Source organism: Chelonia mydas, chromosome 18 (assembly GCF_015237465.2).
Source record: "Chelonia mydas isolate rCheMyd1 chromosome 18, rCheMyd1.pri.v2, whole genome shotgun sequence".
In the NCBI taxonomy this organism is placed as follows: domain Eukaryota; kingdom Metazoa; phylum Chordata; order Testudines; family Cheloniidae; genus Chelonia; species Chelonia mydas.
In genome coordinates this window covers 867,093-1,009,441 of record NC_051258.2, presented here as the reverse complement: position 1 = coordinate 1,009,441, position 142,349 = coordinate 867,093, and the positions used below count along the sequence as shown (strand labels likewise).

General features: G+C 52.9%; 1 protein-coding gene across 2 annotated transcripts; it reads right to left on the bottom strand.

Annotated features, from left to right (window-relative positions):
* Window positions 1-57,346: 57,346 nt before the first annotated feature.
* ALPL (alkaline phosphatase, biomineralization associated) lies at window positions 57,347-131,047 on the bottom strand. 2 transcript variants are annotated; one of them, XM_043531795.1, is made up of 13 exons: window positions 130,904-130,971; window positions 121,078-121,235; window positions 107,678-107,816; window positions 95,957-96,076; window positions 92,338-92,453; window positions 88,571-88,745; window positions 87,682-87,857; window positions 74,083-74,226; window positions 68,631-68,700; window positions 61,583-61,717; window positions 60,318-60,509; window positions 58,476-58,595; window positions 57,347-58,122 (listed from the first exon to the last, which is right to left on the bottom strand). In XM_043531795.1, the coding sequence occupies exons 3-13, from the start codon at window positions 107,733-107,735 to the stop codon at window positions 57,854-57,856; spliced, it is 1,575 nt and encodes a 524-aa protein (XP_043387730.1). In that variant the 5' UTR covers window positions 107,736-107,816; window positions 121,078-121,235; window positions 130,904-130,971; the 3' UTR covers window positions 57,347-57,853. The 2 variants fall into 2 exon arrangements, with proteins under 2 accessions (XP_043387730.1, XP_037737270.1); XM_037881342.2 differs by lacking the exon at window positions 121,078-121,235 and having other exon boundaries at window positions 107,678-107,812; window positions 130,904-131,047.
* Window positions 131,048-142,349: the final 11,302 nt, after the last annotated feature.

Sequence of the window (142,349 nt, the reverse complement as noted above, 5' to 3'; positions counted from 1 at the left end):
ATATACAGGCAATATGATATTTTCTGACTTATTATCTATCCCTTTCTTAATGATTCCCAACATTCTGTTCTCTTTTTTGACTGCCGCTGCACATTGAATGGATGTTTCCAGCGAACTATCCACAATGACTCCAAGATCTCTTTCTTGAGTGGTAACAGCTAACAGCTTGCACTATCTGCATCATTCTCGCAGTCAGGTTATGGGGCTGGGTTGGACCCCTACAGCCCTAAGTGGTTTGGGTGCCCGAGAAACAGCCTCTTGTCTTCTGAGCGAAGACACCTCCTCGGACAATGGCAGGGTGTTCTCAGTCAGTGTTTTCCCCAGGAATTGAAATGGGGGGCCAGTTACTGTTTCAATGCAGAACCCAGGGATCCAGGGTGGGGGGGGCATCATTCCCAGAGGGACCATGGGAATTATAGGCTACAGCAAGGAATGCTGGGGAAAGGACCAGAGATACAAATGAGTTTAGGGAAGATGTGGAGGGGCGAGAAGCTCCTCATCAAGAAAGAGAAGGAACTGTTCATACCCTAGCTCCCTTTCTCAGCATTCCCATGGCCCCACCTGGAGTTGCCCCCTCCACAATGCCTGCACTGAGATAGAACCATGACAGTGCTGGACCTGGGTCTGTCCTAACAGCATGGGCACAGACTGGGCTAGGCTCCATTTAGAAAAACACTGGCAATTCCAGCTGGGGTGATGGGCTGGGCAAAATAACCCCAAAAGGTCAACCAGTGATAAACACCTGGCTGCTTCAGTGCGGGAGGGGGGATTCTGGGCTGCCTGGAGGTTGAAAGAGGCCTACTGAGCTCAGCTGGAAACCTTGATTTAATGGGCTTTGGCTCAGCCGAATGGATAGGGGCTGCCATGGGGACCAGTAAAGAAAGTCCAGTGCAGTTTTTGGCCATGCACTAGTGTGTGGTCATGGCAGAGAGCAGGGATGTCACAGTCCCTTGATATGGCTGTGGGGTCACCACACCTGGAATAGTGCATTTGTTTCACAGACAGACACTGAGGGACTGGAGGGATTAATGGGACAGAATGAAAGAGATTAATCCATCTAGTCTGGCACAGCGACAGTTCGTGACACTAGAAAATGGCTTGACAGGACCCTGGCTGCAGGAGATGGAGGGACTGAGCTGATGGGACTTATGCACAAACTTCAGTTCCATTGATGGTGCCACAACCAGCAGGTGACACAATAATTACATGCTGATGCAAAGGGCTGGCCTGATGGGTTTGGAGACTGAAATCTGTATCCACAGAACAGTCCTCTTGGATCATGAGGCAAGATCTGGTCTCCTCATGGCATTTAAGTTCCTGGAGAATGAAAATATGCTAGGGAGACCATATTTCATGGTATTTTGGCCCCATATACGGCTCCCTGAGACAACAGAGAAACCTCATGACAAATATGAGCACCAACCCAAATGCTGAGCTACCTCTATTAGGTCATCTTGGCCCACAGATGTGCCTGGTGCTTTAGAAACTCCCTGAACCAAAGAGCTTACAAGATCAGCTGGCAAAAACAAGAGGGGGAAACAAACAGCGATTTGTGAGCAGGCTTCTGCAGGATGCATATACCCCCCCCCCCGCACGGACCTTGCTGAGGGGTCACTTGTTGAGGGAGAGCGCACTTCCCCCATAAGGAGCTGCCAAGGGTGGACCTAATGTTCCTCCCAATCCTTTGTTTAGCCTGCAACACACACATGTTGGACCCTGGTTTTCACTGACGTCAGTGGGAGCTTGGATGGCCAGGAAGCATCAGTTTCCACAAATGCCTCCTTCACCTCTAGCTTGCTAGGAAACATCTTCCCTTCCTCCCAGACAAGGACCTGCACACAGCGATCCATGCATTCATCACCTCCAGCTTCAACTGCTCTCACTCATTGTATCAGAAACTGTGATGAATCGGGGTTTCCCCCCTTGTTATGTTGCATGTGAGCCTTACTGTCCTGTATTAATACTGTGTGTACCTCAGTTTCCCTCTGTACTGCCCCAATGCCTAGGTGGTGGAAATTGGATAAGAACATAAGAACGGCCCTACTGGGTCAGACCAAAGGTCCAGCTGGCCCAGGATCCGGTCTTCCGACAGTGGCCAATGCCAGGTGCCCCAGAGGGAATGAACAGCATGAACAGGAATGAGCAGCGAGCAGCACAGCAGTGAACAGCGGGAGTTTGCCTGGGATCTGCCTGAGAAGAGGTGCACTAAGGGCTGCATTAAGGAGGCTGTGTCGGTGCGTATTTGAGTGTGTGTTTGTCGGTGCGTATCTGAGTGTGTGTTTGTTGGGAGTAACTGAGTGTTTGTATCTGAGTGTTTGTTTGTGAGGACAGTTTGACCATGTGCTTGATTGGTTGTTTGAAAAGGGCGGGAACTGGGAGTCTTAAGTGGGCCTGACTGTATAAAAAGCCAGTCAGCTGCGAACCAGCGGAGCAACGAACAGCAGAGCAGCTAACAGAAGGAGTTTGCCTGGGGAGAGCCCGCTGAGGCTTACGTCTTGCCGGCTTCTCTGAGTAGTTTCTACAACTCCTGAGGAAGCTCGTACAAGGAAGGTAACATGGATGGGGAGCGTTCAGCTGTTGTGACCTGCACTGGACGTGCCATGTTTGTCTTTCTTCCACAGGACAAAAGCGACTTTGTCTGTACAAAGTGCAAGCTGGTCTCCATATTGGAAGAGAAGGTTCAAGGTCTGGAGCAACAGGTATGGACCCTGCGTTGCATAAGAGAAACTGAAGATTTCCTGGACAGACGTCAGGATATGCTTCTACGGGCACAAGGTTCTGAAGATTCAGAGCAGGCTGCGCAGTGGGGACAGGAGGATGGTGAAGAAATTTGGCAGCATGTGACCTCCAGAAGAAGAAAGGGGAACATCCATGTACCAGCAATGCAGATACAGGTAAGCAACCGTTTTCATGTTCTCTCCACAGGTCCTAATGCGGAGAGTGGACCAGATACGTCTGAGGGAAGGGAGCTGAAGGAGACTCCGCCGACTGGAAGGCATGAGATGCACTGTCCCAGGGATGGGGGTTCCACGACCACCGCTCCCAAGAGAAGGAGGTGGGTGGTGGTGGTCGGGGACTCTCTCCTCAGGGGGACTGCGTCATCTATCTGCCGCCCCGACCGGGAAAACCGAGAGGAAAGTGATCAGGAACCGTCAGCATGGATTTCCCAAGAGCAAGTCATGCCTGACTAATCTAATTGCCTTCTATGACGAGATAACTGGCTCTGTGGATGAGGAGAAAGCGGTGGACGTGTTGTTCCTTGACTTTAGCAAAGCTTTTGACACGGTCTCCCACAGTATTCTTGCCAGCAAGTTAAAGAAGTATGGGCTGGATGAATGGACTATAAGGTGGATAGAAAGCTGGCTAGATTGTCAGGCTCAACGGGTAGTGGTCAATGGCTCCATGGCTAGTTGGCAGCCAGTATCAAGTGGAGTGCCCCAAGGGTCGGTCCTCGGGCCGGTTTTGTTCAATATCTTCATTAATGATCTGGAGGATGGTGTGGATTGCACTCTCAGCAAGTTTGCAGATGACACTAAACTGGGAGGAGAGGTAGTTACGCTGGAGGGTAGCGATAGGATACAGAGGGACCTAGACAAATTGGAGGATTGGGCCAAAAGAAATCTGATGAGGTTCAACAAGGACAAGTGCAGAGTCCTGCACTTAGGACGGAAGAATCCGCTACAGACTAGGGAGGGAATGGCTCGGCAGCAGTTCTGCAGAGAAGGACCTAGGGGTTACAGTGGACGAGAAGCTGGATATGAGTCAACAGTGTGCCCTTGTTGCCAAGGAGGCCAATGGCATTTTGGGATGTATACGTAGGGGCATTGCCAGCAGATCGAGGGACGTGATCGTTCCCCTCTATTCGACACTGGTGAGGCCTCAACTGGAGTACTGTGTCCAGTTTTGGGCCCCACACTACAAGAAGGATGTGGAAAAATTGGAAAGCGTCCAGCGGAGGACAACAAAAATGATTAGGGGACTGGAACACATGAGTTATGAGGAGAGGCTGAGGGAACTGGCGATGTTTAGTCTGTGGAAGAGAAGAATGAGGAGGGATTTTATAGCTGCTTTCAACTACCTGAAAGGGGGTTCCAAAGAGGATGGATCTAGACTGTTCTCAGTGGTAGCTGATGACAGAACAAGGAGTAATGGTCTCAAGTTGCAGTGGGGGAGATTTAGGTTGGATATTAGGAAAAACTTTTTCACTAGGAGGGTGGTGAAGCACTGGAATGCGTTACCTAGGGAGGTGGTGGAATCTCCTTCCTTAGAAGTTTTTAAGGTCAGGCTTGACAAAGCCCTGGCTGGGATGATTTAATTGGGGATTAGTCCTGCTTTGAGCAGGGGGTTGGACTAGATGACCTCCTGAAGTCCCTTCGAACCCTGATATTCTATGATTCTATGATTCTAACAGAACAGGTAATCATCAAGTGATCCATCCCCTGTCCCTCATTCCCAGCTTCTGGAAAACAGAGGCTAGGGACACCTTCCCTGTCAATCCTGGCTAATAGCCATTGATGGACCTCTCCTCCATGAATTTATCTAGTTCTTTTTTGAAGCCTGTTATGGTCTTGGCCTTCACAACCTCCTCTGGCAAGAAGTTCCACAGGTTGACTGTGCGTTGTGTGAATACTTCCTTTTATTTGTTTTAAACCTGTGGCCTATTAATTTCATTTGGTGACCCCTAGTTCTTGTGTTATGAGAAGTAGTAAACAACACTTCCTTATCTACTTTCTCTACACCAGTCATGATTTTATAGACCTCAGTCATATCTCCCCTTAGCCGTCTCTTTTCCAAGCTGAAAAGTCCCAGTCTTATTAATCTTTCCTCAAATGGAAGCCGTTCCATACCCCTAATCATTTTTGTTGCCTTTTTCCGAACCTTTTCCAATTCCAATATATCTTTTTTGAGATGGGGAGACCACATCTGCACACAGTATTCAAGGTGTGGGCATACCATGGATTTATACAGAGGCAACATGATATTTTCTGTCTTATTATCTATCCCTTTCTTAATTATTCCCGGCATTCTGTTCGCTTTTTTGACTGCCACTGCACATTGAGTGGATGTTTGCAGAGAACTATCCACAGTGACTGCAAGATCTCTTTCTGAGTGGTAACAGCTAATTTACACCCCATCATTTTACGTGTATAGTTGGGATTATGCTTTCCAATGTGCGTTACTTTGCATTTATCAACATTGAATTTCATCTGCCATTTTGTTGCCCAGTCACCCAGTTTTGAGGGATCCTTTTGTAGCTCTTCATAGTCTGCCTGGATCTTAACTATCTTTAGTAATTTTGTATCATCTGCAAATTTTGCCACCTCACTGTTTACCCCTTTTTCCAGATAATTTATGAATATGTTGAATAGGACTGGTCCCAGTACAGACCCCTGGGGGAGACCACCATTTACCTCTCGCCATTCCAAAAACTGACCATTTATACCTACCCTTTGTTTCCTATCTTTTAACCAGTTATCACTTTGCATAAGAGCCTTTGGTGAGGGACCTTGTGTGACTTTTGCTGAGGCCCTCAGGGCAACTGGTGAGGCTGCCTACCTGCGTGCAGGTAAGCTATGGTTGATGCCCTTTGTAACCTGAGACCCAGGAGAGGGATGAGACCGGGTGACATTTTGCCTGGGAAGCAGGACAAAGCCCAGGGGAGGAGGAACGGGTGTGTTGGAGGCCAGGTAGGGGGGTCCAGGGCAGTCTGCTGTGGGGGAATTGAGGAGGGGGAGTCCAGGGCGATGGACTTGGCTGAAAGTCACTGATTTCTGGGATAGCAAGCTCTGTTCTATGCTGTGTGCCTGTCGACTAACAAACCTCCCATTTTACAGTGCTGGCTGCGGAGCTGGGGTGAGGGTCCTTAGGCTTCCCCAGGAGCCCTGCACAGGCAGACTCACTGCAGGAAGCACCCAGGGGTGCTGAATGCTCCGAGGTCAGAGGCAGGAAGGCCGAAGCCATGTAGGGTACTTGCCCTGGCAACACCCTGACTGGCTTCATGGGGAGCAATTGCAGAGCATGGGCCTGGTGACTCCGTGACAGAAGCCGAATGTGAAGGTGATGCGCAGGCTCCAGCTTGTACAGGGTGCAGCTGCTCAGCTTCTCCACGGCTAGGCCGGTGAGCACGTGGCTGTGCGCGTTTCTCTCCACTGGCTCCGAGCCTCCTCCGGTGCCCCAGGAAGGGATTGGTCCTAATTCTGGAGGCAATTCATGGATCAAACCCCACATACAACAAAAACAGAGTTTTGATCTACAAGCCCAGAGGACCGCTGCGCTCCTCGGGGACAATGCAGATCTCAGAGCGCAGTATGACGCATGCGAGAGCTGGGGACAAAGCATTTTCTGTCTAGGAGATCTGCCCAAGAAGAGGGGAGGAAATTAATAAAATAATGTAAAAAAAGTCAGAAACAAAACCCTTCCCCCAAGCAGAGCTTTGACTCTGAAAAGGGAGAAGTGCAAGAGAGTCCATTTAATCCACTAGAGACATCTCTGTTACAACTGATCTTATGTTGGAGACACACATCTGCTACAGTGATGGGCAGCAAGCTGAAACCTATGACAGATGGAGAGACAGATGTGAAAGGGGCTGGAGAGGTTAGAGGTGGGTGGTACTCAGTATCTTTAAAATTCAAGCCCTCAAGTTTCAGCTGGCGATTTACTTCCTGTCTCTGCTCTGTTACCCTGGCAAATCTCAGGGCCGTGCTTGGTTCCCTTGATCTCGCCAGGAATCAATGACTTGCAGGAGGAGCTGGTCAGGAATTTTTCAATTAAATGTTTTTCATTGGAAAATGACAATTTGTTATAAGTGAACCTTTGCATGGAAACATATCAGGTTCAACAAAACCTTTGTGTGCAAGGTGTGTCATGTCCAGGGCAGAATTTCTGGTGAGCGAGACTAACTTACCCTCAAATAGTCAGGTTTCAGAGTAGCAGCCGTGTTAGTCTGTATGCGCAAAAAGAAAAGGAATACTTGTGGCACCTTAGAGACTAACCAATTTATTTGAGCATGAGCTTTCGTGAGCTACAGCTCACTTCATCGGATGCATTCAGTGGAAAATACAGTGGGGAGATTTATATACATAGAGAACATGAAACAATGGGTGTTACCATACACACTGTTAGGAGAGTGATCACTTAAGATGAGCTATTACCAGCAGGAGAGCGGGGGGGGGGGGGGAGAGGGGAGAGGAACCTTTTGTGGTGATAATCAAGGTGGGCCATTTCCAGCAGTTGACAAGAACGTCTGAGGAACAGTATGGGGTAGGGGGTGGGGATAAACAAGGGGAAATAGTTTTACCTTGTGTGATGACCCATCCACTCCCAGTCTCTATTCAAGCCTAAGTTAATTGTATCCAGTTTGCAAATTAATTCCCATTCAGCAGTCTCTCGTTGGAGTCTGTTTTTGAAGTTTTTTTGTTGAAGAATTGCCACTTTTAGGTCTGTAATCGAGTGACCAGAGAGATTGAAGTGTTCTCCGACTGGTTTTTGAATGTTATAATTCTTGACATCTGATTTGTGTCCATTTATTCTTTTACGTAGAGACTGTCCAGTTTGACCAATGTCCATGGCAGAGGGGCATTGCTGGCACATGATGGCATATATCACAATGGTAGATGTGCAGGTGAATGAGCCTCTGATAGTGTGGCTGATGTGATTAGGCCCTATGATGGTGTCCCCTGAATAGATATGTGGACACAGTTGGCAACGGGCTTTGTTGCAAGGATAGGTTCCTGGGTTAGTGGTTCTGTTGTGTGGTGTGTGGTTGCTGGTGAGTATTTGCTTCAGGTTGGGGGGCTGTCTGTAAGCAAGGACTGGCCTGTCTCCCAAGATCTGTGAGAGTGATGGGTCGTCCTTCAGGATAGGTTGTAGATCCTTGATGATGCGTTGGAGAGGTTTTAGTTGGGGGCTGAAGGTGATGGCTAGTGGTGTTCTGTTATTATCTTTGTTGGGCCTGTCCTGTAGTAGGTGACTTCTGGGTACTCTTCTGGCTCTATCAATCTGTTTCTTCACTTCCGCAGGTGGGTATTGTAGTTGTAAGAATGCTTGATAGAGATCTTGTAGGTGTTTGTCTCTGTCTGAGGGGTTGGAGCAAATGCGGTTGTATCGTAGAGCTTGGCTGTAGACAATGGATCGTGTGGCGTGGTCTGGATGAAAGCTGAGGGAAACCGACTGACCGCTATTCCTACCTACATGCCTCCAGCTTTCATCCAGACCACACCACATGATCCATTGTCTACAGCCAAGCTCTACGATACAACCGCATTTGCTCCAACCCCTCAGACAGCCCCCAACCTGAAGCAAATACTCACCAGCAACCACACCCCACACAACAGAACCACCAACCCAGGAACCTATCCTTGCAACAAAGCCCGTTGCCAACTGTGTCCACAAATCTATTCAGGGGACACCATCATAGGGCCTAATCACATCAGCCACACTATCAGAGGCTCGTTCACCTGCACATCCACCAATGTGATATATGCCATCATGTGCCAGCAACGCCCCTCTGCCATGTACATTGGTCAAACTGGACAGTCTCTACGTAAAAGAATCAATGGACACAAATCAGATGACAAGAATTATAATATTCAAAAACCAGTCGGAGAACACTTCAATCTCTCTGGTCACTCGATTACAGACCTAAAAGTGGCAATTCTTCAACAAAAAAACTTCAGAAACAGACTCCAATGAGAGACTGCTGAATTGGAATTAATTTGCAAACTGGATACAATTAACTTAGGCTTGAATAGAGACTGGGAGTGGATGGATCATTACACAAAGTAAAACTATTTCCCCATGTTTATCCCCCCCGACCCCCCACTTTTCCTCAGACATTCTTGTCAACTGCTGGAAATGGCCCACCTTGATTATCACTACAAAAGGTTCCTCCCCCAGCCCCCGGCTCTCCTCTGGTAATAGCTCACCTTAAGTGATCACTCTGGTTACAGTGTGTATGGTAACACCCATTATTTCATGTTCTCTATGTATATAAATCTCCCCATTGTATTTTCCACTGAGTGCATCCGATGAAGTGAGCTGTAGCTCATGAAAGCTTATGCTCAAATAGTCAGTAGCTCAATAGCTAGGGCAATCACCGCAGGATGGGGAGACCCAGGCTCAAGTCCCTGTTATGCCTGATTTACAGCAGCAGGTTGACAGTGGGTCTCTTCCAGCCCAGAGGCTACAGAGTCACACACATACTTCCTGGCCCAGGGAATGTTTAATTATTTATACCAAATGGAAACAGCTCCTAGAGGAGAGATTGACTCCATGGTCAGGTGGTTCAGGCACTCACCTGGCATGTGGGAAAGCCAGATTCAAGTCACTGCTCTGAATTAGGCAGTCCCCTGCCTCTCTGAGAGTGCCCCAACCACCAGGCTACTGGCTGTAACAGGGCAAGTCACTCCCTCGCTTGTGTTTTTTTGTGAAAAATTACAAATGATCTTGTTATCATTGCCCACCAGAATGAAAGGGAATTTCTAAACCTCAACGTTTTCCACATTTCCTGGCCACTCCATTCTGAGATCTGGCCCTTCCCTAACCCCCGCTGGAGTGTGATCATTGCACATCTTCTGAAAAGCCTTAAATCCAGCTCCACGTGTTAAATGCACATGTTAAATGCACATTGAAAACACACTTGCTCTGGTTTCACTCCTGGTGTGTGTCTTACAGATGAGCTAATCCTCTGTGAAAGTGTCTCTAGTCATTTCTTTGGATTTAATGATCAGACAATATGGCCTCAACTTGAATCCTAATTTCAGTGACATCCAAATTAAAAGCATATTTTGATGTGTTCTCTCAGTGCCTTGATCTGATCTCAGTGCCTTGATCTATGCCACGTGTGAACTTCTAAACAGATTGAAAAATCAAGCTATTAATTGAAAGCAGCAGTTTCCCGGAGCTGAAGGCCATCTTGCTGAAAGTGGAGTCCAGGTTTAATCCAGGACAGGAATGGCCTCATGCCAAAGCCTGAAGCTGGCATCATGCAGCTGTGATTTAACAAGCACAAGAAGAGTTTCACTGCCTTGTTCCCCCATATCAAGAGAATTCTGTGCCAGATTTGCCATGCTGACTCAGAGTATTGTCTTTTCCGATCCATTGCCATATCAGATTGGCCTACTGGTCCATGAATCTTGTATCCTCCCTCTTGCACTGGCCACTATCTGATAATTCAGAGGAAGACAAAACAAACAAACAGCAAATCCACAATTCACCTGACCAACAGGGCAATCCTGCACCTGGAGTTGACTCCCTCCTGACTCCTGTGATGATCAACTGATGCCCTGAAGCATGAGATTTAATTACTCTTCTCTCACCCTGTCTAGTAATGAATATCATGAGTGGGTGATGGGTCAATTTTTGTTCAGTCATTTGTGAAAGCAGATTGGAAAGGGGTTTATACCACATCCTGGTATCCATGAACCTTCCCCTTGTCCCTTTTCAATGAGATGAGTCGTGATTTTCCACTGCAATGGATCCATTTTTAAAGGATTCATTTCCCACTGAGCAATCTGAGGATGTAGCACTGTGTGCTGATAGCAACATAGACTAATTAATTTCCTGGGGAAATTATTCCAACTGATCAGCCAAAACCTGAAGGAAATGGTGGGTTCAGATTTCAAGTGGTACCTGCTTCACAACTGGGAGAAAGATTCCTGCTTCTGCATGGGCCTGCTTTGTCGCAGGGGGTCCTTGAACCAAGCCCTAAACATTTGTATGCCCCTTCATGCTTCGACCACCATTCCAGAGGATATGCTTCCATGCTGATGACGCTTGTCATAAATATAAAGGGAAGGGTAAACACCTTTAAAATACCTCCTGGCCAGAGGGAAAACCCTTTCACCTGTAAAGAGTTAAGAAGCTAAGATAACCTCATTGGCACCTGACCAAAATGACCAATGAGGAGACTAGATACTTTCAAAAACTGGAGGGAGGGAGAAACAAAGGCTCTCTCTGTCTGTGTGATGCGTTTGCCAGGGACAGAACAGGAATGGAGTCTTAGATCTTAGTAAGTAATCTAGCTAGATATGCGTTAGATTCTGATTTCTTTAAATGGCTGAGAAAATAAGCTGTGCTGAATGGAATGGATATTCCTGTTTTTGTGTCTTTTTGTAACTTAAGGTTTTGCCTAGAGGGATTCTCTATGTTTTGAATCTAATTACCCTGTAAGGTATTTACCACCCTGATTTTACAGAGGTGATTCTTTTTACTTTTTCTTCTATTAAAATTCTTCTTTTAAGAAACTGAATGCTTTTTCATTGTTCTTAAGATCCAAGGGTTTCGGTCTGTGGTCACCTCTACAAATTGGTGAGGATTTTTATCAAACCTTCCCCAGGAAAAGGGATGTAAGATTTGGGAGGATTTGGGGGGGAAAGACGTTTTCAAATGGACTTGTTCCCAGTAACCAGTGTTAGACGTTTGGTGGTGGCAACGAAAGTCCACCAGCAAAAGGTAAAATAGTTTGTACCTTGGGGAAGTTTTAACCTAAGCTGGTAAAAGTAAGCTTAGGAGGTTTTCATGCAGGTCCCCACATCTGTACCCTAGAGTTCATAGTGGGGAAGGAACCTTGACATGGTGGCAGAGTGGTGGGATTAACTTGAAATCATTTTGAGATCAATTTGAGATTTTTTGAACCAGAAGCACAGATTTTAAAAGGGATTTTTTTTTCCTTTGGGCTGTTGGAAAGCAGGTTTCCAACTGAAAGCAGTGAGAGTTTTTTTTTCTCTGCTTTGGGGCCAGAGCAGAGACAAAAGGGAATTGTCTTTTGTGAGCTGGAGTTTTCTCTACCTAAAGGCAGGGTAGTTAATCTCCTGCAGGGAAATTCACAAGTCTTCACAGACCTGAAGTTGTTTTTTACCTAAGAGCAACTAGAGGGGTTTTTTGTCTATTTGTCTGGAGACAAAGGTGTTAGGGTTTTTTTTTAGGATTTCTCTGTAGGCTGACAATCACTATCAGAGAACATAGGTATCCGAACAGCACAGCAAAATTTTACAAGCCAAGTTTTTTTGTCTTGTTTTCTTTCTAACTCTCAGGTGTAAAGTTAGTTAAAAACAGAGAGGTTAGGATGACAGACTCCACAGTTCAACAAAAGCTGGAATTAGCCAGATTTGAGGCTGAGGAAAACCAAAAGGAATATGAAAGACAGATAGAACTCATAAGGAAAGAAATGGAGGCAAGGGAAAAAGAAAGGGAGGCTGCCCACAGGAGGGAAATGGAGGCAAGGGACAAAGAAATGGAGGAGAAAGAAAAAGAGAGGAAGCATGCACTGGAGATGGAGAAGGCAAAGGCTCAGCAGAATATACCAACAAACCCTAGCAATCCTTCTCCAGGTACCACTTCCCATCCCAGAAAGTTCCCCACCTACAAGGCAGGCGATGATACCAAGGCCTTCTTAGAAAACTTCGAAAGGGCCTGCCTTGGGTACAGCATCTCTACAGACCAATACATGGTAGAGCTGAGGCTGCAGCTCACTGGACCCTTAGCTGAGGTGGCGGCTGAAATGCCTAAGGAACAAATGAACCAGTATGAACTGTTTAAAACCAAGGCGAGAGTCAGAATGGGGCTAACACCTGAGCATTCCCGTCGGCGGTTCAGAGCCCTAAGGTGGAAACCAGACATGTCATTTACCCGACATGCCTACCACATTGTGAAACATTGGGATGCCTGGATATCAGGAGCAAGTGTTAAATCTGCAGAAGATTTGCCCTTCCTAATGCAAATGGAGCAGTTCTTAGAGGGTATTCCTGAGGAAATAGAAAGATACATCCTAGATGGGAAGCCCAAAACTGTAATCGAGGCAGGGGAGATTGGAGCCAAATGGGTGGAGGTGGCAGAGAAGAAAAAAACTGGTTGCAGTTGGAGCGGATACCAGAAGGGACAACCTCAGACCACACCCTACTACTGGGGGCAGCCCAAGACCCCACCTACCCCCCAAGAAACCCTCCAGCCACCTTATCATCCTGCCACACCGTTCTCCAGCAACCCACCTTGCCCCAGTGACCTGACAGCTGGACGATGTTTTAAATGTAACGACCAGGGGCATGTAAAGGCCAACTGCTCCAAGAACCCCAACAGATTACAGTTCATTGCACCGGAATCACACCAGAGGTCCTCAGGCCCAGATACTTCCCAGATACCCTCGGAGCGGAGGGAAACTGTGAGTGTGGGTGGGAAGAAGGTCACTGCGTGGAGGGACACCGGAGCACAAGTGTCAGCTATCCATGCTTCCTTAGTGGACCCCAATTTAATCAACCCAGAGATCCAAGTGACGATTCAACTCTTCAAGTCTGACTCTTTCAATCTGCCTACAGCCAAGTTGCCTGTCCAGTACAAGGCGTGGTCAGGAACGTGGACTTTTGCAGTCGATGATGATTATCCCATCCCCATGCTGTTGGGGGAAGACTTGGCCAATCATGTGCATCTTCGCAAGCAGGCTGGCTAACCTAGTGAGGAGGGCTTTAAACTAGGTTCACCGGGGAAGGAGAGCAAAGCCCTGAGGTAAGTGGGGAAGTGGGATACCGGGAGGAAGCAGGAGCAGGAGTGTGCGAGAGGGCAGGGCTCCTGCCTCATACTGAGAAAGAGGGACGATTAGCGAGTTATCTCAAGTGCCTATACACAAATGCAAGAAGCCTGGGAAACAAGCAGGGAGAACTGGAAGTCCTGGCACAGGCAAGGAATTATGATGTGATTGGAATAACAGAGACTTGGTGGGATAACTCACATGACTGGGGTACTGTCATGGATGGATATAAACTGTTCAGGAAGGACAGGTGGGCAGAAAAGGTGGGGGAGTTGCATTGTATGTAAGGGAGCAGTATGACTGCTCAGAGCTCAAGTATGAAACTGCAGAAAAACCTGAGAGTCTCTGGATTCAGTTTAGAAGTGTGAGCAACAAGGGTGATGTCGTGGTGGGACTCTGCTAGAGACCACCGGACCAGGGGGATGAGGTGGACGAGGCTTTCTTCCAGCAACTAACGGAAGTTACTAGATCGCAGGCCCTGGTTCTCATGGGAGACTTCAATCATCCAGATATCTGCTGGGAGAGCAATACAGCGGTGCACAGACAATCCAGGAAGTTTTTGGAAAGGGTAGGGGACAATTTCCTGGTGCAAGTGCTGGAGGAACCAACTAGGGGCAGAGCTCTTCTTGACCTGCTGCTCACAAACCGGGAAGAATTAGTAGGGGAAGCTAAAGTGGATGGGAACCTGGGAGGCAGTGACCATGAGATGGTCGAGTTCAGGATCCTGACACAAGGAAGAAAGGAGAGCAGCAGAATACAGACCCTGGACTTCAGAAAAGCAGACTTTGACTCCCTCAGGGAACTGATGGGCAGGATCCCCTGAGAGAATAACAGGAGGGGGAAAGGAGTCCAGGAGAGTTGGCTGTATTTTAAAGAATCCTTATTGAGGTTACAGGGACTGTCAAGGTTCCTCCCCCACTCTGAACTCTAGGGTACAGATGTGGGGACCTGCATGAAAACCTCCTAAGCCTACTTTTACCAGCTTAGATTAAAACTTCCCCAAGGTACAAATTAATTTTGCCCTTTGCCCTTGGAATTTCCACTGGCACCACCAAACTTTAACTGGGTTTACTGGGAAACGTAGTTTGGACACGTCTTTCCCCCCAAAATCCTCCCAACCCTTGCACCCCACTTCCTGGGGAAGGTTTGATAAAAATCCTCACCAATTTGCAGAGGTGACCACAGACCCAAACCCTTGGATCTTAGAACAATGAAAAAGCATTCAGTTTTCATACAAGAAGACTTTTAATAGAAGTAAAGGAATCACCTCTGTAAAATCAGGATGGTAGACACCTTACGGGGTAATTAGATTCAAACCATAGAGAATCCCTCTAGGCAAAACCTTAAGTTACAAAAAAGACACACAGACAGGGATAGTCATTCTATTCAGCACAGTTCTTTTCTCAGCCATTTAAAGAAATCATAATCTAACACATACCTAGCTAGATTACTTACTAAAAGTTCTAAGACTCCATTCCTGTTCTGTCCCTGGCAAAAGCAGCATACAGACAGACCCAGACCCTTTGTTTTTCCTCCCTCCTCCCAGCTTTTAAAAGTATCTTGTCTCCTCATTGGTCATTTTGGTCAAGTGCCAGCGAGGTTACCTTTAGCTTCTTAACCCTTTACAGGTGAGAGGATTTTTCTTCTGGCCAGGAGGCATTTTAAAGGGGTTTACCCTTCCCTTTATATTTATGACAGGGACAAACCATCCCGAAGTGTAGAAAGAATAGTAAATATGGCAGGTGACCAGCTTGGCTTAACAGTGAAATCCTTGCTGATCTTAAACAAAAAAGCTTATGCTCAAATAAATTGGTTAGTCTCTAAGGTGCCACAAGTACTCCTTTTCTTTTTGCAAACACAAAAAAGAAGCTTACAAGAAGTGGAAGATTGGACAAATGACCAGGGAAGAGTATAAAAATATTGCTCGGGCATGCAGGAGTGAAATCAGGAAGGCCAAATCACAGTTGGAGATGCAACTAGCAAGAGATGTTAAGAGTAACAAGAAGGGTTTCTTCAGGTATGTTAGTAACAAGAAGAAAGTCAAGGAAAGTTTGGGCCCCTTACTGAATGAGGGAGGCAACCTAGTGACAGAGGATGTGGAAAAAGCTAATGTACTCAATGCTTTTTTTGCCTCTGTCTTCACGAACAAGGTCAGCTCCCAGACTACTGCACTGGGCAGCACAGAATGGGGAGGAGGTGACCAGCCCTTTGTGGAGAAAGAAGTGGTTCAGGACTATTTAGAAAAGCTGGACGAGCACAAGTCCATGGGGCCGGATGCGCTGCATCCGAGAGTGCTAAAGGAGTTGGCGGATGTGATTGCAGAGCCATTGGCCATTATCTTTGAAAACTCATGGCAATCGGGGGAGGTCCCGGATGACTGGAAAAAGGCTAATGTAGTGCCCATCTTTAAAAAAGGGAAGAAGGAGGATCCTGGGAACTACAGGCCAGTCAGCCTCACCTCAGTCCCTGGAAAAATCATGGAGCAGGTCCTCAAGGTATCAATTCTGAAGCACTAAGAGGAGAGGAAAGTGATCAGGAACAGTCAGCATGGATTCACCAAGGGAAAGTCATGCCTGACTAATCTAATTGCCTTCTATGACCAGATAACTGGCTCTGTGGAAGAGGGGAAAGCAGTGGACGTGTTGTTCCTTGACTTTAGCAAAGCTTTTGACACGGTCTCCCACAGTATTCTTGCCAGCAAGTTAAAGAAGTATGGGCTGGACGAACGGACTATAAGGTGGATAGAAAGTTGGCTAGATTGTCGGGCTCAACGGGTAGTGATCAATGGCTCCATGTCTACTTGGCAGCCGGTATCAAGTGGAGTGCCCCAAGGGTCGGTCCTGGGGCCAGTTTTGTTCAATATCTTCATAAATGATCTGGAGGATGGTGTGGATTGCACCCTCAGCAAGTTTGCAGAGGACACTAAACTGGGAGGAGAGGTAGATACGCTGGAGGGTAGGGATAGGATACAGAGGGACCTAGACAAATTAGAGGATTGGGCCAAAAGAAATCTGATGAGGTTCAACAAGGACAAGTGTAGAGTCCTGCACTTAGGACGGAAGAATCCCATGCACCGCTACAGACTAGGGACGGAATGGCTCGGCAGCAGTTCTGCAGAAAAGGACCTAAGGGTTACAGTGGACGAGAAGCTGGATATGAGTCAACAGTGTGCCCTTGTTGCCAAGAAGGCCAATGGCATTTTGGGATGTATAAGTAGGGGCATTGCCAGCAGGTCGAGGGACGTGATCATTCCCCTCTGTTCGACATTGGTGAGGCCTCATCTGGAGCAGTGTGTCCAGTTTTGATCCCCACACTACAAGAATGATGTGGAAAAATTGGAAAGAGTCCAGCGGAGAGCAAAAAAAATGATTAGGGGACTGGAACACATGACTTATGAGGAGAGGCTGAGGGAACTGGGATTGTTTAGTCTGCGGAAGAGAAGAATGAGGGGGGATTTGATAGCTGCTTTCAACTACCTGAAAGGGGGTTCCAAAGAGGATGGCTCTAGACTGTTCTCAGTGGTAGCAGGTGACAGAACAAGGAGTAATGGTCTCAAGTTGCAGTGGGGGAGGTTTAGGTTGGATATTAGGAAAAACTTTTTCACTAGGAGGATGGTGAAACACTGGAATGCGTTACCTAGGGAGGTGGTGGAATCTCCTTCCTTAGAAGTTTTTAAGGTCAGGCTTGACAAAGCCCTGGCTGGGATGATTTAGTTGGGGATTGGTCCTGCTTTGAGCAGGGGGTTGGACTAGATGACCTCCTGAGGTTCCTTCCCACCCTGATATTCTATGATTCTATGATAAAATAGCTGGGGAAAGAGTCAACTGTAGACATCACCTTAGTAAACAACAACCTTGAGTCAGCAGTGTGCCCTTGTTGCCAAGAAGGCCAATGGCATTTTGGGATGTATAAGTAGGGGTATAGCGAGCAGATCGAGGGACGTGATCGTTCCCCTCTATTCGACACTGGTGAGGCCTCATCTGGAGTACTGTGTCCAGTTTTGGGCCCCACACTACAAGAAGAATGTGGATAAATTGGAGAGAGTCCAGCGAAGGGCAACAAAAATGATTAGGGGTCTAGAGCACATGACTTATGAGGAGAGGCTGAGGGAGCTGGGATTGTTTAGTCTGCAGAAGAGAAGAATGAGGGGGGATTTGATAGCTGCTTTTAACTACCTGAAAGGGGGTTCCAAAGAGGATGGCTCTAGACTGTTCTCAATGGTAGCAGATGACAGATCGAGGAGTAATGGTCTCAAGTTGCAGTGGGGGAGGTTTAGGTTGGATATTAGGAAAAACTTTTTCACTAAGAGGGTGGTGAAACACTGGAATGCGTTACCTAGGGAGGTGGTAGAATCTCCTTCCTTAGAGGTTTTTAAGGTCAGGCTTGACAAAGCCCTGGCTGGGATGATTTAACTGGGAATTGGTCCTGCTTCGAGCAGGGGGTTGGACTAGATGACCTTCTGGGGTCCCTTCCAACCCTGATATTCTATGATTCTATGATTCTATGAGGGGTACACGTACCCCTGATTGAGAACCACTGCTCCAGTCACTGGAGAGGGACTGCACAGTTCTTTCGCTCTGCTTCTGCAGCTTCCTGCCTTCATGCTGACTTCCCGGTTGGGCTTCATCTGCCACTGGATCTGGCACCCACCCTCCTGGCCACCCAGGGGCACTGATTGCTTTGGGTCGGGGGTGCAGGTGTACCCCCTTCCATACTCCAACCCACTGCCTCAGCCTGGAGCCCTCTCCCATACACCGAACCCCTCGGCTCCACCCCCAGCCCGGAGCCCCCTCCCGCACTCTGAACTCCTCATTTCTGGTCCCACCTGGAGGCCACACCCCCAGCCGGAGCTCTCACCCGCTCCCACGTCCCACTCCCTGCCCCAGCTCGGTGCAAATGAGTGAGTGAGTGAGGGTGGGGAGAGCAAGCGACGGGTGTGTGTGTGTGATGGAGTGAGAAGGGGCAGAGCCACAGAGAATGGGCAGGGGAGGGGTTTGGGGGGAGGGGCGGGGCAGGGCAAGGGTGTTCGGTTTTGTGTGAATAGAAAGTTGGCAGCCCTAGCTGAGTGAATTCCCTGTACTGTCCCTCTGGTCCTCCCCCAGCCTTTGGCTGGCTTGTCAATTTGTAAGCTGCAAACTCGAGGGGCAGGGGCTGTCTCTCGCTGTGCCTGCCAAAGGGGTATTTTCAAGATAGCCTAACAACCTGGCTGGGACATGTTCTGTGTCTGTGGACTCCAGTAGATGTATATTTGAATCTGACTCTGCAAATAAAGAAGCTGAAACCACATGCTGGCAGGGGTTCCTGGCGTCTCCTGAGCAGAGCAAGCCCTTGGCTCCAGGCTCTGCGGCTTCCCTGTTTGTTCTCAATCTATGCCAGCGTGGTTCCCCGTTTGAAGACAGAAAGCCAGTTCATACTTCACGGCTTGTGCTTCTGGGCTGGAGCCAGCCCATAAACCCACGAAGGTATGCTGGGGCCAAACATCACGGCCAGGCTCTGGGAAGGCTGAACATGGGGCTGGCCTGATGGCTGGGGGAAACAGGGCTGTCTCCAGGGCTGGCTGTGGTACAGCATCTGTGCTCCTGACGAGCGCAGTGGTTGCAGCGTGTCAGAGCCTTGACCCCATTCTCGGCTGCGTGACTCTAAGGGCTGGCTGGCCGCAGCTGGGGAAGTGATTTCCGAAGCCAAGGCGGCATCGGGGGAAAAGGGCTGATAAACTTCCTGAGCTGAATTATTTGCATCAATAAAATGTCAGGACAAACCACTGGTTGGGATATTTTGCCTCTGTAAAGGAACTGGTGAGCCAATAACACAGGGAGCCTAATGGGATGGGGATGACACCCTACCCCGATTATGTCAGTGTGACAGGTTTCAATCGGTCCTCCAAGCCCCTAGGGGGCGATGGAGAGCTATGGTCCCACTGGCAGGCCTTAGTCACACCTTTCGGGCACTGGGGAATTAGCAGGAAAGGTGGGCACGAGTCTGCAGGGCGCCCCTCAGACCGTGGGGCGCCGGCACGAGTCTGCAGGGCGCCCCTCAGGCCGGGCAGCACCGGCACGAGTCTGCAGGGCGCCCCTCAGGCCGGGGGGCGCCGGCACGAGTCTGCAGGGTGCCCCTCAGACCGGGGGGCGCCGGCACGAGTCTGCAGGGCGCCCCTCAGGCAGGGGAGCACCGGCACGAGTCTGCAGGGCGCCCCTCAGACCGGGGGGCACCGGCACGAGTCTGCAGGGCGCCCCTCAGGCAGGGGAGCGCCGGCACGAGTCTGCAGGGCGCCCCTCAGGCCGGGGAGCGCGGGCACGAGTCTGCAGGGCGCCCCTCTGGCCGGGGAGCGCCGGCACGAGTCTGCAGGGCGCCCCTCAGGCCGGGGGGCGCCGGCACGAGTCTGCAGGGCGCCCCTCAGGCCGGGGAGCGCCGGCACGAGTCTGCAGGGCGCCCCTCAGACCGGGGAGCGCCGGCACGAGTCTGCAGGGCGCCCCTCAGACCGTGGGGCGCCGGCACGAGTCTGCAGGGCGCCCCTCAGACCGTGGGGCGCCGGCACGAGTCTGCAGGGTGCCCCTCAGGCCGGGCAGCACCGGCACGAGTCTGCAGGGCGCCCCTCAGGCAGGGGAGCGCCGGCACGAGTCTGCAGGGTGCCCCTCAGGCAGGGGAGCGCCGGCACGAGTCTGCAGGGCGCCCCTCAGACCGGGGGGCACCGGCACGAGTCTGCAGGGCGCCCCTCAGGCTGGGGGTCGCCGGCGCGAGTCTGCAGGGGAGCGCCCCTCAGGCCGGGGGTCGCTGGCATGAGTCTGCAGGGCACCCCTCAGGCCGGGGGGCGCCGGCACGAGTCTGCAGGGCGCCCCTCAGGCAGGGGGGCACCGGCACGAGTCTGCAGGGCGCCCCTCAGGCCGGGGAGCGCCGGCACGAGTCTGCAGGGCGCCCCTCAGACCGGGGAGCGCCGGCACGAGTCTGCAGGGCGCCCCTCAGACCGGGGGGCAACGGCACGAGTCTGCAGGGCGCCCATCAGACCGGGGAGCGCCGGCACGAGTCTGCAGGGCGCCCCTCAGACCGGGGAGCGCGGGCATGAGTCTGCAGGGCGCCCCTCAGGCCGGGGAGCGCGAGCACGAGTCTGCAGGGCGCCCCTCTGGCCGGGGAGCGCCGGCACGAGTCTGCAGGGCGCCCCTCAGGCCGGGGGGCGCCGGCACGAGTCTGCAGGGCGCCCCTCAGGCCGGGGGGCGCCGGCACGAGTCTGCAGGGCGCCCCTCAGGCCGGGGAGCGCCGGCACGAGTCTGCAGGGCGCCCCTCAGGCCGGGGGGCGCCGGCACGAGTCTGCAGGGCGCCCCTCAGGCAGGGGGGCGCCGGCACGAGTCTGCAGGGCGCCCCTCAGACCGGGGAGCACCGGCACAAGTCTGCAGGGTGCCCCTCAGGCTGGGGGTCGCCGGCACGAGTCTGCAGGGGAGAGCCCCTCAGGCAGGGGAGCGCGGGCACGAGTCTGCAGGGCGCCCATTAGACCGGGGGGCGACAGCACGAGTCTGCAGGGCGCCCATCAGACCAGGGAGCACCGGCACGAGTCTGCAGGGCGCCCCTCAGGCCAGGGGGCGACGGCATGAGTCTGCTGGGCGCCCCTTAGGCAGGGGAGCGTGGGCACGAGTCTGCAGGGCGCCCCTCAGGCAGGGGAGCGTGGGCACGAGTCTGCAGGGCGCCCCTCAGGCAGGGGGGCGCCAGCACGAGTCTGCAGGGTGCCCTCAGGCCGGGGAGCGCCGGCACGAGTCTGCAGGGCGCCCCTCAGACCGGGGGGCGCCGGCACGAGTCTGCAGGGCGCCCCTCAGGCCGGGGGGCGCTGGCACGAGTCTGCAGGGCGCCCCTCAGGCCGGGGAGCGCTGGCACGAGTCTGCAGGGAGCCCCTCAGACCGGGGAGCGCCGGCACGAGTCTGCAGGGCGCCCCTCAGGCCGGGGAGCGCTGGCACGAGTCTGCAGGGCGCCCCTCAGACCGGGGGGCAACGGCACGAGTCTGCAGGGCGCCCATCAGACCGGGGAGCGCCGGCACGAGTCTGCAGGGCGCCCCTCAGACCAGGGAGCGCCGGCACAAGTCTGCAGGGCGCCCCTCAGGCCGGGGGGCGCCGGCACGAGTCTGCAGGGCGCCCCTCAGGCCGGGGAGCGCCGGCACGAGTCTGCAGGGCGCCCCTCAGGCCGGGGGGCGCCGGCACGAGTCTGCAGGGCGCCCATCAGGCCGGGGAGCGCCGGCACAAATCTGCAGGGTGCCCCTCAGGCCGGGGAGCGCCAGCACGAGTCTGCAGGGCGCCCCTCAGGCCGGGGGGCGACGGCACAAGTCTGCAGGGCGCCCCTCAGGCCGGGGGGCGCCGGCACGAGTCTGCAGGGCGCCCCTCAGACCGGGGAGCACCGGCACGAGTCTGCAGGGCGCCCCTCAGGCCAGGGAGCGCCGGCACGAGTCTGCAGGGCGCCCCTCAGGCAGGGGAGTCCCGGCATGAGTCTGCGGCGCACCCCTCAGGCCGGGGAGCGCCGGCACAAGTCTGCAGGGCGCCCCTCAGGCCGGGGGGCGCCGGCACGAGTCTGCAGGGCGCCCCTCAGGCCAGGGAGCGCCGGCACGAGTCTGCAGGGCCCCCTCAGACCGGGGAGTCCCGGCACGAGTCTGCGGCGCACCCCTCAGGCCGGGGAGCGCCGGCACGAGTCTGCAGGGCGCCCCTCAGGCCGGGGAGCGCTGGCACGAGTCTGCAGGGCGCCCCTCATACCGGGGGGCGACGGCACGAGTCTGCAGGGCGCCCCTCAGACCAGGGGGCAACGGCACGAGTCTGCAGGGCGCCCATCAGGCCGGGGAGCGCCGGCACGAGTCTGCAGGGCGCCCCTCAGACCGGGGAGCGCCGGCACGAGTCTGCAGGGCGCCCCTCAGGCCGGGGGGCGCCGGCACGAGTCTGCAGGGCGCCCCTCAGACCGGGGGGCGCCGGCACGAGTCTGCAGGGCGCCCCTCAGGCCGGGGGGCGCCGGCACGAGTCTGCAGGGTGCCCCTCAGGCAGGGGGGCGCCGGCACGAGTCTGCAGGGCGCCCCTCAGGCCGGGGAGCGCCGGCACGAGTCTGCAGGGCGCCCCTCAGGCCGGGGAGCGCCGGCACGAGTCTGCAGGGCGCCCCTCAGACCGGGGGGCGACGGCATGAGTCTGCTGGGCGCCCCTTAGGCAGGGGAGCGTGGGCACGAGTCTGCAGGGCGCCCCTCAGGCAGGGGAGCGTGGGCACGAGTCTGCAGGGCGCCCCTCAGGCCGGGGGGCGCCGGCACGAGTCTGCAGGGCGCCCCTCAGACCGGGGGGCGCCGGCACGAGTCTGCAGGGCGCCCCTCAGGCCGGGGGGCGCCGGCACGAGTCTGCAGGGTGCCCCTCAGGCAGGGGGGCGCCGGCACGAGTCTGCAGGGCGCCCCTCAGGCCGGGGAGCGCCGGCACGAGTCTGCAGGGCGCCCCTCAGGCCGGGGAGCGCCGGCACGAGTCTGCAGGGCGCCCCTCAGACCGGGGGGCAACGGCACGAGTCTGCAGGGCGCCCATCAGGCCGGGGAGCGCCGGCACGAGTCTGCAGGGCGCCCCTCAGGCCGGGGAGCGCCGGCACGAGTCTGCAGGGCGCCCCTCAGACCGGGGAGCGCCGGCACGAGTCTGCAGGGCGCCCCTCAGACCGGGGGGCAACGGCACGAGTCTGCAGGGCGCCCATCAGACCGGGGAGCGCCGGCACGAGTCTGCAGGGCGCCCCTCAGACCGGGGAGCGCGGGCATGAGTCTGCAGGGTGCCCCTCAGGCCGGGCAGCACCGGCACGAGTCTGCAGGGCGCCCCTCAGGCAGGGGAGCGCCGGCACGAGTCTGCAGGGTGCCCCTCAGGCAGGGGAGCGCCGGCACGAGTCTGCAGGGCGCCCCTCAGACCGGGGGGCACCGGCACGAGTCTGCAGGGCGCCCCTCAGGCTGGGGGTCGCCGGCGCGAGTCTGCAGGGGAGCGCCCCTCAGGCCGGGGGTCGCTGGCATGAGTCTGCAGGGCACCCCTCAGGCCGGGGGGCGCCGGCACGAGTCTGCAGGGCGCCCCTCAGGCAGGGGGGCACCGGCACGAGTCTGCAGGGCGCCCCTCAGGCCGGGGAGCGCCGGCACGAGTCTGCAGGGCGCCCCTCAGACCGGGGAGCGCCGGCACGAGTCTGCAGGGCGCCCCTCAGACCGGGGGGCAACGGCACGAGTCTGCAGGGCGCCCATCAGACCGGGGAGCGCCGGCACGAGTCTGCAGGGCGCCCCTCAGACCGGGGAGCGCGGGCATGAGTCTGCAGGGCGCCCCTCAGGCCGGGGAGCGCGAGCACGAGTCTGCAGGGCGCCCCTCTGGCCGGGGGAGCGCCGGCACGAGTCTGCAGGGCGCCCCTCAGGCCGGGGGGCGCCGGCACGAGTCTGCAGGGCGCCCCTCAGGCCGGGGGGCGCCGGCACGAGTCTGCAGGGCGCCCCTCAGGCCGGGGAGCGCCGGCACGAGTCTGCAGGGCGCCCCTCAGGCCGGGGGGCGCCGGCACGAGTCTGCAGGGCGCCCCTCAGGCAGGGGGGCGCCGGCACGAGTCTGCAGGGCGCCCCTCAGACCGGGGAGCACCGGCACAAGTCTGCAGGGTGCCCCTCAGGCTGGGGGTCGCCGGCACGAGTCTGCAGGGGAGAGCCCCTCAGGCAGGGGAGCGCGGGCACGAGTCTGCAGGGCGCCCATTAGACCGGGGGGCGACAGCACGAGTCTGCAGGGCGCCCATCAGACCAGGGAGCACCGGCACGAGTCTGCAGGGCGCCCCTCAGGCCAGGGGGCGACGGCATGAGTCTGCTGGGCGCCCCTTAGGCAGGGGAGCGTGGGCACGAGTCTGCAGGGCGCCCCTCAGGCAGGGGTGCGTGGGCACGAGTCTGCAGGGCGCCCCTCAGGCAGGGGGGCGCCAGCACGAGTCTGCAGGGTGCCCTCAGGCCGGGGAGCGCCGGCACGAGTCTGCAGGGCGCCCCTCAGACCGGGGGGCGCCGGCACGAGTCTGCAGGGCGCCCCTCAGGCCGGGGGGCGCTGGCACGAGTCTGCAGGGCGCCCCTCAGGCCGGGGAGCGCTGGCACGAGTCTGCAGGGAGCCCCTCAGACCGGGGAGCGCTGGCACGAGTCTGCAGGGCGCCCCTCAGGCCGGGGAGCGCTGGCACGAGTCTGCAGGGCGCCCCTCAGACCGGGGGGCAACGGCACGAGTCTGCAGGGCGCCCATCAGACCGGGGAGCGCCGGCACGAGTCTGCAGGGCGCCCCTCAGACCAGGGAGCGCCGGCACCAGTCTGCAGGGCGCCCCTCAGGCCGGGGGGCGCCGGCACGAGTCTGCAGGGCGCCCCTCAGGCCGGGGAGCGCCGGCACGAGTCTGCAGGGCGCCCCTCAGGCCGGGGGGCGCCGGCACGAGTCTGCAGGGCGCCCATCAGGCCGGGGAGCGCCGGCACAAATCTGCAGGGTGCCCCTCAGGCCGGGGAGCGCCAGCACGAGTCTGCAGGGCGCCCCTCAGGCCGGGGGGCGACGGCACAAGTCTGCAGGGCGCCCCTCAGGCCGGGGGGCGCCGGCACGAGTCTGCAGGGCGCCCCTCAGACCGGGGAGCACCGGCACGAGTCTGCAGGGCGCCCCTCAGGCCAGGGAGCGCCGGCACGAGTCTGCAGGTCGCCCCTCAGGCAGGGGAGTCCCGGCATGAGTCTGCGGCGCACCCCTCAGGCCGGGGAGCGCCGGCACAAGTCTGCAGGGCGCCCCTCAGGCCGGGGGGCGCCGGCACGAGTCTGCAGGGCGCCCCTCAGGCCAGGGAGCGCCGGCACGAGTCTGCAGGGCCCCCTCAGACCGGGGAGTCCCGGCACGAGTCTGCGGCGCACCCCTCAGGCCGGGGAGCGCCGGCACGAGTCTGCAGGGCGCCCCTCAGGCCGGGGAGCGCTGGCACGAGTCTGCAGGGCGCCCCTCATACCGGGGGGCGACGGCACGAGTCTGCAGGGCGCCCCTCAGACCAGGGGGCAACGGCACGAGTCTGCAGGGCGCCCATCAGACCGGGGAGCGCCGGCACGAGTCTGCAGGGCGCCCCTCAGACCGGGGAGCGCCGGCACGAGTCTGCAGGGCGCCCCTCAGGCCGGGGGGCGCCGGCACGAGTCTGCAGGGCGCCCCTCAGACCGGGGGGCGCCGGCACGAGTCTGCAGGGCGCCCCTCAGGCCGGGGGGCGCCGGCACGAGTCTGCAGGGTGCCCCTCAGGCAGGGGGGGCGCCGGCACGAGTCTGCAGGGCGCCCCTCAGGCCGGGGAGCGCCGGCACGAGTCTGCAGGGCGCCCCTCAGGCCGGGGAGCGCCGGCACGAGTCTGCAGGGCGCCCCTCAGACCGGGGGGCGACGGCATGAGTCTGCTGGGCGCCCCTTAGGCAGGGGAGCGTGGGCACGAGTCTGCAGGGCGCCCCTCAGGCAGGGGAGCGTGGGCACGAGTCTGCAGGGCGCCCCTCAGGCCGGGGGGGCGCCGGCACGAGTCTGCAGGGCGCCCCTCAGACCGGGGGGCGCCGGCACGAGTCTGCAGGGCGCCCCTCAGGCCGGGGGGCGCCGGCACGAGTCTGCAGGGTGCCCCTCAGGCAGGGGGGCGCCGGCACGAGTCTGCAGGGCGCCCCTCAGGCCGGGGAGCGCCGGCACGAGTCTGCAGGGCGCCCCTCAGGCCGGGGAGCGCCGGCACGAGTCTGCAGGGCGCCCCTCAGACCGGGGGGCAACGGCACGAGTCTGCAGGGCGCCCATCAGACCGGGGAGCGCCGGCACGAGTCTGCAGGGCGCCCCTCAGACCGGGGAGCGCCGGCACGAGTCTGCAGGGCGCCCCTCAGGCCGGGGAGCGCGGGCACGAGTCTGCAGGGCGCCCCTCTGGCCGGGGAGCGCCGGCACGAGTCTGCAGGGCGCCCCTCAGGCCGGGGGGTGCCGGCACGAGTCTGCAGGGCGCCCCTCAGGCTGGGGGGCGCCGGCACGAGTCTGCAGGGCGCCCCTCAGGCCGGGGGGCGCCGGCACGAGTCTGCAGGGCGCCCCTCAGGCCGGGGAGCACCGGCACGAGTCTGCAGGGCGCCCCTCAGGCCGGGGGGCGCCGGCACGAGTCTGCAGGGCGCCCCTCAGACCGGGGAGCACCGGCACAAGTCTGCAGGGTGCCCCTCAGGCTGGGGGTCGCCGGCACGAGTCTGCAGGGGAGAGCCCCTCAGACAGGGGAGCGCGGGCACGAATCTGCAGGGCGCCCATTAGACCGGGGGGCGACAGCACGAGTCTGCAGGGCGCCCATCAGACCAGGGAGCACCGGCACGAGTCTGCAGGGCGCCCCTCAGGCCAGGGGGCGACGGCATGAGTCTGCTGGGCGCCCTTTAGGCAGGGGAGCGTGGGCACGAGTCTGCAGGGCGCCCCTCAGGCAGGGGAGCGTGGGCACGAGTCTGCAGGGCGCCCCTCAGGCAGGGGGGCGCCAGCACGAGTCTGCAGGGTGCCCTCAGGCCGGGGAGCGCCGGCACGAGTCTGCAGGGCGCCCCTCAGACCGGGGGGCGCCGGCACGAGTCTGCAGGGCGCCCCTCAGGCCGGGGGGCGCTGGCACGAGTCTGCAGGGCGCCCCTCAGGCCGGGGAGCGCTGGCACGAGTCTGCAGGGCGCCCCTCAGGCCGGGGAGCGCTGGCACGAGTCTGCAGGGCGCCCCTCAGACCGGGGGGCAACGGCACGAGTCTGCAGGGCGCCCATCAGACCGGGGAGCGCCGGCACGAGTCTGCAGGGCGCCCCTCAGACCGGGGAGCGCCGGCACAAGCCTGCAGGGCGCCCCTCAGGCCGGGGGGCGCCGGCACGAGTCTGCAGGGCGCCCCTCAGGCCAGGGAGCGCCGGCACGAGTCTGCAGGGCCCCCTCAGACCGGGGAGTCCCGGCATGAGTCTGCGGCGCACCCCTCAGGCCGCGGAGCGCCGGCACGAGTCTGCAGGGCGCCCCTCAGGCCGGGGAGCGCTGGCACGAGTCTGCAGGGCGCCCCTCATACCGGGGGGCGACGGCACGAGTCTGCAGGGCGCCCCTCAGACCAGGGGGCAACGGCACGAGTCTGCAGGGCGCCCATCAGACCGGGGAGCGCCGGCACGAGTCTGCAGGGCGCCCCTCAGACCGGGGAGCGCCGGCACGAATCTGCAGGGCGCCCCTCAGGCCGGGGGGCGCCGGCACGAGTCTGCAGGGCGCCCCTCAGACCGGGGGGCGCTGGCACGAGTCTGCAGGGTGCCCCTCAGGCCGGGGAGCGCCGGCACGAGTCTGCAGGGCGCCCCTCAGGCCGGGGAGCGCCGGCACGAGTCTGCAGGGCGCCCCTCAGACCGGGGAGCGCCGGCACGAATCTGCAGGGCGCCCCTCAGGCCGGGTGGCGCCGGCACGAGTCTGCAGGGCGCCCCTCAGACCGGGGGGCGCCGGCACGAGTCTGCAGGGTGCCCCTCAGGCCGGGGAGCGCCGGCACGAGTCTGCAGGGCACCCCTCAGGCCGGGGAGTGCCGGCACGAGTCTGCGGCGCACCCTTCAGGCCGGGGGGCGCCGGCATGAGTCTGCGGCGCGCCCCTCAGGCCGGGGGGCGACGGCACGAGTCTGCAGGGCACCCCTCAGGCCGGGGAGCGCCAGCACGAGTCTGCAGGTCGCCCCGCAGGCCGGGGAGCGCCGGCACGAGTCTGCAGGGTGCCCCTCAGGCAGGGGGGTGCCGGCACGAGTCTGCAGGGTGCCCCTCAGGCCGGGGAGCGCCGGCACGAGTCTGCAGGGCGCCCCTCAGGCCGGGGAGCGCCAGCACGAGTCTGCAGGGTGCCCCTCAGGCCGGGGGGCGCCGGCACGAGTCTGCAGGGCGCCCATCAGACCGGGGAGCGCCGGCACAAATCTGCAGGGTGCCCCTCAGGCCGGGGAGCACCAACACGAGTCTGCAGGGCGCCCCTCAGGCCGGGGGGCGCCGGCACGAGTCTGCAGGGCGCCCCTCAGGCCGGGGAGCGCCGGCACGAATCTGCAGGGTGCCCCTCAGGCCGGGGGGCGCTGGCACGAGTCTGCAGGGCGCCCCTCAGGCCGGGGAGCGCCGGCACGAGTCTACAGGGCGCCCCTCAGGCCGGGGAGCACCAACACGAGTCTGCAGGGCGCCCCTCAGGCCGGGGGGCGCCGGCACGAGTCTGCAGGGCGCCCCTCAGGCCGGGGAGCGCCGGCACGAATCTGCAGGGTGCCCCTCAGGCCGGGGGGCGCTGGCACGAGTCTGCAGGGCGCCCCTCAGGCCGGGGAGTGCCGGCACGAGTCTACAGGGCGCCCCTCAGGCCGGGGAGCGCCGGCACGAGTCTGCAGGGCGCCCCTCAGACCGGGGAGCGCCGGCACGAGTCTGCAGGGCGCCCCTCAGACCGGGGAGCACCGGCACGAGTCTGCAGGGTGCCCCTCAGACCGGGGAGCGCCGGCACGAGTCTGCAGGGTGCCCCTCAGGCAGGGGAGCGCCCGCACGAGTCTGCAGGGTGCCCCTCAGGCAGGGGAGGCCCCTAATCTGTAGTGGTGCATGGGATTCTTCTGTCCTAAGTGCAGGACTCTGCACTTGTCCCTGTTGAACCTCATCCGATTTCTTTTGGCTCAATCCTCCAATTTGTCTAGGTCCCTCTGTGTCCTATCCCTACCCTCCAGCATATCTACCTCTCCTCCCAGTCTAGTGTCATCTGCAATGTTATAAGGTTAGTGTGACATTTTATTAACTTTTTTTTTAAAAAAAGGAGTACTTGTGGCACCTTAGAGACTAACCAGTTTATTTGAGCATGAGCTTTCGTGAGCTACAGCTCACTTCATCGGATGCATCCGATGAAGTGAGCTGTAGCTCACGAAAGCTCATGCTCAAATAAACTGGTTAGTCTCTAAGGTGCCACAAGTACTCCTTTTCTTTTTACGAATACAGACTAACACGGCTGTTACTCTGAAACCTAACTTTTTTTTATTAACTTTCATTCACTTTTTACAGCTGAACTCAAATGTACTTAAATTGTGCAGGCCCAATTATTGCAACATAATCCTTTCTTATGGACCTATTCCATGTAGGATCAGCCATTGGTTCATAAAAATCACAATTACAAACAAAAACAGGGAAGGGGGAAAGTACTTGGTTATGTTTTAAGGTTTGTAGGTTTCTTATCCCAAAATTGGGATTTAGAAGTTTGATACAATTGAATATTACAAAAATTGCAGTTAAATAAAGATGTTAAAACTAAGAACTCACTTTATGGCTAAAACAAATCCCACGCTGCTGATGTTATGCGTTTGTAACATGTTTAAAAACAAACCTGCTTTTATTAATTTTTGGCAATGTGCCCAGAATGGGTAAAGGCAGAAGACTTTCCCATTCTTTTTGCTGCTTGCAGATTTACTCAAATTGTGAAAATGTGGCAGTTACATTTGCTTAGCTAGCAACACATTGTGTCCTGATGGTACCTTTATAGATATTAAGGTCAGAAGGGACCATCATGATCATCTAGTCCGACCTCCAGCACAATGCAGGCCACAGAATCTCACCCACCCACTCCTGCGATAAACCTCTCACCTATGTCTGAGCTATTGAAGTCCTCAAATCATGGTTTAAAGACTTCAAGGAGCAGAGAATCCTCCAGCAAGTGACCCATGCCCCACACTGCAGAGGAAGGCGAGAAACCTCCAGGGCCTTTTCCAGTCTGCCCTGGAGGAAAATTCCTTCCCGACCCCAAATATGGCGATCAGCTGAACCCTGAGCATATGGGCAAGATTCACCAGCCAGATACCCAGGAAAGAATTCTCTGTAGTAACTCAGATCCCACCCCATCTAACATCCCATCACAGGCCATTGGGCCTATTTACCATGAATATTTAAAGATAAATTAATTGCCAAAATCATGTTATCCCATCATACCTTTAGCCCAAGTGTGTTGCTGTCTTTGACAAAGCAGCAACAAGAGGATGCTGCCCTTTTGGAACCAGCTGTCATGGAGTGTGGGGGGGTCCAGGCCCTGCACCCCTCTTCCTGGGATTCAGCCAGCCAGTAAAACGGAAGGTTTATTGGACAACAGGAACACAGTCTCAAACAGAGCTTGTGGGTACAACCAGGACCCCTCAGTCAAGTCCTTCTGGGGGAGCAGGAAGCTTAGACCCCAGCCCTGGGGTTCCCTGCGTTCCACCCCCCAGCACCAAACTGAAACTAAACCCCCCCAGCAGGCTCCCTCCTGCAGTCTCTGATCACATTCCTGGGCAGAGGTGTTACCTCCCCCTCCCCCTCCTGGCTCAGGTGACAGGCTCTCAGGTCTCCCATTGAAACTCCCCCGCCATATTCCCAGGTCAACACTCCCCCCTCCCTGCTGCGTCACATCTCTCCCCCCTTCGAGACTGAACTGAGCGGGGTCACTCTGACCAGTGACCTGGGGAAGTTCGGGGCCCCCTCTCCGGGACAGCGCATCCGCTATCAGGTTGGCACTTCCCTTCACGTGGACCATGTCCATGTCGTAATCCTGCAGGAGCAGGCTCCACCTCAGGAGCTTGGCGTTGGCTCCTTTCATCTGGTGCAGCCAGGTCAGGGGAGAGTGGTCGGTGTACACGGTGAAGTGTCGCCCAAAGAGATAGGACTCCAGTTTCTTGAGGGCCCACACCATGGCCAGGCACTCCCTCTCGATGGCCGCGTAGTGTTGCTCCCGGGGTAGCAACTTCTTGCTCAGGTACACGATGGGGTGTCTCTCCCCCTTTTCATCCTCCTGCATTAACACCACCCCCAGCCCCTTGCCTGGGGCATCGGTGAACACCATAAAGGGCTTGTCAAAGTCTGGGTTTGCCAGAACTGGGGCACTAACCAGAGCCTCCTTCAGCGCACAGAGAGCCTTCTGGCACTGCTCGGTCCAGACCACCTTGTCTGGCTTCCCCTTCTTGCATAGCTCAGTGATGGGGGTGGCTATGGCACTTAAGCGGGGCACAAACCTTTGATAGTATCCTGCCAACCCAATAAAGGCTTGGACCTGCTTTTTGGTGTGGGGAGCGGGCCAGTCTCTGATCACCTCCACCTTGGCTGGTTCCGGCTTTAGGCGGCCGCTCCCCACCCGATGGCCCAGGTAAGATACTTCAGCCATCCCCACCTTGCACTTCTCCGCTTTTACGGTCAGCCCAGCCCCCTGGAGTCGGTCCAGCACTTATCTAACCTGGGACACATGGTCCTCCCAGGTCTGGCTAAAGACACAGATGTCATCAATATGCGCCACGGCAAAACTCTCCATCCCCCTCAGTAGCTGGTCCACTAGGCCCTGGAAGGTGGCCGGCGCTCCCTTGAGGCCGAAAGGCAGGGTCAGGAACTCATAGAGCCCCAGAGGGGTGATAAAGGCTGATTTCAGCCCGGCATCTGCATCCAGCGGCACTTGCCAGTAGCCCTTTGTAAGGTCCATGGTGGTAAGGTATCGAGCTCCTCCCAATTTGTCTAGGAGCTCATCAGGTCTGGGCATGGGGTAGGCATCCAATACAGTGATGGCATTGAGCTTCTGATAGTCCACACAGAACCGGACCAACCCGTCCCTTTTGGGGACCAGCACCACCGGCGAGGCCCAAGGGCTGGCAGATGGCTGGATCACCCCCAAAGCCAGCATGTCCCGGACCTCTCTTTCCAGGTCCTGAGCAGTTTTCCCTGTGACTCGGAAAGGAGAGTATCTTATTGGCGGGTGCGACCCTGTCTGCACCCGGTGGACAGTCAGATTAGTGCGTCCAGGCTGGTTGGAAAACAGCTGGCGGTACTGATGCAGCACCCCCCTGATCTCAGCTTGCTGGCCAGGGGTTAGCTCATCCGAGAGGGGAATTGTTTCCAGGGGGGAACCAGCTCTGGTCCCAGGGAATAGATTTACTAAAGGGTCATCTCCCTGCTCCTCCCAATGTCCACACACGGCCAACACCACATTCCCTCTGTCATAATATGGCTTCATCATATTCACATGGTACACCCGGCGGTGGTGCGCCCGGTTAGACAGTTCCACCACATAGTTTACCTCATTGAGCTGCTTGACAACCTTGAAAGGGCCCTCCCAGGTGGCCTGTAGTTTGTTCTTTCTCATGGGGATGAGAACCATCACCGGATCCCCGGTGGCATAGGCGTGGGCCCGCACCGTGAGGTCATACCAAACCTTCTGCTTCCTCTGGGCTCTGGCCAGATTCTCCCTGGCCAGGCCCATGAGTTCAGCCAGTCTCTCTCGGAAGATCAGGACATACTCCATCACTGACTCTCCATTGGGAGTGGCCTTCCCCTCCCATTCATCTCTCATCAGGTCCAGGTGGCCCCTCACCCTCCTTCCATATAACAGTTTGAAAGGCAAAAATCCGGTAGACTCCTGGGGCACCTCCCTGTACGCGAACAGCAGGTGAGGTAAGTACTTGTCCCAATCCTGCGGGTGCTGGTTCATAAAGGTTTTCAGCATCATCTTTAGCGTCCCGTTAAACCTCTCCACCAGCCCATTGGACTGGGGGTGATACGCTGAGGCCCAGTTGTGCCGGACCCCACATTTCTCCCATAAGCACAGGAGCAGGGCCGACATGAAGTTGGATCCTTGGTCTGTCAAGACTTCCTTGGGGAACCCCACTCGGCTGAAAATGGTCAGGAGCGCATCTGCCATGGTGTCGGCTTCAATGGAAGATAAGGGCACTGCCTCAGGGTAGCGGGTGGCAAAATCTACCGCCACCAGAATGTATTTCTTCCCCGACCGGGTCATCTTGCTGAGAGGCCCCACGATGTCCATGGTCACCTTCTGGAAAGGCTCCTCTATGATGGGCAAAGGTCTCAAAGGTGCTTTCCCCTTGTCCCGGGCCTTCCCCCCCCCCCCCCCCCCCCCCCGACAGGGGTCGCAGGATCGGCAATACTGCTGGACTGTGGTAAAGACCCCAGACCAGTAAAAGTTCTGTAGCAACCTCTGCCGGGTGCGTCTGATTCCCTGGTGCCCTGCGAGGGGGATGTCATGGGCCAGGTACAGGAGCTTGCGGCGATACTTCTGGGGGACCACCAGCTGCCTCCTGATCCCACAGGACTCCACTTCCCCTGGGGGAGCCCATTCTTGGTACAGGAACCCCTTCTCCCAGAGGAACCTCTCCTGGCAACCTCTCCCCATGGTCCATACCACACTGAGGTCGGCCAGGTCCCTGAGCTTCCGCAAGGAGGGGTCTTTCCTCAACTCGGCCTGGAACTCAGCGGCAGGGGAAGGGATGGGACCCGGTTCCCCCTCGCTGGCCAGGTCTGAGGCCACAGCCTCTCTGAGCCGTGCCTCTCGGCGCTCCCTCCCCACCAGGGTAGGGTCCTGCGCCTCCGGTGTGGTACCCTCCCAAAGGTCAGGGCACAGTGCCCCTTGCCGGCTCTGGCTACGGGTCACAACCAGGGCGGTCTGGGGTTTGCTTGGCCAGTCCTCTGGGTCTTCCCCCATCAAAACCTCAGTGGGCAAATGGTGGTGCACCCACACGTCCTGGGGGCTCTCCTTGGCCCCCCATTTCAGGTGTACCCTTGCCATGGGCACCTTAAATGGGGTCCCGCCCACCCCCGTCAGGGTCAGGTAGGTGTTGGGTACCACCCGATCTGGGGCCACCACCTCGGGCTGGGCCAGCGTCACCTCCGCGCCTGTATCCCAGTATCCATTGACCTTCCTCCCATCCACCTCCAGGGGAACAAGGCACTCTCTCCGGAGGGACAGCCCCGCGCCCACCCTGTAAACCAAGCACCCTGAGTCCAGAGCATCCAGCCATCTGGCGGAGCTGGCCTGGGGGTACTCTTCCCTCCCGAGCAGGTGGTAAGCTGGCAGCCCCCCTTTCCTGGGTTGTCTGCCCCTCATCCAGCTGAGTCCCTACCCAGTTAACCCTGGGTAGGTTGGGTCTGCTCAGTTTGTCCCTGAGCCTGGGGCACTGGGTCCGTACGTGGCCTCTCTGGCCACAGTGATAGCAGCTCAGGTCACATTGGTCCCCTCGAGCAGGTCGGAGGCTCCCGACGCCAGGCGTTCCCCTTGGGAGGGGTTCTCTATATTTCCACACTGGGAGGTCCAATGGTGACTCTCTCTCTGCATCGGGGGCAGGGGGCCTGTTCTTTTGGGACTCCTCCCGGCTACCCCCTGACTGACTGTTCACAAACTCGTCGGCCAGCTGCCCTGCGTGCTGGGGGTTCTCTAGCTTTTTGTCCACCAGCCACAGCCTCAGGTCGGATGGGCACTGTTCATACAGTTGCTCCAGTACGATTAGGTCAAGCAGGTCCTCTTTAGCTTGGGCCCCAGCTGTCCACTTGCGGGCATATCCCTGCATCCTGTTGACCAGTTGTAGGTAGGTGACCTCAGGCGTTTTACGCTGACTCCGGAACCTTCTCCGGTACATCTCGGGGGTCAGCCCAAACTCACGGAGCAGGGCCTGTTTGAACAGTTCGTAGTCCCCTGCCTCCGCCCCTGTCATTCAGCTGTACACCTCCACGGCTTTGGGGTCCAGTAAGGGGGTGAGAAACTGGAGCCTGTCTGCAGGGTCAACCCTGTGCATCTCGCAGGCATTCTCAAAGGCCGTCACGAAGCTATCTGTGTCCTCCCCCTCCTTCCGCTGGGCCAGGAAGCACTTATCAAAGCTCCTTGCAGTCTTCGGTCCCCCCTCAATCACCACAGCCAGGGCCCCACTGCTCCTCAGCCTGGCCAGCTCCAGTTCATGCTGTCTTTGTTTCTCCTTCTCCTGACGTTCCCGCTCCTTCTCCTGATGCTCCCTCTCCTTCTCCTGACGTTCCCTCTCCTTCTCCTCCTGCTCATGCTTACATTGTTTTTCATGATCCTCCAGCTCCCTCACTTTCATCTCCCTCTCCCATTCCAGCCGCATCCGCTCCAGGGATGGGGAGCTCCGCCAGGAGGATCCCCTGCTGGCTGCTGGGGTCAGGGTGCCCTCAGTATTCGCCGGGCTTCCCTCAACCCCTCCCCCAGGCCTAGGTAGGAAGGGTCTCGGGATGTTCTGGGCAGCAGTCTGACCCCTCCCAGCCCGGTCAGGCCCCAGGGCCCACGCTGCGTCCGCCGGGCGGCTTCCCTCAGGGACAGGGATCGGGTCGTCCAAGCAATCCCTCTCCTCCAACTGGGCAATCAGCTGTTCCTTGGTGGACCTCCCAATGCGCAGCCCCCTCTGCCTGCACAGCTCCACCAGGTCGCTCTTAAGGCGTTTAGCGTACATCTCCCTGCTGGCCACTCACAGGCCTGGGCAGCTTCCACAGTTTCCAGAAAAAGCCCCTAGTGTGCCAGTCCTTCTTGAGGTCACCACCTCTTTGCCAGGGTCGAGCTGCAGACTCCTCCGCCCCTGAGACCGCTCGCTGCAATCCCCCAGGGGACCCTGTTACTGCAAAAGTCCTTTTCTCTGGTCACACACTCCCAGGGGTTAACCGCCCCCTGAAACCATCTCTCTCTGAATCTTCAGCACTCCTGGTCCCCGTCAATCCCCCTTCGTTTTACTGCTCCCCAGTCACTTACTGCAGGAAGCGCCATCCACGGGGTGCAGTAGATCCCACTTCTGCCACCAGTTGTCATGGAGTGTGGGGGAGTCCAGGCCCTGCATCCCTCTTCCTGGGATTCACTGAGACTCTCAGCCAGCAGGTAAAACGGAAGGTTTATTGAACAATAGGAACACAGTCTCAAACAGAGCTTGTGGGTACAACCAGGACCCCTCAGTCAAGTCCTTCTAGGGGAGCAGGGAGCTTAGACCCCAGCCCTAGGATTCCCTGCGTTACACCACCCAGCACCAAACTGAAAACTAACCCCCCCACCCCCCCGCACAGGCTCCCTCCTGCAGCCTCTGTTCACATTCCTGGGCAAAGGTGTCACCTGAGCCAGGAGGGGGAGGGGGAGGTAACAGGCTCTCAGGTCTCCCATTGAAACTCCCCTGCCACATTCCCAGGTGAACACTCCCCCCTCCCTGCTGCGTCACACCAGCTTTACACTGAACCGTTTGAAACACTCTAAGGTGGTAAAAGTTTTCAGACATGCTTAGGCTCTGTCTACACTACCACTTATGGCAGCATAAGGTATGTTGCTCAGTGGTGTGAACCGCCTAAGCGCTGGTGTGTACAGTGCTACCACTGTTCGTTGGGGTGGATTAATTAAGTCAACAGGAGTGTCTTTGTTGTAAACCCAGAGAAGCCCCTACAAGAGAATTCTGGTGTTTGAAAAGAAAATGACAGGGAGCAATGCAGCCTACCTGGAGCTGGTAACACTGAAAATTTGCAAGCAGAAGGAAAAGCCGTAGAAACAGATCAGAGTATGACTACACTCAAAGCTGGGCAAGAAGAAAAAAGCTAAAGATAACGCAAGAGCTCTACCACTAACCAAGTTCCTTCAGATCCTGCACTGTGGAGAAAATATGATGAAAATAGCAGTCACAGTTTGGGGTTACTGTAGGTTTGGCTGTGTGTTGAAATGTGGCTGTAGAACACTTCCTGAATTCTGCATGGGTAATTGCAGGGAAGCGACAAATGTTTTCTAAAGAACTTTTTTAAATTTCATCTGCACAATGGTGAAGTTGTTGTGTGAAATTAATTTATTTACTCTCCATCTACTGGAAATGTTTACTGCGTTCCATGTAAGCTTTTTCCAGTGGATCGCATGCTTTTACAGAAGGATTTAGCAGTTGGAAAAATCCCAATTGGTTCTCTGAGCACGAGGAATACAGAGCACTGAAATGGCATGTTGGCTCGATAACACTTGTAAAATCATCATCTGTGGAGTTGACTCTGATGTGCCTGCCAATTTAATTCAGAACGGCGGTACTTGAGAGAAATTCTTCAGCATGTGGTGGCAGTTATAAAGTTTTCAAGTGCTCATGGGCTTGGCTTCCATGGCCAGGATGAAGTATTAGGATCTGACAGCAATGGAAATTATTGGGGGATTTTGGAGCTAAACCACAGTTTGATCCATTTCTGGCTGCCCACCTGGTTAAATTTAGACAGCATGGGAACTGTAAGCTATATGTGAGTGTAGTGGGGCAGTACCCAGGGGAGAAAAGGTAGGCTGATTGGGGAAGCGGCCACAGCTGGGTCCACACCTAATCAGGCCATAGCAGGCCCTGATAAGAAGGGGTAAGGCAGGAGCTGGGTCAGAGGCTCACTCCAGCCCTGGAGTGGGAAGGACTTAGCTGCTTGGCAGCACAGGGCACCAGAAGCAAAACAGTGCTGGGGAAGGGCTAGAGGAGCTGGGGAGCTCCACCCTGGCAACTCCCCAGGCTGAGGCCTTGGTAAAGGCCTAGTGAGGTACTGGGGCTGCAGGGAAAGGTAGCTGGTCCAAGCCCCTTGCTAGTGATGAGTGGCCATTACAGACTGCAGTTTGCCCCAGTGAGAGGGGGCTAGATGATGATTGGCAGTAGCCACTGAGGCAAAGTGGGCATAGGGGGAGGGGGCTCCTCTGGGAGGGGAGACCCAGAGTGTGGGGACTGCTGTGGGGCAGCGCCCCAAGGTAAGGGGTACTGGGGTCTGGGAGGGACACGGGGCCTGCGGCAGGTGAGACACCGGCCAGCAGGAGGTGCTCTGAGGCTGGAAAGAGCTAATTCCCAGAATCACCAGCAAGCGGTGCCGAGGCAGTGAGTGTTCGATCTGCTACAGTGAGAAATTCATTGAATTGATGGGAAAGAACATTAAAAATACTGTAGCACGAGAATTACAGCAAGCCAAATATTTCTCTGTCATTGTTGATTCAGCGCCTGATGTCATGCATGTAGACCAGGTTGGATTCGTCTTCTGATCTCTCAATTCAGAGGGGCAAATAATTGAGGGATCATTGGGTTGCAGCCACTATAGAACCAGACAGGTGTAACCCTAGCCTACACAGATGTAAGTTTGGTTGTGTCACACTGCCACAAACAGGCATTTGATAATGCTAAGTAATGTGCCTGGCTTGTTAAAGTGATCCGCAGGCCCATCTATCACACACAAAAAAACATTAATACAGTATGTGCCCTGCACTGCACCCTCCTTACATTTAGCTGAAGGTCTAATGTTCACAGTTGCTCAGATATAATCATGGGGCGGGGGTTATGTAGTCATGATGCTCTTTTTTGCTCTGTACTGACGGATCAGTGGGAAAGTATTTTCGATAATGTAAATACTGTCACTGGCCAGAGATTGTTGGCTCTCAACAGTCTGCCATACACACAATGGTGTAGTCGTGCCAATTCTTCCAAAGCATTGCATCAAAGCTAGAGCAGGATTTGTTGAGCCTTGGTGGAGTTTGCCAAAGATACAAATCAGATTCCTGCCACTCATTTAAATGCAACTTTTCTGAAGAAAATGGAACAAGTGAAGACAGCTTTTATGCCACGCTTTGGGATCATCGTGCTTCAAAGATTCTCACCAACCAGCATACCGCTGCAGCAAATGGACAGAGATCTGAAGTACTGAGCTCCCTGGAAACATTTATTGCAACGTTGCATGAACAATCTGTGGATTCTGAATTCAATGCAAAGAAAAAATGCAGGACTACTTCTCACTACGATAACACAAGTTGTGTCATCCTCAGAAAACGGTTTCAGGTTGAATCTTAAGAACTAGAGCAAATACTTGAATCAATTTTGCATTGAAACATTTTCATCATAATTGACCAGTTTACAGTTTCTCTGTATCACTGACTGGATGCTTACAATGTGCTGTATGAACATTTTGGAGTCTTGTTTAAACTGGGTTCACTGGATGCCAGTGAAGTTCACCAATGTGCATGGAAGTTGCTGCAGTTTACCCCAAGCCTTGGACCCAAACTTTCTTGACAGACTCTTTCAGTGTCAGTGTTAGAATCTAGATATTCAGGCCTGCCTGTAAAGGCCTATACTTTAAGAACTTAGGTATATTTTTATCACTTAGCTAGTTACAGGGGTATAAAAACAAAGAATCAAAATCACAAGTCTGCCTGTGTATGGGCCTTCTCTCACTAGGATAGTCTGAGGCCTTGTTCTTAGGCTAAGGCCTTTGGCTAAGCAGCAGGGGCAGCCATAAGCTGGGAAGCGAACGGTCACATCCTCACACCCCAAACCAGTCGCACTGAAATAAGGTGGTATTGGGCTGTTACAGGAATACAATCCTGTCCTGATAAGTGCCTATCCCCACCAGATAAAGATGGTTAAAGAAAACTTAGTTTGATAGCATCCTGTCTGGCAAGAAATCACTTACGGTTGTGGTTGTGAAACCCTCATTTCTGCAGTGTTTTATCTTTATGGCCCCCACTTTTCTATTGTTAATCTGTCTGGCTCTCTAATTATTTCTGTCTGCTGTATAATTTATTTTGCTAGGAGTAAGTTAATTTAGGGAAGTGGGATATAATTGGTTAGAGAATTATGTTACAATATGTTAGGATTGGTTAATTAAATTTCAGTAAAATGATTGGTTAAGGTATAGCTGAGAATATTACTATATATACTGGGGTCAAACAGGAAGTGGGGGGAAGGGAAATTGGAATTATGTTTGCTAAGGGGGGGGGAACAGGAACAGGGAATAGGGAATGGGGAACAGGGACACAGGCAAGGCTCAGTGGTGTCAGAGCTGGGAAGGGAACACTGCGGGACAGACTCTATCGGCATATAGAGATAAGCCCGACTGGTGTGAAGGGCTTCAGAATATGCTTGCATGGAAACTAACCCCAACAAACATTGCATTGTCTGCGCTTCGGACTGCTGCTGGTCTTTTGCCGCTTGCTGTCTGCGTGACAAGAACCAGGGAAGTGGGAGGGTGGAGGGAAAGCCCTCTAACATCTTGGTGCCGTGACTCAGATACCTCATGTCGGACAGGTGAGTAGCAGCCACGTACGTTGCCTTCCCAAACTGTCCACGCAGCTGCTTGGAGGGGGCATGGTGGGCTCTCATAATGGTAGTTGCGGGTCCTTGCAAGCTAGGGTAATGGTCTTTTTGGATAAGTGGATTTGGAAGAATCTGGGCCCATTCCAGGTGCAGGGGTCAACCTGGGATGAGATTAAGAAGGAAATGGGAGCAGTGTTAGGGGACCCAGAGGGATGGGGGCTGGCTGAGGAGCCCACCCTCCTTGGTAAAGGGGTAGCGGAAGGAGGTCCATGCCCATGGGGACAGGATGCCTTCCAGGGAAAGGAAGCACTTAACTCTGCTGGTAAGAGGTTTGAAGAAAAGGCAGCATTATGGGAAGCTGCCAGGAATCTTTCAAGTTTGGTGCTACTCCAGCGAAGGCTACTGGAGGATTGTAAATTAAAGTTAGGGGTAGTTAAAGATGGTTTGGCACAACAGGGTTTGGAGTCAGAAGCAGAGTTAACAGACGACCTTAGGAGACAGGAGCTGGGACTTGGTCCTGGGGGGGGGGGGGGGTGGAGAAAAAAAAGTTTCAAAGTGAAAAACAGCAGGGTTTGCACAAGTGGCTAACAACCCCCACTCTTTTCTTCTTCTTTTTCTTCTCCTCCTCCTCAGTTTGCTTAATTTGGTTGGGAGTTGTGTAAGTGTTAAAGAGGAATAGTTGTGGTGTTATAAGAAGGAAGTTTTGGGTTTGATGATAAAACCCCATCATGTAAATGTAATTATTTGTGCAACTCGGTACCGTCACACTGGGGGGACCCTGGTAGTCAAACAAATTATACCAGGGGATCAGGTGGCCACGGGGGGAGACAGTTACACCTCGTGAGAAAGTTGATGTGGCTAATAGAATGTTGTAGAGTTGAACTGTGGAGGGGGTATGCATTTTCCCAGAACATGTGCAGTATATATTGTAGAAGGGGTAAAAGAAATGCAAACAAAACATGCTACTTAATTAAAATTCTATCAGGGCTCCAAAAGGAGCCACACTTGGTTGTGTTTTCTTTCTCAGGTGGCTGTGTGTTTTAGAAGCAGAAGTGAAAAGTAATAACTCTGGTGGAAGTTAACTGTGTCCTTTTTAAGACAGAGTCTCTGAGCTGCTAGTAGCTTTGGATCCAAAAGCAAGCCAGAAAGCCTCTGTGTGGATGCAAATTACCTAGCTGATAGGGGAAGGAGACAACTGCCCATAAATGACAGCACAAAGGAGCAGCAAATAATAAATATACCTAGTCAGCAAACAAGCGACTTGTAAGCAAGAAGACTCAGATTATGGGCCTCCAGAAAAGGCAGGTGGGAAAACAAGTCAAGCCTGAAAATAAGAGATGAAACTGAGGTACACCACCTGATGAATTTCATGAATGAACAGTGGGATAATTCACTAGCCTGCCTATAGAACAAAACAAGGAAAATATGGAGGCAATTCTTCTGTTTTCTCTGCAGTCAGCAAAATTTGTAAAAGAAAGGGGTATTTCTAGGCAATAATCTGTCCCCATCCAGGGGACTGTGAAATGTTTCTTTTGTTTTTCAGACACTCTACAAGCAAGCTGGTGCCAGCGGAAAAATAACCCAGAGCACCGTGAGTCTACTGTCGCGATGAAGATTGTGTTGTGTGGTTGTGTTGTTTGTCTTGTTATTACCATTATTTTGGTGGAAATGGTACTAGGAGAATTAACATATATAAAAGGAAAGGTCAATGCATGGTATGACCTGCCTGGGAAGCATGGTCTACCCAAGCTGGGAAATCAAGTGCAAATAAAAAGGCACAAAATGGGAGCTAAGAAGGAGGAACTATAAACTATTACATGCATATTACAGGCGGCCCTACAGAGGAGAAATCAAGGATTCCCTGGCCTGGAATGGAACAATCATTGTTGCTAATCACAGTTGTCACTATTGTAAACCCTGCCCAGATCCCGTGATGTGAAGTGGCAAAAGGAGGGAACATGTGGACTGTGACACCCCCAAGTTGTGGTAATAAGGCAGATAAGGACCTTAAGGATCTACCCATAGTAAATTGTACTGCTGATTCCCCCCATGGGAATTTGGCAGTGTTGGTATGTGGTGTACGGATTGGATCCCATTTTGTGCCTTTTTATTTGCACTTGATTTCCCAGCTTGGGTAGACCATGCTTCCCAGGCAGGTCATACCATGCATTGACCTTTCCTTTTATATATGTTAATTCTCCTAGTACCATTTCCACCAAAATAATGGTAATAACAAGACAAACAACACAACCACACAACACAATCTTCATCGCGACAGTAGACTCACGGTGCTCTGGGTTATTTTTCCGCTGGCACCAGCTTGCTTGTAGAGTGTCTGAAAAACAAAAGAAACATTTCATAGGTAGAGTCCTAACCGGGTGGAGACAAATTTATTAGGAAATATTGCATGGTGTTCCTTAGGATATGTGTGATAAATGAAGTGGGGGTTAGTTCCCTTTTGTGAACACCCAGCCAGCCAGTTAGCTGTAAAATCCCTGTTAGTAGCTGTTCTCTACTTGCTTTACCTGTAAAGGGTTAAAAAAGCACACAGGTAAAAGGAAGGACACCTGACCAAAAGAGCCAATGGGAGGGCTAGAACTTTTTAAAAATTGGGGAAAAAACTTTCCCTTTGTCTGTCTGTCTGTTGTTCTCTGGAGAGAGGAGACGCAGAGCAGGCACAGGGCTGAACTATGCTGTAAGAAGCTTTAAGTCAGGTATGAAAAACCATCAGATCATACCTAGAAACTACTTATTTGAAACTCCCAGATATGTAAGTAGATTGGAAAATGTCTAGGAAGACTCGATTAGGTTTCTCTCTTTTATTTCTTTATGGCTTTTGCACTCCTTTCTTCTAACCCTAGGTGCTTTTGTTTTGCTTTAAACTGGACCTCAAGAAAACTATTCTTGATGCTTTATTATATTTGCTCTTTTTAAATCTAGCAATAGCCTAAGTTCCACATGTAATTCTTTTTGTTTTTAATAAAATTTACCTTTTTTAAGAACAGGATTGGGGTTTTTTTTGTGTCCTAAGAGCTTTGTGCACATGTTGTTTAATTAGCTGGTGGCAACAGCTGATTTCCTTTGTTTTCTTTCTCAGCTCTTCCCGGAGGCAGGGTGAAAGGGATTGAGGGTACCCCGCAGGGAGGAATTCCCCAGTGCGCCTGTCACGGAGTGTGGGGGAGTCCAGGCCCTGCACCCCTCTTCCTGGGATTCACTGAGACTCTCAGCCAGCCAGTAAAACAGAAGGTTTATTGGACAACAGGAACACAGTCCAAAACAGAGCTTGTGGGTACACCCAGGACCCCTCAGTCAAGTCCTTCTGGGGGAGCAGGGAGCTTAGACCCCAGCCCTGGGGTTCCCTGTGTTCCTCCACCCAGCCCCAACCTGAAACTAACCCCACCAAGCAGGTTCCCTGCTGCAGCCTCCGTCCACATTCCTGGGCAGAGGTGTTACCTCCCCCTCCCCCTCCCGGCTCAGGTAACAGGCTCTCAGGTCTCCCGTCCCCAGGGCACATTCCCAGGTCAACACTCCCCCCCTCCCTGCTGCGTCACATCGTCACATCTCTCCCCCCTTCGAGACTGAACTGAGCGGGGTCACTGTGACCAGTGACCTGGGGAAGTTCGGGGCCCCCTCTCCGGGACAGTGCATCCGCTATCAGGTTGGCACTTCCCTTCACATGGACCACGTCCATGTCGTAATCCTGCAGGAGCAGGCTCCACCTCAGGAGCTTGGCGTTGGCTCCTTTCATCTGGTGCAGCCAGGTCAGGGGAGAGTGGTCGGTGTACACGGTGAAGTGTCGCCCAAAGAGATAGGGCTCTAGTTTCTTGAGGGCCCACACCACGGCCAGGCACTCCTTCTCGATGGCCGCGTAGTGTTGTTCCCGGGGTAGCAACTTCTTGCTCAGGTACACGATGGGGTGTCTCTCCCCCTTTTCATCCTCCTGCATTAACACCGCCCCCAGTCCCGTGTCGGAGGCGTCGGTGAACACCACAAAGGGCTTGTCAAAGTCTGGGTTTGCCAGAACTGGGCCACTGACCAGAGCCTCCTTCAGCGCCCGGAAAGCCTCCTGGCACTGCTCGGTCCAGACCACCTTGTCTGGCTTCCCCTTCTTGCATAGCTCAGTGATGGGGGTGGCTATGGCGCTAAAGTGGGGCACAAATCTTCGGTAGTATCCTGCCATCCCAATAAAGGCTTGGACCTGCTTTTTGGTGTGGGGAGCGGGCCAGTCTCTGATCACCTCCACCTTGGCCGGTTCCGGCTTTAGGCGGCCGCTCCCCACCCGATGGCCCAGGTAAGATACTTCAGCCATCCCCACCTTGCACTTCTCCGCTTTGACAGTCAGCCCAGCCCCCCTGGAGTCGGTCCAGCACTTGTCTAACCTGGGACACGTGGTCCTCCCAGGTCTGGCTAAAGACACAGATGTCGTCAATATACGCCACGGCAAAACTCTCCATCCCCCTCAGGAGCTGGTCCACCAGGCGCTGGAAGGTGGCCGGCGCTCCCTTGAGGCCGAAAGGCAGGGTCAGAAACTCATAGAGCCCCAGAGGGGTGATAAAGGCCGATTTCAGCCGGGCATCTGCATCCAGCGGCACTTGCCAGTAGCCCTTTGTAAGGTCCATGGTGGTAAGGTACCGAGCTCCTCCCAGCTTGTCTAGGAGCTCGTCCGGCCTGGGCATGGGGTAGGCATCAGACACAGTGATGGCATTGAGCTTCCGATAGTCCACACAGAACCGGACTGACCCATCCTTTTTGGGGACCAGCACCACCGGCGAGGCCCAAGGGCTGGCCGATGGCTGGATCACCCCCAAAGCCAGCATGTCCCGGACCTCTCTTTCCAGGTCCTGAGCAGTTTTCCCTGTGACTCGGAAGGGGGAGCATCTTATCGGCGGGTGCGACCCTGTCTGCACCCGGTGGACAGTCAGATTAGTGCGTCCAGGCTGGTTGGAAAACAGCTGTCGGTACGGATGCAGCACCCCCCTGACCTCAGCTTGCTGGGCAGGGGTGAGCTGATCCGAGAGGGGAATTGTTTCCAGGGGGGAACCAGCTCTGGTCCCAGGGAACAGATCTACTAAAGGGTCATCTCCCTGCTCCTCCCACTGACCACACACAGCTAACACCACATTCCCCCTGGCATAATATGGCTTCATCATATTCACATGGTACACCCGGCGGTGGTGGGCCCGGTTCGACAGCTCCACCACATAGTTTACCTCATTGAGCTGCTTGACGACCTTGAACGGGCCCTCCCAGGCGGCCTGTAGTTTGTTCTTTCTCACGGGGATGAGAACCATCACCTGATCCCCGGTGGCGTAGGCACGGGCCCGTGCCGTGCGGTCATACCAGACCTTCTGCTTCCTCTGGGCTCTGGCCAGATTCTCCCTGGCCAGGCCCATGAGTTCAGCCAGTCTCTCTCGGAAGGTCAGGACATACTCCACCACTGACTCTCCATCGGGAGTGGCCTTCCCCTCCCACTCGTCTCTCATCAGGTCCAGGGGGCCCCTCACCCTCCTTCCATAGAACAGTTCGAAAGGCGAAAATCTGGTAGACTCCTGGGGCACCTCCCTGTACGCGAACAGTAGGTGAGGTAAGTACTTGTCCTAATCCTGCGGGTGCTGGTTCATAAAGGTTTTCAGCATCATCTTTAGCGTCCCGTTAAACCTCTCCACCAGCCCATTGGACTGGGGGTGATACGCTGAGGCCCAGTCGTGCCGGACCCCACATTTCTCCCACAAGCACCGGAGCAGGGCCGACATGAAGTTGGAGCCTTGGTCTGTCAAGACTTCCTTGGGGAACCCCACTCGGCTGAAAATGGTCAGGAGCACATCTGCCACGGTGTCTGCTTCAATGGAAGCTAAGGGCACTGCCTCGGGGTAGCGGGTGGCGAAATCTACCACCACCAGAATGTATTTCTTCCCCGACCGGGTCGTCTTGCTGAGAGGCCCCACGATGTCCATGGCCACCTTCTGGAAAGGCTCCTCTATGATGGGCAAAGGTCTCAACGCCGCTTTCCCCTTGTCCCGGGCCTTCCCCACCCTCTGACAGGGGTCACAGGATCGGCAATACTGCCGGACGGTGGTAAAGACCCCGGGCCAGTAAAAGTTCTGTAGCAACCTCTGCCGGGTGCGCCGGATTCCCTGGTGCCCTGCGAGGGGGATGTCATGGGCCAGGGACAGGAGCTTGCGGCGGTACTTCTGGGGGACCACCAGCTGCCTCCTGATCCCACAGGACTCCCCTTCCCCTGGGGGAGCCCATTCTCGGTACAGGAACCCCTTCTCCCACAGGAACCTCTCCTGGCAGCCTCTCCTCATGGTCCGTCCCTCACTGAGGTCGGCCAGGTCCCTGAGCTTCTGCAAGGAGGGATCTTTCCTCAACTCGGCCTGGAACTCAGCGCCTGGGGAAGGGATGGGGCCCGGTTCCCCCTCCGTGGCCAGGTCTGAGGCCTCAGCCTCTCTGAGCCGTGCCCCTCGGCGCTCCCTCCCCACCCGAGTAGGGTCTCGCGCCTCCAGTGTGGTACCCTCCCCAGGGTCAGGTCGCAGTGCCCCTCGCCGGCTCTGGCTACGGGTCACAACCAGGGCGGTCTGGGGGTCGCTTGGCCAGTCCTCTAGGTCTCCCCCCATCAAAACTTCAGTGGGCAAATGGTGGTGTACCCCCACATCCTTGGGGCCCTCCTTGGCCCCCCATTTCAGGTGTACCCTTGCCACGGGCACCTTAAATGGGGTCCCGCCCACCCCCGTCAGGGTCAGGTAGGTGTTGGGCACCACCCGATCTGGGGCCACCACCTCGGGCTGGGCCAGCGTCACCTCCGCGCCCGTATCCCAGTATCCATTGACCTTCCTCCCATCCACCTCCAAGGGAACAAGGCACTCTCTCCGGAGGGACAGCCCCGCGCCCACCCTGTAAACTGAGCACCCTGAGTCCAGAGCCTCCAGCCCTCTGGCGGGGCTGGCTGGGGGTACTCTTCCCTCCTGAGCAGGTGGCAAACTGGTAGCCCCCCTTTCCTGGGTCGCCTGCCCCTCGTCCAGCTGAGTCCCTACCCAGTTAACCCTGGGTAGGTTGGGTCTGCTCAGTTTGTCCCTGAGCCCGGGGCACTGGGTCCGTACGTGGCCTCTCTGGCCACAGTGATAGCAGCTCAGGTCACGTTGGTCCCCTCGAGCGGGTCGGAGGGGCCCGACACCAGGCGTTCCCCTTTGGAGGGGGTTCTCCCTATTTCCCCGCTGGGAGGCCCCATGGTGACTCTCTCTCTGCATCGGGGGGGGCCTGTTCTTTTGGGACTCCTCCCGGCTACCCCCTGACCGACTGTTCACAAACTCGTCGGCCAGCTGCCCTGCGTGCTGGGGGTTCGCGAGCTTTTTGTCCACCAGCCACAGCCTCAGGTCGGAAGGGCACTGTTCATACAGGTGCTCCAGTACGAACAGGTCAAGCAGGTCCTCTTTAGTTTGGGCCCCCGCTGTCCACTTGCGGGCATATCCCTGCATCCTGTTGACCAGTTGTAGGTAGGTGACCTCAGGCGTTTTACGCTGACCCCGGAACCTTCTCCGGTACATCTCGGGGGTCAGCCCAAACTCACGGAGCAGGGCCTGTTTGAACAGTTCATAGTCCCCTGCCTCTGCCCCTGTCATCCGGCTGTAGACCTCCACGGCTTTGGGGTCCAGTAAGGGGGTGAGGAACTGGAGCCTGTCTGCAGGGTCAACCCTGTGCATCTCGCAGGCATTCTCAAAGGCCGTCAGGAAGCTATCTATGTCCTCCCCCTCCTTCCGCTGGGCCAGGAAGCACTTATCAAAGCTCCTTGCAGTCTTGGGTCCCCCCTCACTCACCGCAGCCGGGGCCCCACTGCTCCTCAGCCTGGCCAGCTCCAGTTCATGCTGTCTTTGTTTCTCCTTCTCCTGCTGCTCATGTTGACGTTGTTTCTCCTTCTCCTCCTGCTCATGTTGACGCTCCCTCTCCTTCTCCTGACGCTCCCTCTCCTTCTCCTCCTGCTCATGTTGACATTGTTTCTCCTTCTCCTCCTGCTCATGTTGACGTTGTTTCTCCTCATGTTGACGTTGTTTTTCATGATCCTCCAGCTCCCTCATTTTCCTCTCCCTCTCCCATTCCAGCCGCATCCGCTCCAGGGATGGGGAGCTCCGCTGGGAGGATCCCCTGCTGGCTGCTGGGGTCAGGGTGCCCTCGGTATTCGCTGGGCTTCCCACAACCCCTCCCCCAGGCATAGGTAGGAAGGGTCTCGGGGTGTCCTGGGCAGCAGTCTGACCCCTCCCAGCCTGGTCAGGCCCCAGGGCCCACGCTGCATCCCCCGGGCGGCTTCCCTCAGGGACAGGGATCGGGTCATCCAAGCGATCCCTCTCCTCCAGCTGGGCAATCAGCTGTTCCTTGGTGGACCTCCCGATGCGCAGCCCCCTCTGCCTGCACAGCTCCACCAGGTCGCTCTTAAGGCGTTTAGCGTACATCTCCCTGCTGGCCACTCGCAGGCCGGGCAGCTGTCCACGGTTTCCAGGAAAAGCCCCTAGTGTGCCAGTCCTTCTTGAGGTCACCACCTCTTTGCCAGGGTCGAGCTGCAGACTCCTCCGCCCCTGGGACCGCTCACTGCAATCCCCCGGGGGACCCTGTTACTGCAAAAGTCCTTCTCTCTGGTCACACACTCCCAGGGGTTAACCGCCCCCTGAAACCGTCTCTCTCTGAATCTTCAGCACACCTGGTCCCCGTCAATCCCCCTTCGTTTTACTGTTCCCCAGTCACTTACTGCAGGAAGCGCCGTTCACGGGGTGCAGTAGATCCCACCACTGCCACCAGTTGTCACGGAGTGTGGGGGAGTCCAGGCCCTGCACCCCTCTTCCTGGGATTCACTGAGACTCTCAGCCAGCCAGTAAAACAGAAGGTTTATTGGACAACAGGAACACAGTCCAAAACAGAGCTTGTGGGTACACCCAGGACCCCTCAGTCAAGTCCTTCTGGGGGAGCAGGGAGCTTAGACCCCAGCCCTGGGGTTCCCTGTGTTCCTCCACCCAGCCCCAACCTGAAACTAACCCCACCAAGCAGGTTCCCTGCTGCAGCCTCCGTCCACATTCCTGGGCAGAGGTGTTACCTCCCCCTCCCCCTCCCGGCTCAGGTAACAGGCTCTCAGGTCTCCCGTCCCCAGGGCACATTCCCAGGTCAACACTCCCCCCTCCCTGCTGCGTCACATCGTCACAGCGCCTTCCTGAGTCCAAAGGGGTTTTTTGCACTTGGGTGGTGGCAGCATCTACCCATCCAAGGTCAAAGAGAACTATGACCTTGGGAGTTTAATACAAGCCTGCAGTGGCCAGTATTAATTTTTAGAATCCTTGCGGGCCCCCACCTTCTGCACTCGAAGTGCCAGAGTGGGGGGAATCAGATTTGACAATACGTCATGATCATTGACAGTGGGAAACAAAGTCATCTGGACATATGGTTTGTCACAGAGGGCCCAAAAAACATATAACCCTCTGGTCTCCTGGGGTGTTTGGGTAATGGGGTTCCCCAGTTAGGGTGTGATGTTACTATGTGTAATCATAATGGTACCTCCACAGAGGAAAATCCCTGGATGTGCAGTTGTTATGTACACATCACACGGGGCATATACTCTTCCCTGGGATGCTGGGTATGACAATTTAACTGCTTTGCAGAATGTAACCCTACAGGTAATATGGATGCCAAGCTGGAAGAATCCTGATCTAAGCTGGCCGCAGCCTGGAGCCAGAAATACTTCTTGATGGGCGAATGTGTGGGAGCCACTGTGGGAGCGGGTGCAACCAGCACTTTTCAGTGAGTCTTTCCCGTCCATAACATGGGTGGTACGCCCCAGAGAATGGTGGGTGGACCGGGTACACCTCAACTGCAGCACATACATAGAAGGGTTGAAGCGACAATTGAATTGGTGGGTGAGGGGACATACATGGAATCATTGCTGGAAAGGGATTTGTGGGCAGCAGGAAACACAGGGCTGGGTGTATGAAATCTGGGGGACTGCTGGGTAACTATAACTGTTAAGCCAGAATGTAAAATTGCAGCAGCAAATCAATGAGCTACTGGCACAAAAGCTGCCTGCAATCACAATAGGATAGAAAAGAGCAGCCAAAGGGAACCTACAGCTAACTCAATGGACAGGAAACCTGGTGACATGGGTGGAGGATGGCTTCAAAAGGTTAACTTGGGATGGGGAGGTGCATATGGGGATACAAAATGCTCAACTCTGGGTCTAGTACCTGTGTAATAGTTACTCTGGTACCTTGGAATGGGAAGGCTACTAAGGTGGTTCCCAGCGAGCTCCTCCTTTTCTCATTATTCCCATAGGGCTCATGATTTATGAGGAGAGGCTGAGGGAACTGGGATTGTTTAGTCTGCGGAAGAGAAGAATGAGGGGGGATTTGATAGCTGCTTTCAACTACCTGAGAAGTGGATCCAAAGAGGATGGATCTAGATTATTCTCAGTGGTAGCGGATGACAGGACAAGGAGTCATGGTCTCAAGTTGCAGTGGGGGAGGTTTAGGTTGGATATTAGGAAAAACTTTTTCACTAGGAGGGTGGTGAAACACTGGAATGCGTTACCTAGGGAGGTGGTGGAACCTCCTTCCTTAGAAGTTTTTAAGGTCAGGCTTGACAAAGCCCTGGCTGGGATGATTTAGTTGGGGATTGGTCCTGCTTTGAGCAGGGGGTTGGACTAGAACCTCCTGAGGTCCCTTCCAACCCTGATATTCTATGATTCTATGTGACAGGCAGCAGTTGCTGCTGCTGCAGGGACACAGCAGGTCAATGGTCTGAGCTCAGGCTTGGGGCCCAGGCCCAAGGCGTAGGAGGAGAGTGTGTCTCAGCCAGAGCCCCGAGGGAAAAGGCCCCTGACCGGGGACTAAGGGGTGTAATGCAGAGTGTAAAGAACCCTGCCTGCTGCTTGGGGCTGGCCAAGCTGGCTCTTTCCCAGCAATAATGAAGTTGGGTGAAGCCCCACCTCCCCAAAGTTAGGAGGACGGGGCAGCACCCCATGGCAAGGGAGGAGAGGCCAAAACCCGCTGTTAGCAAGGAGAGGAGACCCCACTGTTGCCCCCCCAGTTCCTGTGCAGTCTGTCCAAGGTGGGCCCCAGCTTCTCCCCAACTGCCTTGTTCTGCAGCTTATGCAAAATTTACCTTGTGGACAAAAGCAAACAAGAGGCTTAACCTGGAATGACGGCCCCATGCCAGGGCACGTGCAGTGGGGAGCTGGAGTCGGTTCGCGTGAACCGGTTGTTAAATTTTGAAGCAGTTTTAGAAACGGTTGTTAACCCGCTTCCCTGCAGGGGGCTCTGGCCGGGAAGTGATATAATTCCTCCTCCGGCCACCGGGGGCGCTGCGCTGCGGGAGCCACGTGGGCTGCCCCCCGGCCCTGGGCACGAGCCCTGGTGCTGCTGCTCCCCCGACTCCTGGCCCTGGGGCTCCCGCTGCTGCCGGGTGGGTCCCCGGCTGCTCTGCTGGGCTGGGGCTGTGTCCTGCTGCTCTTCCCGTGAGCACCCCCCATCCTGCCCGCACCCCCTGCCCTGCCCGCAGCCAGCCCCTGTCTCCAGCCACCCCCGCATCCCCTGCCCTGCCCGCAGCCACCCCTGAAACCCCTGCCTGCAGCTAGCCCCTGCCCGCAGCCAGCCCCGCCGCACCCCCTGCCTGCAGCCAGCCCCTGCACCCCATGCCTGCAGCCACCCTCTGCCCTGCCTCCAGCCACCCTCGCACCCCCTACCCACAGCCAGCCCCTGCCGCACCCCCTGCACCCCTTGCCTGCAGCCAGCCACTGCCGCACCCCCTGCCCTGTCTCCAGCCACCCCTGAACTCCCTGCCCGCAGCCAGCCCCTGTCTCCAGCCACCCCTGCACCCCCTGCCCTGCCCGCAGCCACCCCCTGCACCCCCTGCCTGCAGCCAGCCCCTGCCGCACCCCCTGCCCTGCCTCCAGCCACCCCTGAACCCCCTGCCTGCAGACAGCCCCTGCCTCCAGCCAGCCCCTGCCTCCAGCCACCCCCACACCCCCTGCCTGCAGCTAGCTAGCCCCTGTCTCCAGCCACCCCCTGCACCCCCTGCCGGCAGCCAGTCCCTGCCGCACACCCTGCCCTGCCTCCAGCCACCCTTGCACCCCCTGCCTCCAGCCACCCCCTGCCCTGCCTCCAGCCACCCCCCTGCCCTGCCTCCATCCAGCCCCTGCCGCACCCCCTGCCCTGCCTCCAGCCACCCTCGCACCCCCTGCCCACATCCAGCCTCTGCCTCCAGCCACCCCCCTGCACCCCCTGCCTGCAGCCAGCCCCTGCCTCCAGCCACCCCCTGCCCTGCCTCCAGCCACCCCCTTGTGACGAAGTGTTCTTAATGTTTCCTCTGAAAAGTGTGGGGGTGCCTCAGTTTCCCCTACGCAGTTCTTAAGTCTCTAGGTGGTGGGATAAGGGTGTAAGATCATTGCAGAGCCCTAGAGGGCAGGTGTGTGCAGGGGTCTGGACACAGAGAATGGCCGACACCCTGTTTCCTGGCAACTGATGGCCTGGCCCTTCCTCCCTGCAAGGTGAGAGCTAAAGGGTTGGAGAACAAAGGAATCAGGTGACCTCCTGGCCCGGGAGAGGGACAAAGCCCAGAGGAGGAGGGGCTGGAGGGAGTTTCAGTTTGGGGCTGGCTGGGGACATGGAGCGAAGGGCAGACGGCGTTGTCTGGCTCACTGTCCCCCAAAATGGACCCAGCTGAGGGGTCCTGTTCTCTGCACCTACAAGCTCTGTATTAGACCATGTTCCTGTCGTCTAATAAACCTTCTGTTTTACTGGCTGGCTAAGAGTCACGTCTGACTGTGAAGTTGGGGTGCAGGACCCTCTGGCTTCCCCAGGACCCCGCCTGAGCGGACTCGCTGTGGGAAGCGCACGGAGGGGCAGAGGAGGCTGAACGCTCCGAGGTCAGACCCAGGAAGGTGGAAGCCGGGTGAGCTGTGTGTCCTGAAGACAGGCGACTGCCCCAGAGTCCTGCCTGGCTTCATGGGGAGCAGTTCCAGAGCATCGCCCAGGGACTCCGTGACACCCCTGCACCCCCTGCCCGCAGCCAGCCCCTGCCTCCAGCCACCCCCTGCCCACAGCCAGCCCCTGCCTGCAGCCAGCCCCTGCCTCCAGCCACCCCCTGCACCCCGTGCCCGCAGCCAGCCACTGCTGCACCCCCTATCCTGCCTCCAGCCAGCCCCTACCTCCATCAGCCCCTGCCCTGTCTCCAGCCAGCTCCGCACCCCCTGCCTCCAGCTAGCCCTGCCCCACACCCCTGTCTGCTGCTGGCCCCATGTCCAGTGGTGCCCGGCAGTTCCCAGGGCAGTAACCCTGCACACCTGCTTCAATGAGGGGGGCAGGGAGCAGCTGGGACCCACACATGTGCACACCCTAGGGTGACCAGACAGCAGGTGTGAAAAATCAGGACAGGGGGTGGGGGGTAAGAGGAGCCTATATAAGAAAAAGACCCCAAAACCGGGACTGTTCCTATAAAATCGGGACATCTGGTCACCCTAGCACACCCCAAGAGCGTGGCGGGGCCCCACACCTGTGAAACGGAGCTCATTTCTAGGTCAGGCCCATCTTTTTGAAGAAGAGCTTTAGGCAGGGTTAACACACACCCATATTTTCCCGACCTGTCAGGCTTTTTGGTTCTTAAATTGCCGTCTGGGAGGAATTTTTAAATTACGGACGTATGGTAACCCTGTTGGTACAAAAAATACATACTGGGGCACAGCCCTTACATCAGAACTTTTTATAGGGAACCGGTTGTTCAGATTTTGGCAGCTCATGACTGGGCAGATGTGTGATCAACTCCCTCCCCCCAAGCAAACCCTCGGGGCCACACACTGCTCACAGGCCAGGCAAGCAGGGCTAGGGTGCGGTCACAGCTAGGAACGTCCAGTCTGCCCCAGAAGCGGAGCTCAGGCATCGCTGTGGCAGCCAGGGCCCAAGCAGTCCTCTTGGCGTACCCAGGATTCTAAGGAGCAGCCCACGAGCCGGCTCCGGAAAGCCCTGTCCAGCCCAAGAGGCAGCAGCAGCAGGGCACAGCACCGAGCACCAGCTCTCTCCCTTTACGTGGGGCCTCCTGGCCGTAAATCTGTAAGGATGGGGACATGCAAGGGCGGAGTGGATGCGATCAGGCAGAGGTTTGAGGGGCATTGGCCTAGCTTGCAAAGGCCAGCTCAGAGGGAACACAGCCCTGTGTCACAGAGTGATGAAACAAGCCCGAGCCTTGGGACCAAGTAGGGCAGACTGCCAGCAAACCCCAGGATGGGAGGGAGGGAAGAGAGCAGCCTAGGGTGTCTTCTTCCCTGGAAAGCTGGTCTCCATGGGATGCAAGTAGGACCGTGGACACTAGTACCAGGGCCTCTGGCTGGGCGACCCCGGCACCCACATGGGTGCAGCTCTGGAGCAAGCGCTCCATGGACCCTTTGCGGGGGAGTAGGGAGCACCTGGGTGCGGTGTTGCAATCTTGGAGACTCCGGGCCCGATTCTCTTCTACTTACTCCAGTGCAGATCAGCAGTAACTCCACTCAAGGCCATGGAGTCCAATGGCATAAAAGAGAAGAAGGATCAGGCCCATCAAAGGGTCGACATGGCAGCCCCCAAAATAAAGAGGGGTGGGTGGGGGTTTCCATGACACTATCAGGCACTGCTGTCAATGAAAAGAAGAGGTGAAAGTAGGATACCTAAACAGGGGGGTGGGGGGCGTCTCTACTCTCCTGCATCCAATCCATTCCAACCTCATATCCAGTCCAGGTTTTGTAACCTGCCCCAAATCGTCTTGGACTATAACAGGAGCTGGACCAACACCAGCAGCTACTTCCGAGCAGCAGTGATTAGCAAGCAGCTGGTCGTTTTTTTCCACCCATTCCTTGCGTGCTGTGTGCGGATGGGCTGGTTTGATTTTATTGACTGATTAGGAGATTATTGGACACAAACAAAGACATATAAATATCTGCAAGCAATGGACTAGGACACTAGGACATTCTGATCCACTTCAGCAATCGCCAGAACTCCTCCCATCTGCTCCTGATTACAGAAAGAAAACTCCCAAACTGCTTGCCCCTGAAGGATGAGTTTTGATCAAGACCCCCAGAGGTATGAGCCACCCACAGACTCTGCCCGCACGTGGTCAGAGCTTAGTAGTGCTTCAACCGAGAGGCAGCAAGTTTGCTGCCAGACCACCTACTTAATCAACCACCCACACCGGTTCCCTCCTTCTGCCCGTTTTCAAAAGTTGCTCTTCCCTTGGAATGTATTTTTGAAGCCACCCAACTCAAATATGCCAGGATTCCAGGTCTGAACTGTTGGGATACACAAGGAGCCTAGCAAAAACCCTGAATCCAAACTCTGTAGTGGGCCAAATTGTAAATGTTCACAGTTTGGACTGTTCTGTGAACATTTACAATTTAGTCCATTAGAGAAACAGATATTCAAGTGTCAGAGTAGCAGCCGTGTTAGTCTGTATTCGCAAAAAGAACAGGAGTACTTGTGGCACCTTAGAGACTAACAAATTTATTTGAGCATAAGCTTTCATGAGCTACAGCTCACTTCATCGGATGCATTCAGTGGAAAATACAGTAGGACGATTTTAAATACACAGAGAACATGAAACAATGGGTGTTAACTCACTGTAAGTGATCACTCTCCAGTGTGTATGGTATTACCAGCAGGAGAGCAGGGGGGAAAAACCTTTTGTAGTGATAATCAAGGTGGGCCATTTCCAGCAGTTGACAAGAACATCTGAGGAACAGTGGGGGGTGGAAGGGGGGAATAAACATGGGGAAATAGTTTTACTTTGTGTAATGACCCATCCACTCCCAGTCTCTATTCAAGCCTAAGTTAATTGTATCCAGTTTGCAAATTAATTCCCATTCAGCAGTCTCTCGTTGGAGTCTGTTTTTGAAGTTTTTTTGTTGAAGTATTGCAACTTTTAGGTCTGTAAATCGAGTGACCAGAGAGATTGAAGTGTTCTCCAACTGGTTTTTGAAAGTTATAATTCTTGATGTCTGATTTGTGCCCATTTATTCTTTTACATACAGACTGTCCAGTTTGGCCAGTGTACATGGCAGAGGGGCATTGCTGGCACATGATGGCAATATCACATTGGTAGATGTGCACGTTGGGGGACTGTCTGTAAGCAAGGACTGGCCTGTCTCCCAAGATCTGTGAGATATTCAAGTGGTGAGCTAGGATCCAAATCCAGGGCTCTTGGCTCAAGGTCCATCTTCCTCACCCACAAAAAACATCTCAGTGACAATTAATAAAACCTCCTTTAACTATAGCAGCAAACAAAGGCTTCCATGTATCAAAATGCAACCCTAAACATGGGCAGGAAAACAAAGAAGGCACATGGGCGGGGGGTGAGGGGGAGAAGAGTGTCTAGGACGAGAAGGTCCTTGGGACAGGGACCATCATTTTGTTCTGTATTTGTACAGCACCTAGCACAATGGTGTCCATGACGGGGTCTCTTAGTCACCACTTCAGCACAAATAAAAAGAGGGTTGTGGCACAGGGCAGTAGCAAGAGTGTCTAATTTAACATTAAGACCCAGTTTGGAGGGGTTTAAAAAAGAATAAATAATAATACAAATAAAAACCCAAGCAGGAATACCGGCCCCAACAGGCCTCCGACAGGCCCATGTTCCTCCAGGGGACCTCCTTCCTGCAACTCAATGCCAAGCTAGGGAGTTTTGTGGGAGGAGAAGTCTTGCCCCCTCTCTCTGGGTGACTGATAGCCTAACGAACCAGGTCTTTTTCCCGCCCTCCAGGCTCTAAACAGCTTCACCCCCATTCCAAGAGTCATAAATGAAAGCCAGCAGGAGGAGAGCAATAATCTCAGGAAGCCACTGAGTTGTAGTGCACTCAGCTGTTCAAGGTACTCTAGAAGCCCGTAGGGAGCAGCATGTGTGAGCAACCAGAGCTGAAGGCTCAGCAGCTGCACCGCAATGCCTGAAAAACATCAACCAGAGATGAACAAAGGAGCCAAAATTCAGATTCCAAAAGCCACTTCTCTCAAAAGTTTAGATCCAGGTTTTGGTTCCAGGGGAGGAAGCCTCTATTTACATAATCAGGAGCCATGGGAGGAGAACAGAACATTTCCCAATATGTGAGTTTTGTTCTTCTGATGCTTTTAAAAAGCTGCTTGAGTTGGGTTAGGGGAGCTTAAGACAAACGAAAACATTATTAGATATGAAACATCTGGACCCAAGAGAGTCTGCCCCAGCCTGAACCGGTGTGTCTCTGCCTTTAGGTTCACAGAACCAGTCCAGGCTATTGCTATAGAAACAGCCCAACACTTCCAGCTCTTGAAGCCAACTTGGAGTCCAGGCATCCACACAAGGGACGTCCAGCAGCGTCAACAGCAACTGAGCCGCTCACTCTGTTCCCCACCCCAATGATCTTGAACAGTGGTTCATGGCCGCAGGCCAGCTGCCCTGGTTCGGGGGCCAGGTGGGTCCAGAGGCAAGAGACATAGGAAGCTTTGGTATTATGTCCAATGTGGTTAAAACCTGAAGACCCCATATCATATGGCGAGACAGGTTCCAAGATCCGTCTTTGAATGGGGTCAAGATCTCTATCTGAGACAGCTGGGGACCCCTGGTCTATGACCGAAGGAAGTGAGCTGATTCAGGGCGAGACTTTAAAACAAGAATTTGAGGAGGATGACTGAGGTAAGGGTAGAGAGGAAGGGCAGAGGCCCCACCATGCTGTGGTGGGCCCCAGAACGGCAGTGGTCTGTGTTCTGGCCAATGCAGGCGGCATAGGCCATGACGTGTGGGATGTAGTTCTGTTCGTGTACTCCATGCAGGAGGTGGGCCATGGGGCCCTTGGCAAAGATTGCTACGTCCTCACCCCCATGGGTCTCCTGGCGCAGGGGCACAGCCGACTGGGCCTGGTAGTTGGCATGAGCTGCAAAGAAAGAACAAACAGCTGTAAGAGACTGGGGAGTCAGACCACCAGGCTGGAGATTGGCACCCACTATCCACTGAGGAAGGGGCCTCCCCAGCTTCCATCCTGACATGACAGGCCACCTTTGAGAGGGGAGGGAGTTCAGTCTCCATGGCCCACTCAGACCCTGGCCTCTCTGCTGAGTGCACCATTGTGGTGCCCCTGTTAGGGGCAGTGGGTTTGGAACATGGACTCTGTCTCACTGGGAATTAGATTGGGACAAGCAATGTATTTCACATGAACCCAGTGGCATTAGCTGGTCCCTGACACGTGCCCCCCACCCATCCCCATCTTGCCAGCCCCCGCAAACTCACCATAATCCACGGCGGACACATTCTCCCTCTCTCCAGCTACAAGTTTGTACCCGGGGCCATTTCCGTACAGGATGGAGGTGAAGGGCATTTTATCCACATCGCTGTGCATCGGTGCTAGACCTGCACGGGGAGGAGCATGGTTAGCATGAGGGATGGTAACCATCGCTCCTCTACAGAAGAGGTCATGCTTGACTCCAATCCTGCCCTTTCCAGAGAGTATTTCTGCTGGGGAGGCATATCTCCAGGATTCCCTAGTTTATCTGCTCCAGCCCCTCACCCCAATCCTCTCTTTAGCCAAGAACACTGACTGGAGTGTCAGCCAGTGCTGCTTCTGCTACCCTGGGGCTGATCACATGCGCAAAGAGACCAAGCTCCGGTTCCCAAGTGAGAAAGGGAGAGGGGAAGTGTGGCACAAGAAATAGTCACTACAGCCAGTTTTCAGGGGTGAATAACTCAGGAGGCAGTCAAAGGTTTGATTTTTTATAGTCCAGCCTGCTCATAGCCCATGCAGCCATTCCACCCCACTGGAAGCTCATCAGCTCTCCTTGGCTAAGCAGGGTCAGCTTTGGCCAGCATTTGGATGGGAGACCCAACCAGACAACCCCAATGTGTTGCAGCAAGCAGTGCCGGTGCTGCAGCATGGTGCTGTGCTGCTGGAGGTCTTGCCTTCTGGAGATGTGGAGCTGAGATCCTGACCGCCTCGGTCATCGACTGCATGGAACCTTTGGCAAGAGTTGGAGCGTGAACTCATTTCATGTGCAACTGGAACCCTTACAGCAGGGGGAGGGATAGCTCAGTGGATTGAGCATTGGCCTGCTAAACCCAGGGTTGTGAGCTCAATCCTTGAGGGGACCATTTAGGGATCTGGGGCAAAAATTGGGGGTTGGTCCTGCTTTGAGCAGGGGGTTGGACTAGAACCTCCTGAGGTCCCTTCCAACCCTGAGATTCTAAGATTCTATTTTCTTAACAAAAGAAGCCTCGTTTTTGTACTCTGCCCCTCTGAAAACCTCTTGCTCCAGTTCATCCCGACTGTTGCAAGGCTCCTACCCACAGCTGTGCTGGCAGGCCCAGACTGGGCCTCTCATTTGCCGACAAATTGAATTCTGATTAAAACCACTAAAAGCGATTACTCCCCCACCCCCACTCCATCAGAAAGGAGAAATAGGGCATTTTGCTGGGCTAGCTAAACAGCTGCTGTGTTTCGACCCAGGATGGATGGTGTTAGTCTGGGCTGCAGCAGAGAGGAGCTCCAGTACATCTGAAATCCAGGCCTCAAACCCAGAGAGTTTCGGGGTGTTCAGAACTGGGGTTTGGTTCTAGTCCATGGGCTCAGGGATCCAGGAGCTGGATCTTATGACGTGATTAGAAATCCATCCCCAATAACTAGGAGGTGGTAAATTTTCCCTTCACTTGGGGTCTTTATATCAAGATTCGAGGTCTTTCTAAACAGATGCACTCCAGGTCAGCCGCAAGCCATGGGCTCAGGTGCAATGCAGGACTCTCTGGGGGAGTTCTCAGGCTTGAGTTACATGGGAGTCAGACTAGAGGATTGTAATGACCTTACAGTCTAGGAAAGCTGCCAAAGGTTTTGCCCTGGTTCTGACACTGGGCACATTTCAATCACTGCTGTTTCAAGGGACATCACAGAATCATAGATCAGTGTTGGAAGGGACCTCAAGAGGTCATTTAGTCCAACCCCAGGTAATCATCCCAGCCAAGGCTTTGTCAATCCTGCAAGGCAGCGATGCCAAACAGTTCTCCAGCAGTAACTGTCCAGGTGCCACCATTTGGAGACTGGCGGGTCTTCGGCTTGTGGGGGGAACCAATGGGTTAAACCCTTACCGAAAATGGGATTGCCACGGGGTGTGTATCCACCAAAGGTGAAGACATGGGAGTGGTCGGCAGTGACTACGGTCAGCGTGTCCTCCAGTGACGTCATGCCACCAGCCTGGCCTATGGCTCTGTCCATCTCCACGGTCTCATACAGCGCGTGCTTGGCTTTCCCCTCATGGTGACCGTGATCGATCCTACCTCCTGGAAAGGGAAAAGCAAGAAGGGGACTGGTTGGACTAGAAACCTGAGAATCACCAATAACAGATCACACCTGGCTGTGCTCTTGCTTCCTGCTATCTTGGACCAGGCCAGTGGTCTATGGAGTCCAATATCCTTCCTCTTCGCTGCACCAGGCCAGTACCAATCCACTCTCCTGTCCAACACTGGCCTGTGGCGGGTGCTGCTCTGGAAGGTGCAAACCACGTTTACCGCACTTTACAGTGCGGCACAATAGGTCTGAGCTGTTATTTGGAGAACAGATGGAAGGAGCTGACAGGGAGAGAGCAAGGGAAATACATTGTCATTTCTATCAAGCCACTTTGAGGATCACGTCCACAACCGAGTCGTCTCCTGCTGCTTCCCAAGGGACGTGCTGACTGAGGTACCAGGGCACGCAGCAGACTCACTATTAGAAGGAACACCCACACAGCAGGGATACTTCTACCTCCTAGAGCCCTGAGGATGGAGGGAGTTGCTAGGCTACAGTCTTGGCTCTGATGTGGTGAGTATTCCTTACCATGAGCCCTCCATTCCTCCCCCTTCCAGGCCAGTAAAGGAAACCAACTTCTCTTGACTGAAAGGTGTAATCAGGGGCCAGCATTACCTGCACTTCAGATGCTAGAAAGGGAGGCTAATGCAGTTAAGCTAGGAGTTTGTGGGCCAGTATCAGACCAGTGCTGGTATTTACCCATGTCCAAGGTCTCCCTCTCCCTTGGGAGCCATGGGCTCTGGGACCCACTGCCTACATACTAGGCTCTCCCCACAAAGCAATTTTCATCTGTTCCCTTGTAGGGCAAATGGCTGGGGAACTTGCTCAGTTCCTTTCCTGACTCGTGAAGCAATGGTGGGTGCAAAGGGGTGGGTTTTGCCCACTGTCACTCGACTCCAGAACTGTTTCATCACCCTCTCAGAGAGGTACATTCAGGTCAGAAGACAATAGCAGCCCTCAAGTAACAGGCCCGTGTCCTCAGCATGGGATGCTCTCACCCCTGAAAAGCTGGGATGGAACGCTCAGCCTCACGGGGCACTGGTAGTCTGGAGACACTGGCTCTCACCTTCTACCAGCAGGAAGAATCCTCGGGGGTTTCTCTGGAGGATTTTGATGGCCACCTGCACCATCTCCGTCAGGGAAGGGTCTGTCTGGACGTTCCTGTCTAGCTCATACATCATATCCATTGGCTCGAAGAGGCCTGCAAAAGGGAGAGGACATGTCAGCTATGCACCATCTTTTGATCTTCATGAGGCCTCAGATCCATGTGCTACTACCAATTCCGATTGAGGAAGCAAGGCTGTATCAACATGATCACCAAAGTTTTTCACAGAATAATGATCCCTCATGGGCTCTGCTACCCTCCCACCTCTCTCTGCCACCAGGAGCTGAACACATTCTGGCAGAGTAGCCAGGCGTTTTGGACCCCAGTCCATTGCTCTGCTCACTAGGCAGCACCACCCTGGATGTACGAGATAACACATGTATACCGCAGTATGCACTGGGATGTGGGCTGTGTGGTGTGACGGGGGATGTAACTGAGAAGCGGGTGCAGGGTTCAGATTAGATTTTCCTCTGAATGGGTCAGCAGCCTACTATGGACATAAGGATTGATTGGCAATTCCTCAGTTCGAGGATGTTCTCTACCACGGATTTACTATGGGTCCTGCGATGACCCAGAATTGGACTCCTGAAACTGAAAATCCGCCTGCAGTAGGTACAGACATTTCGTGGCAGGCCAGCTGCCTGCTGGGAGAAAGTTCTCTCTCTTTTCAGCTTCAAGGGCTAGGCGCCTCTCCTCGAAGTGGGCCACTGCCTGATGGAAGATATAGTGCCAGTTGGTGGCTTGCTCCTCCCAGCTTGTGATGCCTACATCAGTTTTCTTAAGATATACTTTCAGTGTCTTTGTAGCACAGAAGTTCTCAAACATCATTGCACCGCAATCCCCTTTTGACAACAAAAGTTACTACAGGACCCCAGAAGCCCGGGAGTGTGGGGGACGTGCGCAAAGCCAAAGCCCCACTCCCCAGGCAGGGGACCTATAATCTGAGTCCTGTCACCCAGGGCTGAAGCCCTCGGGCTTGGGCTCTGGGCCCCAGCAAACCAGCCCTGGCAACCCCATTAAAAAGGGGTCGGGACCCACTTTGGGGTCATAGACTATCAGGGTTGGAAGGGACTTCAGGAGGTCATCTAGTCCAACCCCCTGCTCAAAGCAGGACCAATCCCCAATTTTTGCCCCGATCCCTAAATGGCCCCCTCAAGGACTGAACTCACAACCCTGGGTTTAGCAGGCCAGTGCTCAAACCACTGAGCTATCCCTCCCCCCTATCCTGACCCACAGTTTGAGAACTGCTGTAGCATTTCCTCCGACTACCATGGGATCTCTGACCATTGGTGAGCTGAGAGTAGAGGACTTTTTTTTGGGAGGTGAGAGTCTGGCATCTGCACACAATGTCCAGCCCAGCAAAGCTGGTGCATGTGGACCATTGCTTCAATGCTGGTGACATTGGCTTCAGTGAGGATGCTGGCATTAGTGCAGCGATCTTGCCACTTGATGCAAAGTGTTTTCCAGAAGCATTGTTGGTGGTACCTCTCCAGACTCCTGAGGTGCTGTCAATCGATCACCCAGTTTTTACCTCCAGAAAGGAGTGTAGGAACAACAGTTGTCTTATAGACCTGGATCTTGGTGTCCTGCCGTAGGTCACAGTCTGTCTCTGTCAACTGTGATGCCCTGTGGAAGGTGCTGACCAAATTTGGCTGCGCTCCAAAATTTCTTAAGGTCCTAAGCCTTCTCCAAGGTCAGATGACTGCCATGGTTCTCTGTAATGGCCTTGAGACAGAACCTTTCGTCATCAAAATCGGAGTTAAGCAAGGATGTGTTATTGCCCCAACCCTGTTCTCCATCTATTTAGCAGTCATTTTGGTCAGCTGACATTCAATACAGAATGGATGGGTGGCTCTTTAATCTTTGACGTCTCCGCTCAAAGTCTAAAGTCTTCAGGGCGTCCATTACTGATCTTCAGTATGTGGATGACTGTGCCATCTTCGCGCACACTGAGAATGACTTTCAGTCCACAATGGATTTTCTTGCACAAGTTTACCGAAGCCTAGGGCTCTCACTTAATATTGAGAAGATTAAAATGCTCTATCAGCCTGCTTCAAGGCCTTGCACATGACCCACCACAAATCACCATCGAGAGTCAGAGTTTGGAGACAGTTGAGCACTTTTGCTACCTCGGTAGCCAACCTTCTCAAAACACAAAAATAGACAGTGAAATCCAGCACAGGATCCAGTGTGCAAGTGCTTCCTTTGGGAAATTGCTTCAACACGTTTTATGGGTGGGTGGGTGGGTGGGTGGGTGTGTGTGTGTGTGTGTGAGAGAGACCATATCCTGCTTCAACAGCAGCACATTACAGACGGGCCCAGAACTGTGCTTGGAGGCCAATGGGGCCTGGTACAGATCAGAGACACACATCCACATTTCTGCTGAGTCTCTGCAGTATTTTACAGGTGCACATTTTCCCTGGGACTCCAGACTTGTGCTCCCACTGTGCACTCATCCTCCATGCTCACGCTGCCTGCTCATGCACTGCTGCAGCTTCTACCAGCTGCCTCTTTGCTCCCAATCCTAGCAACTGGCTCAGATGTACCAAGTCCCTGCTACATGCAGCAATTGGTGTCACTTGGCTCCATGAGACATAACTGCTGAAACAGAGCCCAGCATATCCATATGGATCTGACAAGCAGAGGAGGTAGGACACGTGTTGCTGGGGTGGAGCAATTATTGGAGGCCCACATCACACTCAGATCCTCAGGGACAGGGGCAGTGACTCTCCTGAGGAGTGTGTCTGACAATCAGACACCTTCTTACTTTCTTACTGCGATCTGTTGCTCTGGTTACCCTCCTGCCAATACTCCAGTGGACTCCAATCTGCTCCTGGTTATAATGGAGCCCGGGGGCAGCTTAGCTCTGTGTCAGGATTCCGCCCTATTGCTCCCTGCTAATGCTGGCTCTTTGCTCCACCGTGTGGCCTCTAGGGAATCCTGCCTTCTAGCCAACAATGGGTTAACGAGATGGCCGCATGCCTTGTCTCAGTAGCCAGGGAGCCAGCAGGAAATGCGTGCCCAAACACTGTATGTAAGAGTTTGTTCACGCCGACCTGTTTGGTGCCTCAGATGCAGCTCAGGAGGATGGAAGTGGCCAGAGACTGCAGCAAACACCCTGCAGATATCAAAGGCTTCAGCAGCTCCGGAGAGAGAGGGGCCTACACAGCCAGATGCTTTGCACATGTGCCATCCGGCTCTGGAGCTGATGTAGGGAGACTCCAGGGTGAGATCTCCCTGTGTCTGCATCTCCTGAGGGGCCCAAGCATTTGGAACCAGACTCAGAAAGCAAACGGAGCCGCCTAGAGAAACAGGTTCCTGGATTTTTCTTATGCTCATAAAAATGGGCCGGTCATCATTAACTGCTGGGGTAAGTACTAAAACAATCTATCCGGAAGTTGGCAGAGGCATGAAGCAGGTACATGTGAACACACCCTCCACGTGAACCCGTGCACACGCCTGGCCCCGTATGTACGTGAACACGCACGGCACAGTGAACATCTTCTGAAGAAACCTGCTACACCAGAGTCTGTCGAGTCATGGCTGGGCAGGGACCTCCATTTTAAAAGGCAGCCTGAGCTGTGGCTCCAAACGCCAGTTCTAGGAGCCCCTGAACCCAAGAGGGCTGCCATGTGGACCATTGCACAGGCAGAGCGAGGAGCTGTGGGAATTGGAATCTGTGGGGATGTGGGGGACTGCGGTTCAGGCCCATATAGAACAGCTGATGCGTCGTTGACGCTCACAGCCGACTTAATGGGGTGGAGAACTGCAGCCTTTCCCTGGAAGGCTCTCTCCACTCCACGACGGGGGCCAGCCTAGCACTGGACTGGACATTGGCAGGGCTGCAGGTTTGTCAGAGTGAAAAAACTCCCAGACAGTGACTGTCCCTTTTGTCTGACGTTTTCCTCTGTTCAAGGCTCACCCCACAGTGGCAGCTCCCGCGTCCCATGGGGCTGGGCCCAGCGCCCTGTCCCTGGTACTGCGACGTGGAGCACCTCAGCCTCCATTGTGACGGGAAGGCAGTGCCAGTCAGGCAAGCCAAACAGAGCAGCACTGCAGCCCTGCGCGCCAGGTTGCAATACCCAGAGCACAGCGCTGGGCTCAGCCCCGCAGAACCCAGGAGTCACTGCTGTGGGGCAAGTGTGGGAGGGCTCACTCTCCAGTCCCTCTCCATCCCTGGCCTCCCCTCTTACCTGGGGGTTGTGGTGCCGGGCGTGGAGGGTGCTGCTGTGGATCATTGCCCCCTCAGCGGAGTGAGGAGAGGGCATTTGTTAGCAAAAATCAGAACAGTTGTGGTAAATTCAGTAACACAGCACTTTGACTGAAGTTACCGGCACTCCCCTGCGATTCTTGATAACAAATGCTGTGGCAAATCTGCAGCCCCAGCCACTGGTTTCCAAAGCCATGGTTGCTAGCACTTTGGTAGCAATGTTCTCTGAAAGAAGGGACAAGGACTCTTGCAGCCGTGCTCGCTGGGCCAGATCATCATGCCCAGGCACTCCATGGGTTGGTTTTTGAGCACACTGTGTAACCACATCAGACACAGATGCTTGTGAGGCTGCAGCTGCATTTGAAAAGTGTTTCCGACCCGGTTGTGAGCTGTAGCATAACCAAGAGGCCCAAAGGGGTTGTTTGACTCGGCAAGAGCTAGTGGCCATCCCCCTTCCTGCCACTTTCCCACTGTGCTTCTCTTGGATAACAGGAGCCCATAACAAGGAGAACACATCCCAAATTCAGATGGGAAGTAGGCCAGGTCCATAGGTTCTCCTCCACCAGATTTCAGGGAGTCAGGAGCCCCCTCCCTTTTCTGTGTACCTAGATGGGAATGGGTCCCTCACAAACCCCATGTTCTGATAGAACATGGTCACAGGCTGGAAGAGGTGGAGTGCCATGGCCATACAGAAGGAGCCTAATTCCTTTCAAGCCACAGGCATCCTTTGCAGACTTGCGGGTACATTTTGCCCTCAATACGCATGACTGGATGTACAAACAGCAGCTACACGCACACAATGGGAAAGGTCCTGTACAAATACTCAGCTTTTTCAGCTCTCTGCATTTTATAAAAATCAAAAGTCTCTCCTGCCTGCAAAAGATACCTTCCCTCCAGCCCCCAATCTCTGTGTGGTTCTGCTCTCTGTTCCTCTCCCTCCATCCAAGGAGCAGTTGCGGGCCAACTCCTCAGCAAGCCAGCAGCTCTGTAGCTACGATGCATAATGCAATGTCTCTAAGCTCTGCTTTCCCACGCTTCTGGGGTGTGACAACTGTTTTGATGTTGCCTGGGTCACAAGGCATAACACAGCATGCCACTCCACATAGCAGCCAAGTCACCTCTGAAGTGCCAGTATTCTAATAGGACATTAGCACCTCCTAGCCATGCTGCTGCTTTCTGCCACTGTGCAGAGACTGGAATGGGGAGCAGCAGTGAAGGAGATGTGATCTCTCCCCACTGCACCTAGAAGTATGCTGTTGAAACAGCAGGCTAGAAGACAGGCAGACTCCAGCCACCCACCCAGGGCTGGCACTAAAATGCCCCTTTCCCTGCCTCAGGGGTTGGGTCAGCACTTGGGAACAGCTAGGTTTGTGGGTATTAGGTAAGAAGATTCTTCAGTGCACACTTAGTCTTTCTGGTCAGGTGTTTTCAGTCTTTTCCAATGCTGAGGGAACCCTTTGTCCTAGTTCCCTTCGCCAGGCAAGGACCATAGAGAATAGAAGCAGAGAAACCCTAATGGGTTACAGTCCATCAGTCCCTGGCAACACAGAATACTTCCCTCTTGTTGTGGCTCTCTGCCTTTCCCCTAATGAGCTCACCTCCCTTCTCCCATGTACCCTGTAGTAGAAAGAGGGCCTGAGACTTGAGGCCTTGTGTCAGAGGCCTGGTACGAGGTCTCAGGCCTGGGCTAAAGTTAAGTTGTGAGCAAGAGGCACACTCAAGAGGCCCTGCTCACAGAATTTGGGAAGAACAGGGCTGATATTGCAGAAACACACATTCTTAAGTAGTGCTATGCACAAGAATATATACACAAGCATTCCAGAAAGGTACTAGAACACCTCAATACCAAACACATTCCCCAAAAGATAACAGGAACACACTGACCCATCCTAAAGATAAGGTCACGATAACACCATGATGGCTAGAGATGTTTTGATCGAACCAACAAGTACAAGGCAATGGGTGGACATCAGAGGGTGGCACCCAGATACGTCGGAGCTGACACATAGCTACGTCAGAGGGGCAATACGTAACTTGTTTGTACTGGGGTATATAGAGGTATCGCTGAGGCGGTGTTGGGGTCTGGATGACGGGAGAATGGAAAGTCCCGCCATTCACTGACCCAGTCCATTGTCACGAGCATACATGGTGTTAGTGTATTATTGAGCTGGGGCATTAGCACTGTCCTTCGTCGGCAATAAACCTGACCAAGTTCCTTTGCTGAAAACGGTGTCTGTGGATTTAGTGGGCAGCTCAATCAGTCTGCTATCTCCGCGGACAGGGCTGGCTCGACAGTTTTTGAGGCCTTAAGCAGTGAAAAAACAAAAAAACCCTGCCTCCGCGGACGGCAAAAGGGAAGAAGCAGCCGCCGATCTGCCACCGTGGCTGGAGGAGCTGCCGCCCCTTTCGAACTGCCACCCCAAGCACCTGCTTGGAACGCTGGGGCCTGGAGCCCGCCCTGCGCGCAAAGCTGAGATAGCAGAGAGAGCGCACGAGCGAGCACGCACACACACAGCCGACATCTGACCATACCTCCCTTTTAGCAACAAGGGAGGGGCAGGATGGTCTTGCCCCTTGCCACCCAACCAGAGATTTACAAAAATGCCTAAGGGAGCTAGGTGCCTAACTCCCATGGACATTCACTGGCAACTAGGTACTTAACTTGCTGAGGAGCATTCACAAATCCCACTCAGCATCCATCTGCATCTCCAGGTGCCTGAACACCCTCGTAAATCTGTCCCACAACTCACCGATTTTCACTTAGCTCCCGCGCCTCCAGCCTTTGCCTGAGATACTCACCTAAGAGGAAGTCCACTTCCATCAGGTGGAGAGACAACAGGTCACTGCGATTCCAGACGTACTGGGCATTCTAGGGGAGAGCAATGGGACAGCAGCTGTTTTGTACACTTCCTTATAGAGGGGGATTAGAAATAAGACATACATTTATCAGGGAGGGGAATTAACCATTAGAAACAATTTCCCAGGGGTTGTGGTGGTTTCTCCATCACTGGCAATTTTAAAATCAAGACTGGATGTTCTACAAGATCTGTTCTAGTTCAAACAGGAATTATTGTGGAGAATTTTTCTGGCCTTTGCTATGCAGGCAGTCAGACTAGATGATCACAGTGGCTACTTCTGCCTTTTGAATCTAGAAGCCATAGGTATTTCCCAGATACGGTATTTGCCATATGTATTGCACTCACAGAGAACATCTGCCATATATCAATATCTGCCCAGACAACTTTACAGGCATGAAAATCAGGCAACTTTGCCCTCTTTAACAGATTTATCTTGTATCTTAGTAAATGTATTTTATTGTGCAATGAATGTTCATCATAATGAGGATCTTAAATTCATATAGCAACTTGGATCCCAAAGCATGTCACAAACTACAGATATTGTAAGCTCTTTAAGGTTGGACTAATCATTTTCTATTCGTTTGTATGGTGCCCAGCACAATGGGGTCTTGACCTGGTTGGCCTCTTGGTGCTACTGCAGTATAAATGTTACTTAATAGACACACAGCTACAGAAAGCAGCATAGAAATGCAGCCACCTCTGGGGCGGAGGGCAACAGTCAAACAGAACAGTGGCATGGGGGGTTTTTTGATCAAGAAGTGAAATCGGATCTTTAGTTTCTCCAGAAAATTGACTGGACCTATTCCGAGGACTCCTGTGGAAAATAAAACAAGTAAAGCACCCAGTGCAGGCGCCTCAGGAGCCCTCAGCGTTGGCCCAACTCTGCTCTGAGTGAGAGCTCCCCTCAGCGCCGCTGAATAAGAGGTCGGCCAAAGTGGAGCACTTTTTGAACACCCCACCCATAAAGTTTAAGCTCAGAGCAAAGTTTGGCAGCCCTGGTACAAGGCTCAGAACATGCAGAGGCTTTGGGTTCAACGCACAAGATTGGGATTCAGGTTTGGATCCTACAGCACTAAAATCCCACTAGCCATTCTCACAAGGTTTTGGCCCAAAGCAGCAGAAAAATAAATGTAACAAGATTCCCAGCAGTTCAATAGCATGAGGCTGTAGTCTCCTCAGAACTAGAAAACTGGGCCCTCTTGGGTTTGGTTCTGCCCTGGAACCAGGGGGTTGGAGCAAAGGCTAATGAGAGTTGATAGCAACAATGCCCATAGACCTGCCAGTGCTGTAGAGAGAGGGACTTCTGGTCCAGATCCTGAAATCAGATCCAGGTGGGTGGCCCCCTGTACCTGTGCTGACCATCATGTTGCTTATAGGAGCTGCCATGAGCAAACAAACCCATGTGTCTCCTTCCCTTCCACCCACATCTCAGCCTCAGACACTAAATGATGGGGAGACCCTCAAAGGTCTGAAGGTTCGTGATAAAATGAAGTACGTGGGGGGGGGAGGGGAGCTCCCTTTTATGAACACCCAGCCAGCCAGTTAGTTGTAAAATCCCTTGATGTCTGTTCTCTGCTTGCTTTACCTGTACAGGGTTAACAAGCCCACAGGTAACATGAAAGGAGTGGGCACCTGACCAAAAGAGCCAATGGGAAGGCTAGAACTTTTAGAATTGGGAAAGAAACTTTCCCTTTGTCTGTTGTTCTCTGGGCTGGAGGGACATGGACCAGCAATGCTGTGTAAGGTTTGAACCAGATATGAAAAAGAAGAAATGATTTGGATAGGAAATATTTAGACAGACACAATCAGGTTTCTTTCTTATTTTGGCTTGTGGATCTCCTCTGTGCAAACCCCTGATGCTTTTGTTTGCTTGTAAGTTTTATGCTGAACCCCCAAGAAAGCTAGTTTGGGTTCCAGGTGTATTTTTTTCCTTTTTGTTTTTTAAAAAAAATTACCTTTAAGAACAGGATTGGATTTTTGGTGTCCTAAGAGGTTTGGGCATGTTGTTTGATTAGCTGGTAGCACAGCTAATTTCCTTTGTTTTCTTTCTCAGCTCTTCCCCAGGGGGGAAGGGGTGAAAGGGAGGAATTCCCAAGTGTTCCCTCCTGGGTCCAAAGGTTTGGGGGTTTTTTTTTGCATTTGGGTGGTGGCAGTGATAACCAAGCTAAGGTCAGAGAAAAGCTGTAACCTTGGGAGTTTAATACAAGCCTGGAGCGGACAGTATTAATTTTTAGACTCCTTGCAGGCCCCCACCTTCTGCATTCGAAGTGCCAGAATGGGGATTCAGCTTTGACAAGGTTCCATTCAGTTCAGATGCTTCTCCTGTGTGCCTTGGCCTAGAGAGGCTTTGCCATGAGATATCCTGGTTTGGGCTGAGCCAGAAATACCCTGAGCTAAGCCTCTTACATAAGGCAGGTTTCAGGGCTGGTCCTGGCCAAAGCCAGTACTGAGCAGCATGGGGGGAAAAGGAAACAAATCTCACCCAAACTTTGACCATTAGGCAAGGCTCCAGTTTGGGTCATGCCAAGATTCAGGCCAGCTCAACCTTCTCCAGTCAGCATGCTTTATGGCTGCTCCCACCGCACCAAGGGAAGAGAAAGTTCCTTCCACTTGACTTCACAGAGGGATTTTAAACATGCCTGGGGCCAATCCTGCTCTCCTGGCTCTAGCCATTGCAGCCGGACTGCTAGCCCCCTTCCTCACCCAGATGCCCTCTGCTAGCCAAGATACCCCAGAAGAGTGACTGCCTGCTCCTAAATAGCCAGGCAGTACCAATGCCACTAACACGGAACCTCCCCTTCGGGGCACAAGCAGCAGAGGAAACAGACTCCCTTTGAGTCTGAGGGAGGCCAGGATACACCAGCTGGTCTTAGTAAAACTCAAATGTTCCCAGTGGTTTATGTCCCAGCTAAATCATAATCAATGGAAGAGAAAAGCAGTTTCCATTGGATACAGAATTTTCCTTTGTTCCTTCCTCTGAGCTGCCACGCAGCCTTGCCATGGGCTGTTCAATGGCCATTGAACACCCCCCCAGACATGGCTGCAATTCTGCTGCAGCAAAGCGACTCCCGAGCATACAAGCCAACAGCTGGTAAAAGCCCGTGGGATCCTTTGTGATTAAAGGCACTATGTGAGAGGGTGAGCACAACTGAACCCCGAAAAACAGGAGCCACAATAAGAAGCCTAGCACTCAGAGAGGGCAGAAGAGTGTTACGGAGAAGCGAGGGGTATGGTCAGACAGGCAGCATCACTGATATTCTTCAGACTAGAGGCTACATTCATTCTCAGCTCAGATCTGATCAGTTGGGATGGGGGTTGGAGTATGGAAGGTCCTCTTTCCCTGACCAAAGCCCCATGCAGTGGCAGCCTCCCCTGGCTAAGACCTGGATTTGCTTCTTCCCTGAGCCCATCCAAGCTGCTCCAAGGGCTGCTCCAGATACACCGAGTAGTGCTGTCTCCTTCCCAGTGCTGTAACAAATGCTAGTGCAGCAGCACCTGCTGGAGTGACAGAGGAGTTCAGGGCTCAGGCTTGGATCAGGGAGTGAGCTGGTGTGTTTGCAGAGCTCCCTAGGGCTGCTGCAGGGCTAATTTCAAAAGGTCCCTCCAGAGGGTCTGGGGATTTTCAGAGAGTTTCCCCGCACACAATTATCATCCCTTAGACTGGAATAACCAGCCCTATTTGTCCTCTGCCGACTCCTGTTTTCACTCTCAGTGGATGCAATGTGGGCACTTAAAACTGAAGCCAATTAGAAATCTAAATTCCATCAACATCAAAGCTGTTCAGACCACCAGGGCTCACTGCTGTCTTCAGGCATTCATCCACCATAATTTCCAGTCTCTCTCCCTCATCCCCCAGCATCCCCACCTAAGCAGGAACTGAAATCCCAGGCCTGGTCTACACTAGAAAATTAAGTCATCTTAACTACATTGCACAGAGTGTGAAAAATCCACACCCCTAAGCAATGCAGTTGAGCTGCCCCAAGTCCCTGTGTGGACAGTGCTAGGTCAGTGGACGAATGTTGACCTAGCTACTGCCTCTTGGGGAGGTGGATTACCTGCACTGACGGGAGAACCCCTCCTGTCAGCATAGAGGGTCTGTGCCGCTATAGTGTTTAAGGTGTAGACAAGCTGCACACAGAGAAGTGATCGATTTTGAGACAGAGCTCTCAATCCCAGTACAGCACATGCAGGAAATTCCAGACAACAGCTCAGAACTGGGTTTGCCACGACATCTGCTTGGGAGGCTGTATTAGGACAAAGTCGTCTTTCAGCACTGGGGATACTATCTAGTTAGGCAGCGGAGCATACAAAGAGAGGCAGGTTGGTCCAGTGGCTAGGACACTGGCTTCAGAGGCCTGGGTTCTATACCAACCTCTACTGAGTGACCTTAGCAAGTGGCTTCACCCCCTCCCACCCTTTATTTATCTTAGCTATTTAGTCTGCAAGCTCTTCCTGTGTGTTTGTTCAGTGGGGTCTTGACTTCAGGACTTCTGGAATATAAATAAAAACCATACAGGCATCTAGGGTCTTCTGTAAAGATTAGCTCCAAGCCTGGGTAAGAGGGGTGACTGGAAAAACTGGGTGGAAGCTGGCAACAGCCCTCTTTGTAATCAACAGCCCCCCATCGACATTCCAGCAGCAAAGATACTATGGTTCTGACAGCCACACAGATCTCTAGAGAGACAGCAAAGTGCCGATGGGACAAAGTCTCTGGCCAAGAAAGGTCAAAGGCAGCTGGGCTCACCTGTGTTACTCTAAAGAGATACAAGGTGGGTGAGGTAATAATTTTTATTGGCCCAACAAACCAGAACAAAACAATAAAACAGAAGTTGTCCAATAGAAGATCTCACCTCACCCACCTGGCCTCTCTAATATTCTGGGACGGACACCACCACAGCAACACTGCGAACTCTAAAGAGAAGTACTTTTATGCTGAAACTCAGGAACATTCTTTTCTTTCGTTCGTGCCTGGGTGTCCAGATAGCAGTTTCTTAGAGCACCTTTCATCCTGAAGGACCCTCAACGGTGGGCCAGGTGCTCCCAAGCTGTAATCCTGGTTCCACTGCTGACTCACTGTATGATCCTGGGTGAGATGCATCGCCTGTCTGCCTCGGTTTCCCATCTGCCTCCCTGTTGCTATCTGTAGGACACAGCTCCTCATTTGGATGGAAGGTGCCAGACAGAACTGTAAACACTCCCCATTCCTGGCAGGGGCTGTGGAGGTTAGTTACTGACTGTGAGGGCTTTGAACAAGGGAAGTGCTACATCAGCAGGATTATTTCCCTATCTTTGGACATGAGCTTGAACCAGAGATCCCTGAGTAAAGAATCTTTAAACCTGCAGCCCCTCTGGCCTTGATCCTCTCCCCAGACATCTCCCTCCCTCCCCTTTACCTTGTCTTTAGGTTTCTTATCTCTCCAGACATCAATGAGGTTTTTGCCATCCAGACGAGTGCCCCTGTACTTGTCATCATCCCGGTATTCCACATCACTGGTGTTCTTTGGGAACATGTATTTCCGGCCACCTCCCATGATCACCTAGGGCAGGGAACAAAAAAAGAACCCAGTTTCCATTCAGCAACACCAGAGTATTTCAGCGATCAAGCATGTTAGCCCTTTGGTTAACCAGACACTGGTTTTCAGTTCCCTCTCTGTTCCTGTCTCAGGGTTCTGCTCTCTGTCAGTACGTGGACAGAGACATGCTTGCAGTCTCAACGGGATGCAGCATAGTTTAGTGGAGGGATCAGGAGGCCAAGAACTCTTGGGATTCCAGCTCTGTGACCTGGAGCAAGTCACTTCAACTCCCTGTGCATCAGTTTCCCGCCCCACAATCTATAAAATGGAGCTGATGATACTGGCCTACTTCCCTGGATGGAGGGGGTAAGGTTTAATCAGTTACTGGGCTAGACCTCAGTGTAGCACCACAATCAGTTTACAGCAGCTGAGAATCTGCCCCCCTATCTGTCGTACATTAATCAGAGCACCTCAGAGCCCTACTCACAGGGTCACCAGGATTAAGACGGCTGCTAAAATGCCATCCGCTGTCATGTGACTTTTACAGCCCTTGGGACTTAACACTCCTGGATGCAATTGTTGAACTAGGAATGGACACCAGCAGCTTGTCCAGTGGGCACAGGCGGGCAGAACAGCAAAACGCACCAAACCACTGTCTGCGGATTAGCTGGTGAAGGTGTGACGGCACCTAGTCTCTTTCTCTCCCCCATTCTTGCAAAAATCATCATTAGCGGAATGGATCATCAGCGAACCTGTCTGTCCTAGATATGCCACAGGAAAGCAGGACCCAGGATTTTCCTGACTGGTGGGGAAGGCTGAATCACAAGCCTAGACTTTAGCCTTCTGAATATTTAAGTATTTGGACCGACTGGTCCGAATGGCCCTTGTACTCAATGGGTTCCTGACGTGAATGCGGAGAGACCAGCACTAGCTAATGAACCCAGTAGCCTGGCCCAGAGCACCCAGCTCACCACGACCTCTGGCTGCTGCTCACAAGACACCCAGGTCACTTACAGTGACCACAGCAGATTCTTGTTGCAAGGTGCCAGCCAGCTGTGATCTGGAAGGGGGACATGGCTTGCTGCAAGGCTTGGGCTTTATTAGAAATTATTCCTGGACTCCATGCAAAAACTCCTTGGCAGCCGCACACAGAGCACCGCTGGCCCGAGCGAATGCCGGCTGCAAAGCCCCGTTGCTGCTCTCTACCAGCCAGGGCCGGGAACAGCACGTGCTGCCTGCCATTACAGTCGCCCGTTCACATCCCCGTCCCACGGGTCCCAAGGGAGGGGAGGGCGTCACGTCCCGGCTGCCCCACACACCGCTTACGCCAGGGTGCTTCTGCCACAGCGCGGGAGGCCTAACCCCTGCAGGCCGCAGCCTTGCGCAAACAGGCATCCCCGCCGCAGGGGCGCGGCCTGCTCCTGAACGGGGCACTCGCGGTGCTGAGCAGGAGCATTCGGGAAAGGGACCATATTGGTTTTTGCTTCTCTGGTGTATTTGGGGGTTTTTTTAATTACTGTTTTAAAGAGTAACAGCCAAGGAGGGGGTGGGAAAATAATTCACTGGCTTGGACACAGATCCTGGTGTCCTCCTGACAAGGGGGAGACATTCTGTAGCACCCAGTCCGGGGGGGAAGAAGTGCCCTACCCAGGATGCACAGATGCAGCTGGAAGCAGAACTGAGCTGAGTCTGTTAAAGACACTGGGTGAGAGCTGGCTCCAATGGTGAGAGCAGAGCCCTGGGCCAGCCCAGCTGGGTTCCATCCTCAGTCTGCCGCAGGCCTGCTGCCAGATTGGGGGCCTTGGGCAAGTCTTTTAGGACCAGATTTGTAAAGCAGACAAGGGTACCTCTGAATCACAGGCCAAACTCCAGCCCTGGCTCGTGGCCCTTCACTGTGCAGAGGAGACAGGCTGGATTTGGTTCTGAATTGAGTGTGAGACCCGGAGACTGAACTGTGAATTGCCTCCTGTTTCTGGGAATGGGGGGTGGGAGTCATAGAATATCAGGTTTGGAAGGCACTTCAGGAGGTCATCCAGTCCAACCCCCTGCTCAAAGCAGGACCAATCCCCAATTTTTGCCCCAGATCCCTAAATGGCCCCCTCAAGGATTGAGCTCACAACCCAGGGTTTAGCAGGCCAATGCTCAAACCACTGAGCTCTCCCTTCCCCCAAGTCATTCTTCACAGCCCCAGGAGCAGCTCTGATGTTAGCTGGGAGCCCCTGGTGGTGGTCGAACCCTGGAGGCAGCTGCTCCCTAGCGCCCCCGCTGGCTGTCTGCCACACTGTGGTGGAAGGAGCTCTGGCTGCTCCATTGCCTGGCTCTGCCTGAGCCTTAGAGTTGCCAACTTTCTGACTGCAGAAAACTGAACACCCTTGCCCTGCCCCAAGGCCCGCCCCCGTCGCTCGCTCTCTCCCACCCTTGCTCACTCACTTATTTTCACCAGGCTGGGGAAGGGATTTGGGGTGGGGAAGGGGATGAGGGCTCCAGGTCGGGGTGCAGGCTAGGGTGAGGCTGGGGATGAGGGGGCTCCAGGGTGGGGGTACGTCTGAGGGGTTCAGAGTGCAGGAGTGGGTCCAGGCTCAGAGGGATTTTGGATGCGGGAAGAGGCTCAGGGCTGTGGAAGGGGGTTGGGGTGCTGGAGGAATTTGGGGTGTGGGCTCCAGGCGGCACTGCCGGAAGCAGCCAGCATGTCCCTCGGCTCCTAGGTGGGGGCATGGCCAGGTGGCTCTGCGTGCTGCCCCCGTCAGCAGGTGCCGCCCCTGCAGCTCCCATTGGCCATGGTTCCCAGCCAGTGGCAGCTACAGAGCTGGCGCTCGGGGTGGGGGCAGCATGCAACACCCTGTGGAGCACCCTCGTGGCCGGCCCTGCGTCTAGGAGTGGGAGGGACATGCCAATCAATTCCAGGAGCTGCACGGAGCCAGGGCAGGCCCTGCTGACCGGACCTTTAATGGCCTGTCAGGAGTGCTGACCGGAGTGACCAGGATTCCTTTCGCCTGGGTGTTCCGGTCAAAAACCAGTTGCCTGGCAACCCTACAGGAATTGATCAGCGCTTGACCTTTTAGAAATCCTGTGTCCAGCCCTCAGGCTGGAAGCCTGGACACCACTGGCATAGAGGATTAGACATCTTTTCCATTACAAGTAATGGGAGACATGTCTGAATCCCCTTGATGGCTTGGGGAATCTCACCCCAACCTCTCTCTAAACTAGAATGGAGTTAACAAGCCCTGGGCAAGGGGCCCTGCCTTGGAGCTTTGGCTGGAAGGACCGGGCAAAATGCTGCATAAACTCTGGCCCCAGTTCTACCCCCTGATGATTGGCTGCAACTCCCAGTGCAGGGAAATTGAGGCAGAACTAGTCCTAGGATTCAGGGAACTGCCTACGCTAGGTTGCCTCCTGGTCAACCTCCTCCTGGCCCTGGCTAAAGTGGCCATCTATAAAACCAGGGTGAGGAGGTTGGCCGATGGAGTCTCCTGCGACTGCGGGGCCTATTTCCGATCCTCCGTCCGTTCACGCCTCCGGGCAGAGTTCCTCTGGGCGGCATCCACCGACTCCCTTGACGCCTTTGAGGAGCGTTGGGCGCTGTCTGGGGTCCTCTGCTCGGTGTCCCCGTCCGGTTCCCTTCTTTTGACCCTTTGACTGCACTCCCGTCCCTGTTTTTCATTAGTTGTCCCCCGTGATTATTTGGTTTCCAGGTCCTGTGGATCTCCCCCTTAGGCTGCAGGGGGGATCCTTTAGTGGTGGGTGAGCTTTGCCCGCCCACTTCCTGGATCCCAATAGGCCTACGCTAGGTTTAGCCACACCAGCTGACATGTTCACATCCTGCTGCAGGCACAGCAGCTGTAGCTTCTACCTGCAGCAGCTCACATGTTCAAACTACAGCTGTCCTGCCCCTCTCAGATGTGCAGCCCACGGGGAGGGGGAGGGGGAGGGGGAGGGGGAGGGGGAGCTGTTCTTGAGCTCAAGAGGCCCGCAGACCAATCCTGGAAGCCCTTGGGGCCGGTCTGAAAAGTTACCACAGCTTCCCTGGTCTGCCCAGAATTGCTGCAGCGCCACCTCACAGCTCCCCCACCCCCCGGCTAGCCAGGTCCCCCTGCAGACACTCCCCACAGCTCCAGGCTGGTGCTAGGGTTGCCAACCCTCCTGGTTTCACTGGGAGTCTCCTGGAATCACGCCCTATCTCCCGGAGGCTACTGCAGCCAAACCAGGAGATTTTTTTTAGGTGCTGTAAGTCTGGAAGTGAAGTGGGGCTAAGGCAGGCTCCGTGCCTGCCTTGGCCCTGCGCCACTCCTGGAAGCAGCTGATATGTTCCGTCTGCGGCCCCTGGGGGAGGGAGCAACCAGCTCTGCGCACTGCCCCTAGCGCTGACTCTGCAGCTCCCACTGGCTGGGAACTACAGCCAATAGGAGCTGCAGGGGCAGCACTTGCAGGTGCAGGTAGTATGCTGAGCCGCCTGCCCCACCACCCTCCCAGGGGCCACAGGGACATGCCAGCCACTTCCGGGAGTGATGCGAGGCCAGGGAGCCTGCCTTAGCCCCACTATGCTGCCGACTGAGAGCCACTTGTAGTAAGCACCCCCTGGCTGGAGCCTGCACCCCCCTCCTCCTGCACCCCAACCCCCTGCGCCAGCTCCGAGCCCCCTCCAGCACCCAAACTCCCTCCCAGAGTAGCACCCCAATCCCCCCTCCTGGACCTCTGTGCCCAGGCTCAGCCTGGAGCCTCCTCCCACACTTCAAACCCCTTGGCCCCACCCCCTAGGCTAGAGCCCACACCCCCTCTTGCACTGGTGACAGTAAGTGAGGGTGAGGGAGAGGGGATGGAGTGAGCGGGGCTAGGCCTTGGAGAAGGGGTAGGGCAAGGACGGGGCCTCAGGGAAGGGCAAGGGTGTTTTGGTTTGTATTAGACAGCTGGCAACCCCAGCTGGTGCTGAGCAAGTCCTGCAAGCAGAGCAGAAAGGACATGAGTCTCTGGAAGCGGGGCAAGGTCAGGGAGGACCCCTGCGGGGAACCCTGCTGCAGGAGCCAGCCCCACTGCACTGGCTGTGTGGTACCAGCTGGATCAATGCCAGCTCAAGTAACAATACCAGTGAAGTGGCAAGAGCCCAGAGGGCAGCAGGGGGTGGCTTGGTACATCTCAAACGGCTCCCACCTGTACTGCTGCAGTTCTACGGCTGTTACCCGATCTAGCCTGCACGTCTACACACGCTGCAATCGCCCCTCCCAAATGTAGCGCAGACAGACTCATAGCATGGTGTCCTCCCCCCGCACTCAATGGATGCCAACAGCATCTACACAGAGACAGTGTCTGAATCTCCTCTCACTCCTGGTGAGTATCAGGCATGTTTCCATTAAATCAATGGATTCACACTGGTATGAGAGCAGAATCAGCCCCTTTTGTTGATGTTGGAGATGGGGCCAACCCTTCCAGGGATGTGAAGGGTAACAAGAAGGGCTTCTACAGGTATGTTAGCAACAAGAAAGTGGTCAGGGAAAGTGTGGGACCGTTAGTCGATGGGAGAGGCAACCTAGTGACAGATGATGTGGAAAAAGCTGAAGTACTCAATGCTTTTTTTGCCTCGGTCTTCACAGACAAGGTCAACTCCCAGACTACTGCACTGGACAACACAGCATGGGAAGGAGGTTAGCAGCCCTCAGTGGTGAAAGAACAGGTTAAGGACTATTTAGAAAAGCTTGACATGCACAAGTCCATGGGTCCAGATCAGATGCATCCAAGGGTGCTGAGGGAGTTGGCTGATGTGATTGCAGAGCCCTTGGCCATTATCTTTGAAAACTCGTGGCAATCGGGGGAGGTGCCAGACAATTGGAAAAAGGCAAATATAGTGCCCATCTCTAAAAAGGGGAAGAAAGAGAATCGGAGGAACTATAAAATCAGTCAGCCTCACTTCAGTCCTTGGAAAAAAAAATCATGGAGCCTCCAGGAATTTATTTTGAGGCACTTGGGAGGAGAGGAAGGGGATCAGGAACAGTCAACATGGATTCACGAAGGGCATGCCTGACCATACCTTCTATGATGAGATAGCTGGCTTTGTGGATATGGGGAAAGCGGTGGATGTGATATACCTTTAACAAAACTTTTGATATGGTCTCCCACAGTATTCTTGCCAGCAAGTTCAAGAAGTATGGATTGGATGAATAAATTATAAGGTGGATAGAAAGCTGGCTAGATTGTTGGGCTCAACGGGTAGTGATCAAGGGCTCACTGTATAGTTGGCACCCAGTATCAAGCAGAGTGCCCCAGAGGTTGGTCCTAGGGCCAGTTTTGTTCAACATCTTCATTAATGATCTGGATGAGGGATGGACTGCACTCTCAACAAGTTTGCAGATGACACTAAACTGAGGGTAGGGATAGTGTCCAGAGTGACCTAGACAAATTGCAGGATTGGGCCAAAAGAAATCTGATGAGGTTCAACAAAGACAAGTGCAGAGTCCTGCCCTTAGGATGGAAAAATCCCATGCACTGCCATAGACTTGGGACTGAGCGGCTAATTGGCAGTTCTGCAGAAAAGGACCTAGGGGTTACAATGGACGAGAAGCTGGATATGAGCCAGCAGTGTGCCCTTGTTGCCAAGAAGGCTACTGGCATATTGGGCTGCATTAGTAGAAGCATTGCTGGCAGATCGAGGAAATTATTCCCCTCTATTCGGCACTGATGAGGCCTCATCTGGAGTATTGTGTCCAGTTTTGGGCAACGGAAATGATCAGGGGGCTGGAACACATGACTTATGAGGAGAGGCTGAGGGAACTGGGGATGTTTAGTCTACGGAAGAGAAGAATGAGGGGGGATTTGATAGCTGCTTTCAACTACCAGAAAGGGGGTTCCAAAGAGGATGGTTCTAGACTGTTCTCAGTGGTAGCAGATGACAGAACAAGGAGTAATGGTCTCAAGTTGCAGTGGGGGAGGTTTAGGTTGGATATTAGTTAAAAAGTTTTTCCTAGGAGGGTGGTGAAACACTGGAATGGGTTACCTAGGGAGGTGGTGGAATCTCCTTCCTTAGAGGTTTTTAAGGTCAGGCTTGACAAAGCCCTGGCGGGGATGATTTAGTTGGGGATTGGTCCTGCTTTGAGCAGGGGGTTGGACTAGAATCTCCTGAGGTCCCTTCCAACCCCGAGATTCCATGATCCTATGAGCCCAGAGCAGAGCCCTAGGTCTGAGCGGGCCTGGCTGGCGCCTCAGACCCTGAGTCCTGCGCTGCCCCGAGCCATCTCTAGGCATTTGCTTTGAAAGGTTTTTTTTTTGCTTTATTATTTTTAGCCGAGGCACAGATTTCCCCTCTCAGGAGGTGACCCTGTGAAGCTGCCAAAACAAAAGCATTAAGGGAAACAAGCCTGCTGCCCGCCCCCCGCCCTCCCACCGCCATGTTTCCCACCCAGGGCCGAGTTAAAGCAACAAACCACGTGCCCGTTAAACCACTAACAGGCTTGGCCGTTTGCTTTGTGGTTATTTTGAAGCGAAGAGGGATATTCATTACAGGACAGGCACCAGAGAACATTTCTGTGGGATTCCCCAGCCTGGTGCTGGCAGGGCGTAGACACTAGAAGGGCGGGGCAGGGAAGGATAGCTCAGTGGTTTGAGCATTGGCCTGCTAAACCCAGGGTTGTGAGTTTAATCCTTGAGGGGGCCATTTAGGGATCTGGGGCAAAAAATGGGGATTGGTCCTGCTTTGAGCAGGGGGTTGGACTAGATGACCTCCTGAGGTCCCCTCCAACCCTTGTATTCTACAATTCTATGACTGATTTTCATTTTATTTTTTGCAAGGACTACATTCATGAGACTGTGCCTCCATGGCAGGTACCTGCTCCGCTACAGCTGCCCCAGCCGACTTGATGCCTCCCTTGTAATTTTCACGTCCTTTCTTTCCATAGCCGTAAGACACTTAATGACTTTGTGGCCTCGTTGGCAAAAAGCATATTGAGTGGCCACATCAGTGGGCTAGACTCCTGTGGTGGCAGAGAGATTTTTGTGGCATCAGGAAATCAGTGGGCACCAGAGCATGGCCCTTTACTTCTAGTGCCAACTGCAATCTGAAAGTTACCCTGGGAGGCAGCTTATTACTCACATTTCTTTCCGCCTTCTCACGGCTGAGAATTATAGCCTTTCACAAGTGGTCAGGAAAGTGGTTTCTTCCAAAGAAGAAAGGTAATTCAATCCCAGACCACAAAATCTGGGACAGATCAAACTGCCAAGGTTTTCCAGGGGGTTTTCATTCCACTCTAATGCCAATGGGAGCATGAAACAAAATCTACAGGGTCCATATGTTACTGGAAATCAGACTACACATTCCAGGGGGCTCGTTTCCTGCTTCTAACATGTGTTTTTCCTCTGTGGAGCAGAGTTCTTATGCCTAGTAACACTGAGGCCACCATTCGGGATAAAAATTAAATCCAGCCTGAACCTCTGGCCTGAAATCAAATCTCCACCACAGATGGATTTAGCTACGTAACTATTACACTTCTGTTTTCTGTGTCTATGTTACGTCTGAGGCCTCTGCTGCCTGAAAAGCTTGGCAGCCACTTTGGGCCAGATTTGCAGAAGAGCCCAGTTCCCATTTAGGTACCTAAATGAAGTGTCAGATTTTCAAAGTTACTCTGCTCCCAGTGAAAACCACAGAGAACTCCCTTCTTTATTGAGAGCAATGGAGAATCTGGCCATGTAGGTCTCATTCAGCGCAGGCTGGCCCAGCTGAGATTGGCCCTGCGTTTCCTCATGGAGACTTTATTGTGGCGTGTTCCCGATTTTTATTGCTCTCTTCATCTACAATAAAGGTTAACCTGGATGAAAATATCTGGAGTAACAGGTAAACCCAAAGTAGAAGACAGGTAAAAAAAACACAAAAAAAACAAAACTACAGTTTGGTAAATGGTTTTTCCCCTTAAGTGTTCAGATCTCTGGAAGCAGCAGACTCAGAAAAGCAACCAAAAGGATTCAGAGAAACATCCAGAGCAGCCAGCACTGAGGACCACCCACTGCCCATAGTAGAGGAGCATGCTGGATACCAGGAGTGTATCTGAGCAGTTCTCATGGCACAAGGTGGTTCTCAAAGCTCTGCTCACATGAAGAGTCTCCAACAGACACAGCTAAGCTTCCCATGGCACCTGGAAAAAAGGGACTCTGAGCCACGCTCCTGCAGTACCTAGACATGCCCATTAGTAATTATTTGTGTAATAGCCCAGCCATGGAGCAGGACCCCACTGTGCTAGGTGCTGTACACAAACAGAACAGAAAGATGGGCCCTGCTTTATTCAAACGTGCCACAGTAACTCAGGTCTCCCTTGCTCAGTCAGCCAGGCCACTGTTAGGATGGGACACTTCCCAGAAAGGCCCAGGTGCTGTAGGAAGTGGTGAAAGTGATTGCTCCGGAGCAAAGAGCGGCCCCTGCTCAATGCCATAGTGAGAGCCGTGTTTGTAAACAAGAGCACGCTGACAGCAGCTTTCCACAATGTTTATTGTGGTTTCTCCTGCCTTGAACCTGGAATGCAGATGAATGATTAGCTGGATTTGAAGGTCATCTAGTTCCACTGTAACTTCTGTCAAAGCCTGTCTACTCTGTCAAAAACCTGTTCTGTAATTTCCTACAGACAGGTGCTCCTCAATAAGGAGTCCTGACACATACCTCTGCACCTCATATGCCCTGGGGGACTATTTCTCCTGCAGTAGAAGCACACCACTGTCAGAAGAGGCTGTCATTGACACTCCTACTTCTGCATGAGCAGGTCTTTGCATTTAGGGCCAAATTCTGGTCCCCGTGAAAGTGCTTGAGGGAACAGATGGATCCCATGACCCCTGAAGGTCAAAAGACCAGGGCTTTGTCAGACCAATGTGAAGAGAGAGAGAGAGTTCCAGTACATAATAATCCAGTCTGGAGATGACAGAGGCCTAGATCACTATGGAAAGGCCCAGATCTTCTCATCTCCCTGTACCCAAGAGCAACAAAGGGGACTGTCAGTGCTCAGAACCTGAGACACAAAGCCTTGATTTGGAAGCACCAGCAAATGTCCCCAGAAGCCTCAAAGCAGCCAAATCCAGCCAGCCAGTCTCCTCACTGAGATGTTCAAGCAATGGAACCGAGAGAGTGAATCCTCCAAAAGGCATAAGTGTCACGTAGGCCCCCGGCATTGGCACCAGCTGGAGGCTGTGGTTTCCTCCTTGTTCCCCTACCACATCAGAGCTGAAATGAAAAGGCAGCCATTTTGCTGAGCTCAGTGGCAGAGGTGGCCATCTTGCTGAAAAGCCAGTGCCTTTGTGATCCTCACAGATGAGGATGCCCAAGATCAGAGGTTGTAATGAAGTTTCTAAGTTGCTTTGATGGCCCTTGCGGTTACAGACCCCTGGCCCAGACACCCTTTATTTTGAAATACCCCACACCAGCACCCGAGCTTACAGAGATTTAGGCCCATATCTTTGGACACATCCAAATTATGAACCCTGCCAAGAAACAGCCCTTCTCATGTGGGATACTCCCACAGGCCTAGCTTCCAATGTTCCTTTTGGGGGCGGGGGGGAATGCAGAGGTGGCCTTGCAGCCCCCTGAATAGCCCACCACCCCCTCTTAGGCTTTCAGGAGGGGACCCAGCTAGCCCACACCAGCTCTCCAGGCACAAGCACTAACATTTGCTTTATTAAGAGTCAAAGGTGGCTGTCCAGGCCAGCCAACTGCTGGCAGATCCCCAAGAACATTCCCTTTCTTCCCACTCAGTCCCTGTCATTTTCATTGCCAAAGCCTCACACAATCACTTCACGCCTTTGCCATCAAGGAAGAAGCCATTAGCTCAGGACAGGCTGGTGGATCCCAAATGCTTACTGGGAAGCAGCAGGCACCAGCTATTTATCCCCAAGGAAGCAAAGCTGGAAACTCTGGGAAGGACGTCCTTGTTCTGCTGATGCTCCGGGACTACTTCACTAGGGCCTGATCCTGAGACATGCCAAGCTCATTGGGGATGGAGGCTGCCCAGCACCATGTCGAGCTGAGCTCTCAGCCAACTTCTTTCACTTGCCACAGTCCCTGATTGAGCCCAGCTTTCAATATCTGCCTCAGCTAGGTGGCTGTTGGATCCCCCCTTTTGCCACACTAACTGCCTGGCACCCTGGGCCAAGAGTCAGCCCCACCGGATGCCACCTTGCTAGCAATATTGCTGCCAGAGGAAGGCAAGTTGGGTGGAGCAGAGCCAGCACACAGCTTAGGGTGGGACAGGAGAACTCTGATGGGTGAGCTCCGCCAGGATGCAGAGCGGTGTCCGCAAAGCGGGCAGTTTTCTCAGAGCCCAGATAAGCCAGTTGATCCCGGGTTATTAATCTGAAAGCCTTTAACTGTCAGTGTTCCTTGGATCACTGTGCGGGGCCTAGTCAGGCTTCCCTTTGCACCCCTCCTGTTTCCTAAGCCATCATGGCACACCGCAGTGCGGCCAAGGGTGAGATACAAGCTCATTTGGCTAATAAGTGTAGAGCTCACAGCGTTTTGAGGCAGCTTGGGAGCAACATGGGAAAAGTACCACCTAATTTCCTCACCCCAGCCCTGCCCCCCCTCCAAACAACCCCCACAGGGGGGACACCAAAGACAGAGCAAAATGTAGATATTAACTTGGATTGTCAGGGACCAGTTTAATATTCTGTTGCACTGGAATCCTGCGTCTAGGTGCTACCACAATACAAATAACTAATCACTCTCAGAGGAAGGTAATGTGGCAAGGGAGTCCTGCCCAGATTGGAACACATCCCTTTGCAGTCAGGGTCTTCAGCCTGCTTTATGAAAGCCACTGAAATCTGGCAGCTGTTTGACACGGGACTACATCAAACACACACACACACACACACACTAGGTACCTTTCAGTTCACACCAGCAGGGTCTACATGGGGCAGTTAAAGCATGACACATTGTGCTCTACAATTCTCCCCCCAATCTCCCATATTCTGCACTGTGCTGCAGTGTAGATCAGCCCTTAGACGCCATTCGGGTCAGGCATGTTTGGAGAAGGTAAAAGCCAGCCTAAACCTTTGTCCAAATCCAGCCATGGAGGATCAAGGAACTGCAAATAATTTCAGTGTTTCTTATTATTTTTGCAGAGCCTCTCCTTTGCAGGTGGAGTTGGGACGGAAGGGGCTGACCTGGGGCAAGGGCTATCAATGCAGTGTAGCAGTGTCACATACAGCACTTTCCATGCAGAGATCTCAGAGTGTTTTGTCACAGTAGGAAATGGCCATTATCCTCGTTTTAAAGGTGGGGAAACTGAGGCACAGAAAGGGGAATGGTCTTCCTCAAGGTCATCCAGCATAAGAACTTAACATAAGAATGCCCATACTGGGTCAGACCAAAGGTCCATCTAGCCCAGTATCCTGTCTTCTGACAGTGGCCAATGCCAGATGCCCCAGAGGGAATGAACAGAAAAGGGAATCAAGTGATCCATCCCATCACCCCTTCCCATATATTGGCAAACAGACACATGTGCACAATCTACTGCAAGCAGTGTCTCATTCGGATGATTCACATGGGCAGAGCTTAGCATACCACCATCTTTTCTTCCCACCAATCTGACTGGGCTACACATTTATCCCATGTTTTCATAGGCTCTGCTCTTCTCCAGGAATCACGGGCAGAAAGCAAAACCAATGTTTTGAGAAGGGTCAGGGAAGTTCCAGAACTCCTACTTCTAGAACGGACAACCGATTGGTTCCCCCCACCACGGATTTGCTCTGACATTGCACAGCTCCAAAGCACACAATGCTGACACGACTTGAGTGACAACAAGATTGAAGTGAACTCTCCAAGGTCCAAAGTAAACGCAAGCCGCGCTGTATGTATACAGAGGAATGTTTTTCAGTTGCAATAGTTTACCTACCTACGGACAACAGTAATCTACAAATCCAGCTGGGAAAATCCCAGGTACAGAACAGCAGCAGTCCTTTTCCATCACTATAAAGGGCTATACCCTGCATCACCCTCATGGATAGCCCTCAACCCAGTTCAGCAAGGCAATGGCAGAGCAGGGAGCAGAGCCAAAGTTTGCTACCTGCCAGGATGGCACCCTCCATACTGCACCATGCTGCCTTTCATGACAAACACTGTTCCCAGGCCATCAAGCCTAGCAGAAGTATCCACATTTCTGGGTGTTGATCCCACTGACCATCCAACCCTTCCTAATCCATCCCCCAATAATTGAGTTTTGAAACAGCCCCCCATGGGTATGAACCCACAACCTCCAGCCCTGCAGAACATACTTCTACCTCTTGTGCTAAAGGAGAAACTCCATTAACTGGAAGCAGCAGAAGGTTTTCCTTCCATGGGGCCCAGCCACCAACTGGGGTTGCAGAACACATTTTACGTGTGTTACAATTTCATGATCTAATCAATGCCAGCTCCCACTGATACCAGCCCTCACCATATTATACCCAGCCCCTCAAGTCATTCCTCCCCAACCCCAGGAACATAATGCTATTCATCCACCGGCTCTGCCTTTCTCCACACTATACCTCGATGTCTGGGATGTTGTCAAAGAGCTGCTGGGCGATATCTTTGCAACCCTGCTGGATGGCCTCCGGGGGCATCTCGTTATCCGAATACCAGTCCCTGTTAGCAGAGTGGGCATAGGCAGCACTGGGAGTGGCGTGGTTTACCCGTGTGGTGGTGACGATGCCCACAGACTTGCCTGCAGCAGGAGAAAAGGGGTTAATAGTGGGATAAGTGAGTGGGGAGCATGACATGCTGTTTGACGGTTAGAGATATAAAGGGCCTGATCCCCATCTCTGAGTGTAACCATGCTGCATTTACCCACGAAAGCTTATGCCCAAATAAATCTATTAGTCTTTAAGGTGTCACCGGACTCCCGGCTGTTTGTGCTCTATTGACACCTGCGAAGGAGAGACCACCACACAAAGCATTCTGGGATGCTATCATGCAGTGCACCCTCCGCCAGTCATTTTCCCCTTGCTCACCTCATGTTGGAGGGACATGTTTTCTAGCCACAGCCCTAGAGGGGGCACTGTAGGATATGCCCAGAACAGACAGGAGATGGGGGATCTCACTGGGTAACGTCCCAGGTATTTCTTTTCAACGGATACATGGAAGGGGGCACTGTCCATTAGTTTAGGATGAAACTTCACATTGCTTTGCTTCAGGTGTCCTTGGCATGGCAGTTGTTTCTGCGGTCAGGGATGTTTTTCCCCAACCCTTCTTTGGAAGAGGAGCACATCTGGGAAGCCCTGCTCTAAGGGACAGGAATGCCAGAAATAAAGAAATCGATGAAATGAATCAACTTGACCTGGCCATGCCCCTGTCCTGCCCACCCTCCACTCTGGCCACTGGGCCCAGAGAGCTGGTCTGTATCACACATGACATCTTACAGCCTGCCCACTTGCTCACCTGCTCCCTTCGCCCACTTGAGAATCGATGTGACCTCATTGCCAGCTGTGGTATTGCACTGAGCACGGGTCACGGCTGCGCTCACGCCCACCGTCCCCTCGTTGGCCTTCACCCCACAGAGATAAGCGGTGGCAGTGCCTGCACTGTCTGGCACCTGGGCGTTGGTGTTGTAGGTCTGCAAGGATGAACGGCAGGATTGAATGAGCAAGACCAGTGTCAGCAGCCTCAGTCACTTGCCTTTCCTCCCCAGAACAGACATGGAGGAAACAGAGCCCCAAACCTCCCAACTGTATGTACCAGGGACTGGTCTGCTGATGGCCTATGGGGAAAGGAGCTGGGGTGAGTTAGGAGAAAGGCAATGAACATATACAGGCTTCGGGAGGCTGGTGTGTTCTATGCTAGGAGCTGGATTCCAGTCTCCAGGCAAAGAACAGATCACAACACCAGCTGCCTTCAAGCCCAGATTCCATGGTGAGGTCTCTGTGGGATAAGGCACTCGGGACGGGCGTGGGAAAGCAGAGACACTCCATGCAGCTGGCATTCAGTGGGTGTGAAAAAGGAGTGGAATCTCTCCTGCGCCTTGGCGTGGACACTGCTAACAAGAGGGGCTGAGATAAGGAAAGGAGTGGGTTGCTTTGTCTAGCATTCTACTGGGTGCTGCTTTTCTTCAATGCCCTCCCATCCGTCCTCTCAGCATGTAAATTACACTGGTTTTGTGAACAAATTGGTGCAAGTTTCACTACTTTGCTCCATGCACCATGTATATAACTTGCACAATTACAGGCCACACAGCTGGACTGGGCCCAGAGACACTGCCACTCATGCCAGGTCTGGATTCTGCCCCATGGTAACTCAACGGTTGCAAGGAGACTGCCCTGAACCTCCTATTCCAGAGAGATGCTCCCATTCCCAACAATGCCAGGCAGGTCTCCTGCTCTCTGCCTTGTGATTGTCCCCCAGTTCTCACTCCCCACCCTCACCCACAGCCAACTTTGGGGCATTTAACTGTTACTTCAGACAAACCCTGACTAGCCAGGCACCCCAGCCTCCCTGTGGGCTCCAGCCAACCCTGCCAAGTTGGCACCAAGACTCCCATTGCCCTTGGTGGGATGGGGCCCACCAGTGATGCCAGGAAATTGCTCCAACTGCCAACCTCTGCAGCATGCAGGGGCAACTTTGGGAGATGCCCATGTTCTCAACCCTTTCACCTACTAGCACTGATATGACCCCCTTGCCCTCCACCCACCAATAGCCTTCCCCCTCATCAGGAAGAGCCCAACGGTAAGTAGTAAGGGAGAGATTGCCTCAAGGGGTGTGCCTGTGCCTTCAGGCTCGACTCCCACAGCAGAAAAGGGAGCTGGCACAGCAGGACCCCTATACCTCGTGCCATCACCCAGCTGCCCACAATCCCTGCCTTTCAGCTCCATGCATATTTTAACTCAATCCAGAACATTTTTAACCTGGCACCAGACAGGGACACTAGGCAACACATTTGATCCTATTCAATAAAAAATAAAAATAAAAAACCCCATACCTTGCAAAAAATAAAGTTTTTCCTCCAAAGTGGGGCATTCCTCACCCCCTCCCCCCCCCCCCCCCCGCCTTGTGGCAAGCAGCTGGCTAGCCTCACCCTGCACTCCACTGTGGTGAGATGCATTATTGACACAAACATGGTTTGAATCAGGGCTTCAGTTCAGAGCAGGGAGGCAACAGCAGGTGTCTCAGTGCCAGACCATCCCCCCGTGGCCAGCTGCATGCCAGCAGATGGGCTGGGCGAAGAGCACAGCCCTGCAAATGCTGGTGCCAAGATCCCTTTTCCAACCCAAATGCCAGGGACTCATGTCCAGGGAAAAGCAGTCTGAGAGAAATGAAATGGCATTTTTAAGTTTGTTTTTAAGAGCAGCTCATCTATGCAGTGTTTTACCCTAAGAGCTGCCACTCTGTGAATGAGGCACTGGTCCCTGTGATATTAGGGACTGTGCCTTCAAGGGCCGAGCTTCCCAGACAGCCTGGGTGGGGTGCCATGAAGTTCATGTTATGCACAGACGGTTGGAACCAAACTTAGAATAAAGCAGATCTCTTGTAAACTCCATAAGCTCTGTGCGACCACTGACCACCCCAGCCCCCTGCTCCACAGGCTCAGAGAATGGAAGCAGGCAATGGGTTGAGCAGCTCTCTTGGCTTTGCTTGGTGGAGAGCAGCTCAATTATAAGGAATCAGGGAAATAAACTCTTTGTATTCAGACTGATTTGAAAATCAGTCTAAGGGATCTGGATGCTCGAGGTCCCATCCATGACGTAATTAATGCAAACTAAGCACCCCAATCCTGGAGGTGGCTTTGAAATTCTCAGTTATTTTAAATCAGAGATATGTGGGTATGTGCAAATCTGACTGCAACCCTAGCTATGCTGACGCCGCTATACATTCATACGCATATGCACACACCTGGCAGCCTCGGGATCAGTTTTAAAAGTCTATCTTGTGACCAGAGTGAAAATGCAGAGGGTTTTTCAGGAGTCTGCTTTCCCACAATCTAACCTTTAAAAATTGCCCTTGACCCAGAGCCCTTTCAAATGTCAAATTTCCAAAAGGCATCAAAGTTGGCCCAGCACCTCTGTATTCTCTGCCATAAATCTTTTCCTGGTCTGAGAGGCCAAGACACCTGTGTACATTCTGGCATTAATCCCTATGCAATTGCAATCACTTGAATGAACCCAAACAAATGGAAACTGAATTTCTTAAAGAGGAGCTGCCCTGGGCGTGTATGTGTCAGTCAGCTGGCACAAATCTTTGCCAGTGGCCTATTCGCTGCAAGTTTGATTTACAGCACTCGTCAATACCTGCTGGAGAGATGGCATTGAGGTCACTGAAATTGATTCTGCCTGGGGTGTCAACAAAGGGGCAGTCTCGTCAACAGGCCCACAAAGATGTGTTAGTCTCCCAGCTTCTCCTCCCACGGGGAAGCTGGCAAAAGCTAAGGACAGAGGGGTCCCTAGCCCCTAAGAGAAGTAATTTTGAGTGGGAGGGAAGGACTGCTGGTGAATGCCCTGCAGGTGACCCAAAGCAACCAGCTCCCTGGAGAAAAGTGACAGTTCCAAGGCTGTGGCAGATGCTTTATCCAGTCACCTCTTTCTGCAACCAGGCTGAAACAAACTGAGCTGCTTTCACTGAGCAACTGGGGAAACGCAGCTGAGGCCCAGAGAAGATGGGGCTCTGATACTAGGCAGGGTGTGGGGTGAGAGGAGAGGGGTGGGGAGCAGGTGCTGGAGGAAAACCTTCCCTCATACCCCAGGAAGAAACATAACAAGTTGAAGGTGCAAGAGACAGGGACAAAGCACAATCCTTGCTGCCCCTCCCCCCTGCAGTAGTGGAGCTGGGATTGTACCTCCTTGGGCACAGACCAGCTTTTTAAAGGCCTTTAGGCATTGCTGCACTCAGCATTGCAAGGCCTAACTGACTTAGGCTCCTTTTGGGATTTAGGCTCCTAAATTCGTTGGGCGTTGCAAGGCTGAGCACAGAAACAGGTACAGTCCTTTGAATGACTGTGATCCAGTCTTTTCTCTACCCTTCCCCCACAAGCTGAGCAGCTTCACAGTGCCCCCAATACAGACACGTCTAAATGCCCCAGCCATGAAATCCAGAGCAGGACAGATTCCCGTAGATTCTCAGCCACAGGCATTGCCTCACCCCCGCCACTTTGTAGCTCCTGCTCCCACCCCAAACCATGCCCCAGGAATAGCCAGGCAGGCAAAAATAACTGGGCTCACCTTGGACAAAGCCACATAAGGAAATTTATCCATTTCCAGCAGGGATTCTTCCCCCTTCATGTTCTGCAGCTGCCCCTTGAGGATACGAGCTGCTGTGACTGTGGAGACTCCCATGCCTGCAGCAGACAGTTGGACAAAGCAAAAATGAATCACATGGAGCAGTGACCTGTGTCCAATGCTGAAGAATCGCAAAGCACTGACTCCGACTTCCTTAAAAGCTATTGCAAGGCACTGCAGGGGGATCAGAAAAGCCGGTCCAACCCACTCACCAGAGGCTTCTCCACACAGCTGTCTCCAGATCAGGGGCAGACTAGAACATTAGTTGCAACAATTATTCCTGTTTTTTGTCTGAGCTTAGCTCCCCTGGCCCCAAGAGGAAAACATCAGGTGACAGTATAATTAAACCATGCTCATGACACAATTAACCCTTTAACTGCTGAATTAAAAATAGAACATTGCACATTTATTCTGCTCTGCATCCCTTTTCTATTCCCCTGAGAGAAGTCCAGGGCTAAGGACCATCGTCCCAACCCACGGCTGTTATACACAGTAAAAGCAGTCTATGCAAACCACTTCATCCTTGCCAATATAGGATTCCAGTTCATCAAAGACTTTGGGGAATTAGGTGCTTCCTCTTCCTGAGTGGGTTCAGACAAAAATTGACATAAGGCCCTTCCCTCAATGTGAGGAAGCACAGAAGATGGGCACCAGTTTTCTCCAGTGGCCATCTCAGCTTAAAGCAGTCCCTGGAAATCTCCACATTGGGAGATCTTCTCAGAGAACCAGTCAGATAGGACTAAGGAGAGCAAGGGAGCTGCTCTCATCTAACTGTTCTGGTAGGCAAGGGGCCCTATTCCTGGTCTAGGGGACAAGGCACTGGATTAGGAGCCAGGCACGCGGGATTCTATTCCTGGCTCTGCTGTTGACCTGTTCTGGAACCTTGGCACTGCGGAGTAGCGAGCCTCCAAGACCACACCACAGACTAGGGCTTGTGCTATGTGATAAAAATAGCTGTGTAGACCTACCCCCTCCTTAGACGTCAGAGCATGAGCTCCACCCGAGCCACAATGTCTACACAGCTATTTCTAATCCAGTAGCACAAGCACAAGCCTGTTGACCCAGGCTCAGGGGCAGGCTGTGTAGGCTTGTGTCTGTTTGCCCTCCCCATCTATTATCTGCAAAGGGTGCTCTTGTAATATACACTCTGTTCCTGCATTCACCTTCATTCTTTTGGTAGCTCAGTGACATTTTTATACCTGGTATTTCTTTTATAACCATGAGCTCTGAATCTGCAAGTTGCCCCATGGATGCCCACTAACTTCCATGATGTTCAGAGATGGAGCCAGTGAAGGCCTGGGACCTAGCACACTATAGTGACTTATGGTAACATTTTCAAAAGCGTCTACTTAACATGGGAGGCTAAGTCTCATAGGAAGTCAATAGAAATGTGGGCTAAGAGCCCAAGATCATTTCTGAAAATGGGACTTAGGTGCTTTTGAAAATTTTCCCCTTGACTGTGCAATTATGGAACAGACATGACATTTTGATTTTTCTTTCTTGTTTTGTTTATTAGAAAAAGGCTATTTATGCTGAGTAGGGGCGTTAAATTGTCAAAATGTCAGATTAAAAATGGCCTTTAAAAAAAAAAAAGAATTTTTCAAATAACCACTTTGTTTCTCTACATTTTTTCTCAAAACAGAAAAATCAGGTTTTCCATTAAAAAGTATATTATTTTGCTTCATTTCTGGCAGAATACACGTAACCAGTTTCCAACCACACAATCATTTGCACGGCAATTACTGGTGTGCGTGCAATGTTTGTGAAAGGCTAGGACACAAAGTCTTGAAGTTCAGTGATCCCTCACACCAACTTAAGCCAGTGAAAAAGCTCAGACAAGCAACATACCCAACCTCGGGGATGAGGGCAGAGAACCCGGAGAGCTTTAAAAACCAGCTCATCAGGACGGATGTGCTGAGGGGCACTTAACCAGGTGTGTGCCGGAGCAATAGCACTTGTGCACACAGCACAAACGGCCCATGTTTTAGAAGTCCTGCCCCAGGAGTCAGGCTCCAGAGCACATGTTCCGAGAGGTGCTATGTGACCGGACGCTACTCATGGGGCAAGATCAGCAATAGCGACCAGTGAACCTTCAAAGGGTTTATTCAGAGAATAATCCCCCTGTGTTGCTTTCACTCCTTCTGTTCTCTCCCTCTACCCCCACCGCCAGCCTGCACAAGCATTCCTGGCTTTCAGAAGCTGGCTTTGTTGACCATCTGCCCCTGCTCCAAGGGTCTTTGCTTCGTTTGCTTATCCTCTTGTTTGAGGTTGGGTGAAGTGGTGAAAAATTGCTGCTTGATAACTAGAGCCTCTCGGAACAGCTGTCTGCAGCTCACAGTGGGGAGGGGTGCGTGGGGGTGGGGAGTGAGAGACCTAATCCCGGGAGTCCCATGAATCAGAGCACAGCCCAGGATTACCAACAACCCCATATGTTTTACACTAAGACCGCAGAAGAATGTTCCCAAGCATGGGTCTAAATGGAATCAGCTGTCCCTGGGACATGGCATGCTGGCACTGAGCCCTTCTGAACCAGGCTTTCCCGGGCTATCTAACCACATAGCAGCTAATTGAAAGGTTAGATAAACTTGGCATCCCAGCCCTACTGTTGGTGGGCCTAGTGGTTCCCAGCATCTCTGGAATCAGCCTCTCCTCTCCACCTTCAGCCTGCATCGTGACTCACAGAATCATAGATTAGGGTTGGAAGAGACCTCAGGAGGTCATCTAGTCCCCCTGCTCAAAGCAGGACCAACTCGGACACAACCTGGATCACTGAACTCCAGCAGGGAGGGGCAGGGAAAAGTGTCCATTTTATGCCTGGGAAAGGGGATATTTGGGAAACGCAGCTCTCTAAAGCTGGCAGGAAGGGGGTCAGGTCAGCCAATGGGAGCTTACTCTGATGACATAATGCCTCCCATTGGTGGCGAATATTTGATAGTGTGATGTCACAGTGAGTGCAACATCAGCACAGTTATCGCTGCGCCGCACTCCACAGCCACTCAGCTCTGCAAGTGTAGCTGGGCTACAAGCACAGGCCCCTGTGACTGAGCCACACGATGTGTGTCTAGGGTCTATGACACACAGTTCAGTGGTCCTTCCCTAGGCCAGGTGAGGAAGGAGGGGGAGCTGCCATCTCCAGCCTCCTTACTCCAGCCCAGTAGAGGACACACTACTGCTCCTCCTCCACTCCACTGACACAGTTACCACTAGGGAGCCAGAGTCAGCCACAGTGGGTAATGTTGGGGAGAGAGGCCCAAACCCTCTAAGGTGTTTAGGCGCCTAACTCCCATTGTGGACCAGCGCAGTCCCAACCAGTGGAGTTCCCAAGTGGAGGACTCTGGCAGAATCCACTGAGATTTATGAATCACCAACCAGGGGAATTACAGGAAATTCCAAGAAAGTTTGATGGCAAGATCACTGCCTGCCCCCCAGCCCCACACACACACACTCCCCACCCACCCACAATTTCCAGAACTGACCCAACCCCCCTTCCTGAGACACTGGGGTTGACACAGGCCACTCCCGCCCCATGTGCGCTGCTTAGGCAGTGGATAAAAGCACTCACCATCTCCAAGAAATAAGATGATGTTCTTGGCCACATTGGTGTTGAGCTGCTGCAGCTTCAGGGCAGTTTTCAGTGTCTGCTGAGCCTGATTCCTCCAGTACTGTGGGTTCTCCTCCTTCTCTGAAAGCAGAGCCACAGCAGGGTGAGAGCACAGGAGCCAGAGAGAAGGGCCAGGTCTACACTGCAGAGTTAGGTCAACTCAAACATTACTCCAGGTGTGAAAAATCCACCCCTCAGAGCAGACCTAACTCCCAATGCACACAGCTGGACACAGAAGCCTTCCATTGGAGAGGTGCACTAACTACAGCAATGGGAGAGCCCCTCCGCCCCAGAGGTGACAGCCAGGGGAGAAAGAGGGTGGACTGCTTGGCTGGGATTATAGAGGGGGACTACATGGGTGATAGCCCTGAGCCATGACACTCAGAACCTCTGGGATTTAAAAAAAATAAATAAAAAAAAACCACACCACACACACAACCACAGACCCTCATGTGCCCCAAATTAGTGGGCACTTTTGAAAGTTTGACCAAAGTAATTTGCCCCATAGTCACACAGCAAATCAGGCAGAGCCAGAAACAAAAACAAAGAACAGTTACTCATTTCTTGTAACTGTTGTTCTTGGAGAGGTGTTGCTCACATCCATTCCAATTAGGACTGTGCATGCGGGGCGCACACACGGAAAGTTTTTCCCCTGGCAGCACCTGTCGAACCCCCTGGCGTGGCGCCTTCGAGGGGCTCAATATGTGACCCTGCCAACCCCGCGCCTCCTCAGTCCCTCCTTGCCGGCTGCTCCGACAGAGGGGAAGATGGGCGGGGATGAGCAGTGGATGTGAACAACGCACCTCGAAGAGCAGTTAGGAGAGGCGAGTAACCGTTTTTTCTTTGAGTGATTGCTCATAACGATTCCCAAGCCTTACCCAGGTGTTAAGGAAAGGCTGATTGCAGCACGGCACTACCAAAAGCTGTGTCGTCCCTGGTGAGCTGAGTGATGGCCCAGGGAGAGGTGAAGGCATGTACCAAGAACCAAGTTGCTGCCCTGCGGATTTCTTGGATCGGAACCTAGGCCAGGAACATGGCCGATGAGGCCTGGGCCCTAGTGGGGTGTGCCATGAGAGCTGGGGTCGGCACTTTGGCCAGTTCTTAGCACATGCAGATGCAGGACACGATCCAGGAGGATACTCTTTGAGATTAGACCGGGAGGCCTTTCATCTGGTCTGCCATGAATAGCTGGGTCGATTTTCTAAATGTCTTAGTGCGCTTAATGTAGAAAGCTAGTGCTCGCTGAACATCAAGGGAGAGTGGCCATTGCTGCTGGTACTGGCATGAGGCTTAGGGTAAAAGACAGGTAGGAAAATGTCCTGGCTGGTGTGGAAGTGAGACATCACGTTGGAGAAAGGCCGGGTGCAGCCTGAGTTGCACCTTAGCCTTGTGGAAAGCTGTGTAAGGCGGTTCCGAGGTGAGAGCCTTTAGCTCAGACAGCCTTCTCACAGATGTCATGGCCACCAGGAAAGCTGCCTTCCAAGACAGATACAGGAGGGAGCAAGTCACCAATGGTTCGAATGGGCCCCCCACATGAGCCATGAAAGGACCAGGTTAAGGTCCATGCAGGGACAGGCTGCCGAATCTGAGGATGCAGGCGGTGCAAATCTTTGAGGAAGCAACCAACCATAGGGTTGGCAAAGACGGAGCGATCTGACGCGCTCAGGCGGAAGGCCGAAATAACAGCAAGGCGCACCTTTATGTACCCAGCGGTCCGAGGTTATTTGGGACCAGGCGGGGTAGGAGTGGGACAAACGATTCAAAAAGGGTGGGGAAGGATCCAGGGAGGAGTCTGGTGCGTTGTCCTCGGGCGTCCCTTCAAAAGGCCCGCTTGGAACCCCATGATGGTTTGGTTGGGTCCTGGCTTTGTTTGGAAGGGGGGGTTGGAAGGCTTCCTCCTGCTGTTCCTGCCCCTCAGTCTGTAGAAGCCCTGCCTCAGCTGAGGAGGGTAGGAGGGCTGCTGCTGGGGCTGGGGCTGGAAGGGTTTCTGTTGTGTTGCTGGGGTGTGCATACCCAAGGATTTCATAGTCGCCCTAGAGTCCTTTAGGCTGTGCAGCCGAGAGGCAGTCTGCTACGCGACCAGGCCTGCCCCTCGGTGGAAGGCCTGAGGCTTGCAACCAAGAGGTGCACCTCATGGCAATACCCAAGGACAAGGTGTGCACTGCTGAGTCTGCAGTGTCCAGTGAGGCCTGTGCCACCACCCTGCCTTCCTCTACTATACCCCCAAACTCCTCCCTGGACTCAGATGGCACAAGCTCCTTGAGCATCAAGTTCCAGGAGTTGAAGTTACAGCAGCTCAGAATTGCCCGCTGGTTGGCAATCCTGAGCGGACGTCCCCCCATGGAGTATGCTTTACGGCCAAACGAGTCTAGGCGCTTGGCCTCCGGCACCTGCTGCCCCTGCCTCTCTCTCATTTACAGTCGCAGCCACCAATGAACAGGGCTGTGGGTGCATAAAGAGATATTCGTACCCCTTTGAGGGCACAAAGTACTTCCTCTCAACGCCCTTGGCTGTGGAACGGATGGAGGCTGGAGGCTGACAGATAGTCTTGGAATTGCTCTGTATGGTCTTGATGAGGGGCAGAGCCACCCTCGAAGGACCTTCTGGGGCCAGAATGTCAACCACAGGGTCCTCTAACTCCACCACCTCCTCGGCGTGCAGACCCAAGTCGCATGCCGCTCTGCGCAGGAGGTCCTGGTGGGCATGGCCATCTATAGGAGGCAGTCCAGAGACAGAAGTGCCTGCAACGGCCTTGTCCGAGGAGGACGAAGAGGCCATTGGGGGAAAACCAGGTCCTCCCGTCCTTCCTGCTCATCAGGAGCCTGACGATCTGCTTTGCTGGTTGCCCCCGGGTCAGGAACCGGAGTTGGAGCTGATTCTGAGAGGGGGTGGGGGCACTGTGCCTCCTCAGCACCCCTGCGGGGGGTCGACTGGCTGAGGCCTCCGGCCCCCTCGGTTCAGAGGTGGCCGATTGGGAGCCTTTAGACTGGGTGCCCTGGGCTGGTGGTATGCCCATGGGGTCCAGAATGGCCACTGCACTGGTCCCTGCCACTGTGCAGGCCATGGCCCTGGCCCCACCTCAGAGCGTCCATAGCCTGACCAGTGCCAGTCCTGCTCTGAGTACCTAGACCCTGCCTCCAAGTTTGAGGACCGGGATCACGAGGGCCAGGGTGGTGCTGAGTGGAGCAGCGAGGCTGGGGAGCAGTGCTGTGACCTGGAGCTACACAGGGTTATCGAGCGGCGCCAGATTGGTGCCGTGTCCAGGACCTGCTCCACACAGGATCAGCATTGAGAGTGCTGGCATGAGCTGGAGTGGTGCCGGGAGTTTGACCAGTGGTGCCGACAGCCAGTTCATTGCTTCTTTGCCTTGAGATGGTGCCATACGCTGTGGAACCAGAGGCTTGATGCGAATCCTAGGCAACCTTGGCGCTGTCATGGTGATGAGGTCCCTTGTGGCTGGAAAGGCGTCCTGAGTGGATGGTAGTTCAACCTCCTCAATGATGAGGGCTGGGGAGTCCAGCGGCACCAGACTCGACAGTCCCCCTTGCAGGGCCAAAGGCAATGGTACCGTCTCCGCAGGCTTTGGCACTGGGTGCTCCTCTCGAGGACGTGCCCCATTGGCTAGCTCCAGAGGGGTGGGTCTGTGGGACGGAGAGCTGCTCTTTCTTTGCTTTGGGTGCTGCTTCTGTGCCAGGGAGTGGGAGCGGTGCTGGGTTGATCCTGCCGGTTTCAGCGCCAGGGAGCAGCAGTGCTGCAGGTCTCTGCCAGAGTCCATCCACTGTGCCACTTCCACCACGGCGCTACACACCGAAGAACTCTGTGCCAGATCTGGACACATGGAAGGAAGTTGAGGTCTAAGTAGGTCTTCACCATAAGGAGCTGCTTAAGGTGAAAGTCTTGCTCCTTTTTGGTTCTAAGGCAAAACCCTTGCAAATCCCGTACCTACTGGCTTGGTGAGCCTCCCCCAGGCACTTGAGACAAGCGTTGTGAGGGTTGCCCGTTGACATGGGCTTGGAGCAGGACTTGGACATGGGCTTGAACCCCTGGGACTTGGGATGAAAGCTCTCCCAAGAGAAACCGGTCAGGATGGAGGGTAAACCTCCCATCTCAACTGGTGAAACACTGGAATGCGTTACCTAGGGAGGTGGTAGAATCTCCTTCCTTGGAAGTTTTTAAGGTCAGGCTTGACAAAGCCTTGGCTGGGATGATTTGATTGGGGATTGGTCCTGCTTTGAGCAGGGGGTTGGACTAGATGACCTCCTGAGGTCCCTTCCAACCCTGATATTCTATGATTCTATGATACTACAATAAGCTAAATAAAAGATACAAGAGAAACAAGAGCTAGGGAAACGTGGAGAACATGCTGAGCAAGAAGCCACAGTTCCAACAACTGTCACAGGTGGTAGAATCATATCATAGAATATCAGAGTTGGAAGGGACCTCACGAGGTATCTAGTCCAACCCCCTGCTCAGTAAGAAGGAACTGAGGTGGCACTGGGTAGGCAGGGTCATATATTGAGCGCCATGAAGGTGCCACCCCAGGAGGCTCCACAGCTGACCTGACTGGTGTGACTAGGGGGGCAAAGAAAAAACAAACACCTTTCTAATGACTGTGCACAAAGCGTGCACACATCTAATTGGAATCAATATGAGCAATCATTCAAAGAAGAACCTAGAGGTCCTGACTCCCAGTCCCCAGCTGTCACCACAGTGCTCTATCCTTTAGCAGAAGGAACCAAGCCCCAGAAAGCAGCAAGAGCCTGCCTCCACAGGCCTGGATCTAGACATGAGAAGAAACGAGCATTCCCTGCATGTCTTTAAGGAAGCCAGCAGCATCTGCCTGCACAGTCTTCTCCTTGCCATACTAACTTATGAAATCAGCCACCCTTCAGGGAGGTCACCTGGGGAGTGGCCATTTTCCAAGGTTTTGTGGCATTGTGCATGGGACTAGGAGAGGTTTCTAGCCTGTGGAATGAAGCTCAGAAGAGGAATCTTGGATCAAGTCCCAGCTTCTTGTGCCTGAGCTGACTCAGTCCTGGGGACTGGTGTCCGAAGGATGGACTGCTCTTTGATCTCTGACTGAAGAACAGAGATGGAGACCCTAAGAGAGGGTCTGCAGGAGCATTTGGTCTTTCCACAGCACTATGAAGAAAGCATCCAGCACTACTGGGTCCCAAATAACGATATTCGTTAATTCATTATTGCCAGTTCTGGGTTGCAGGTGTTTTCTTAAAGCCCCAGCTGCTGGAATCCTGGTACTGCAGGAGAATCTTGGCTTTTGGTTGTTTTTTTTAAAAAGCAAATTTCTAGCCCTCCTGGTTGCACGGAAAAGTCTGAACATGAAGCAAATGTGACGTGAAAGCAGGGGTGGGGGGGAAGCAAAATAGGACCCCCTCCCCTCCAATATTTTTTAAATCTTGTAAGCTTTAAGCCAATCCCATGATTTTCACAGGGCCAGACTCAAGCTTTTGAATGTTTGGCATCAGTAGAACTCGCCTAGCTACACACATCCAGCCGCTCTGGCTGGTTTCTGGCAGCTCCTAAAACACAAACACAGTGGGCATCACAAGAGGGCTAGCAAACTATTTAAAAGGGCTACAATCTTATTCCTAGGCACTGCAGATTCATTTGCACCTGGGCCAGAAAGATCACCATGGTGGGGGCTGGAAAGCAGCCACAATACAGAGAATCCCTGGGTGAAGTGGGGACCACAAGACTCCAACACTTAGGTGGCAAGGGAGGAGTCCAGCAAGAAGAGCTGGTTGGGGCTACACAGCCCAGCAGTGGTTTCCCAGCCTCCTCCGACCTGGTCCCTTCGCCTGCCCATTGTTCTCTACATCAAGTCTGGAAGGAGTTAATGCCGCCAGCTCTGTATGTTCCACCACAAGAGAAAAATATAAATCAAGAAGTACAAGCCGGGCTATAGGGCAAAGACTTGGCTGGCGGAGCCAGGGAGGTCAGGGCTGCTTTGGTGTGGCCAGTCACCTGACAAACTTTGGGAATTACCACTCTCTATAAACCTCATCGCTTTTGGGAGCACTGAGCATCTGTCAACTTGTCACAAACAAAATGAGGGAGGATCCAAAATGGATCTGTCTGTGCAGTTCCTAGCTGAAAACTGGAGTGTGGGGTATGAATTGCTTCCAATTTTTCTGGCTGGGGCTAGAAAGCGCCAAATCCCTGTTTAATCCTGAATTCAAAAGGGTAGATAAAGCCAAGGGCTTTCAAAGCTGCCAGAAAACACAAGTTCAGTGGGACCATTAGAAGGCTCACCAATTATTTAACACAGTGGTTCTCAACCTTTTTTCATTTGCAGACCCCTAAAAAATTTTGAATGGAGGCGAGGACCCCTTTGGAAATGGATTATCTGTAACTATAGCTGATTTCTCTTCAGTTAGTTTTCGATTTAAGTCTTTCGTGGACCCCTTAGACATAGTCCATGGGCCACAGGTTGAGGTATCTGCACACTGCTCCCGCCCCAAGTGCCAACTCCGCAGCTCTCATTGGCCAGGAACTGCAGCCAATGGGAGCTGTGCCTGTAGGCAGTGGCGCGCGGACACCTCCTGCGCCCCCAACCTAGGAGCCGCTGCTGCTGGTTGCTTTCAGGAGCCACCTGAGGTAAGCACCAACCCCCTGGCCCTCTCCTGCACCCCAACCCCCTGCCCCAGTCTACAGCCCACACCCTTTCCCAGAGCCTGCACCCCCTCACCCCCTCCTGCACCCAAACTCCCCCCCAGAGCCCGCACCCCCCTTTGGGTCTGCGTGATTAGACCACTGGCAACCCTACTGGGTGAGCGTGTGAAAGCCCTGGGCGTGCTGGAAGAGTGCATCCAGGAGCACAGATGGCAGCTCTCTGGGCACCAGCCCGTGCGGGCGCAGCACCACCCAAGAGTCAGGTGGGCCATGGGCGAAGCTTGTGCAGGGGCCTCATTGACTATTCTGCCCTGGGGCCTGGAACTGCTGTCGGCAGGCCTGGTCACCCTCCCAATGTGGGTGAGTGGACAGCCCTAGCTGGCTTGGACTATCAGCTCCCGCCAGAGAGGAGCTCAACCCACAGGATTTCAATCCAGATCTCCCACAAGCCAAAGATCATGGAGTGTTTGGATCTGGTTTCTTTGTTGGTATCCCGTTAAAAACCAAGGGAGCTCTTTGCTGACATGTGAGTCTAGATACTGAATGCCCCGAGCCAGGGGATTTTCTGACCTGGGGTTGCCTCTGCTTTTAATTCACTGATGTGGGTCCCTGGCGGATCAGAGGGCTGCACCCTTTGTAGCGCGACCCCTTAGCACACAGGGCAGGCAATACCACCCCCACTCCTCATGCTGGGCTCCACCCCATGCTGGGGGTGCTGCTGGGGTTGCGGCAGCCCTCCCAGATTGAAAAGCATTTGGTTGCCATTGTTACTTCAGTTTTGTTCAATGGCTTCCACTATAAAAATTGTTCCCTTGCCCAGGAACAGCAAGGACTCTCCCCACTTCTCTAGCCTGTGTTCTCCTTTTACAAGCCCTGATCCAGTAGAGCGAGTCTCTTGCAGGTAGCACTTTCCAATTAATCGCTGCCATTGATTTATGCCGGCCTCTCCCAGGCCGGCATCCAATCCCAGAGCCATGAAATGGCCCTGAACCCCCAAGCACTGGGGCTTGAATTCTCACATGTGCTGCTGGCAGGGGCTCTGCTGAGCCAGGACCGTGACCCTCTGCCCTGACTCAGCATCAGACAAAAATACCCTTGGATGTGAATTCAGATGCAATTACAGAAGAGTCCTTTCTGAATATCGTTATCCAGGTGGTCTCTCCTGTATTCTTCAGGGCCCTCTCTTCCTGGTGGGCAAAGGGGGTTTATTCCTTTGCTGGTTTTACCCTTTTCTGGGTCTCTTCATGTGCTGCTCAGCCTTTTACACCCTTCGCGCTTAGCGGTGCCCTAGAGGAGCATGGTGAAGATGCCCCCCCAAGGAACAATGTCCCAGTGGTTAGGGTGTGCCACTGGGCTCCAGAAAACCTATTTCCATTCCCTTTGCTTGCACAGACTTCCTGTGCAAGCTGCTTAGGGTGTATCTATGCTGCAAGACAGACATGGGGCTGCAAGTCTCAGAGCTGGAGTCTGCAAGCCAGCCCCCGTGCAAGGGCACTAAAACCAGTGTGGACATCAGAGCCAGCGACAGGGAGAAGCAGACTAAGCAACTGCTTAGAGCCCTGAGCAGCTCAAGGGGGCCCCTATTCACTTATAAGAATTTGCCTGCTTTAATATTGGGGTGGGGGTAAAATATTCCTGCTTAAGGCCCCCAGTGGGCTAGCACTGGCTCTGGTGGACATTCCCACTTGGGCTCTGAAACGCTGAGAACGGAATGGGTCTCTCAGCCCATGTGGGAATGTCTGTATTGCTACGTGTCGCATGGGCCGGGGGCTATATACCTGGGCTCGGAGTCTTCCTGCTGCAGGTCTCCCCCCCACCCCCCAAAGTGTAGACAAACCCCTTAGCCTCAATGTGCCTTAGTTACCTTTCTGTCCAAGGGGTGATGGCCCTGCCCTGCCCCCTGGGAGTCTCCATTACAGAGGTAAAGTATAGACCACCAGACCAGGAGGATGAGGTGGACAAGGCTTTCTTCAGACAATTAAACAGAAGTTTCCAGATCACAGGCCCTGGTTCTCATGGGGGGGACTTCCAGCCAATGTCAGGGTGATTGGAGAGCAATAGAGCAGTGCACAGACAATCCAGGAAGTTTAGAGGGTTGAGGACAATTTTCTGGTGCAAATGCTGGAGGAACCGTGCTCCTCCTGACCTGCTGTTCACAAGCAGGGAAGAATTGGTACGAGAAATAGAAGTGGGTGGCAATCTGGGCAGCAGTGATCGTGAGATGGTCAAATTCAGGATCCTGACAAAAGGAGAAAAAGGAGAGCAGTAAAGTATGGAACCTGGACTTCAGAAAAGCAGACTGACTCCCTCAAAAAAGGAAGCTTACAAGAAGTGGAAACTTGGACAGATGACTAGGGAGGAGTATGAGAATATTACTCAAGCATGCAGGGATGTAATCAGGAAGGCCAAAGCACAATTGGAGTTGCAGCTAGCCAGGGATGTGAAGGGTAACGAGAAGGGTTTCTACAGGTACGTTCGCAACAAGGTGGTGGTCAGGGAAAGTGTGGGACACTTAATGGGGGATGCAACCTAGCGACAGATGTGGAAAAAGTTGAAGTACTTAATGATTTCCCCCTCCCGGTCTTCACCCCAGACTGCTGCAGTGGACAGCACAGTATACGGAGATGGTGAGCAGCCCTCAGTGGTGAAAGAACAGGTTAAGGACTATTTAGAAAAGCTGGACATACACAAGTCCATAGGCTGGATCTAATGTATCCAAGGGTGCTCAGGGAATGGGCTGATGTGATTGTAGAGCCATTGGCCATTATCTTTGAAAACTCGTGGCAACCAGGGGAGGTCCCGGATTACTGGAAAAAGAAAAATATAGTGCCCATCTTTAAAGAACTACAGACTGGTCAGCCTCACCTCAGTCCCTATAAAAATCAAGGAGCAGGTCCTCAAGGAATCCATTTTGAAGCACTTGGTGGAGAGGAAGGTGCTCAGGAACAGTCAACATGGATTCACCAAGGGCATGTCATGCCTTCTATGATGAGATAACTGGCTCTGTGGATATGAGGAAAGCGGTGGACGTGATAAACCTTGACTTTAGCAAAACTTTTGATACAGTCTCCCACAGTATTCTTGCCAGCAAGTTCAAGAAGTATGGATAGGATGAATGGACTGTAAGGTGGATAGAAAGCTGGCTACATTGTTGAGCTCAACGGGTAGTGATCAATTGCTCAATGTCTAGTTGGCAGCCGGTATCAAGCGGAGTGCTCCAGGGGTCGGTTTTTTCAACATCTTCATTAATGATCTGGATGACGGGATGGATTGCATCCTCAGCAAGTTCGTGGAAAACACTAAACTGGGGGGGGGGGGGGCAGGGGGAAGAGGTAGATATGCTGGAAGGTAGGAATAGGGTCCAGAGTGACCTAGACAAAATTGTTGGATTGAGCCAAAAGAAATCTGATGAGGTTCAAAAAGGACAAGTGCAGAGTCCTGCATGTATGATGGAAGAATCCCATGCACGGCTACAGGCTGGGGACCGACTGGCTAAACAGCCGTTCTGCAGAAAAGGATCTGGGGATTACAGTGGATGAGAAACTGGATGAGTCAGTGTGCCCTTATTGCCAAGAAAGCTAACAGCATATTGGGCTGCATTAGAAGGAGCATTGCCAGCAGGTTGAGGGAAGTGATTATTCCCCTCTGGTGAGGTCACATCTGCAGTATTGTGTCCAGTTTTGGGCCCCCAACTACAGAAGGGATGTGGACAAATTGGAGAGAGTCCAGTGGAGGGTAATGAAAATGATTGGGGGAGGGGAGCATATGACTTATGAGAAGAGGCTGAGGGAACTGGGCTTATTTAGTCTGCAGAAGAGAAGAGTGAGTGGGGATGGGATTTGATAGCAGCCTTCAACTACCTGAAGGGGGGTCCAAAGAGGATGGAGCTAGGCTGCTCTCAGTGGTAGCAGATGACAGAACAAGGAGCAATGGTCTCAAGTTGCAGTGGGGCAGGTCTACGCTGGATATTAGGAAAAACTATTTCACTAGGAGGGTGGTGAAGCACTGGAATGAGTTACCTGGGGAGGTGGTGGAATCTCCTTCCTTTGAGGTTTTTAAGGCCCAGCTTGACAAAGCCTTGGCTGGGATGATTTAGTTGGGAATTGGTCCTGCTTTGAGCAGGGGGTTAGATGAGAGGACCTCCTGAGGTCTCTTCCAACCCTAATCTTTGAGGATTCTATGACGTGCTTTAGGTAGACACGGGTGGGGCTGGCTTCAGCCCTGAGCAGGCACAGCAGCTTAAGGGGTGCTAACTGACATGTTTTAAGAGGGGAGGTCAGAGTTTGACCAGCTAACAGAAATTAAAATACAGATTGCCCTCTCAACCCCAGGGTTAGCTAACACGTTAAAATGACGACATCTTTCACCCTTGTATGGGCAGGCTGCGCGGGGCATGATGACTGGCCCATCTGACTGGTGGACTATGCCAAGACCAGCCCTCCCAACTGGTCTCCCCTGCAGCCTGCACCATTGGCTTAGGGGGGCGCAGAGGGGTGACCGATACTGCAGGAGCTGGACCATCCACCTTGAGGAGTATGGGCTGGCACCAGCCATCCTGAGTTCTGTCTGCCTGCTGAAAGACCCCGGTAAAGAGCTCTGCAGACCTGCAGCTGATGGGTTCTCTGCATGGCAGTGCACAAGCCCCAGATGTCGCGCCATAAGCTGCGGCCTTCAGGAATGGTTGGAGCATGTTCGCAGAGAGGATCAGAACTCCTACATCCTTTCTTGATGCACACACTCTTCGAACCACATGCCACAAAGCTGGTACGCCCATGGGTGCAAGCAGAGCCATCCCTTGGGTAGGGCAAATTGGGGAAACCACTCCAGGCCCTGCGCTTTGGTGGGGCCCCCCGGGCCAGTGCAATTGGCTGGCACGGTCAGTCCTGGAAGACAGGCATGGGAACTAGGGATTTGGGGGATGCTGTGAGACCCCTGGGCTTCCAGCCACAGATGCAGAGCAGGGCCCCCAAGCTGGTGGGGGCTGATTTGTCCCAGGCCCTGCATCCCCCAGGAATGGCCTGGGTGTGAGTAACCTAGGGATCCACATACCTGGGACAAGGGAGGCGAGACAGACTTCAGCCAGCAGGACAAGGAGAAGAGCCTTCATGATGCTGCTGGCAATCACTCAGGAAGACACCAGGGACCTGCGTGCTCAGCAGAGGATCTGTTCCTGCGTAGCAGACTCTGGGGAATGGAAGACAGAGACCACTCGCACTGCTGCGCTAGTGAGAAAGGACATCTACCCCAGCCCACCTCCTTGTCCCCCCCCTGCTTCCCCCATCCAGAACAGCTTTCAGGAGAGGACAGACTCGGCTGTAGCCTAGGTAAAATCCTTCGAGGCCTGGATTGTCCCAGGTAGGCTAGAAGGGCTAAATTGTTCTGCTGTCCAACCAACTCAGCCCAGGACATAGTCCTCCCTCCAGGGGAGGGGGCTGAGGTCAATTAAGACATGCTGGCACTTCTCAAACATATAGCTCCTACTGTCCTGCAACGTCTCCTAAATTCCCTCTCAGTGCAGCAAGGGCAGCCACCTTTAGACACTGCACCACCTCTGACTGGGCTTCCTGTTTGTATTACAGTGGGGCCTGGTGGCACCAGGAGGGATCACAGCCCTGTGGTGCAAGGTGCTGGACAGACACTGGGGATGCATCCACATGTAGGAAGAAAGCTAACACATGGTAAGACCACACCTAACATAGTAAAATCCTAGTAAGGACGTGGCAGTTTAGTTTTCCCATGTGGTAGCAAGTTGAGGTAAAAACTAAGGGGGGCCCTGGGGGTCACCTCGTCCTGCTAACACATGTTGAAACTGCAACTGCCTTGTCTGCACGGGGGTTTTACCACGTGGCTTTCCACCTTTTTCCTAGTGAAGACAAGGAGCCCTAGTGAGAGAGCCCCTGCCCCAAGGAGCCTGCACCTAAATGGATCACACAGAATGGGAGAGGAAAAACCAAGGCAGAGAGGTTGAAGTGACTTGCCCAAAGTCATCTGGAGATAGACCAAAATCTGACTCTGTCCAGATGCCTATGCACTGAACTGCACTGCCTCTCCGTGCCCAGCACCATCACTCCTCTGCCCAAACACGGCCCTCCTTCCTGAGGCTTGTGCGTGGGTCACAGGCTCAGTCCTCACAGATGACCCATGGTTCAAGTCACTACATAAGAATGGATCTTCGCTCCAATACTGTGGAAATTACAACACAGAAAGAGTTGAATTGCAGTGCAAACACCCCAGCTCTCACATGACTAGCTGCATGAGGTGACTGGTAAACCAGCATCTCCTGGGATGGATAGTCAGGACAGAGCAGAATGAAAACAATCCTCACCTCCTGAACAGCAGCACCACCACGGGGCAGGGGGTGGAGGGGGATCCCCTCCACCCCCTTCACATTGTCAAGTTATGGAGCCCAGTCTCCTCTGGGGAGGGAGAAGATCAGAGACAAGCCAAGAGAATGGCAATAGTCAATTCCCTCAGATTAGCCTGCTGGGTGCCAGAAACAGAGGTGCCTTTGGAGCTCAGTAACTGCTCCCTGGGTAGCAGAGATTTTGGCAGGGGACAGCAGTTGCCTTGCAAAACCAGGCCTCCTCCAAAAACTCCAGATGGCAGAGGGGGGTGGGGGGAGAACTAACCAGCATCCCCAGCACAACCCTCTGAGCGAGCCATGCCAGCTGGCGGGGAGATCTAGCTGGTCTGGCAAATCACAAGCAGCTGGAGCATGTTATATAGCATGGAGGAAGGTTATTGTGCTTTCCAGCTGAGGGCCTGCCTGCTGTTTGGAGAGGTATTAACTTTTCTTCAGCCCCCGTGAGGTGGGCCTTAGCCCTAATTCACAGATTGGGGAAATGGAGGTTTGCTCAGTACCAAGTTCCGACAGACCCCATGGTCCAGAGGACCAGGAATCCGCAGAGAAACAGCCACTGATCTCTGCAAATGACAGCTACATTGCACTTGGCAATGCTGAGTTGCATGCTGGCAGCAGTGGTCCTGCTGAAGAGGCCTCATGGCTGCCCCAGGGCAGCGTGGGTACCCAGGGGCAGAGGCTGGAGGCCATGTTTACAAGCAAGCTCAACACCCAAGAGCTCCCACTGAGAACAGCCTGGGGAGGGAATTCCCCACTGCTCTCAGAATCACAGAATATCAGAGTTGGAAGGGACCTCAGGAGGTCATCTAGTCCAACCCCCTGCTCAAAGCAGGACCAATCCCCAATTTTTGTCCCAGACCCCTAAATGGCCCCCTCAAGGATTGAACTCACAAACCTTGGGTTTAGCAGGCCAATGCTCAAACCACTGAGCTATCCCTCCCCCTCAGTGGGGGAGGGAAGCAGAGTTCTCCATTGCTGTCAGTGGAGGGGCAAGGTGGGATTTCTCCACTGGAGAAGGAGGTGGAGGGACTGTGGGGACCATTGCTCACTGGGGAAGCTGATGTCTTATAAAGATATGGCCACTTTTTCAGCAGTCAGGTGGCTCTAGGCATGAGTCTGGTGCTGGGTCAAGCTCCTCTGCAGGCTTTCAGTATCCAGCATGTGCTATCTGGGGAGCTTGGCTGAGAACTCTCCAACCCAGTGTGAATCCAGCCCATGCATCTCTGAACTGCATTTGGAATTGTAACATTCAGATAAGCAATAAAATTGTCTTGCCCTCCCAAGCAGAGCCAGGTGCAACACGGGAGGTGCTCCGCAAACTTCACTCACCTCAGCTCTGCAGATGTGTGGCATTATTTACCTGCAGCATCCCCTGCTACTCCAGTCCTGTAGCCTCCTGAACCAGCTGTGTCAATGTAGCTCAAACCCAGAAACACACCCACATTCACAGCTCTGGAAGTGTACTTTACTAGGTGGAGGGAGGGGAACAACAAGCAGGAGTAAGAAGGTGATATTACCTCTGTGTATAGCATTAGAGATCCCATCACTTGGGACTGGTCCAGTTCTGGTGTCCCCATGTCAAAAAGGACACACAATTTAGCTTATTGCAGAGAAAGTTAAGGTGACCTCATGGAAGTTATTAGATCACAGGCCCTGATTCTCATGGGAGACTTCAATCACCCTGATATCTGCTGGGAGAGCAATACAGCGGTGCACAGACAATCCAGGAAGTTTTTGGAAAGAGTAGGGGACTATTTCCTGGTGCAAGTGCTGGAGGAACCAACTAGGGGCAGAGCTCTTAACCTGCTGCTCACAAACTGGGAAGAATTCGTAGGGGAAGTAAAAGTGGATGGGAACCTGGGAGGCAGTGACCATGAGTTGGTCGAGTTCAGGATCCTGACACAAGGAAGAAAGGAGAGCAGCAGAATACGGACCCTGGACTTCAGAAAAGCAGACTGACTCCCTCAGGGAATTGATGGGCAGGATCCCCTGGGAGAACAACATGAGGGGGAAAGGAGTCCAGGAGAGCTGGCTGTATTTTAAAGAAGCCCTATTGAGGTTGCAGGATCAAACCATCCCGCTGTGTAGAAAGAATAGTAAATATGGCAGGCAACTAGCTTGGCTTAACAGTAAAATCCTTGCTGATCTGAAACACAAAAAAAGCTTACAAGAAGTGGAAGATTGGACAAATGACCAGGGAGGAGTATAAAAATATTGCTCGGGGATGCAGGAGTGTAATCAGGAAGGCCAAATCACACCTGGAGTTGCAGCTAGCAAGAGATGTTAAAAGTAACAAGAAGGGTTTCTTCAGGTACGTTAGCAACAAGAAGTCAGTCAAGGAAAGTGTGGACCCCTTACTGAATGGGGGAGGCAACCTAGTGTCAGAGGATGTGGAAAAAGCTAATGTACTCAATGCTTTTTTTTGCCTCTGTCTTCATGAACAAGGTCAGCTCCCAGACTGCTGCACTGGGCAGCACAGCATAGGGAGGAGGTGACCAGCCCTCTGTGGAGAAAGAAGTGGTTCGGGACTATTTAGAAAAGCTGGATGAGCACAAGTCTATGGGGCCGGATGCACTGCATCCAAGAGCGCTAAAGGAGTTAGCGGATGTGATTGCAGAGCCATTGGCCATTATCTTTGAAAACTCATGGCCATTGGAGGAGGTCTCGGATGACAGGAAAAAGGCTAATGTAGTGCCCATCTTTAAAAAAAGAGAAGAAGAAGTAGTTCCCCCAGATTCTCCAGGCCAGTCAGCCTCACCTCAGTCCCTGGAAAAGTCATGGAGCAGGTCCTCAAGAAATCCATTTTGACACACTTAGAGGAGACGAAAGTGATCAGGAACAGTCAGCATGGATTCACCAAGGGCAAGTCATGCCTGACCAACCTGATTGCCTTCTATGATGAGATAACTGGCTCTGTGGATGAGGGGAAAGCGGTAGACAGGTTATTCCTTGACTTTAGCAAAGCCTTTGACACGGTCTCCTACAGTATTCTTGCCAGCAAGTTAAAGAAGTATGGGCTGGATGAATGGACTATAAGGTGGATAGAAAGCTGGCTAGATCATAGGGGTCAACATCTAGCGATCAATGGCTCCATGTCTAGTTGGTAGCCGGTATCAAGCGGAGTGCCCCAAGGGTCGGTCCTGGGCCCAGTTGTGTCTAATATCCTCATTAGAGATCTGGAGTATGGCGTGGATTGCATCCTCAGCAAGTCTGCAGATGACACTAAACTGAGAGGTACGCTGGAGGTAGGGATAGGGGTAGGATACAGAGGGCCCTAGACAAATTAGAGGATTGGGCCAAAAGAAATCTGATGAGGTTCAACAAGGACAAGTGCAGAGTCCTGCACTTAGGACGGAAGAATCCCATGTACTGCTACAGACTAGGGACCGAATGGCTCGGCAGCAGTTCTGCAGAAAAGGACCTAGGGGTTACAGTGGACGAGAAGCTGGATATGACTCAATAGTGTACCATTATTGCCAAGAAGGCCAATGACATTTTGGGCTGTATAAGTAGGAGCATTGCCAGCAGATCGAGGGACGCGATCATTCCCGTCTATTCTGCATTGGTGAGGCCTCATCTGGAGCACTGTGTCCACACTACAAGAAGGATGTGGAAAAATTGGAAAAATGATTTGGGGGCTGGAGCACATCACTTATGAGGAGAGGCCGAGGGAACTGGGATTGTTTAGTCTGCGGAAGAGAAGAGCGAGGGGGGATTTGATAGCTGCTTTCAACTACCTGAAAGGGGGTTCCAAAGAGGATGGATCTAGACTGTTCTGCAGATGACGGAACAAGGAGCAATGGTCTCAAGTTGCAGTGGGGGAGGTTTAGATTGGATATTAGGAAAAAAAAATTTCACTAGGAGGTGAAACACTGGAATGTGTTACCTAGGGAGGTGGTGGAATCTCCTTCCTTAGGAGTCTTTAAGGTCAGGCTTGACAAAGCCCTGGCTGGGATGATTTAGTTGGGGATTGGTCCTGCTTTGAGCAGGGGGTTAGACTAGATGACCTCCTGAGGTCCCTTCCAACCCTGATATTCTAGGATACTGAAGTCCTTTGACAGGTCCACTGAAATCTGAGTGAAGAGCTTTACATACGCTAGGTATTAGCTATCATACTGAGCCCTAGGTTTCCATGGAGCACACAGGACTGCCCAAAGCCTCAGGATTTATCATACTAGTCCCTGGATTTTGGGAAGCATTTTAACCTGCATTTTCCTTTACTCAGCTATACCCCATCCTCCTCCTGACACCCTGCCTCCCAGCACTATCTTTGGATCCTGCCTCTGGCTAGATGATTGGCTAGAGCCAAACTCTTGTTTTTCCAGAATTTTCACAACTTGGTGACTTGCTCATTCAAACGCAACATGATGGTTCTGACTGCAGCAAGATCAGCCCAGGAACCAGCAGTGGACCAGGGGCTGTTCATCAATTACATAGTACATAAAGGGCATAGGGGGTCCTTAATTTTGTGTGCTTCAAGGGGTATGTGGTCTTGGGGGAGGGGGGGAGAAATCACCCAACAATGTGCTATGTAATTTATGGACAACCCCTCACTAACTCGCAGGGATACAACTCACCGGAGCCAGCGGCCCCAGTGCTTCCCTTTCAGCAGAAAACCTGCTGACGGCAGAACCTCTCTATTACCACAGCCCATCTGACCTGTTCTCCTTCCCTGAGACAGTCACACTCAAAGCTGGTGCCCCAAGAGATGCTGTGTCCAATGCCCACAGTTCACTCCTGGAGAGCAGGCACAGGCCCTTGCTCTGCTGTGCAGGCAGCCAAGGACTGAAGTCTAGACACAGCCAGGGACTACCCCTGCTGATGCAAGGTGTGTGATGGGAGACAATGCCATGGCATATCAGCTGCAATTCTCTTCCAGGCTGACAGAATTGCTTCCCCCCCGCCCCAGCTCTAGACAAGAGCACTGGGTATGTAAGTTGGGCTGGGGAAATCCTATTGCCCTGAAGTCCAGCAGAAGTGTTGGCTAAGTGGCTGCTCATCAGATAAGGGAACAGGACATGATGCTCCTCATATGTGCACCATGCTTGCACTCACCCAGGTGCCTTATGAAGCAGTAAACTCAGGCTTCATATATATCCAAGAAAATTGGACCCTTTAACTAAGGTTTTGTCTACAGGAAGGAAAATATCAAATGCACACCTACAGAATAGAGGATACCTGGCTAGGTGGTGGTACTGCTGAAAAGGATCTGGGGATCACAAATTGAATGAGCCAACAATGTGCTGCAGTTGTGAAAAATATCATTGTGGGAGGGCTGTTGACAGGAGTGTCATATGGAAGACCCGAGAGGTCACTGTCCTGCTCTACTCGGCACTAGTGAGGCCTCAGCTGGAATACTGTGTCCAGTTCTGGGCACCGAACTCTAGGGAAGTTGTGGGCAAACTGGTGAGAGCCCACAGAAGAGCCGAAGTTAGAAAAGCTTAAACAAAACTGGGCAGGTTTAGTCTTGCAAAAAGATGACTCCGGGAGCATCTGACAAGTTCTCAAATATATTATGGGCTGTTATAGAGCAGTGGTTTTCAAACTTTTTTTCTGGTGACCCAGTTTAGCAGTGTAGCATCCTGGTGCTGGAGCCTCTCTCTGAAGCAGGGAAGAACTCCGGCAGCAGGGAAAGTTGCTGGCAGCAGGGCAGTGCTGGAGACTTTCCCTGACACCGCAAGGTGGATGCAGCTTGCTTTTCACTGTGGCGTGTAGCTACACCAGTGGTGTGCAGCATAGATGTAGTCTTAGGGCAGCGTTCCATACACCACCACGTCCCAGCCATGTCCTGAAGCTCAGACAACACTGTGTACTGGGAGCAGCTTTACTCTTCCCAGATTCTAGCCACAGGCACTTCCCTCCCCCCTCTACACTACAGGACAGGGAAAATAGCAGATACTAGGACCCCAGCTTGCACCCCACTGAAGGCTTCTTTCCTCCTCATTCTATACTGAAAGGGAAGGACAAAACAGGCTAAACTCCTGCACCTACACACACTTACAACCAGTGTGACACAAATGGGCACTCAGCACTTTTAGGCAGGCATTCTGCCTTCTTTCACTGTTCCAAAGTTTGCAGCCTTTTATTTTGTGGTATTGGGGTTAACAGTTTGCAAGCCTTTGTCAGTTTATGGTTTTACTGTATTGCCCATCCAGTAGTGCAAACAATTATTTTGATAAAAGCTCCAAGACCCTAACATCAAACACTCTATTAATCTGTGTCAGCAGCTCAGCAGTCCTGATGTGCTCACTAAACCTCACACACTGGTGTCATAACCTGTATCAAAAAGGTGTTGTGTGAGATTTCATACACCAACTGGTAACATGATGGCCCCCCCAATAATCATTGCATGATGTATGGGGCACGTACATTTTAAGAACAGAATTTCAGTAGTTGTGTGCTTGACAAGCAATGCCTAAGCCCAGTCTGCCTTAGACAAAGGAATGTGTATTTGCTTGTCTGACCACCTAGGTCACCAGGCAGTGGCAATGAAGGTGAATTTATGTAACAGGTAAACAGTCAAGCTAGCAAGGGGAGAAGGTAATAACTCAACCACCACCAGGTGGGAAGGAGCCTGCATGAAGTCTTTACCAGGCCACATGTCACCTCTTCCCAGAAGGGGAAAAGGAACTTTACTGGAGAATACACTGCAACTGTTTATTGGGCTACAAGGACAATGGCTCTGAACCTCAAACACTAAGCAATAAAATCCGTTGCTTCAATCCAATATTACTGAATGATTGACATGTGCCAAGTAAGGTCTTTTAGGACAGCCTGTGAGATACTGGGGATTACAATCATTGTGAAATATCTGCATTAATACTATGAGGAATTACAGACACTCACCAATATCATGCTTTACAATCTGTGACCAAACACAGGGAGAAACTGGTTCCCTCAGTTATCTACTGGTCTCCAATGAAATTAAACAAGGTGTGACCAACAAACAATGGAAGTCTAATTTACATATGAATCAGTAGAGGGATGGGAAGTCAACAGGAAGGGAAGAACAGCCGGAAACCTTCCTGCCTCTTGAAGGAAGGTCAATGACCTTTGGGAAACAAGCAGAAACAGAAAGCCATTTTTGGTCTGCGTTACTGGGCAGATACAAGAGGCCAGAGCTCCTGTACATCTGAGGCAAAGGGATCCTCCAATACAGGTGAGAATCCTGCTTAGGCAAAGACTGTAACTTGCTGAAATTTATTTTCACTTTTGCTTGTTTAACGCTTTTTATCTTGGCTCCTTATCTTTGGCATCACACACATCTACGACTGTTTCATAAACTTGTTTTAAATTTAATTATATGCCAGTTCAGTGCTGAGATTGACAAACACTCTTATTTCAAATCCCAGTTACATTAACAAGCTGGTATTCCTGTCTCTTTAAAGGTGCAGTAAACTTAATGACTTGTGAGAGTGGATGCTGCAAGGACACTTATCTGGGGAGCTCGGGTCATGGTTTGTTACCTCCAAGGCAAGGTGTGGACTAGCAGAGTGCTGCAGAGTTCACTGGCCAGACAGACAAGCTAGCATGCCTGGGTTGCCATACAGCTTCCCATTAGCAAAGCTCTCACTGGCAGAGAGTGAGAAGGGTAACTAACTCACAATTCTGGGAACCTCAGAAGATGGTCACAAGACAGATGGTTTTGGGGGAATTTGGGGTCACTCTGCAAAAATGTAACAAAGGCTGGCGGAAGCAGGGTGGGACTTGCATGGTTGTATGTGGACTGTTGGTGTCAGAGGTGTGAGCCACAGAAAGAGCATGGAAGGCACCTAGAGTTGCAGGGCAGGCAATTACAGCCCCTTACTGCAGAGTAATGCACATTGGAAAAACAATCCCTACTATACATACCACATCACGGGGTCTAAGCTAGCTTTTACCACTTAAAGATCCACAATGACTCCAAGTTCTCAGAACACATCTGCTCAACGTGCAGCGGCAGTCAAAAAAAGCCAACAGAATGTTGGGAACTATTAGAAAAGTGATAGATAAGACAGAAAATATCACAATGCCACTATTTAAACCCATGGGACTCCCACACCTTGACTACTGCATGCAGATTTGGTTGCCCCATCTCAAAGAGATATTAGAACTAGAAAAAGTTATAGAAAGGGACAACAAAAATTAGGGGCATGGAACATATGGGGAGAGAATAAACAAACAGTGTTCAGCTTGGAAGAGAGACAGAGTAGGGATATGATAGACTATGAAGTCTTGACTGGTGTGGAGAATGTTATTTACTCCTTCCCATAACACAAGAACCAGGGGAACCCCAATGAAATTAATCGGCAGCAGATCTGAAACAAGCAAAAGGAAGCACTTCTTCAAAGAACACAGTCAACCTGTGGAACTTGTTGCTGTGGGATGTTGTGATGACCAGAAGTATACCTGGGTTCAAACAGGAATAAGGCAAGTTCATGGAGGACAGGTCCATCAATAGCTATTAGCCAAGATGGTCAGGGATGCAACTTAAATTCCCTGTGAGCTGCATGGCCACGCAGCAGCCTAGTTAGCGCTGCACAGGCACTCAAAGAGCCTGCCCAGAGACCTGCCATGGCCGGGGCAGGGGCGCCTATCCTGCAGCCCCAACCCCAGAGCTGCTATGGCAGGGAGAGCCTGCAGCCCAGGTCCTGCTGCTGTGGGGGTAGAGAGACCTACAGGGAGTCCTCTCTCCCTGCTGTGGCCCCTGAGCACCCTCAGGCACCCCAAACCCCTTATCCCCAGCCCCACCCAAGCTCACACTCCCAGCACCACAACCCTCTGCCCCAGCTCTGAGACCCTCATCCCTGGCCCCACCCCAGAGCCTGCACCCCTAGCTGGAGCCCTCACACCCCTGCACTGCACCCCTCTGCCCCAGCCCTGAGCCCCCTTCCACACTCTGAACCCCTCAGCTCTGGCCTCACCCCCACCACATGAATTTTGTTATGTGCACCAATATGAAGGTGATGTATAACAATCACCTCCATATTGGTGCACATAACAAAATTCATTCTGCACATGGGTGGGGAAAATGAAAGGGAATACTGGTTGCAACCCCATGTTTGGGTGTCCCTCGCTTCTGTTTGCCAGAAGCTGGAACTAGACAACAGGGGACGGATCACTTGAAGTTGCCCTGTTCTGTTCATTCCCTCTGAAGCACCTGGCATTGGCCATTGTCAGATGACCAGATGTTGGGCTAGACGGACCATTGCTCTGACCCAGTAAAGCTGTTCTTATGGCCATAGTGGTCCTGTGAGAAAGAGTTCCATTTTTCCATTAGCAAAAACAAAACAAAAAATAAAACACACCACACACACAAAGCCCAGACATAAGTTTCAAGAGATTGTAGCCCCATGGACCAGGCCAGAACACCCCACATTAATCTTGGTGAACCTTCCATGGTGACCAACCAGGTCTTGGAGCACCATGGAAAAATAGCTCTGTTGATGAACAGAGGTCTGGTATGGGTGGGCAAAAGGACAGGCACATGGGTCTGTGGCCCAGGAGCCTGTTGGTGCCAACTGGCAGAGGGTGCAAAGGGTGCCTAGGGGTTTACAGGGATCCCCTGGATCAGATATATACAAATTAGTTCACCAAAGGCAACATGTGAGGTCTCTATCCAGAGCAAGTAGACCATTGCAAAAATGTAGGTACAGATCATATTTAAGGAGTTCAGAACAGAATTTTCAGTACAGATACAGAAGGATTTGGGATTGAGAAGAATCAGGTCAGGTGACAGACCTTGGACAGGTGGCAACCGACACTTCTCTCCCTGTCTGGTCATTTGTGTATTGTCCACCTCACTCTGTAGGGCTGTTTACAGACTGAGCCAGATACAATCATCAGTCTCTTAGATTTGCTTCTTCCTGTGGCTTTCCTCTCATTGATTTCTCAGCCGATGTCCTGCTGATGATTAAGGACAAAGAACTGTTCCAATACATCTTGGGGTACCAGGAGACAAGCCCAGATCCTTGACTGAGGAGACAAGTGGACAGCATGTTGTGCCTTTTCAACGAGAGGTCAGAGCCAGCCTGGCTGCAAAGTGCTAGTAAGCAATACTTTATTAGACATGAAAGTATCTTAAGTCAGGGCTCTAGAATGCATGTTATGATTTTACCCGTGACTATTTGTTTTCAATACTTCTACTTGCTATCACTTGAGTCATTGTTAAAATAAACTTGTACTTGCTTTCTCTATAAAGAAACATCTCAGTGCTTGTAGGGACCAGGGCATGGGCAGTCACGCCTAATGGTTACAGTCAGGCACCTGGAACCAGAGCTGGCGACAGAGTCAGGAGCCAACCCTAAGATGAGAGCTGGAGTCAGTATTGGGGTGGGATGTAGGAGCAGGCACCTGAGTGAGGCAGGATCTCAGAACAGATGGGGGTCTGGGATAAGGATGACAGGAACAGGCAGGGTTCAGGAATCAGACAGGGTCCATATTAGCAGCCAGCCACAGATTCCCACTTTGACAACTTCCTGTGCCTCTTTCTGGCTTAAGTAGAGCTTCCCAGCCGATCAGTGGGGCTGGATGTCTCCCCCAAACAGAAGCTTTGTGGGTGGAGCTCTTTGCGCGCTAGTCCTTCAAGGGACCTGCTGGGTGGTGGCTGTGGGCCACGTGCTGCCTGGGTACTCCTGGGCCCTGCTTCAAGGTCTGACCTTCATAGTGTTGCATGCAATGCAGAGTGGTGATCTGAGGTGGAACAGCTAAGCTGGGTGTGCTGTTTCTTTGGAACCAATGGCTCTGTGAATACTGCGAGCATCCAATAGAACAAGGGCTGCTAGGAGGGCTCGAGGGTTAGAGCATGCCTATCCTCTAAACTGCAGGGAGACAGCAGCAGGGCCAGTGTAGGCCTCGAGGGGGGTGCATGTGTTGCCCATTGCTGAGGGAGTCAGGGGACCCTAAGGCTTCTTCCCACTCAGGGCAAGTGGTAGTGAGGTGCTGTGTCCCTGGAGAGTGTGACAGGGGTCAAGGACCCCAATACAATCTGAGAACTCCAAGTGGGCTCTGGGGAAGGGGTGGGAGGTTGTGGGTGTCTGGTCCCCCACCTGGGCTCTGGGGAGGGGAAGGGTCAGAGAAAGAGGAACTGGGTTGTCACAGGGGGCTCTAACTCTCTACTCGTCGGGGAATTTTTATGTTTGTCTGAATTGTGACAGACATACTTGCTTACAGGTATTTTGAAATAAATCAAAATTGAAATGGTCCTGATTATGTAGTGTTATTTTGACAAATAATTGCCCAATTTTAAAATTTTGGGGGGCCAGAATGCCCCCAGGAGTACTTCTACGGATCCTGGGAGAAAGGGCTACAAGCTCAGCAACTCACTGCAGTAACCTGGTCCACTTGGTGCACTCCAGATCTTGATCCACAGCCTTCAGGAGAAGGGAAAAGCAGGGAGGGGTATACAGGAGAGCAAAGGCTAGGATATTTTTATAGATTTATAAAATTAAGTGCAGGGGTTGGTTTTTTGCACACTTGTAAACTGGGAGTTTCCCCCTTAATAAAGGGCACCATCACTAGGCCATCTTTAGACATGCTGGTGATAGTCTGAAGTTATGATATTTGATCCATGTATGTAGTTATGAATTTAATTCCTGTATGTTAATGTGGCCTCAAGGAAACATGCAAACTCCCCCTCCAGGAAAGAACAGCCCAGCCAACTTCCTGAGGAAGGGAAGTGAACAACTGATATGCAAAAAGACAGGTTTGCTCAGAGAGCCAGGCCAGGAAGATAAGTGTCTTGTAATGAACTTGAAGTGAGGTTGTATGCAAATGTTCCCTTTCTTACATAAGAGGGGAAAAGGAATCCTTGGGTCAGCTCAGAGGAAGTCTAATGCATGACTCACTGATGAGAGCACATACACTTCCATTGAAACTGCTAATTAGATAATGCTTCCTTTTCAGCTCTGCCTAAGCTATCCTCTGCCACCTCAGAATTGTCTCTGTGCTAGTCACCCTACACTCCAAACTTCCCTGCTAGCATCAAGTGAGCCTGGGAATCAAATATTCTTCATGGGAGTGTCTCCCCTACAACAGGAGTTCTGTTGGATCCTTCTCATTGCGAGAAAACAGTGAGATCTTTATGGAGATACATGGAAAGCATTCCTCAAAACATGGACCTCTTTGGGGCGATCCTTCACATCCTGGGCCCTCACAGCTGGCCACACACATTTCCCTAGACCCTCCCTCAGACAAAGATCAGCTGTTGAATGGAGCTCAGCACCTTCCTCAGGCTTTCTGGAGGGGATGGGGTTAGCGTGAGGAAGGCTGATGGCAAAGAGGGTAATTAAGGCTTAAGCTCAGATTGGATTGTGAGGATATGCGCTGAGTGAGTGTCACCTCCTCAGTGTGTTGGTCTGATACTCTGTCACCACCTGCAAGGCAGATGGGAAGAGGAGACTTATTGGAAGAAGCTGGAAAGGACGGAGGGAGTCTACAGGCCCATATTTCAGAGTAACAGCCGTGTTAGTCTGTATTTGCAAAAAAGAAAAGGAGTACTTGTGGCACCTTAGAAACTAACCAATTTGAGCATAAGCCACAAGTACTCCTTTTCTTTTTTGCAGGCCCATACAATCCCTGCCCCCAGGAGCCCATGCCCCCAAAACTCAACCCTCCCCCCATATGCTTCAAGCAGTTGGATTCAAGGCCAGCTGCAGTCATCTAATCTGATCTCCTGCCAGAGAATCTCACCCAGATCAGTTGCAATTGTTTTTAACCAGCAAGACAATAGCCAATGTTGACAGAGTCAATGCAGCAGGAACCAAGCTGTCAAAGGAACTTGGGGCCCTATGTTCAAGCATTCAGCCCCCAGCATGACTCTTGGGGCCAGGTCTGCAAGAAGGCTCTGCATGTAGGGTGCTGAACTCTTCTGAAGAAGTGGCCCCAGGGCTCTGAGCAGGGATAAAGCACAAGCAACTTGAAATCTGGCTATCTTAAAACCAAAAGTAGCTTCCAGGTGTTTGCTTGTTGCCAACTCTTGCAATTTGGGGTGTTTTTCTTAAGTTTCCAACTCCTGGAGCCACAGGCTACATGCACACTAAGAGCTGAGGATGCGATTCTCAGGATCGCACTACACTCATGTCAGCAGGAGTATAACTAGCAAGGCAGCTGCAGTCGCCTGGGTAGTGGCAGCAGACGCAGGTGTTAGCCATGGCGAGTACAACACTATGCATGCGACTGCAGCTATTCTGCTATTTACAGTCACACTAGCTTGAGGAGAGTTAGCGCAAATGTGTACAGGAGCAGGAAGGGGGCAGGGGGAAAGTTAGACAGATTCATAATGGGACCATTATGTTTATGTCTACTTTGTAGGTCTACCCATCATTTGGGTGTATTTTTGCCCAAACCCCTTACCAGCCATACACAAAAGCCTCAGGCATGTTCTTTGAACCCATGCTTGCTTGCATAGCTGGGACTGTGGATTAAATCCTGTTTTGCTTTAAGGCATGTGCTGCCCTACCCATCTAGTCTGACCTCCTACAGGACAGAGGCCAGAGAATTTCATCCAAAATTAAAAGGTCTTATAATTGCCCCTTCCACCTTCTTGTGTTCAACTACCTGGGAACCCCTGACTGTTGGCATTAGGAGCCTTACCCACAGGCCACCAAGCAGCAGATGTGAGAATCTCAGCTTTCTAACGTTCCTAGTTTTTGTGGTGGCCAAGGAAAGGTTGAAAACATGTCTAACGGCTCACAAACCAGAAGCTCAATAAAAAGACTCCTCCCACCCCCCACCCCCCAAACAGAAACAATCTCATTTGGGAGTGGGGGGCAGATGAGGGGACTTGCAATCTTTAAATGCTTGGGCGATACTGCTGCCCCAGGATCTCTGTCAGTGTTTGTGGTTCCCAATCCCACCTTCCCATTTTAAGCACAGAATTCTCTCCCCTGCTGCAGTGTGAAATCCCACCCAATCAAGGCCTGGTCCACAAACAGATTTTGTACCCATAGGACTCATGGGGGGGTGTGATTTTTGTAGTCAGTTTCACCCTTTCCCTTGCAGTTAGTCATTGTCTAAATGCAGAAGCTGCACCATTCTGGTGTGGCTCTGCTGTACCACTTTTCCCATGCCAACATCATGCAAACTTGTTTAGATGAAGCCCCACAGAGGACGCTGATTGAGTGCATGGAAAGAATGCGAGACTTTATGTAAACTACTTTAAACAAAAAACCAAACACATTTGCTCTCCAATCCCTCCCTGTTCTGCAGTGTCTGGTATTACTGTAACAATCACAAGTGAAAGGGTGGAGTGCAACGGTCAGTCTTCTACCTTTACAGGTGACAGTGGGGTAACGGGTCTTCTGCAGCCTGTGCCCACATGGCATCACTGCCTTCACCAGGAAGCCAGCAGTTGCCTGATGCACTTGTATTATGTGGGTCACATTCTACTACCAGCCTTCACTTGTACAGGTTACTTTCCTTCAAAGAGGAAACCCTCACAAACCCCAGGCTGCTTTGGCAGCAGCCTCAGCACATGCCAAGTGAAGGGTTAGGCCATGGAGACTCTTCTCTCCAATCTCCAGGCCTTTGCCCACAGGCAGGATTCTCTGAAATTCTCCCACAGCTGCAAGCACTAGTGCAGATGGGACCAGCACCCTTACCACCAAGTTGCCTCTGCATCTCCCCCACGCTTCAGGCCACTGCACGACTTACAAAGGGATTGTAGTAATGGCAATGGGTCTGAGCAACGCAACTCTCATGCCAACATCCCCTGCCCTCCCCATGACCTGTGCTTAGGCAGGGGGATTCCTCCTGTGTTGGGCATAGAGCCCTGCACAGGCCCAGGGCAATTTGTCTCTCCCCTATTTGGGGGCTGTGGTGGCTCCTGACACAGGCCATGGTAACTTGTACTCCTGTTGCAGTGGCCTTTAGGCTTGCAAAGCACTATGGAGAAGTGCTTCTTTGGCCAACCCCAGCCCCATCCACAACTTCCACTCTGTCCCTTCCCTTCCAGGGCAATTTATGCCCTGCCTCTGCTCTTACCCTGTGCCAGAGGGGGATGGAAACATGGAAGAGTTGGTACAGAGAGCACTGGGCCAGCCAAGCCAGCTCTGTGCAGGCTGTATGGATATGGACATGCACATGTCACCGGTGATACGTGCAGGACTGCAGGGCCCTGGGGCAGAGCAGTCACAAATACCATCCAAGTGTCTCTCAGCAGGGCTGCTCTGCAATTTGGCTCTGCTCCTCCCTCTGCCATGACAATGGTCCTCTTGACTCCTGTTCCATCACCCTCACCCCAGTCACTGTCCCCAAAGCTCAGGAAGAGTTATTGAGAAAACCCCCATGTGCTTGGGTCAACTCAGCACACAGGCAAACCCCACTCCTTCACAGGCAGGAAGCCATTGCAGCCAAGTGTCACACCAGTTCATCCTTCCCTATTCAGAGGGGCACACAGCCAAGCTGGGCCGGGCCCTGCTCAGAGACCAGGGTTTGGGGGAGTTCCAGCATTTCCTACCATTACACCAGGTCAGTGCAACAGCTTGGCAGAGATTGCACCAGAGGCTGCTTGCTAATGCGGAAGGGTTTCCTGTTGCTTTAGCAATCACAGGGTGCATCGTTGCAGATTCACCTGCAAAACCCTCCCTCAGCCCGTTCTCCCCCACAGACCCATTTTGTCCAGTCACCCAGCAAGTATGCTCCACTGAGCCATCCTCACAGCTGCTGCCTCTCTAGAGCAAGAAGTACCCTAGTCTGTGCTGCACAGTCGCTCCTGGCTGGGGACAGCACCTGGGGCAGGCAGGGAGAAGTGGATTAACAGTGGAGGCCAAACGCTCCCTCCCCTGAGCACACGCAGTGGTGATTAGAGACCCTAGGAAATGCAGGCATCCCTAAGAGCTGAATGGACACCAATACACATCCCTGGACTTGCCCCAGAGTGACTACCCCAGCACAAAGAACAGGAGGACTTGTGGCACCTTAGAGACTAACAAATTTATCTGAGCATAAGCTTTCATGACCTAGTTAACTTTGGCTTGAATAGAGACGGGGAGTGGATGGGTCATTACACAAAGTAAAACTATTTCCCCATGTTTATTCCCCCCTCCCCTGTTCCGCAGACATTCTTGTCAACTGCTGGAAATGGCCCACCTTGATCACTACAAAAGGTTTCACACCCCCACCCACCCCCCTTGCTGGTAATGCTCACCTTACCTGATCACTTGTTACAGTCTGTATGGTAACACCCATTGTTTCATGTTCTCTGTGCACATAAAATCGCCCCACTGTATTTTCCACTGAATGCATCTGATGAAGTGAGCTGTAGCTCACGGAAGCTTATGCTCCAATAAATGGGTTAGTCTAAGGTGCCACAAGTCCTCCTGTTCTTTTTGCAGATACAGACTAACCTGGCTGCTACCCCAGCACAGGGAGCAGTGAGAGGATGCAGATCCTAAGCACTGTTCTGAAGGGAAAAAAACACCCGTCCACCCAGCCCCTGCCAAGAGCAAGTGCAACACTCAACTGCATAAACATTCCTCCTCGTGTCTAGGCACCCAGCTAGCGGGCTTGAACACGGATGCTCACCTTGCACTGCACACGCTGCATTGCTAATGCCTGAGCCGCGTTCTAGTCAAGGAACCGCTACGGGAGCCCTCAGGCCGATGCCCCTGCTATAATGTCCCTAGCTACTAGAGGAGACCCCAGCAGCCCATGCCCGGGAACAAGCAGCACTGCACAAACATGCTGTTTCCATACCCGACACTCGTACTGCTCGGCAGTCGTGGACTATCGGGTTGGAAGGGACCTCAGGAGGTTCTAGTCCCACCCCCTGCTCAAAGCAGGGCCAATCCCCCACTAAATCATCCCCGCCAGGGCTTTGTCAAGCCTGACCTTAAAAACCTCAAAGGAAGGAGATTCCACCATCTCCCTAGGTAACTCATTCCAGTGCTTCACCACCCTCCTAGTGGGAAAGTTTTTCCTAATATCCAACGAGACGTTTTATTTTTTCCTACAAAACTCAGGGGCAGTGTCTGTCCTGTTCTTGCCTCAGCAGCAGGGCGGCTTTCCTCCCTTCCCCTCCTGCCTCACAGACTGGGGGTGCAGACCCTGGAAGTGTGGAGCCAGCACCATCAAACCAAAGGCTCCTAGTGCTCAGCCCAAGGGGCAGCGCTTCCGTGCCCTGCACCTCTGACCACCAGCTAAGTGACCGATTCACTAAGACCGTGGCTACTCTACACGTTACTTTGGTATAACTTGCAACATTCAGGATGTGAATAATGCACCCCCCCTAGCGACATAAATTACACGAATCTAGCTGCCAGTGTAGACAGCACTACTGCAGCAGAAAAGCGTCTCCTGCCAGCATAGCCACTGCCTCTCGCAGAGGCAGGAGTTAAGCAGACAGGCAAGCTCTCTCCTGTGAGCTAGAGCCTCTCCACCACAAACACTACAGCAGCACAGCTCCACCAAGGAAACTGAAAACATTTCTGGCAGGAGAACGCTATTTATTTCCTTTTGAGCAACTCAGATGATGCAGGCTTTAGTGCCCTGAAAGATCCTGCATTTGCCATTCAGTTTAAAGCAGTGTGCATCCAAAGCACCCTCCTGGTTTAGAAAACTGGATCCTAACTACACTGCTTGGTTTCTTTAACCATGTGCTTGTTAACACAGCTCTTCCTGAAGCTGACATGTTCCAAAGGCATGAGCACATCATGCCAGTGGTGTTTGGGGATGCCATGGGCAGTAGGAAGTTGGCACCTTCCTAGCAGGGTTTCTGCTTTTTGCTGATTGCTAGAGAGAAACACTAAGTTATACAGGATTACTGTAACTGCTCCAGCCCTCATGGGGGATGTAGGAAGGACAGAAACAAACCAACCAGTCTCTTCTTAAGAGATAAAATTGTATTTCCTTCCCTCCATAATGAGACCGCTGGACTGTTGCTTCTCTTTGCACATTTGTACTAGTGCTTTTCAACCCAGCGGTTCCCAAAGGGAGGATACGTTACAGCTCTATGGTTGGCTCGAAGTAGATCACTTCGCCAAGCACTGAAATACAGCCACCTCTGGTCCAGAGCCTGGTAACTGTTCTATGCAGCAATTTAGGAATCAGCTGAATACCTGCATTTCCAGTAGCAGCTGCACAGGGAATTTTGGGAGGCAAACTAACACCTCTTGAAGTCCCAGTGTCCTCCAGATCAGGGTAGCCTCTGGACCACTTGTTGCTGCACAAAACCCTCCCCCCACCCTACCCTTGCATCATCCTCATCCATGGATAAACATGGGGCCCAGTCTAGCTGAAGGGAGCAGAATGAGACCCCTCCAGACAGGGGCACCCCCACCCCACCATGGGGATCTGCATGTTGCTCCAGCACCTTCTCATCCTGGCTCATAAGGTCCCAAGGGACCCTGGAAGAACCCTTATCTCCAGATGGTCTGGGAGCCCCTGAATGGCAGGCCATGGGTGCTCTCTATCACCAGGAAACAAGGAAGACATGGCATATAGGGTTCCCCTCCTGGCTGGTTTCCAAGAGAAATTAACATTATGCTAAAAACCCACCACACCTGGAGAGTTTTCACATATAACTAAGGTGATTCAGCAAAGCTGGGGTGCAGATGGGAGGTTAGGACTGGAGCTGGAGGGCTGCAGCTCAGGAACTAAGAGCATTGGCAGAGCTGGGGAGGTGTGGGGGAAGCCAGTTGGGGCTGAGGTGCCCTGGCAAAGCTGGGCAGACTGGAACCCACCCAGCACTGGAATGGAGAAGCTATAGCCCACACTAGACAGTCTGAGCACAGAGCTGCAGAACAGGGCAGAGATCCCCTGGACCCACTTGGGATCAGCCCCTGTGTGATCTGGTGCTGAGAGGCATTGCAGCCTCCTGGTCTCCAGGTGGCTCTAACTTACACTTAGAATGGCTGAGGAGCAGAGTTTCAGAAACAAATTTTGGGGGTCAGGTCATTTTTAGAAACAAGCTCCTCCCCCCTCAGCTCTTAAAAATTTTGATTCAATTCATTGATTTTTTTTAAAATGCATAGGTCCCGGCAGCATCTGGTGCCTCACGCAGCTTCAATGCAGCCTCACGTTAAATTAACTGCCCACAAAGGCCAGTGCAGAGAGGCCCGCCGCACACACACCCCCCCCACACACACAGAGCCCCAGTCCAGATGAAATAACCCAGCCATCACCAGGAAAATGCGTGAGTGAGAGGATGCAGGGTGCACTGCCCTCCGAAGACCAGCAAGCTGGGTGGCTGGTGGGAACAGTTAGAGATGGGCTGTTCTGCTGAGCAATGCTGGTCAGAAGTCAGTCCCTTGAAGTCAATGGACTCCCAGCAGGGCAAAATCAGAATCAGGCCTCCTACCTCCCAGCCTGACAGCACAAGCACCTTTCCAGGTAAAGGGGTGCAGAAAGGGAGGTGACCTGCACTTCCCTGGTTGGCTGCTGGGAATGACACCGCTGACATTAACAACTTGTACTGGAAGTTCTTCAGTGCAGGCACCTTATCATAGAATATCAGGGTTGGAAGGGACCTCAGGAGGTCATCTAGTCCAACCCCCTGCTCAAAGCAGGACCAATCCCCAACTAAATCATCCCAGCCAGGGCTTTGTCAAGCCGGGCCTTAAAAACCTCTAAGGAAGGAGATTCCACCACCTCCCTAGGTAACACATTCCAGTGTTTCACCACCCTCCTAGTGAAAAAGATTTTCCTAATATCCAACCTAAACCTCCCCCACTGCAACTTGAGACCATGACTCCTTGTTCTGTCATCCCCTACCACTGAGAACAGCCGAGCTCCATCCTCTTTGGAACCCCCTTTCAGGTAGTTGAAAGCAGCTATCAAATCCCCCCTCATTCTTCTCTTCTGCAGACTAAACCTTCTCTTCCTGTATGTTCATATAGGGCCTATCACAGTACCACAACACAATCAATAGGAGAACACACTGTATCCCACGAAACTGGGAAACCTGTGTAATGCAAGGGAACAAACCTTGTCTCAAGGGCCAGATTTTGATCTCACTGCCACTGGTGAGAGTCAAGGATAACGCCACAGAGTTGCACTGGGGTGAGCAAGGTCAGAATCCAGCACGCATGGAGCAGATTTCCTCAAAGTGCTCAGGCTCCCGTTTAGGCACCCAAAGTAGTGCCAGGTTTCCCAACACCAGCAGCTCCCTTTGGGGGAGACAGTCAGATTTCCTAGAGCTCAGCATGCACTGTGACGAGTTCCTTAGAAAATTGCACTCTTTTCTAAAGAGCTTTCAAACCCACGTGACCCATGACAAACGTGTGGCCCCATCACACATGCAGCTCATGGTACAGACCAGCCAGCACAGAAACCTGCCAAAAGTCAGCCAGTAAGAGCCAGCCACGAGTGGTGGGAGTGCGAGAGCTGGTTTACGGCTATGTCTGCTGGGAGCAGGGCTGGCTGCTGTAGGAAACCCCTGGATTATTCAGGAGGCTTTAGCTCAGAGGGGAGGGTTAGTCCCTTGGCATCCTGAGCCCCATGCCTGCCTTACGATCAGGCTTTGAATGACCCTCTGGGAGGGCTCTGGCTGGGAATCTCAATAGGGGAATTGCCTACAAGTCATCTGCAGAGCAAGGAAGGGGAACCTCTTGCACAAAGTGACCTCATCCCAGCTGCCTAGGAGGACGTAGATTCCCCCACCCCATACACCCACAGCTCCCCCACACTGCATGGCACTGGACCTGGGACCACTCTGTGCTGCATGGGCCAAGACTCTGAAATGGGAACCTGGCCCCAAAGAGCAAGGCCCAGAATCCTAAGGGCAGTACTAACCAATGGGCAGGAAGTGCCCCTGCTCTCCTTAGTGCCTCATTTCCCCAGTCCATGTTCTGCTGTGCCCAGAGCCCTGACAGACCTGGCCATAGTGGCATTCCCAGAGATCTCCCCTACTTGGGCCTTATCCACACAGCCCTCCAGCTGGACTGAAACTTTTCTAGACAGCATCTGACAATAACAGTCCCTGCATCCCCCAGGGCCAAACTCCCCCCAGTCAGTCTCTGTGGGGACTGGGTCACCAACCTGCTTCCCACCCTCGATAGAGAGAGAGCTCTAAGGGGCACCAGTTACTGGTGGGAGGCTGGCACAGTGCATTAGTACTGGCAAGCACCACCAGTCCCCAGCCTTGGTAGTTCCCTTCTGCATCCTGGCATACTCCCCCAAGGGTGGTTTCCTTGGAGCATCTGCCCCAATTCTGCAGGGGCTATTTTGCAATCTTTCAAATCTTGTCATGATTTACTGACAGCCAGGGCATTTCTGGGAGCCCACTTCAAGCCTGAGGACCACCCGGCTCCTTGCAAACCCACTGGCTGGCACCTGAACCCATCTGAGACACACATTCCAGCAGCTCTGAGCCAGAGCCTCCCCGGGAGCAGAACTAACTGCAAATCACACACCCTGCCAACAGCCCAGCTTCACTGCCAACCTTTCTCCATGCACAGGGGGGCTGCCCAGCGCCCTGGGATGAGCCTGGCAGCACCAAAGCAGCGTCCAGACAGGCTGGGAATCGCCCACGAGATTCCACCGAACTCCCCAGCTCTCCCGAGGAGCAGCACTGGGAGCGGGCTCCCGGGAGCAGCCTGGCACCGCACCCCCCCAGGCCGGCTCAGTAGCAGCCCGCTCCCCGCGGCGGGACTCCCCAGCGCGGCAGCCGCCGGAGGAGGGAGGCAGGGAAGGGGCGATCCCCACGCCCGGCTGATGCGGCCCCGCGGCTGACTCCCGGACTCGTGCTCCCCCGGGGCAGCCCCGACCCGTGCCGCCGGGGCTCCTCCGCTACCCCCGGCCCGGCGCGGCGCGATAAAGCCCAGAGGGAGAGGAGGGGCGGCCCGAGGCCAGATCCAAGCCCCCGACGGGCCGATCCCCTGGCAAACTCGGGGTCCGCTCCCCGGAGAAGTCCCGTCGAAGTTCCGCCGGGGGCCCCGCGGAGCGAACAGCCCAGGGGGCTCGGGGGCGACCCAGGCGCGGCCGGAGCCGGGCCCTACCTGCAAGGTTCACACGGCGGCGCTGCAGAACCGCCAGCCTCGCTCCGGAGCGCCCGCCCAGCCGGCCCAGCTGCGCCGGAGCGGGGCGTCCCGGCGGCTCTTTAAAGCCCGGGAGACAATCGCCGGCCCGGCTCCGCCCCCGGCCCGGCCAGCCGAGGCACCGGCGCGCGACTGCCCCCTGCTGGGCCGGGCTGGGCGCGCTGCGCGGGGCGGACACGCCGCGTCCGCACCTGGCCCTTGACTCTGCCCTGTTCCCGCAGCAGGTCCCGCAGGGGATTCCCCAGGCGCTCCCCGAGTTTCCCCGCGCCCCAGCCCCGGGTAGCAGCGTTGCCAAAGGCAATTTGAACTGAAGGGGAAGCATTCTAAAAGCATACCCATCCTGTGATCAAACCCTGGACCTGAGCCAGCAGAATGGGATTGAAAAGTCGGAACAAAGACCAACTTCTTCCCACGGCTGTTCTTGGTGACACTCGCACATTGGTTTCGGCTCCATTGGCCTGCTTAATCATTTCCAGCTATGACTTGTAAACCAGGCCTGACCGAGCTCTTCCCTGACAGCTCCTGATGAGCCGGGGCGGGGGGAAGGCTTCAGGGCCAGACTGTGTTGACATGGACTCACCTACTCTGCCGAGGTATCCAGCAGACGGAGCCCTGCTGCCCAAGGGATCCATTTTGGCTGATGCTGCGTTAGGAATCACTTTGAATGTGGGGGTCATGAACTGTTGTTCTCCTTATGGCCTGAGTAGAGGGCAGCAGACCTGTGCTGAGCCTGCCTGAATGAGGGGGTCTCCCTCAGGGCTTAATTGGTGCCAGGGCTCAGCCCTGGCACCTGCAGGCTCGGCCGTTCAGAGCCTGGAGGCCTCTGGGCTTGCCACATCACTTATGAAAGTAACAAATTTGCTTGAGCCCTGGCACCTCTTTCCTTACAGAGAAGGCCCTGGTCACCCTCACCTGAACTGCACTCGCTAAGCAGGAGGGTTGGGTGCCAGATCCCAGTGAGGGGGCAGGGGGCGAACAGGTGTTTCGCTTGGTGGGGTGGGCTCTGCCCAAGAGTCACAGGCACTATCTGACCTGCCCCCTCCCCTGTTTAGAGGGAGAGTGGATTGGGCTCCACAGAGAGTCTTCTGGTTGGTCAAGTGACCACTAGAGCTGAATTCGCTGACAATCAGATCTAAGTGCTTAGACCGGCTGTAGGGGACAGAGTTTCTGTGGAAGAGACGGCCCAGCCCACACTAGCAGCGAGGTTCCCCCACCGAGAGCTGAAATCGCTGAGAGCTGGTGGAACCCCAAGAGACCGACTCGCAGAGGTCACAGTGGCGGGTGGCAGCAGAAGGTGACGGAGCAGGGCCATGGGGGACGGAGCAGTGGAGTGAACAGCGGCACGATGAACAACAGCAGCCAGAGCTGTTTTAGTGACTTTGCTCTAGAATGCTAGATTTGTGGCTAGGAAACTGACATAAATATACATTTCCTAACAGGCCAAGATTTTTAAAATGCATTATTTGCCAAGGCATTATCTCACATCATCGCTATCTTGAGAGGTCATTATCTTGGGGAAACAACGAGGAGTCCGGTAGCACCTTAAAGACTAACAGATTTATTTGGGCATAAGCTTTTGTGAGTAAAAAACCAACTTCTTCAGATGCATGCAGTGAAAATTACAGATGCAGGCATAAATATACTGACACATGAAGAGAAGGGAGTTACCTGACAAGTGGAGAACCAGTGTTGACAGGGCCAATTCAATCAGGGTGGATGTGGTCCACTCCCAATAATTGATGGGGAGGTGTCAACACCAAGAGACGGAAAGTTGCTTTTGTAGTGAGCCTATTCAAGCCCAAATTAATGGTGTTAAATTTGCAAATGAATTGTAGCTGTGCAGTTTCTCTTTGAAGTCTGTTTTTGAAGATTTTTTGTTGAAGGATGGCTACTTTTAAATCTGTTACAGAATGTCCAAGAAGACTGAAGTGTTCTCCTACTGGCTTTTGTATGTCACCGTTCCTGATGTCTGATTTGTGTCCATTTATTCTTTTACGTAGAGACTGTCCAGTTTGGCCAATGTTCATGGCCAAGGGGCATTGCTGGCACATGATGGCATCTATCACATTAGTAGACGTGCAGGTGAATGAGCCCCTGATGGTGTGGCTCATGTGGTTGGATCCTCTGATGGTGTCACTAGAGTAGATATGGGGACAGAGTAGGCAACGGGCTTTGTTGCAAGGATAGGTTCCTGGGTTAGTGTTTCTGTGGTGTGGTGTGCAGTTGCTGGTGAGTATTTGCTTCAGGTTGGGGGGCTGTCTGTAAGCGAGGACTGGCCTGTCTCCCAAGGTCTGTGAGAGTGAGGGATCATTTTCCAGGATAAGTTGTAGACTGTTGATGATGTGCTGGAGAGGTTTTAGCTGGGGGCTGTACGTGATGGCCAGTGGTGTTCTGTTATTTTCCTTGTTAGGCCTGTCCTGTAGTAAGTGACTTCTGGGTACCTGTCTCTCTCTGTCAATGTTTCCTCACATCCCCAGGTGAGTATTGTAGTTTTAAGAATGCTTGATATCTTGGGGAGTTTCTGTACTAAACTTTTTTATTATTATAATTAATTTTTTACGTAAGAATGGCCATATTGGGTCAGACCAAAGGTCCATCCAGCCCAGTATCCCGTCTTCTGACAGTGACTAATGCCAGGTGCTTCAGAGGGAATAAATAGAACAGGGAATCATTGAGTGATCCATCCCCTGTCGTCCCACATGCTGGGGACACTCAGAGCATGGTGTTGCATCCCTGCCCATCCCAGCTAATAGCCATTGATGGACCTAACCTCCATGAACTTATCTTGTTCTTTTTTGAACCCTGTCATAGTCTTGGCCTTCACAACATCCCTGGCAAGGAGTTCCACAGGTGACTGTGCGTTGTGTAAAAAAGGACTCCCTTTTGTTTGCTTTAAACCTGCTGCCTGGTTCTTGTGTTAAGTGAAGGGATAAATAACACTTCCTTATTAATTTTCTCCACACCAGTCAAGATTTTATAGGCCTCTATCGTATCTCCCCTTAATCATCTCTTTTCCAAGCTGAAAAGTCCCAGTCTCTTAATCTCTCCTCCTATGGAATCTGTTCCAGACCCCTCATCATTTTTGTTGCCTTTCTCTGTACCTTTTCCAATTCCAATATATCTTTTTTGAGTTGGGGTGAGCAGAATTGCATGGCGCACACAGTATTCAAAATGTGGGCATATCATAGATTTATGTAGTAAAAGTGGAGGAGCTTGGTTTTCCAGACCAATCAGCCAAGCCAATACTGATAACCTACATGAAAAGGCTGCAAATCACCGCGCCTCTGGACTGCATGGGCATGCAGAATTCCTTATAAGCCAGTCACTGTCAAAGCCAATTTTAGAAGTACTTAATAAGGCTGTTAAGAATGCTGGATGCATAACTTTGTTTATGTGACCCAATATGGCTGTTGCATTACACTTTCTATTTAAGCAAGAGACACCACACACAGCAAACTGGAGGCCAATTCTAAGTGCATTGTCACTTGTTAATCATAGAATATCAGGGTTGGAAGGGACCTCAGGAGGTCATCTAGTCCAACCGCCTGCTCAAAACAGGACCACTCCCCAATTTTTGCCCCAGATCCCTAAATGGCCCCCTCAAGAATTGAACTCACAACCCTGGGTTCCCTGAGCTATCCCTCCACACCAATTCTGAAGTTGAACGCTGGTTCTGAACAACACTGGCAAATGCTTGCTATATTTCTGCAAAAAACTCAGCTGATTGTCTAGAAGCATGTGGTGCAACAGTGAAAGACTCAGCAGTTTAAAAAGTGAAGAACTCTCTCATCATATTCAAAATATGTGCACACATGGCTGATGAAGCACCAGTGCAAACAGGCATCAAGTGTTAAGTCAGTGTGTATGCTATCTTGCTGTCCATGGTAGGCCAGTAGATGCATTCTAGATGTTCAGGTAAGAGAAGACACATCAGCTGCATCTGTGACATCTTAGAAGAGTTAAATGCTTGTAAATTGAACCCCAGACAGATGGCTGCTTGTGCATTTGATGGAGCTACAAACTTCTCTGGAAGACATAGTGGACTACAAGCTTTGCTCAGAGAAAAGTATAACCCTAATCTCTCCTATACACACTGCAGAGGCCATCTACTTCAGCTAATGCTAGTATGAGCTGCAGACTCTTCAAAAAACATTAAAAAGCCATACATTTAATGGCTTTTTATACTCTTTTTTTTTTTCAGCAAGAGTCCAAAAGGACTGAACAGCCTGGAAACAAATAGAAGATACACTGGGACTGAAGTTCAAATTAGTCCAACCTGGGAAAACCCATTGGCTTTCTCATGAGCAATCCTTGGCTGTTATCTTAAAATTACTGCAACTATTATTACCGGCTTTGGAAAGTATCTACCGAGATGGGACAGATCTAAGTAGTGAGGCTGGTGGACTACTTTTGCTCCTAAGTTCAGAGAAGACTATCGCCGTTATCTCTCTTGTAAGTCTTCTATTGAAACCACTGGAGTCACTAAACAATGCCATCCAGGCATCTGCTACAGCACTAGTAGATCTTTGTCCAGCAATAGAAGCTACTCTTGCATCAATCAGAGAGAGATCCATTGAAAATGGACTGGAAGGAGCAAAGACTTCAGTCCAGAAGTTGACTAATGAAGGTCCTTATATTGATTCCTTAAGTGAAGAGGACAAGAAGTGTTTATTTGAGCATAAGCTTTCGTGAGCTACAGCTCACTTCATCGGATGCATACTGTGGAAACTGCAGAAGACATTATATACACAGAGACCATGAAACAATTCCTCCTCCCACCCCACTCTCCTGCTGGTAATAGCTTATCTAAAGTGATCACTCTCCTTACAATGTGTATGATAATAAAGTTGGGCCATTTCCAGCACAAATCCAGGTTTCTCACCCTCCGCCCCCCCCCCACACAAACTCACTTTCCTGCTGGTAATAGCCCATCCAAAGTGACCACTCTCTTTACAATGTGTATGATAATCAAGTTGGGCCATTTCCAGCACAAATCCAGGTTTACTCACCCACCCCCCACCCCCATACACACACAGACTCACTCTCCTGCTGGTAATAGCTCATCCAAAGTGACCACTCTCCCTACAATGTGCATGATAATAAAGGTGGGCCATTTCCAGCACAAATCCAGGTTTTCTCAACCCCACCCCCACCCCCCCGCACACACACAAACTCACTCTCCTGCTGGTAATAGCTCATCCAAACTGACCACTCTCCTTACAATGTGTATGATAATCAAGGTGGGCCATTTCCAGCATAAATCCAAGTTTAACCAGAACATCGGGGGGGGGGGGGGGGGGTAGGAAAAAACAAGGGGAAATAGGCTACCTTACATAATGACTTAGCCACTCCCAGTCTCTATTTAAGCCTAAATTAATAGTATCCAATTTGCAAATGAATTCCAATTCAGCAGTTTCTCGCTGGAGTCTGGATTTTAAGTTTTTTTTGTTGTAAGATAGCGACCTTCATGTCTGTAATTGCGTGACCAGAGAGATTGAAGCGTTCTCCGACTGGTTTATGAATGTTATAATTCTTGACATCTGATTTGTGTCCATTTATTCTTTTACATAGAGACTGTTCAGTTTGACCAATGTACATGGCAGAGGGGCATTGCTGGCACATGATGGCATATATCACATTGGTGGATGTGCAGGTGAACGAGCCTCTGATAGTGTGGCTGATGTTATTAGGCCCTGTGATGGTGTCCCCTGAATAGATATGTGGGCACAGTTGGCAACGGGCTTTGTTGCAAGGATAGGTTCCTGGGTTAGTGGTTCTGTTGTGTGGTATGTGGTTGTTGGTGAGTATTCGCTTCAGGTTGGGGGGCTGTCTATAGGCAAGGACTGGCCTGTCTCCCAAGATTTGTGAGAGTGTTGGGTCATCCTTCAGGATAGGTTGTAGATCCTTAATAATGTGTTGGAGGGGTTTTAGTTGGGGGCTGAAGGTGATGGCTAGTGGTGTTCTGTTATTTTCTTTGTTGGGCCTGTCCTGTAGTAGGTGACTTCTGGGAACTCTTCTGGCTCTATCAATCTGTTTCTTCACTTCCGCAGGTGGGTATTGTAGTTGTAAGAATGCTTGATAGAGATCTTGTAGGTGTTTGTCTCTGTCTGAGGGGTTGGAGCAAATGCGGTTGTATCGCAGAGCTTGGCTGTAGACGATGGATCGTGTGGTGTGGTCAGGATGAAAGCTGGAGGCATGTAGGTAGGAATAGCGGTCAGTAGGTTTCCAGTATAGGGTGGTGTTTATGTGACCATTGTTTATTAGCACTGTAGTGTCCAGGAAGTGGATCTCTTGTGTGGACTGGACCAGGCTGAGGTTGATGGTGGGATGGAAATTGTTGAAATCATGGTGGAATTCCTCAAGGGCTTCTTTTCCATGGGTCCAGATGACGAAGATGTCATCAATATAGCGCAAGTAGAGTAGGGGCGTTAGGGGACAAGAGCTGAGGAAGTGTTGTTCTAAATCAGCCATAAAAATGTTGGCATATTGTGGGGCCATGCGGGTACCCATAGCAGTGCCCATAGAAGGTATACATTGTCCCCAAATGTAAAATAGTTATGGGTAAGGACAAAGTCACAAAGTTCAGCCTCCAGGTTAGCCGTGACATTATCGGGGATAGTGTTCTTGACGGCTTGTAGTCCATCTTTGTGTGGAATGTTGGTATAGAGGGCTTCTGCATCCATAGTGGCCAGGATGGTGTTATCAGGAAGATCACCGATGGATTGTAGTTTCCTCAGGAAGTCAGAGGTGTCTGGAAGATAGCTAGGAATGCTGGTAGCGTAGGGCCTGAGGAGGGAGTCTACATAGCCAGACAATCCTGCTGTCAGGGTGCCAATGCCTGAGATGATGGGGCGCCCAGGATTTTCAGGTTTATGGATCTTGGGTAGTAGATAGAATACCCCAGGTCGGGGTTTCAGGGGTGTGTCTGTGCAGATTTGATCTTGTGCTTTTTCAGGAAGTTTCTTGAGCAAATGCTGTAGTTGCTTTTGGTAACTCTCAGTGGGATCAGAGGGTAATGGCTTGTAGAAAGTGGTGTTGGAGAGCTGCCGAGCAGCCTCTTGTTCATATTCCGACCTATTCATGATGACGACAGCACCTCCTTTGTCAGCCTTTTTGATTATGATGTCAGAGTTGTTTCTGAGGCTGTGGATGGCATTGTGTTCTGCACAGCTGAGGTTATGGGGCAAGTGATGCTGCTTTTCCACAATTTCAGCCTGTGCACGTCAGCGGAAGCACTCTATGTAGAAGTCCAGTCTGCTGTCTCGACCTTCAGGAGGAGTCCACCTAGAATCCTTCTTTTTGTAATGTTGGTAGGGAGGCCTCTGTGGATTAGTATGTTGTTCAGAGGTATTTTGGAAATATTCCTTGAGTCGGAGACGTCGAAAATAGGATTCTAGGTCACCACAGAACTGTATCATGTTCGTGGGGGTGGAGGGGCAGAAGGAAAGGCCCCGAGATAGGACGGCTGCTTCTGCTGGGCTAAGAGTATAGTTGGATAGGTTAACAATATTGCTGGGTGGGTTGAGGGAACCATTGCTGTGGCCCCTTGTGGCATGTAGTAGTTTAGAAAGTTTAGTGTCCTTTTTCTTTTGTAGAGAAGCAAAGTGTGTGTTGTAAATGGCTTGTCTAGTTTTAGTAAATACCAGCCACGAGGAAGTTTGTGTGGAAGGTTGGTTTTTTATGAGAGTATCCAGTTTTGAGAGCTCATTCTTAATCTTTCCCTGTTTGCTGTAGATGATGTTGATCAGGTGGTTCCGCAGTTTCTTTGAAAGCGTGTGACACAAGCTGTCAGCATAGTCTGTGTGGTATGTAGATCGTAATGGATTTTTTACCTTCAGTCCTTTTGGTACGATGTCCATCTGTTTGCATTTGGAAAGGAAGATGATGTCTGTCTGTATCTGTACAAGTTTTTTCATGCAGTTGATAGATTTCCACTCCATACGGCTAAATGCAGTGCCTTGCATAATGACAGGTTTCAGAGTAGCAGCCGTGTTAGTCTGTATTCGCAAAAAGAAAAGGAGGACTTGTGGCACCTTAGAGACTAACCAATTTATTTGAGCATAAGCTTTCGTGAGCTACAGCTCACTTCATCGGATGCATACTGTGGAAACTGCAGAAGACATTATATACACAGAGACCATGAAACGGCCCACCTTGATTATCATACACATTGTAAGGAGAGTGGTCAGTTTGGATGAGCTATTACCAGCAGGAGAGTGAGTTTGTGTGTGTATGGGGGTGGGGGGGTGAGAAAACCTGGATTTGTGATGAAAATGGCCCACCTTGATTATCATACACATTGTAAGGAGAGTGATCACTTTAGATAAGCTATTACCAGCAGGAGAGTGGGGTGGGAGGAGGTATTGTTTCATGTCTCTGTGTATGTAACGTCTGCAGTTTCCACAGTATGCATCCGATGAAGTGAACTGTGGCTCACGAAAGCTTATGCTCAAATAAATTGGTTAGTCTCTAAGGTACCACAAGTACTCCTTTTCTTTTTGCGAATACAGACTAACACGGCTGTTACTCTAAGGGTATGTCTACACTACGGAATAAGGTCAAATTTATAGAAGTCGGTTTTTTAGAAATCAGTTTTATATATTCGAGTGTGTGTGTCCCCACAGAAGTGCATTAAGTGCATTAACTCGGCGGAGTGCTTCCACAGTACCGAGGCTAGAGTCGACTTCCGGAGCGTTGCACTGTGGGTGGCTATCCCACAGTTCCCGCAGTCTCCGCTGCCCATTGGAATTCTGGGTTGAGATCCCAATGCCTGATGGGGCTAAAACATTGTCGCGGGTGGTTCTGGGTACATATTGTCAGGCTCCCGTTCCCTCCCTCCCTCCGTGAAGGCAAGGGCAGACAATCGTTTCGCGCCTTTTTTCCTGAGTTACCTGTGCAGACGCCATACCACGGCAAGCATGGAGCCCGCTCAGGTAACCGTCACCGTATGTCTCCTGGGTGCTGGCAGACGCGGTACGGCATTGCTACACAGTAGCAGCAACCCATTGCCTTGTGGCAGCAGACGGTACAGTACGACTGGTAGCCATCATCGTCATGTCCGAGGTGCTCCTGGTCGCCTGTGTGAGGTCGATCAGGAACGCCCGGGCAGACATGGGCGCAGGGACTAAATTTTTAGTGACTTGACCAGGTCATTCTCTTAAGTCCGGCAGTCAGTCCTATTGAACCGTCTTATGGTGAGCAGGCAGGCAGGCAATATGGATTGCTAGCAGTCCTATTGTACCGTCTTCTGCCGAGCAGCCATGAGATGTGGATGGCATGCAGTCCTTCTGCACTGTCTGCTGCCAGCCAAAGATGTAAAAGGCAGATGGAGTGGATCAAAACAAGAAATAGACCAGATTTGTTTTGTACTCATTTGCCTCCTCCCCTGTCTAGGGGACTCATTCCTCTAGGTCACACTACAGTCACTCACAGAGAAGGTGCAGCGAGGTAAATCTAGCCATGTATCAATCAGAGGCCAGGCTAACCTCCTTGTTCCAATAAGAACAATAACTTAGGTGCACCATTTCTTATTGGAACCCTCCGTGAAGTCCTGCCTGAAATACTCCTTGATGAAAAGCCACCCCCTTTGTTGATTTTAGCTCCCTGAAGCCAACCCTGTAAGCCGTGTCGTCAGTCGCCCCTCCCTCCGTCAGAGCAACGGCAGACAATCATTCCGCGCCTTTTTTCTGTGCGGACGCCATACCAAGGCAAGCATGGAGGCCGCCCAGCTCACTTTGGCAATTAGGAGCACATTAAAGACCACAGGCATTATCCAGCAGTATATGCAGCACCAGAACCTGGCAAAGCGATACCGGGCGAGGAGGCGACGTCAGCGCGGTCACGTGAGTGATCAGGACATGGACACAGATTTCTCCGAAAGCATGGGCCCTGCCAATGCATGCATCATGGTGCCAATGGGGCAGGTTCATGCTGTGGAACGCCGATTCTGGGCTCGGGAAACAAGCACAGACTGGTGGGACCGCATAGTGTTGCAGGTCTGAGACGATTCCCAGTGGCTGCGAAACTTTCGCATGCGTAAGGGCACTTTCATGGAACTTTGTGACTTGCTTTCCCCTGCCCTGAAGCGCATGAATACCAAGATGAGAACAGCCCTCACAGTTGAGAAGCGAGTGGCGATAGCCCTGTGGAAGCTTGCAACGCCAGACAGCTACCGGTCAGTTGGGAATCAATTTGGAGTGGGCAAATCTACTGTGGGGGCTGCTGTGATGCAAGTAGCCCACGCAATCAAAGATCTGCTGATATCAAGGGTAGTGACCCTGGGAAATGTGCAGGTAATAGTGGATGGTTTTGCTGCAATGGGATTCCCTAACTGTGGTGGGGCCATAGATGGAACCCATATCCCTATCTTGGCACCGGAGCACCGAGCCGGCGAGTACATAAACCGCAAGGGGTACTTTTCAATAGTACTGCAAGCTCTGGTGGATCACAAGGGACGTTTCACCAACATCAACGTGGGATGGCCGGGAAAGGTACATGACAATCGCATCTTCAGGAACTCTGGTCTGTTTCAAAAGCTGCAAGAAGGGACTTTATTCCCAGACCAGAAAATAACTGTTGGGGAAGTTGAAATGCCTATATGTATCCTTGGGGACCCAGCCTACCCCTTAATGCCATGGCTCATGAAGCCGTACACAGGCAGCCTGGACAGTAGTCAGGAGCTGTTCAACTACAGGCTGAGCAAGTGCAGAATGGTGGTAGAACGTGCATTTGGACGTTTAAAGGTGCGCTGGCGCAGTTTACTGACTCGCTTAGACCTCAGCGAAACCAATATTCCCACTGTTATTACTGCTTGCTGTGTGCTCCACAATATCTGTGAGCGTAAGGGGGAGACGTTTATGGTGGGGTGGGAGGTTGAGGCAAATCGCCTGGCTGCTGGTTACACGCAGCCAGACACCAGGGCGGTTAGAAGAGCACAGGAGGGCGCGGTACGCATCAGAGAAGCTTTGAAAACCAGTTTCATGACTGGCCAGGCTACGGTGTGAAAGTTCTGTTTGTTTCTCCTTGATGAAACCCCCCGCCCCTTGGTTCACTCTACTTCCCTGTAAGCTAACCACCCTCTCCTCCTCCCTTCGATCACCGCTTGCAGAGGCAATAAAGTCATTGTTGCTTCACATTCATGCATTCTTTATTCATTCATCACACAAATAGGGGGATGACTACCAAGGTAGCCCAGGAGGGGTGGTGGAGGAGGGAAGGAAAATGCCACACAGCACTTTAAAAGTTTACAACTTTAAAATTTATTGAATGACAGCCTTCTTTTTTGGGGGCAATCCTCTGTGGCGGAGTGGCTGGTTGGCCGGTGGCCCCCATACCGCGTTCTTGGGCGTCTGGGTGTGGAGGCTATGGAACTTGAGGAGGAGGGCGGTTGGTTACACAGGGGCTGTAG

Bases quoted from the DNA above. Each gene is read 5' to 3' on its own strand.
- ALPL (XM_037881342.2), bottom strand. From the start codon at position 107,735: ATGAAGGCTCTTCTCCTTGTCCTGCTGGCTGAAGTCTGTCTCGCCTCC. The intron at 88,746-92,337 runs GTGAGCCCAGTT...TCATCCTTGCAG, and splicing joins CTTATGTGGCTTTGTCCAAG to ACCTACAACACCAACGCCCA. The intron at 58,596-60,317 runs GTAAGGGTTTAA...CTCCCCGTGCAG, and splicing joins CCGTGGCAATCCCATTTTCG to GTCTAGCACCGATGCACAGC.